This window comes from Phocoena sinus, chromosome 15 (genome assembly GCF_008692025.1).
Source record: "Phocoena sinus isolate mPhoSin1 chromosome 15, mPhoSin1.pri, whole genome shotgun sequence".
Lineage (NCBI taxonomy): Eukaryota > Metazoa > Chordata > Mammalia > Artiodactyla > Phocoenidae > Phocoena > Phocoena sinus.
This window is the reverse complement of record NC_045777.1, coordinates 81,075,938-81,204,525: the sequence shown is the minus strand read 5'-3', so window position 1 is coordinate 81,204,525 and position 128,588 is coordinate 81,075,938. Positions and strand designations below refer to the sequence as shown.

Sequence of the window (128,588 nt, the reverse complement as noted above, 5' to 3'; positions counted from 1 at the left end):
TGCTTTCAATTAAAGGAAAAAAAAGGAGTTAACAGGACCTGAAGTATATGACCTGGGTCAGGTGTGATGGGCGAGTAGGTTAACAACATAATTTTAAAACATACTTTAGTAAAGCAATTATACTGCAATAAAGATGTTAAGCAAAAACATTAAATCACTTTTTCGACTATAGGACTTCTCACAGACTTTAGTGTGCTAGGCGTGCTTGATAAATCTCTAGGGAAGGAACAGGGTTTCCTATTTCATGAACGTTTAGACAGGAGTCCTTTTCTTTTTCGTGGAACATCTTACAGGACAGATGGAACAGTTTTAGAAACTTTGATTTAGTAAATAAAAGAAATATATTTAAAAAAAAAACATACTTTATTCCACATTTATGGAGTGCCTACTGTGTTCCAGCCTTTGCACTAAATGCTAGGAAACTTGGAAAGATGGTCTGTGCCACTCACAGCCCAGTGTCCTCCTAGAGCGGGCAGTCCTGGTGGCAAAAAGACAGGTGCTCATGAATGTAGGTGTAGACAGAGCCAGCTTGGCATGTGACTGAGTCCTGAGACGGGTGGGGCCGAGAGGCCTGGATGGGAAGAACCTGGTGACACCCACAGTCCCTGCGAAGAGACACAGGTATGCAAGGAGGGCGTTGCCAGATTTCCCAGGTTCTTCAAGTGCGGACCAGGGGTGTAAAGTTTCTTTTGCACTACTGTTAGGACGATGAATAACATATTAATCTCTGACACTTACACGATCTGCTCTGATTCTCACCATCACTCCATGAAAAAAGGAGGACAAAAGAGGACATCATCCTCTTTTGTCAGACAGGGAAAGTAAAACTAAGTTCCTCCAGGTAAGTGACCAAGCCAGCTCTTCCGACTTCCGGGTGGGACAGGAGCCAGCTCAGCCCAGTTCTGAGTCAGCGGGTTACATAACTGTTTCATGGAGATGCATTCTGTTTGTAGAGAGGTGCTTTTCCGGGCAGTCTCACATTTGCTCTCCTAACCCCATGAGGAAGGCAGAGACAGGAGAGGATCCCCGTTTTGCAGAAGAGGAAATCGAGATCCGGAGAGATTATGAATGGGTCTGGCCCAGGTCGTAAGACACTGAGAGGACGCGTCAGGACCAGGAGCCAGGCTCTCGGACTCTGGGTCCCTCTTCTCCTGGAAGCAAGGATCATGGGGAGAAGAGAAAGCAGAGGGAGTGGACAGAGGGGAGGAAACAGCTTCAGTCAGAGAGGCATGAGTCCCATCCATTTCTCGCTACCAACTCTTTCCCGCTCCATCCCCTGCCCCCGGTGCCCACTTCCTCCCTGGAAAGGCAGAAAGTGCCTATCACCCTCCCCACCACCAAATCTCCCAGCACTGGGGCCCACCTCATCTGCCTCCTGCAGCGCTAGCTCCCACCTTGACTGCAGCCTCTTGGCTTTGGGTATCACTGGCCCGAACGGTCTTCCTGGGCCTGAGCATCAGGCTGACCAATGCATCCGCCTGACCCCAGCCTCCAGGCCACCTGGGATTCTCCTGGAACTACTCAGTCTACGGGTCTCCCACAGTAGGTGATTGTTGCTAGAGCTGAGTTAGCTAAATGAGGCCTCTCAGACACTGGAATCTAGGCTGAATGTTAGCTACATTATTTCCAGCTGGTCAAGGCTCATTCCTCTTAAAAGTTCCATCATAAAACTGTGACATTATGAAAGATTATTGGCAATAGAAAAACAGATGGCAGGATGGTTTCCCAGCCTACGTGAGTCATGCCCAAATGTCTATAAACTCCCTCCTCGATTCTAAAAAATGAGTTATTAAAAAAATTATACCACACACACACAATTTCTGGTTTTTAAAGAACCTTAGCTGTGCTGGTCTCTCCATCTTACAGATGAGGACACTGAAACCCAGAGCAGATGAGCAAAGTGTCCAAGGACACACAGGGAAGCCGGGACTGGCTGCAGTTTCCTGGAGTAATTCCCAGGTTCTTCCACATCCCAGGGTCCCTCACACTTATTCCTGCCAGTCTTGTCAGGTGACAAAGCCTCTGGGGCCTTGCCCGTTCCGGACTCCCCAAAAGGCAGAGCCCGTGGTTCCCTCCCATACCACATTCCTTCCTGTCCTGTCTGAGCACCAACCCCCCACCCCCAGACAGGCTGGAAGCTGTGACCATCCAGCTCTGCGGCGCCAGAGGGAGGTCAGGGAGAGCAGCCCTCAGAGGACTTATTGCCTAACCTGGAGGGGCTGAGGATCAATTGGCTTCTGCCGCTTTTCCCCGGGTTAACCCTTTCCTGGCTTTGTCCCTTTGTTGAATGCTCTCCTAACCTGCTCTGGAGGAAGGGGAGATCGGGGTTTGGGCTGGGCATCCTTTACACCCCCAGCTTTGATGTAAAGGGGCAGAGGATCTCTCTTTTTCGGGATTGACCCCCTCCGTGGGCTCTGTGGGTGCTCACTTGGGCAGAAGGAGTCCCCAGGACTCCGAAGGGGGTTGGGACTTCCCGCTCCAACACCTGGGGCATGACAGCACCGGCCCCTCCCTGACAGCTCATGAGAATGGCTGGCCCAGGCAACCCTGTCACACGTCAGGGGCCAAGGCCAGGCACACTGGGCATAGATTTGACAGTAGGGACGGGGGCTGCCAAAGTAAAGGGAATGAAACTGAAGATTTCTAGGAACACCTGGGCGTGGGATACAGGAACTCTGGATTCACCATAGTTCATCTTGCTGCCAGGCCAGCCCACCAGCCAAGATAGAGCCATGAGCAAGCGTCAATGCTGTTTTTAAGAAGCGGCAAAACCACCCTCTTAGCTGCATTCTCCTGTAGACTTGCTATTGATGAAACTGACAAAGGCAGATCTGCTCTGGCTGGGATGGGACCCCGCCCCCATTTAGATGCACTTCAGGGAACCATGGGACTTGGCAGGACACCTCGTAGGGACCGTCAGCACCATGCCCTTCTGCTGGGTAACTGACATCATTTCTCTAGAGCTCAGTTTCCACGTGTGGAAAATGAGGACAAGAATTTTGCGATGAAGAGAACATGAGATTGGCACGTGAAACAGGCACATGAAATAGGCTCAACATGGCTAATCGTTAGAGAAATGCAAATCAAAACTACAATGAGGTGTCACCTCAGCTGGTCAGAATGGCCATCACCAAAAAAATCTACAAACAATAAATGCTGGAGAGGATGGGGAGAAAAGGGAACCCTCCTACACTGTTGGTGGGAACGCAAACCTGTGCAGCCACTATGGAGAACAGCATGGAGGTTCCTCAGAAAACTAAAAATAGGGCTTCCCTGATGGCGCAGTGGTTGAGAGTCCGCCTGCCGATGCTGGGGACACGGGTTCGTGCCCCGGTCCAGGAAGATCCCACATGCCGCGGAGCGGCTGGGCCCGTGAGCCATGGCTGCTGAGCCTGTGCGTCCAGAGCCTGTGCTCCGCGACGGGAGAGGCCACAACAGTGAGAGGCCCGCGTACCGCAAAAAAAAAAAATAAATAAATAAAATAAATAAAAATAGAGTTGCTGTATGATCCAGCAATCCCACTCCTGGGCATATATCTGGACAAAAGTATAATTCAAAAAGATACATGCACTCCTATGTTCATAGCAGCACTATTCACAATAGCCAAGACGTGGAAAGCACTTAAATGTCCACCGACAGACGAATGGATAAAGAAGATGTGGTACATATATACAATGGAATAGTACTCAGCCATAAAAAAGAATGAAATAATGCCATTTGCAGCAACATGGATGGACCTAGAGATGATCATGCCAAGTGAAGTAAGTCAGAAAGAGAAAGACAGGGACTTCTCTGGTGGTCCAGTGGTTAAGACTCCAAGGCAGGGGGCCTGGGTTCAATCTCTGGTCAGGGAACTAGATCCTGCATGCCACAACTAAAAGATCCCGCATGCCGCAACTAAAGACCCGGCGCAGCTAAATAAATAAATATTTTTTAAAAAAGAAAGAAAGGCAAATACCATATGATATCATTTATATGTAGAATCTGAAATTTGACACAAATGAACTTATCTATGAAACAAAAACAAATGAAACAGACTCACAGATATAGAGAACAGACTTGTGGTTGCCAAGGGGGAGGGGGCTGGGGGAGGAATGGAGTGGGAGTTTGGAAGTAGCAGATGCAAACTATTATATATAGGATGGATAAACAACAAGGTTCTACTGTATAGCACAGGGAACTATATTCAATAGCCCGTGAAAAACCATAATGGAAAAGAATATGAAAAAGTATATATATATGTACAACTGAATCACTTTGCTGTACAGCAGATTATCACAACATTGTAAATCAACTCTACTTCAATAAAATACATTTTTTTAAGAAAGAGGGAGAACATGAGATTCAGTTAGGTGAGCCGGCAAGAATTGCTGTTTCCGGCTCCTGGAAAGATCTCGATCCACTCGCATACCCCACTCCCACTACCTTGACATCAGCGTCCATCGGCCCCTCCCATCTCTCACCTTCCACAACCTCCTCTCCCGTCTCCCTAGCTCTGCCCAGCCCCTCCTTCATCCATATCCACCTGGGGATGCTGGAGTAGCCTTTTGAAAACGCAAGTGGAATCAAGTCACACCTACTGCTTCAAAACTTTTGGTGGCTCCACAAAGCTATGGCATTCAAGGTCCTCCAAGACAGGGACCCTGCCTACACACACACACACACACACACACACACACACACACACACACACACACACACACGCATGCTCAGCTATCCTCCAAGTGTCATGCTCTCTCTAAGCTTGAACGTTCCCTCTTCCTGGAATGTGCCTTCCCAACTTCTTTGCCTAGTTACCATCTCTTGGTATTTTTATTTTGGCCACACCGCGTGGCATGGGGGAATCTTAGTTCCCCGACCAGGGATCGAACCTGCGCCCCCTGCAGCGGAAGCTCAGCGTCTAACCGCTGGACCGCCATGGAAGTCCCTCTTGATATTTCAGAAAGCCCCATATTTCAGAAAGCCCCTCAGGTGTCACCTCTTGCCAAAAGCCTTCCCCAACCAGCTCCCTTCCCTTCCTGTCATCAGTGACCTGAGTCACAGATTCCTTTTCCACGCTCCGCTCCGTAGCAAAGCACTTATCTGTCCAGCCCCAGGAATGCACATTGATACAGCTGTCGAGCCTGGCAGAAGGTGGGAAGGGGTGGGCGGCAGAGGGAGGGCTAGCATTGGCAGGGCTGGGAGGTAGGGACTTGCTGGCTGTGGGCAGCACCACCAGGGAGCTCGCCTGGGAGGGGCGCTCCTGTGACCTTCTTGTCAGCAGAACCTTCTCCATTCACCTGCTACTTCACAGATAAAACGGAAGCCGCTAGATGTGCACCGGCATGGTGCATCCCCCCACCGCCCCCATCACAGAGCTGGCTTTTGCCCCTCCTGCCGTTTTCGTTCTGTAGCTCTTCCCACCCACCTTCCATGAGTATTTATACAGGCTAAAATTTCTCTTATTTTGAAAAGACCTTACCTCGTCCTAACTTCAGCACCTGCCCTCCGAGTCTCCTCTAGATGGCCAAACAGCCCCCAAACGCTGTCCCCTCCTGGTGGGATTCCTTCTTCAACTTCTGCTCCCTCCTTGAACCCTCCAGTCTGATTTCCTCCCAACCAGGCCCCTCAAATGGCTTTCACTAAGGTCCCTATAATGAACCACACCTGTTACACAGGAAGGCCTGGAAACATCCTCGTCGTGCACATAAGCATGCAGAATGCATGGAAAGCCCGGCCACCCCCTCCCGGAGGGAGCCACCGTGAACAGCTGTCTGTGTGTCCTAGTTCCATCTCTACACCTCTACTCAAAACACGTGCATATGAAATTAACACAACATTGTAAATCAACTATATCTCAGTAAAAAAAAAACTCATCTGTCTATGGGCCCTTGGGTTGCTGTCACCTTTTGGCTATTTTGATAACGCCACTATAAACATAGGTGTACAAATATCTGTTCAAGTCCCTGCTTTCAATTCTTTTGGGCACATACCCAGAAGCGGAATTGCTGGGCAATATGGTAATTCTACTGTCAATTTTTTGAGGAGTGCCATTCTTTTTAATACCTGTATAATATTCCTTTGTATAAATAATATTCCTTGAATACGATCCAAACACACATCTCCTGGCAAACATTTAGGTAACCTCGATTTCTTTTCCTACTGTAAATGATGCTGCAATTAACGTCTTTAAGGTATGTACATCTTTGTGAAAATACGCACGTATTTATGTGGGAAGATTCCTACAAAGGTATCGCTGGGTCAAAGATAAGCACATTTGAAAGTTAAACGGTCATTGTCAAATTATCTTCTAAGACGTTTTCACCAACATGCAGTCATAGCATCAATGTATTTTAGTGTGTCTACCTGCATTCTGGCCAACACTCAATGCTTCAATCTTTTAAAATTGTTGTCAACATGAAAGCTGTAGTTTTTGATTAGGCATTTCCCTTCTTATAACAGAAGCAGAACATTTAACATTTTTTTAATTTAATATTTATTTATTTATTTTTATTTGGTTGTGTCAGGTCTTACTTGTGGCTTGCTGGCTCCTTAGTTGCCGTATGTGGGCTCCTTAATTGTGGCTCACCTGCTCCTTAGTTGTGGCATGCAAACTCTTAGTTGTGGCACTCATGTGGGATCTAGTTCCCTGACCAGGGATCAAACCCGGGCCCCCTGCATTGGGAGCGTGGAGTCTTAACCACTGCACCACCAGGGAAGTCCCAGAAGCAGAACATCTTTTCCAACGTATACTGGCTGCTTGTAGGTCTTCCTCCGTGACTTGTCTTTTTCAATTCTTTGCCAAGAAGCATTTTCAGTCCTCACTTTACTCCATCTTCCCGTCGCCTTCGATACTGTTGCTAGCTATAGAGACTTTAGTTTGAAATGGTTTTCTGTTGGAATTCTGCAGACAATGTTCCACTGCCTCATAGAATCCGTGGTTGCTAGTGACAAGTCCCGTGTCATGCTGATTCCTGATCCTTAGTACTGACCTGCTTTCTTCTGTCTGAAAGTGTTTAGGATCTTCTCTTCAGCCCTGATGTTCTGAAATTTCATGACGTGCCTTTCATGGGTCTCTCTGCATTCATCGTGCCAGACCCCTTTTAATCAAGAGGGCTCATACATCTGTTCCGGGAAATCTTCTTCTGTGGTTTTTCTTAAAGTAATTTCTTTTCCCTTTGTTCTTTCTTTTTTGAACCCTTCTGGTTGAATGTTAGGCTTCCTGGACCAACCCTCCAAGGCTCTCCCTTCTTTCTTTCTTTCCTTCTCTCTTGCTCTCATTTTGATTTCTCTTGATTTCAATGTATAACTCTTCTACTGGCTTTTAAATTTCGGCGCTCACAGTTCTCATTTCTCAGAGCTTTCTTGTGTTCTCTGTCCAGTGTTCATGGCATCCTCAGGAGGGTGCCAAGCGAGGAGGGGCGGGGGGTGAATAAGGTGGCCTGAGCCCCTCACTCTGCCTTTCTCCTCTCCCCTGAGAGCTGCTTCTGAGGTCCCGCATGGCTCCTCCAGTCTGGACTCTGCTGCTGCTGCTGGGGGCTGCCTGGGGCCAGGGCCTCATGCCTGCCCCTGCCCGGTAAGCTGGGCTCAGGGGGCAGCTGGGGGTGGCTCTGAGGAAGAGCGAGGGGCGAAGCTGGAAGGGGCAAGTGGGCTAGCGATGAAGGGCACGGCCCTGGTAAGGAAGGCGGGAGTGATGGGTGTGAGAAGCATGCTGAACAGGAGTGGGTGGAGCCCTGCAGCCCACAAGCCTGGACCTGGGACGCGTGAGCAGCTCAGTGGGAGCAGGACAGAGCTGAAGGGCGAGGAGAGAGGAAGGAGGTGCAGAGCCGGGGAGACAGGTCTGAGCATGGCAGGGGAGGAGAGAGAGGTCGGGCTCTCAGAAAAAGGACAACACCCAGAGCAGACCCAGCGGACAGACAGACAGCAAGTAGGAAGCAGCAAGAAATGATGGGTGGCTTGGTGTTCTGGAGCTCGTTTGAACGAGTAGGACTTGAACTACTAAAACAAAGGGCTGTTCTACGTGGCCCACACCACCTGGAAAAGGGCAGCTGGCTTCTCTGTGGAATTTCTAAGGAGTTGCTTATCTGTGTGTTCAGTTGGGGCAATACCATCCCTGACACCTACCTGGCAACATGGGACCCATACAGTCCCTACTCTGTGGGGAAAACTTGGGCTATAGCACAGGAAGACCTCGACCTGAAGGAAGGAGATTGCTCAGGGCCAAACGCTTAGGCGCTGCGTGAGAAATCCCTTACAAAGAAAGTGGTTCTTTCTCATGCGAGAGAACCCCGCGTGACATCCAGAGCATAGAGGGGTGGAGGGACCAGTGGGGATGTGAGGAGCTTGGAGGGGAGATGCTTTCTAGGAGACAGATGACAACTTAAGGTGAGAAGGCCGTGAGTGACCTTTTCGAAAACCTTCAAGTAAATATATGTCACTGCATACACGTTGATACAATATGGATAAAAAGAAAGGAACAATCCTCCAGAAAGCTCACAGTCCTGGAGGCTTAACAGTTCTTGGTAACGACGAGGATCACATTGTTTCTTTTTCTCTCTGTCTCCAAATCAATGCCAAGGAAAGAGAAGCCTCTGGATTGGAAGCCCGTCTCTCGCAGCTCGAGGGAAAACTGTGAGTTGGAACCCCGGGGCTGCTCAGTCCCTCCCAGGGGTGGCCACTCCAGGTGGCCTCAGGCAGGGTGATGACATAAATATGTAATAAATGTGTGAAGGGCAGCCCTCAGAGGATGGAGCGGGGAGGGAACCGGGGAGGAGTAGAGTACAAGTCCCGCCTGAAAGATCCACATTAGAACGAACAACAAATGTATGCTACCCAGACAAGCCTGCCTGACTGCGACCTCCGTTTGCAACCCCTGGCCTAGTCATTCTGCCCCTCACCGACCCCAGCCCTGAATTTCTCCTAAGAGAAGACTTATTTCTCAGCTTCCCTTTCCCAAATCTCTGCTCTGGACCCTAAATCTTAGTGGCCACTTGGCAACCCTGCTCTGCTTCCCTCCCCCCACCTCCTACCGCCCTCCCCCACCCCCGCCAGCCCCACTGGCTCTGCAGCCGACCCCCTCCCCTCTGCCCTCTCCTGGTCTCACAGTGGCCCTTTCTTCCCAGCCGTTCTCACCCAGTGTGATTTTGAGGATGACTCCAGACCCCTCTGTGATTGGAGACAAGTGTCCAAAGATGACGGGGCCTGGACTCGGGCCAGTGAGCCCTCCCCGACCAGCAGCACCACGCCCCCCGGCGGGTACCCCAATGGAGGTGAGGAAGCCGAAGGTTTAGGGAGGCATCTGGGAGGTGGACGCTGGCGGATCTGGGTGCAGGGAGGCGGCCGGAAGTGATACCTGGGCTCTGGGAAGGGGGGCGGCAGGGCCTCACCATCCCTGGCTCTGCCTCCCCCAGAGGGCTACTACCTGCACATGGACTCCAACACCTTCCGCCCGGGCGGGGTGGCCCGCCTGCGCAGCCCCCCTGTATGGGAGCAAGGCCTCCTGTGCGTGCGCTTCGCCTACTACATGTTCGGGCCATCGTGGGGCGCCCAGCTCAAGCTGCTGTTGACCACGGACCCCAAGGGCAAGCACTCCAACGTGCTCTGGAAACACAGCAACACCCAGAGCCCCTCCTGGATACCCACCGCCGTCACGGTGCCCATCGGGCGCATCCTGCCCAGTCGGGTGAGGCCGAAGACATGGCCTGGGGTCCCAGTGGGAATCTGGCTGTGGGGGGTCCAGGAGGGGCTGGGCTGGGACAAGGAGGGGGCACGGGAGCTGGGCAACCTGAATTCAGGCAGGAAAGTGGGAGCCCGAGGCAAAGGGGCTCACAGCATGGGTGATCCCCCTCCCTCCCGCAGCTGACATTTGAAGGAGTCAGGGGCAGCACAGCTTATCTGGACATCGCTCTGGATGCCATCTCTATCCGTCGGGGCTCCTGCAGTCAGGGTGAGCCCCCGTCCCTCCTCCTCTTTCCCCCCACGCCTATACATCTGCCCAGGTGGCAGGAGTAAGTAGCTCAGGGACTGTGACCCTGGTTTCTTCCAGTGTTGGGGCGACTTGCTTCCCTTTACTTCCACACCCCACACCTCTGACCCCTGAAGCAGCCACATCTAAAGAGACGTTCTCCTGGAACACAGAATTGCGGTGACACCTGTCCTAGAGTGACCAGCCATTCTGATTTGCCCTGGGCGGTCCCTCTTTTAGCACGGAAGTGCTGCATCTCAGGAAACCCCTCAGTCTCTGGCAAACCTGGACATTTGGTCAACCTGGCTGTTACCCCAGATCTATCCAGAATTAGCACTCTAGGCTGATGTTAGAGATTTGAGGGGAGCGAATTCAAGGGAAGGAACATTCCAGAAGCTGCATGCAAGGAGCCAACACTTACTGAGCACAGGAACTGTGCTAGATGCTCCCACACGGGGTGTAACTTACAACAGGCAAGTGCTGTTGTTCCCAGTTTATCGATGGGGAAACTGAGGTTTGGGCAGCCTAAGTAATCCGTGCCAGGAACACAGCCACTGGGGAGCAAGTCCATATCTGGCTTGCAAGCCGGCCGTGGCTCACATTAGGACCCAGACTGAGACTCAAGAGTTCTGACTCCAGACTGAGGCATACTTTTCTTTTTAAAAAAATTTTTATCTTATATTGGAGTATAGTTCATTAACAATGTTGTGTTTGAGGCATACTTTTCTGAGCTGCCTCCCCTTAGAAAAAGCTAAATCCTTCCTCTTTTCTTTTCCCTCAGTCTGCAAGACGCAAACGTGCAGTTTTGACACTCCAAATGATCTCTGTGGCTGGAGCTGGATCCCGACGGCCTCTGGGGCCAAGTGGGTCCAGAAGAAGGGGTCAACAGGGGTGCTGAACGTGGGGCCTGAGGATGACTTCTCTAGCCCTGGTCGTGAGTAATGGCCATGCTTCTTCCGTCCTTTGACTTTCTGAGCTTCTAGTGACCTTTGCGGGAGTTTACGATGTTTGCCTGACCACCCTACAGTAACTCTCTTGGGATGGCCTGGGGCGACCGTCAGCAAGCTCAGACCTCCATCAGCTTAAGTTACAGGACAGAAAACAGATTCTAAGCACCCAGCCAGCTTCCCCCACTGCCACCCCAAAAGCCCTACAGCCGGTAGACCCAACACAGCCGACTCCTCACCTCTTTTCCCTGGCACCCTTCCTTCTTCATTCATCCAACAAATATTTATTGAGCACCTACAATATGCCAAGTCCCAGGCCGTTGAGATGCATCAGCTTACAGAACAGACAGAGGATGGTGGGGGACAAGGAGGAGACAGTTCCTGAAACAATAAAGAAGTAAATTATATAAGCTTTAAGATGACCAGTGCTATCAGAAAAAAAAAAAAAAGTTGAACAAAGTAAGGGGATCAGGAGAGCAGGGTAGGGTGGGTTGTAAGTTTTAAATAGGGTGGTCAGAGTAGATCTCAGACAGGTCACATTTGAGCACAAACCTTTAGGAGGTGAGGGAGTGAGGCACGAAATTATCGAGGGGAAGAACATTCTAAGCAGAGGGGCCAGCCATGCAAAGACCCTGAGGTAGCAGTGGCTTGGGGGGTGGGTGTTGAAGTGCAGCAAGGAGCCACGTGGTTGGGATGGAGAGAATGAGCTCAGACGGGTCCTAGGAGGGGCAGACCATTGTCAGGACTGATTGTGGCTTTTATTCTATGTGGATGGGGAGCCTTTGCAGGATTTGGAGCAGAGGAGTGACCTTATCTGACTTACGTTTACAAGGATCACCTGGGTTTTTTTGTATGAGAATCCACTGAAGGGATGGGGCAAGGACAGAGGCCATTCTTCTCCATCCTTCCCTCCCCCCAAATCCTTGCTCTCCTTCCTCTGATCTTTCCTGCTGCCTGAGGTTTGCTTTCTAGAAAAACCTGGTGAAAACCCCACCCCACGTTCATTCTAAGCCCCTGGAGAACAGGGCAGGGCCCGCCCATCTCTGCATCCCCATTAGATTTAGCACCAAATCCCGTTGCCCAGCAGTTTCAGTAAACGTTGTTGGGTTTGTTTGTTTGTTTGTTTTTTTCCATTTTCTCTCTCTTCCTTTTTCCACCTTGCTCCCTTCCTTACGTTTTTCCATCTTTCCTCTTTCTCTCCTGCATCTCCTTTTCCATTTCTCAGACGTCCCAGTATGGACACTTGTTGCGTTCTTTCACCATTTTACTCTTTTCCTCCTTCTTCCCTGTTGGCTCCTTTCTTTTCTCTCGCACTTCTGCCCACTCCCTCCTCTTCAGCCGTCTTATCTCCCTTTCAGAAGCCCACCTTTCCGGGTTTCACTCTCCAGGCAGAACCCCGTGGGGCGTCCGGCACGTGCGTGCGCGCGGTCTGAGGCCTCTTTAATTCCCCCCTCCTTCCCACGGCTACCAGTTGCGTCACGGAGCGAGGTCCAGGCTGATTGGCTGCGTGAGCTGGCGGCAGGGGGCAGGAGATCCCTGCCGGTCAGCATCAGATCGGGACTCTCACCAGTTTGCGTGAATCAGCTATGTCCAGTGGGTTAAGAAAAGGAGGAGGATGTGACTGTGGGGGGACCTCAAAAGTCTGAATCCAAAGGACAGGATTCTGGCTGCTTCTGAGAGGATGCCGCGTTTCTTGGGCGGCGCCCGCGTCCTCACCCAGACCTGCCAAGCACTTCTGGAAGGAACCAAGGCCTCAGCCAGTCGTGTGATGGGTTTAGGCCCATCTCAGCGCTGGCTGATCCTAGGCAACTGTTAGGGCTCCCCAGGGCCAGGCTCCTTGCCCTCGCAGCCCCTATCCCTGTGCCGTCCCCCACTTTACTGGCCTTTTCCTTCCCAGGTGGCTTCTACATGCTCCTGGACCCCAAGAATGCAAAACCAAGGCAGAGCTCTGCCCTCCTGAGCCCTCTGATCCAGTCCTTCGGCTGCCTGAGCCTGTCCTTTCACTACACCCTACATGGCCAGTCTCCTGGCGCAGCCCTCACCGTCTATGCTTCTGACTTGGGTGAGAGTGACAACGTCATGGCATTTACACTGTCCTCAGACTCTCCTCTCAGGGTTGGGTTGACGAGGAAACGTGGGGGCATCTCTTGGGGTCTAGGGAAATCTGGGATACTTGCAAGATGATTCTGCGGAGTGGAATTTGGGAGCAGAAGGCACAGGGTTCTGGAAAAATAGATCAAAACGCCAGGAGAGTGAGAGAGAGAAGGACGTGCTTGCACGTCGGGGAGGGGAATCCACTCCAAGTGGTCCCTCTGCTACTCATCCTTCTGAGTATAGGTTTGAAGTCATTTTCCAGCCCCCAGTCATCTCACTGCTCTCTTGGGTTCCTTCCATTGTAGGCAGTGGCCGGAAACACACACTCTTTTCAGGACAACCCGGACCCAACTGGCAGCCCGTTTCTGTCAATTACACAGGCCAGGGACAGATTCAGGTACAGAGGAGCAGGAGGTGTCAGGTCTCCTTGGACGTGGGAGGCGCACCTGTTATTGACAAGGACTGAAGATCTGGGCCCTGGAAGCCGGGTGCCTGGGTCCCTGAAGAGAGTAAAATCAAATGGAGGGGATTGAACATTTGGGCTGTTTGCTGACTCCCGGCCCCCTCTCCCTCTCTTCAGTTCACCGTGGTGGGCGTGTTTGGAGAGATCCCAGAGCCAGTGGTGGCGGTGGATGCAATCAGCATTGCTCCCTGCGGGGGTGAGAGCAGCTCTGAGAATGGGGGTTGGGGATGGGGGAGGAATAGAGAGCATGGCCCAGATTTCTCCCATCTCCCATTTTGATCCCCCAGAGAGCTTTCCTCAGTGTGACTTTGAAGATGAGGCCCATCCCTTCTGTGACTGGGTCCAGGTATTACAGGATGGCGGACACTGGACCCAGGGAAGTAAAAACACGCTCATCCAGGGTACAGGCCCCTTGGGAGCCTCCCTTAATGGAGGTGAGGAGACGGAGGACCCCTCAAGCCAACGAGTTACTGAATCTGCTCCCAGCGAGGGGGTGGACTGGTGTGACTGGTGCAAGATGTAGGTGGTGAGGGTCAGCCAGCGGGTGTTTACTGGGAAGCCGCCATGGGGCCAGAGCTGTGGAGGCCACAGAGGCAGAGTGACCTGAGGCTTCTCGTGGTTCTGGGATCACTTGAAACCCCCAGAAGATCCAGGTATAGTGCTTCATTGAGCCCAAGGCCTCAAAATCCACTGGGTCATTTTCAGTCAAGACATTTACTGGTGCAGCCAACAAAGGAATCTGGGTTGCTGGCTTGGTTTTCCCTTTCTTTCTGATCCTGACTTCTTAGTTAGAAGTCTAAAATGAGCAGAGGAAAAAACAAAACAAGCAAACAAAAAACCCACTGCAATGTGGAGAGTTTGGGTGTTTGCATCAAATCCCCATTTGGAAAGCAAGATGTCGCTCAAGAAAGCACCAGACTTGTCCTCTGCAGGTTTCTCACCTTGCCTGTTCCCTTCTTTTGCCCAGACGGTCACTTTGTCTACCTTGAGGCTGACAAGTTCTCCCAGGCAGGCCAGTCTTTCAGACTGGCGAGCCGGACCTTCTGTGCCCCGGGTGCGATCTGTGTGGAGTTTACCTACCACATGTATGGCCTCGGAAATGGCACGAAGCTCAGGCTACTGCTGGGGAGCCCTGCGGACAGTTCCCCAACTCCTCTCTGGGAACGAGTTGGGTCTCAAAGCGCTGACTGGCTGAACGACTCCATCACCGTCCCTTCGGGACATCAACAGCCCATGCAGGTGAGAGACAGAGAGAGTCGCTCTTTAAGTGTCACCGTGAGGCCAGGTGAGGGGGACATGACGCCTGGGATCAGGGAGCACAACCAGGGCTGAGAGGATGGGACACTGGAAAAACAGCAGAGCAGAGGGTGCTCTGTGTTCCCTGTGAGGCTCTCTGGCTCCTGGAAGGGGCCCGGGCCCCCGTTGCACTGTTGAGGCCAGAACAAGGCGACATCTTAGCAGAGGACAGACCCTCTGCCCGGAGAGTCGCTGAGTTGACGGGGATTCACTTTCATTTCTCTCTTGCTTCTTTCTCCCTCGTACCTTCAGCTGATGTTTGAGGCCGAGAGGGGCACCAGCACCACCTTCATTGTTGCTCTGGGTTTCATCTTGATCAGTCACGGGACCTGTCAAGGTAAGACAAAACCCCAGGTCCCGGAAAGGGCAGGATGACCATCTCTTGGGCCTCTCTGCGTGAGCTGCTTAAAATGCAAGTCCTCTTTTGTGCTCGAGTCCTCACGCAGTTTTGTTTCCTATATTCTGCGCACCCGTACCTTCCCAGCCCCATCAGAATGCTTGCTTGAGTGCGTGTGACTTTGAGGCCGTGGATTGCTGTGGTCAGACCCCTCACCTAGTGAATGGTGATCCCGAAGGGAAGGCTGATATCCTATTCGTTATTTGTTTCCTGTACCCGGTGCAAGATTGGACATATGTCAGGAACGGTGTTTGCCAGTGTTACCTGAGTGGAGGCTGGGGCGGGGAGGAGAAGGAGAGGTGTGAATGAGTTACTGCTTTGAGCGCACCCATTCCAATTAGATGTGAGTCAAGGGCGGGGTGGTACGATTCTGACTAGACTCCAGGGATTTATTTTCTTTGCAGGACCTGCATCAGTAGCGCCTCCTTCCAAACCTCCCGTTACCTGCACTGGCCCTCCTGAAACCCCTGTCTGCACAGAGAAACGTGTGGCCCCTGAGGAAACACCCACCGTCCCCACTGAAATATCCACCATCCTCACAGAGAAACCTGTGGCCCCCGTAGAAAAACCGACTGTACCCACCGAAAGGACCACCATCCCCACTAAAAAGACCACCATCCCCACAGAAAAACCCACGGTCCCCACCAAAAGGACCACCATCCCCACTAAAAAGACCACCATCCCCACAGAAAAACCCACGGTCCCCACCGAAAGGACCACCATCCCCACTAAAAAGACCACCATCCCCACAGAAAAACCCACGGTCCCCACCGAAAGGACCACCATCCCCACTAAAAAGACCACCATCCCCACAGAAAAACCCACGGTCCCCACCGAAAGGACCACCATCCCCACTAAAAAGACCACCATCCCCACAGAAAAACCCACGGTCCCCACCGAAAGGACCACCATCCCCACTAAAAAGACCACCATCCCCACAGAAAAACCCACGGTCCCCACCGAAAGGACCACCATCCCCACTAAAAAGACCACCATCCCCACAGAAAAACCCACGGTCCCCACCGAAAGGACCACCATCCCCACTAAAAAGACCACCATCCCCACAGAAAAACCCACGGTCCCCACCGAAAGGACCACCATCCCCACTAAAAAGACCACCATCCCCACAGAAAAACCCACGGTCCCCACCGAAAGGACCACCATCCCCACTAAAAAGACCACCATCCCCACAGAAAAACCCACGGTCCCCACCGAAAGGACCACCATCCCCACTAAAAAGACCACCATCCCCACAGAAAAACCCACTGTCCCCACCGAAAGGACCACCATCCCCACTAAAAAGACCACCATCCCCACAGAAAAACCCACGGTCCCCACCGAAAGGACCACCATCCCCACGGGAAAACCCACAGTCCCCACTGAAAGGCCCACAGTTCCCACGACACCCCAGCCCAGCCCAACTCTTGTACCCACCTGGCCAACAGTTTTCGTGATGCCAAGTACCTCCATGACCACCGTGACCCCAGCCACCACTGCAACCCCAAGACCTACTCCAGGTTTGTGGTGGAGCATTGGACAAAGAGCTGAAAGTCAGAGACAGTGATGAGGAGAGAGGGCTGGGGAAACGGACGCTTCCAGTAGAAAACTGCAGTCTCAGAGGAGAGGGGCACCAGACACGATGACTTTAGAAAGGATGATGAGGACGACCCTGAGTGAGAGGGCCGCGGTGGGGTGGGCATGGGGGAGCGGGAGTTGTTGGGAACCAAGCACTAGACTTACTATTGCTTTTTTTTTTTATTGAGATATAATTCACTGCCGTAAAAATTCATCCTTTCAAAGTGTACGATTTGGTGGTTTTAGCATATTCACAGGACTGTGTAGCCATCCTCACTTTTCCACGTCAGGACATTTGCATCACCCCATAACGAAAGCCCATACCCAATAGCCATCACTCCCATTCCCCCGCCCCCCAGCCCCTGGCAACCACGAATCTGCTTTCTGTCTGTTCGGTACATTTCATACCGTGGAACTGGCTTCTTTTTTCTCAGCATATGTTGTTGTCAAGGTTCATCCAGATTGTAGTTTGTGTCAGGACTTCCTTCCTTTGAATGGCGGAGTAACATGGGCCTCCTTCAAGAAGAACGGGAGTGGGGGGTAGAGGGGAGACAGGAGGAAAGCCGGGGGCTTGACGGAGGCTGTTTTCCCCTCAGTGAGCTGCCCGCCGAACGCCCACTACGAGCGCTGCGCCTGCCCAGCATCCTGCCAGAGCCCCGCGCCCAACTGTGGGCTCCTTTGCAAGCCCGGCTGTGTCTGCGATCCTGGCTTTCTGTTCAGTGACTCCCGCTGCATCAATGCCTCTTCCTGCAATTGCTCCTACAATGACAATTACTATAAGGTGAGACCCCAGGATGCCCAGATCCTCTGAGGGAGACTGCGAGCCGAACGCCTGGGGTCCAGCGCCACCTGTTCCCCAGGTGACATGAATTTGGCTCCATGGGACATTCCCAAGGGGTCATCTCTCCGGCAGCTGTGACACGGTGGTGGAGTCATTCATTCGGTGTGTGTTTTTTTATGCCTTAATTTTATTATAATTTTTTCTTGGCCACGCCACACAGCATGTGGGATCTTAGTTCCCTGACCAGGGATTGAACCTGTGCCCCTTGCAGTGGAAGCGTGGAGTCCTAACCACTGGACCACCAGGGAAGTCCCTCGGCTCTGTTCACACAATAAATACTTGTTAAGCACCTGCTTTGGCCCAGCCTGACACTAGGCTGTGTGGAAGATCCTGTCAGCCCGCGGCCCTGTCCTCGGTGCTCCTGCACTGGCAGCCATGATGCATTAGATCATAGACCAGCCAGGTGGTGCAGGGCCCTTATCTCCATCCTGAGGAAAGTCAGGCGTCCCTGAGTATACAGAGAGCCCTGGACACTGAGTGTGTTCAGGCATTTTCAGGGCAGAATGAGGCATTCCAGAACCTTCTTCCAACAGAACTTGCAAATTTTGATAGGCTAGGTCAAAGGAGAGGAGATACTGTTCTTGTCTCTCCTAATTGATGCCCATCCCCATCCGCCCGGGAGATTCTGGTGGAGCACAGGCTCTGGGCCAGCGCTGTCCAAAAGGGATGGCGTGCAAACCTCACACAGCATTTACTTGTCCTAATAGCTACATTAAAAAAAAAAAAACTACAAGGAGGGAATCCCCTGGTGGCCCAGTGGTTAGGACTCCACACCCTCACTGCTGAGGGCCCGGGTTCAATCCCTGCTTGGGGAACTAAGATCCCACAAGCCGCGAGTGAGGCCAAAAAACAAAAAAAAAGAAAAAGTACAAGGAAACAGGTTAAGTTAACTCCAGTCATCTACCTGTTTTAGCATGTAATCAATGGTTATCAATGAGATCATTTACGTACCTTTTTTTTTTCCTACTAAGTCTTCAAACTCCAGTGTGTATTTTCCACTTACAGCCTACGTCAGTTTGCACCGGCCACATCTCAGGAGCTCAGTGGCATGTGGCTGGTGGCCATTGTATTGGACAGAGCCGCCCAAGAGTCAGGCCAATCTGAGGTCAAATCCCCGCTCCGCCACTCGTTTGCAGAGTGACCCTGGGCGAGGTTCTTTCTTGCCTTCTTCAAATCTGTTCCCATGTCTATAAAATGGGCACAACAAGATTTTCTACCTCATTAGGTTGTTGTGAAGGTGAGATTAGATCCTGACACAGAGCAATTACTTAATAAATGCTAATCACTATTGTTAGCAATTTATGGTAAATATATGTGACCTGTAAAGTAAAAGTTTGGTCAGCTATTCATTAGCATCAGTTCCTCTTCTCAGCTCCGGCGTTCTCCCCACGGGGCGTCCGGGTTTCTTGCTTGCCTCTTCGGGGGCCCCTTCCTCCTCCAGCCCTCTTGACCGGTCTCCCGGGCATCCCTGCGTCAGTGTTGGGAGTCGCTTCAGCTGCAGCCCGGGTAGAACTATCTGTCACAACCATCAGTACCAAGCATCTCTTCCCTCTGCCCCAGGAGACACATACGAACTTATTGTATGTTCACTTATGCATTCAATAAACGCGTATTGGGTACCTTCAACCCTCTCGGCATTGGGGTCACCACGAATAGGGCATGTCCTCGCTCTCCTAATGCTGTCAGATTCCGGGGGGCACATAGGATGTTGGTTCGTTCTTTCATTCAGTATTTATTAAATGAGAACTCTTCGCCAGGCACTGTGCTACGTGTCGGCGCTGAGATAGTGAGTAAAGATAGACATGGTCCCTCATAGGGGCGCTTATCAAATAATCACAAAGATGAATATAAAAGTGCAATTGTGGTAAGTCCTGGGAAGGAAAGGTACCCAGAGGTAGTCAAGGAGGTCTGGAGAGTCTTCCTGAGAAGGTAGCAACCCTTGAGCTGAACTCCGCTAGTTGCACAGGAATGGGTTAGAGAGAGGGAGAGGGACACGTTCCAGCACAGCATGTGCAAAGGGCCTGGGTTGAGCAGGAATGTCTGGTAGGCGATGAGGAGAGGAGTCTGAGCAAGGTGAGGTCTGCAGGAGGAGAGGGGACTACAGCATGGGATGACAGAGTCTGCCCAGGAGCTACGGCCTCGTGACTCCGGCCCCCTTTCCCTCAGCCAGGGACGGGGTGGTTCAGCCCCAACTGCACAGAACGTTGCCGCTGCCAGCCTGGTGGTCGGACGGAGTGCCAGCCCTATAAGTGCGGGACACATACAGTGTGCCAGCTGAAGAATGGCCAGTACGGATGCCATCCCTATGGTGAGACCCTCAGGCTGTTCCCACCTGTCCACGTGGGTGTGACACCAGGGTCCCCATCCCTCCCTCGACCAGGGGAGCCCGGGCAGGCCACTGGGTGGGTGAGGTGGGCCCTGGTGCCTGGCCTGGTAAAGCAGCTTCACATGTCCCCGGTGTCCCCTCGGCAGGCACTGCCACCTGCTTCGTCTACGGAGACCCTCATTACTTCACCTTCGACGGGAGGCACTTTAGCTTCATGGGCAAGTGCACCTACATCCTGGCCCAACCCTGTGGCAACTCGACAGGTAGGCCCCTGGAGATGCCCCCCCACGGCCTGGGCGTGGAGTCTGAGATCAGAAGAGCTGGGCATGGGGTGCACTGGCCGGCAGGAAAGGGCCAGAGCCGCTGGCAGGGCAAGATGGGAGCAAGGCCGGCGGTCGAGCAAGGGATGACACGTCCATCCCCAAGCAGGACTTTGTGAGGACTAGACCATGGGGAAAATGAGGGTTAGGACTCTTCTCTGGATCCGTCGCTTCCTTGGCTGGCTTGGACTAGGGAGTGCCTGGCAGAGGAGGTCCCTGTCCCCTGGGGGGACAGATTCGTAGCACACAGCCCCACGCTGTTCTGGATGACGCCCCACTCCTGCCAGGGTCCTTCCTCCCCTCTTGAACCGTAGAGCCGCCACCTTTGTGGCCCTTTATCCTCTCAGGGCGCAGGGCCGGTTGGGGATGGCACCCTCAGTGGGCGCTCAGAGATGCTTCTGGAATGAGCCCCTGGGCGCTCTCCGCCCCTCTCCCTGCCCAGAGCCATTCTTCAGGCTGATGGTGAAGAATGAGGAGCGAGGACAGGAGGGCGTGTCCTGCCTGAGCAAGGTCTACGTGACTCTGCCCGAAACCACCATCACCCTGCTCAAGGGCAGACACACGCTGGTGAGTCCGTTCTCCACTCAGCCCTGCAGGGCTGCCGGCCTTGGCTGTGGCCTTGTCCCGCCCATCTCCTCCAGAGCGTTCCACGTGGAGCAGAAGAGGTCACTAGCGTGGCGGTGGGGATCTGGGAGTCCGCTGGGGGTCCTCCTTGACCCCCGGATCTATCTCTCTGTCTCCTCCCTCGGCCCCGCCTTCCAGGTTGGGGGTCAGCGAGTCACCCTCCCAGCCATACCTTCTAAAGGCATCTTCCTGACTCCAAGTGGGCGATCTGTGCAGCTGCAGACGGCATTTGGTCTGCGGGTGAGATGGGATGGTGACCAGCAGCTGTCTGTGAGCGTGCCCAGGTGAGGGGGTGACCCAGCGAGGCAGCTACCACTCCTCCCACCCTGCCCCTCCCTCTCCCGGGACCCTCCCATCCCTGGCCCCTGCCATCCCAGGCGCTAATTCTCAGTCGTGGGTAGGAGACACCTAGCTCAATGGGCAGGCCTCCCTTTGGTTGAGGAGGGGGAGGAAATGGTTTCAGGGCAGTGTGATAGTAGCAGGATATATACACAAGGCTTTGGGAATGTTCTAGAAGGAGTTGCTAATGAGTCGTGGGAGCCTTCAGAAGAGTGGTCCCTTGACTGCAGTCTTCAAGGATGAGTAGCTCCTCAGATGGCCAAACAAGGGAAAGAAAGACTATAGAAATAGTGAACAGTCATTGCGAGGGAAAAAGTAGAATGTCTTAGGGCCAGCAAGAAGTTTGTTATGGCTGGAAGATGAAGTGTGAGCAGAAGAGGACGAGGGGAGACGTCAAGGTGGCTCGAGAGTGAGAGCTTGGGGCCCTTGTGTGCCTGGTGCCTGGCGTGGAACCCTTGTTTCGAGTCTGCACCTCTGCATCCTCCACCCGCCTTGTGCCAGTGGCCCCCGCGACTCATCCCCTCTCTGCTGTGGTCCCTCAGATGCCAGAGGCCCCTCCTCTCCACTAACACCTCCTCCTCCCCTCCCCCCGGCCCCCCCCCCCCCCCCCGCAGCACCTACTCTGGCAAACTCTGCGGTTTCTGTGGCAACTATGATGGAGACAGTAGCAACGACAACCGGAAGCCGGATGGTAGACCAGCGCGAGATGAGACGGAGCTGGGTAGCAGCTGGCAGGCCTCGGAGGATGAAGACCACGAGTGAGGGCCTCCCCGCCTCCGTCTCCACCCTCCTGCTCCTTTGCCCCTTCGAGGAACCAAGAACCCCAACTGGCATCACCCCTTTTCTCCTCTGCTGCACACCCCCATGCCTGTCATTCTTCTCCCCACTCCCATTCCCAGCAGAGTTCATTGCCACCACGTTCACCCCCAGCCCCACCATCAGTCAGTCGTCCCCAGGCAATTGTGGGCAGCCCCACCTCTTGCTTGCCCGGCTCCAAGTTTTCCCACTTCTTGGTGTTCAGATGTTCTCCACTAGGGGATGCCGAGAGCCGGGAGACTGCTGGGGCGGGCTGGGCGTGGAGGTGAGCCTCGGTCCTTAGGGCGTTTGGGGTGGGTCTCTTCCAGGTGCCGGGAGAACCAGGCATCTCCCCCATCTTGCGACACTGCCTTGCAGAACACTGTGTCAGGGCCAGAGTTCTGTGGACGGCTCACGGTCGCTCACGGAGCTTTTGAGTATGTGTGGGGGCCTGGGGTGGGGGGACAGGAAGGGCCATGGCGGGGGGACCAGGTCCTCCGTGGCAGGAGGCGGGAAGTTCTGCCCCCTCATTCCTTCTGACCTGGCCTCTCTCCTCAGGGCCTGCCTGCCTCACCTCAGGGCCTCTTCCTTCTTCGACAACTGCGTGTTTGACATGTGTAATTTCCAGGGGCTGCAGCAGACGCTGTGTGCCCACATGTCGGCCTTGACCGAGACCTGCCAGGATGCCGGCTACGTGGTGAAGCCCTGGAGAGGACCCCAGTTCTGCCGTGAGTTGTACCAAGATGAAGGGCCCCTTCTTTCAGACGCAAACACAGTGGAGGGCCGGCGGCATCTGAGAGTCGTGGCACGGGCTGGGCGGCGCCCTGGTGGAACCCCTGTGCCTCCACACTAGGACAGGGAACTCTGCAGAGTCAGAAACATGCACTGAGAAAATCACACGGTCACCTGCAAACTCAGAAAGCCTTCCCAGGGTTTGCTCCCAGCTGTGGATTTTCCAGGCAACACTTTCAACCTGGATCCAGCTTGGTTTTGTTACCTCTGATTTGGGCCCTGACTGCTCTTTGACCTCTTTTTGCTCTATTAAAGTCTTAATTAAAGCTCTTTGGGGGGGAAAAAAAAAAAAAGAAAGAAAGCTTTCCCAGGTACCTGAAGGTACGGGTATGCAGAGCAATGCATATGTGTGTAAATGCACACCCAGGTCGAGGGATGCACACATAAAATACACAAAATGTGGATACAGTACAGGCTGGTGGGTGGGATGGCGCGTCATGACGGCCCCACAGCTCCTGGGCATGGCCCAGCCCTCTGGGGAGCCTGCTTTGGGGCCTTGATGGGGCCACATGGGTTCCCTCTGCTCCCCTCCACCCTACACAGCAGTGCCGCTGAGGCTTCTGGGTCAGTCTGCTCCCGTGGTCCTGCCTCTTGGCAGTTCCCTGCAGGCCCCCTTCCAGGCCCGGGACGTGGAAGCTGAGCTCCTCGGTGGTTTCTCCCAGTCACTGTCTTCTTCTCAAGATGGGGCGGAAGCCTCTAGCCACCGGCCTTCTGAACTCTGGGCTGGGAGCTACCTCTTTCCTCTTTTCCCCATCCCGCCTCACCTGTGCTCCCTCCCTCTGCCAGCGCTGGCCTGTCCACCCAACAGCCGATACACCCTGTGTGCCAAGCTGTGCCCCGACACCTGCCATTCCGAGTTCTCGGGCATGGCCTGCCAGAACCGCTGCGTGGAGGGCTGCGAGTGCAACCCGGGCTTCGTCCTCAGCGGTCTCCAGTGCGTCCCCAGGTCCGAATGTGGCTGCCTTGACCCCACGGCCGGCTACTTCAAGGTGAGCTGCTGGGGCTGGGCCTCTCTCAGCCCTGCAGCCAGAGGGCACTCATCCGAGCTCTGAAGTCTACGGCCAGCTTGTGGGCACGAGAGAAAAGGCGGGGGGCGGGGGGCGGCGGGGGGTGGGGGCGGGCTGGGATTAAGGAACTTCGGGCTTAGGTCTAATTTCCTTTTTTCTTTCTTCAGTTCTAGTACTTTTCATCCCTGCAGACCGGGATGGAGTCATAGCACAGTTATTTCCCACGCTGCCCAGCAGAGCCTGGGACCCCTAGTTCTCTCCCCTCCTACCTTCCCTGCCCGTCACATCCCTGAGTCACTTTCCCGGTTTCTCATCCTCTGAAGGCCCAGGCATGTCTGCATCTCACCTGTACTCTTTCTCTCCTACTGAGGGTCCCTTTCTCTGCTGAAGGATTTCAGCTGCTACCTGGGCCCCGTCTTCACCATCTTCTCAGAGGCAGCACTTGGAGCTAGACTCTCATCCTTGAAACTTCTCTCTCTCTTCCTTTGCCTGTCCCTCACCCGAGGCCTGCGGTGACACTGATGTCCATCCCAGCCCCCTCCCACCTGGTGTCCCCTGGGCTCTCCCTGCTCGGTGCCGCGTTCCAGGCTGGCCCACGGAACTCTCCTCGTCTGCGCTTTGCTCTCTCAGTTTCACCTTCTTTTCAGCCCTTCCCCGCTGCTCTGCCTCCCAGGCACTATGCCTGTTAGCCACTCTCACCTCCTTTGAGGCCCTGTTGAAATGCTGCTTCTTCCTTGAAGCCCTCCTGAGAAGCATCTCTAAGCTCTTGTGGCGAGCGCCGATTGTCTGTGTCAATGGCACGAAACTCTCCCTGGGTGCCCTGATTATCGTCTTTGGGTGCAGAGTGTGTTGGATCACGTGATCTATCTGTTTACATGTTGACTGCCCTCTCTGGACTGTGAGTTCTGTTAGGGCAGGGACCTCATCCATCCAGCTCATTACTGAATCCCTGACACCTGGCACAAAGCAGATGCTAACTGTCTGTTGAACTAGTGAACAAACAAACAGTGGAGTGACTGAACGAGTGAGCGAATGCCAGAGTTTTGCAACCAAGCCTGGAGCTTTGGGATGACACGAATGCCTTCCTGGTGAGCAGGTCGGTGATCTGAATAGCAGTGCTAACAGATCAGCGGATAACTTATTTCCCTTCCTTCGGTCCGTCCTCCAGGTAGGGGAGCGGTGGTTCAAGCCAGGCTGCAGACAGCTCTGCATCTGTGAGGGCAGCAACAGAACTCGCTGTGTGCAGTGGAGGTGCCAGGCCCAGGAGGTGTGTGGTCGGCAGGATGGCATCTATGGCTGCCACGCTCAAGGTGAGCAGTCGAAAGAAGGTGCTCATGGGGGCTGCCCATGTGGCCTCGAGCAAAGGCATGGTCCTGTCCTAACTCAGAGAGCTGGACCATAACCAGAGGGCTGGAAGGCAATTGCCCAGAGCCAAAGCCGCGTCTTCAAGGACCCAGAGAGTGAGGCTGGGGCAGTCCCTGACCTTGACCTCTCCAAGTCACACCAACCACCCCGATGAGCCATGGGTACCATTCCAATGTGGACTCGCCAAGATGGCAGCTCAGGGTCAGTGCCTCTCTGAACGCCATCTCCTCCTGCCCAGGGTCCGCTACCTGCACTGTCTCGGGGGACCCCCATTACCTGACATTCGACGGAGCCTTGCACCACTTCATGGGCACCTGCACCTACACCCTGACCCAGCCTTGTTGGTTGAGGTCCCCAGAAAATTACTTCGTCGTGAGCGCCACCAACGAGTTCCGCGGTGGAAACTTGGAGGCCTCCTATGTCAAAACCGTCCAAGTGCAGGTCTTCAACCTCAGAATCTCCATGATCAAAGGCCGCAAGGTCATGGTGCGTGCCTGCGCCGGCAGAGGCCCCACCCCCAGCCCACGCTGCATCTCTTCTCCGCGTCTCCTTGCCTGCAGGCCCTGTCTGGCAGACGCAGCCCCAGTTTCTGAGACACCCCCGCCACCCCGTCCTGCTCCCTGGTCTTGGCCTCGTTGTTGTTCTTGTCCCAGGCGCCTTTCCCTACAGTGTCCTCCCTGCCTCTGTAGCTGGACGGTCGCCGGGTAGCCCTGCCCGTGTGGCCTGCACAAGGCCGGGTGAACGTGAGGTCCAGTGGCTCCTTTATCCTCCTCTACACGGACTTCGGGCTTCAAGTTCGCTATGATGGGAACCACCTGGTGGAAGTGACCGTGCCCTCCTCCTACGCTGGCCGGCTCTGCGGGATGTGCGGTGAGTTCCTAGGGCACCAGCAGGTGAGGCCGGGGTCATGGGCTGGAGCCTGTCCCGGTCCTGCTCATCCACACATGTGATTAGGCGTCCTTGGTGCTTGTCGACCTCTTACTTGGTTGAAGGTGTCGTGCGCTAGGGTAGGCATGAAGGGAAGCCGAAGATGAAGGAAGAGAAAGGGCTCGTCTTTGTTGGTTGCGTGAAGAGGGAGGGATGCTTCTTGGTCCCGGGGCTGAGTTCAAGGCCTCTGCTGACTGTTCCGTCCTGCAGGGAACTTCAACAACAACAGCCTAGACGACAACCTGCAGCCTGATAAAAGGCCTGCAGTCAGCTCCGTGCACCTGGGGGCCTCCTGGAAGCTAAATGAGTTATCTGAACCTGGGTGAGCCGGAACGGGGGTGGGGGGGGGGGGCGGAGCTGGACCAGGGGAGGAGGCTTGGCGGGCAGCCTGGAGGTGTTCCCTGTGCATCCCCAGTCTTTCCTGGAGCTGATGACTGATCTGTCTCTTGGGAAGTCCACCCTGAGATCTAACCTTGTGCTTTCCTGCTGCATTTGCTGACCTTACTACTTGAGGCCATCACTGTTCTCCTCTCCCGTCCTTACTCCCCTCCCTGTTTCCCTCTCCACTTTTGCTCTGGCTTTTGGAAAGCTTCCTCCAATCCTAAACTCCTGTCCTTTCCCCTCCTCCTCTGTCAGCTGCTTTGCTGCGGGTGGCGGGCCCCCCAGGTGCCTGGGGAAGAAAGTGACGGAGGCCTGGAATAAGAACTGTGATATCTTAATGAACCCTCAGGGTAAGCCACGCAGGGGGCCCCTTTTTGCTCCCCGGGGGCAGGAGACAGAGGAGGGGCACTGAGCAGGGAGGGAGGAAGGGTGAGACAGGAAGTAGTGACCCTCAAGAGGCAGGCAGACGGAATGCAGAGGCAGTGGTCACCTGGGAATGCTGACGGATCTGTGGCGTGTTTTTGCATCTCAGGCAGTAGGTTCTCAATAATTACGGGCTCTGATGGAAATGGATGTTGAATTTGCCCCAGAGCAGCCGCGTGGTTCTGCTCCCTCCCCAAGCTTAGTCTTACCTACGTTTCATCCAGGACCCTTCTCCCAGTGCCACGGGGTGGTGGCCCCGCACTCCAGCTTCACCAGTTGCGTGTACGGCCAGTGTGGGACCAAGGGCGACACCTCGACCCTGTGCCGCTCCCTGCAGGCCTACGCGTCCCTGTGCGCCCGCGCAGGCCAGGCCCTCGCCTGGCGGAACACCACCTTCTGCCGTGAGTGACCTGACAGCCAGGAGGAGTCCCGAGAGCCCTGCCCTCTCTTCCTCTCCCTAATTTCTGCTCCTTCACTCTTCCCTACGCAGCCCGGCCCCCAGGCCCCACGTGGGACCCTCCTCTGTTCCCGTCTCCCCAGTCTCTCGGAGCCCAGCCCCCATCCTCTACTTGTCTCCCTCTTCTGGGAGCCTCCATCCGATTCTCACTTCACCAGAAAGTTCTGATCTCCCAGGAATTCCCTGGTGGTCCAGTGGTTAGGACTCCGCGTGTCCGCTGCAGGGGGCACCGTTTCGATCCCTGGTTCAGATCCCACATGCCATGGGGCGTGGCCCCCAAAAAAGTTCTGATCTCATTTGGTTACTGCCTCCTTCCCTTCTTCCCTGGGCCAGCTCTGTGACCTTTCTTCTTTCCCAGAAATGCTTTTTTTTTTAATTGTAGTAAAACATACAGAACATAAAAATTACCATTGTGACAATTTTTAAGTGTCCAGTGGCACTGAACGCATTCACCTCGTTGTGCAACCATCACCACCATCGCCCCCAGAACTTTTTCAGCTTCCCAAACTGAAACTCTGTCCGCATTCAACACTGTGAGTCCCCATCCCCTCCCCCAGCCCCTGCCAACCACCATCTACTCTCTGTCTTTGTGAATGCAAAGGCTCTAGGGACCTCATCTAAGCGGAATCACACGGTATTCATCTTTTTGTGACTCGCTTATTTCACTTAGCTTTATATTCCCAGGGTTCACCATGTCGTAGCAAGTGCCAGAATTTCCTTCTTTTTAAGGCTGAATCATATTCCGTTGTATGATTGGACCCCATGTTGTTTATCCATTCGTCCGATGGACGTTCCCAGGAACTCTTTTTTTTTTTTTTAAGATTTTTTTGATATGGACCATTTTTAAAGTCTTTATTGAATTTGTTACAGTATTGTTTCTGTTTTATGTTTTTGATTTTTTTGGACTCGAGGCATGTGGGATCTTAGCTCCCCAACCAGGGATGAAACCCGTACCTCCTGCAGTGGAAGGCCAAGTCTTAACCACTGGACCGCCAGGGAAGTCCCTCCCAGGAACTCTTGACGGCCCAAGGTCAGAGAGCTGAAAATCACTCTTCCTTCCTAAATACCGATTTCTTCTTAGCTCTGAACTGCCCATCGGGCAGCAGCTACAGCACCTGTGCCGACTCCTGCCCGGCCACCTGCCTCAGCCTGAGTGCTCCGTCATACTGCCCGTCCTCGCTGCCCTGTGCCGAGGGCTGCGAGTGCCAGAAAGGCCACATCCTGAGTGGGACCTCCTGTGTGCCCCTCAGCCAGTGTGGCTGTACCAGCCAGACGGGCTCCTACCACCCGGTGAGAGGCCAGACCACAGGGGGTGCCCTGCCCTTCCCAGCTCCCCGAGTTTGGGGGCCAGAGGGCTCAGAGCCTGAAAAGGCGCAGGGTGGGCCAGTGCTGGGGGCTGAGGGGCAAATCCAGAAGCCAAGAGCCTGAGGAAGGCTAGCGATGGAGGCGGGCAGCCAAGGGCAGCGAGCCTCATGGGGGCCCTGGGGTGCGGGCGGCTCCGACCACCTCTGGCTTCCAAGTTTCTATCGGCTCCACTGATGCCTGCGCACCACAGGTCGGGGAGAGCTGGTACACGGACAACACCTGCTCCAGGCTCTGCACCTGCTCCGCTCACAACAACATCTCCTGCGTCCAGACCGCCTGCAAGCCTGGCCAGATGTGCGGGTCCCGGGATGGGCTGATACGGTGCCGGGCGACAGGTAGGCCTCCACTGAGTGTGGAGGAGGACCTTCAGCCACCAAGACGAACTCTCCCCAACTCCCCCTCTATCAAGAAGGGCTCCTTGGGGTTCACTCATGGTTCCCCGTGGCAGCCGTGGACTTAGACGGGATAGTGTAAGTCTCTCCCTGGCTGAATGACACCTGCCCCACCTCCTCGTGTCTTGACTCTCTTCTTTGTCTCCTTCCCTTCTGAGGCTCCCTCTCCTCCCATCCTTTCCTTGAGGCAGGGGAGAAGGCCTGTTCTCGCTAGAGGCTGGACCACTCCTCAGCCACCTGTCTGTCCTCCAGGGATGGGAGAGTGCCGCATCCGCGACGCGTCCCACTACGTAAGCTTCGATGGCAGTTACCATGCGATCCGGGGCACCTGCACTTACCTCTTGGTGAAAATATGCCACTCCACCATGGACCTGCCTTTCTTCAAGATCAGTGGCAAGAATGGGAAGCGGAAAGACCAGCCCCACACTTTCTACCTCCGCCAGGTCCACGTGGACATCTTTAATACACTGGTCACCCTGAAGAAGGAACAAGTGCTGGTGAGCGAGGCCGGCGGGGAGGACATGGCCTCTGGGGACGGGGCTCTGGTCCTTCTTCCTGCTCACGGGTCCTGCCCTCCTCTGTAGATCAATGGCACACGGGTCACCCTCCCAGCGACCACCCAGATCCGGGGAGTCAAAGTCATTTCCAGGGACGGCTACACCGTGCTCACCATCAACATTGGGGTGCAAGTCAAGTTTGACGGCAATGGTTTCCTAGAGGTCGAAATCCCCAAAGCCTATTATGAGAAGGTGAGGAAAACACCTGGGTCTCTTCGTAGGGGAGTCAGCCTGCAGGGAGGGGGGCGCCTTTCTCTTAAAGGGGATGCCGACAAAAAATGCCCTCTGCCATCCCTGGCACTGAAGATCCCTGGATCCCCTCTGCCCACACAGACCTGCGGCATGTGCGGGAACTTCAACGGCGAGGAAGAAGACGAACTATTGATGCCTAATGACGAACTAGCCCTGGATGACGTCATGTATGTGGACAGTTGGCAAGACAAGGAGATCGACCCAAAGTAATTGTCCCAGAAGAACCTCTGCCTTTGCATAGGAACACGAGTTGGGATTCCAGACTGTATGGCCCACCTGGGATGGGAAGACCAGAGTGGTCTTTTGTGCGTGTAACTTGCCAGGCAATGGCGTCTGGGTCCCAGGAACCTATATGGGGAAACGAGAAAGTCTTCCTGTCTTGGCTTCGAAACGTGGGAGGAGACCGAGGCCACATGGAAGGCTGGCCAGAGCTCAGGCCAGCTTCCCGGTGAAGACAGGAGGCGTCTTCAGGGTGTGGTTTGGGAGCGCCAAGTCATCATAGATGAGGCAGTGGCTGTCCTTATGATGACGCCCTTTCCCTTCCCAGTTGCCAAGAAGATGACAAGAAGACTGAAGCAGAACCTCAGGAGAAGCCAAACACGAACTGCCAGGCAGCTGAGCTGGCAAGAGCCCAGGAGCAATGCCAGGCGGCTTTCCAGGCTCCAGCCTGGGCGAACTGTGCCACCCGCGTGATTCTCAGTCCCTTCCTGCTCAGATGTACCCACAGCCTCTGTGAGTCTGGAGGCCTCAACCATGCCCTCTGCCAGTCTCTACAAGCCTTCGGGGCCGCCTGCCAGGCCCAGGGGATCAAGCCTCCGATCTGGAGAAACAGCAGCTTCTGCCGTGAGTGTGCCCTCGGGCCGCCCCCAAACTGCTCCCAAACCCTCTTTCCGTCTGTGTATCTCTGAAAGCTCCCCCATTCTCCATTTCAGTTGTCCCCGACCTATTTCTGACCTCATTTTCTCTGATGTGGACCATTTACGGCAAGCTCTTAGCGAGTGCCCCATACCACCAGGACCGCTCGGGCTGCTTGTCAGCAGCTCCTTTCCAAAAGAAACGTGATCATGTTAGGCCCCTGCACGGCTGTTGCCTGCAAGTCCAAGCTCCTCTCTGAGATGTCTGAGAGATCCTGCAAGCTGTGCCCCTCCCCCACCCCCCTTTCCTGTGCGCCAGAATCACCTGCATCAAACCATCCCATTCTCCACACAGGCCTCGCTTTCCCACACCCCTCCCTGCCTTTATACATACCACGCCCTGCACCCGAAAGGTTCTTTCTTCTCCCCTCCTGGCAGACTCTGAGGCATCCTCCTCTAGCTCTTTCCTTTAAAAAATTTTTTTAAAAATTATTATTCACATACCATATTCTTCTACCCTTTAAAAGTATACAATTTACTGATTTTCAGGATCTTCACAAAGTTGTACAACCAGCACCACTATCTAATTCCAGAACCTTTTATTTTTATTTATTTATTTAGGCTGCGCCGGGTCTTAGTTGGGGCGTGCGTGTGGGTTCTAGTTCCCTGACCAGGGATCGAACCCCGGGCCCCCTGCGTTGGGAGCGCAGAGTCTTACCCACTGGACCACCAGGGAAGTCCCCAAGGACATTTTAGATTTTAAAACAGTGATTACGGTGTTTTTCCTATGCGATGCATTCCTATGGTTCAAAAACTTTGTAAGTATTAAAAGATCCCCAGTGAAAAGTCTCCCTCTCGCCCTGACCCCAGGGGCCCTGGTCCCAGCCTGCTCTTTTCAGCGTCTGAGTATTTTTCCCAAAGTCTTTTATTTCTGCACATACAGACAAATGCAAATTTATTTTCTGTATTTTCTTACAAACAGCAGACGGGACACAGTAGTTTGCACTTTATTTTTTTTCACTTGACAAACTAGCTTGGCGGTCCTTCCCCGTCAGATATGTAAAGAGTATCCTCATTCTCTTTCGCAGCTGCGTCATAATTCATTTATCATAATTTATTTAACTAGTCTTCTAGCGATGGACTTTCTAGTTGTTTCCAGTCTTTTGCTATTACAAACAGGGCTGCGAGGATAACCTCGTGCAGATACCATTCTCTACGCGTGTGTCTCTTATCTGTGGGATAAATTTGTAGACCTGGAATTGTTGGATCAAGGATTGTGTGGATTTGTGCTTTTGAGAGATGTTGCCAGATGGCCTTCCATAGGGGTTGAGGAATTTACATTCCCACCAGCAACATACGAGAGTGCCCATTTCCCCACAGACTGGCCAACACACAGCATTATCGTGCTTTTGGATTTTTGCCTATCTGATATGTGAAAGATAAAAAGAGTCTTAATTTGTATTTTTCCTATGATGAGTGAAGTTGTGCATTCTTTCCTATGTTCAGGAGCAATGTGGATTTCCCTTTCTGTGATTTCTTCATACCCATTCACCATTTTTTCCACTGGTTTGTTGGTCTTTGTTGAAATGTTTTATAGATGTCCTTTGTCTACTACGGAGAGTAGCCCTTCATTAGTGCCATGAGTTACAAAAATTTTGTCCAGGTCTCTTTTTTCCATCTTTCACTCTTTTTTACCATGCAGGAAAAAAAAAAAAAAAAAAAAAAAAAAAATATATATATATATATATATATATATGTATGTATGTATTTGTGAGGTCAAATATAATAATCTTTGTTTTATGGCTTCTGCAGTTTGAGCCTTAGTTACAAACGGCTTCCCCACTCTGAAGTTAAAAAAGAATTTGCCTGTGTTTTGCTCTAGTATTTGTATTGTTTCTTTTTTTTTTACATTTAAATGTTTGATCCATGGGGATTTATCCTGGTGTGTAGGATGAGAACTGAATCAACTTTGTGTTTATTTTTTCCCAGTATTATTAAATGACCATTCTCTCTTTTTCCACTGACTCAGATGCCATGATTTATATTAAATTCCCACACGTATTTGGATCCCTCTCTGGGCCTTTTTCTCCGCTTCCACTGCTCCATTTATCTTCATTTACCAGCAGCACAATGATGTGGTCATTGAGAGTTTAGATAGTGTTTAGATTTCTGGTAAGGACGTACACTACCTACTGCTGGGTTTTTTTTTCCCCAGGTTTTTTTTGGTTTGTTTTAGAATTTTCCCAGCTTTTCTGCTTTGTTTAGATCCTCATTTCCACGTTAATATCATCTTGTCCTATTAAAAAACAAAACAAAATCCTGTTGGTGTATTTTGGGGGTATCGTATTAAATGTATAATTAGGGAGGGACTTCCCTGGCAGTCCAGTGGTTAGGATTCTGCGCTTCCATGGGGGGCACAAGTTCGATCCCTGGTCGGGGAAATAAGATCCCACATGGCGCGTGGCGCCGCCAAAAAACTAAATAATAATTAAATTAACTTAGGGAAGACTGACATCTTCCCATCTGTGAGCAGTTCCATTTGTTTGCAACTACTTCTACTTAAAGGGCTTTATTTAGCTCCTCCAGTACAGTGGACACCTCCCTGCCCTGTGCTCCTGTCACACCTCGTACACACACACATACGCCAGTCACATGCTTACTGACCAGATGCACCAGGGTCGCGCTGCTGCGGCTGCGGGCTGACCCCGGATTCCCACGCTGAGCGGGGAGAACCAATTCTTGCTCTCTTCTGTCCTCGGAGCCAGCACACAGCCCACACTCAGTCAATGTTCCCCCCCCCCCCCCCGCCCCCTCCAGCTCTGGACTGCTCCGCCCACAGCGTCTACACCACCTGCGTTCCCTCCTGCCCTCCTTCCTGCTGGGACACGGAAGGCCAGTGCAAAGGCTCCAGAGTGCCCTCCACCTGCGAGGAGGGCTGTGTCTGTGAGCCCGGCTACGTGCTCAGTGGACGGCAGTGTGTGCCCAGGAGCCAGTGCAGCTGCAGGGACGCCCAGGGCAACTCCCTCCCTGTGAGTGGGGGCAGGAAGTAGGGGTGGGGGCAACACACCTTCGGGATGCCATGTTCTCCTTTCCTGTGCCTCTCTCGGCCTGGGCCACCCACGCCTCTACCGCTGGCCCTGGGTGTGAAGGCTGGTGATGGGGCAGGGTGGCCTCCTGCCAGGTCTGGGCTAGAGGGTGCGTGGTTTGGGTTTGGGGACTGAGAAATGCAAACCACAGGGATGCAGCCGGTACGGTGGCTTTGATATGAATCCTGATGGTACCACTCACGAGTCAGGGGACCTCTGTGACCTCAGTTTCCTCATCTGTAAGACAGGTTCAGCAGTACCTCCTGAGCAGCCTGTGTGAGACACCCCGAGCACAATGCCTCTAGGGGGCGGTACAGGTCCATAAGGGTGCAGATGGCACTGGGAATGCCTCTGGCCCGTGCCAAGTGAGCCATCAGACTGTAGGCTTAGGCTGAAGTCGTCGAGGAAAGAGAGCTGGCCCTTCCCTTCTCACTCCCCGTTCTTCCTGCGGCGTCTGCAGGCGGGTAAGTCCTGGTTCTCCGGAGGCTGCTCCAAGAGGTGTGTCTGCAGAGCGGGCGCCATTCAGTGCTGGCCCTTCACCTCCCCTCGGGCTCCCAGTGCCAGGCAACAAGGACGGCAAAGACTACTGCGCACCCGAGAGTAAGGGGGCCCTCGGGGATGGTGGAGCCAGAGGGGCCGAGGCTGGGGGCTCTGGAGAGGGAGGGACCCAGCGTGGGCAGGAGTGGCCTAGGCTCTCAGGCTCTTACCAGCTCCCTGGTCGACTGCATGATCCTCTCTGGGATCTGCTATCTTAAGTGCAAAAAGAGGGAACCAGACAAGGAGATCCTCTCAAGATGGGAGAGGGAGAAAGTGGAAGATCAAGTCCACGGGGAGCCCAGGGCTAAGAGGGAAGGTGACAGGAGGCCCCAGGCAGGTGAGTGGGCTCTGGGGCAGTTACATCACTCAGGGCGCCTTCTCAGCGTTGGCCCTTCTTTTCAGAGTCGGAGCAATGCACATTTATGGGGACCCCAGTTACCACACGTTTGATGGCTTCAAGCTACCGCTTCCAGGGCCGCATGACCTACTTTCTGATCAAGACCTTGGACGTGCTCCCTGATGGGGTGGAGCCCTTGGTCGTGGAGGGCCGCAACAAGGTGTATCCATCCTTCAACCCCATCTTCCTGCACGAAATCATCGTGACGGTCTACGGCTACACAGTCCAGCTCCAGACGGAACTGGGACTTGTAGTAAGAGCCAGGCCAGGCCGGGAGGGTCTGGGGAGGCAGGTTGGGCCATGGGAGGCCACCTGGAGCAGGTGAAGCCAGGACTCTGTGTTCCCTGGGAAGGTCCCAGCAGAGGCTGCCTAGTTTTGGAAATCAGAATCAGTGCCACACTCACCTCCTTGGGGGGCGGGGAGGGCAGAGGAGGGCAGTGGGATTACACACAAGGTGGGAGAGAGGCAGGGGGAGAGAGAGAAGGGAAACTCATGCAGTGTGAGGGTGGAGCTGTGCTGAAGAAGTACCAGGGCACCCACCTGCCAGTTTCTTTGCAAGGAAGGGGCTGAGGCTGCAATAGGAGCAGACCTCAGGGAGGCCTTTGCCACTCGGGGTAGCAAAGCTTCCTGCGGTATCTTGTTCCCCGGAATGACGGCACCGAGAGGTACCAAGATGTGCAGAGAGACAGAGGCCAAAGCGGCAGAGGGTCACCTTGATTCAGGCCTCCGTGCGGCTCCTGTCTGCCTTCTCCAGGTCAACGGTCAGAAGATGACCATCCCCTACGAGCCCAATGACCAGCTGCGGGTCACCATGCGAGGCCATCGCCTGTATCTGATCACAGACTTTGAGCTGGTCATCAGCTTCAATGGAAAGAACAATGCAGGTACCTAAGCGTGGGGACCGGAGGGCCGAAGGGACATTCCAAGGATGGGGGTAGGGAAAACCACGTCTTGGGCCGAACGTAGTGAAAAGACCTCTGCCTGGGAGTGGGGCCCCCGAGCTCCAGGGGAGGACCCAGGAGGGGTGGGAAGTGACGAGGTGGGGAGTTTCGATTCTGGGACCCCTTCCTCCTGCAGTGATCTCCCTGCCCATCACGTACCGGAGGCTTGTGCGCGGCCTGTGCGGCAACTACGACCAGAACAAGAGGAATGATTTTATGCTGCCCAACGGTGCCCTCACCCAGAACCTCCTTGTCTTTGGCAACAGTTGGGAGGTGAAGAAGACCAAGGGAGGCCTCCCCCGCTTCTCAAGGTGAAAGGGCTGGGGCTCTGAGCAGGGAGGCCCAGCCTGGGCTGGAGGGCAGATGAGCGACACGGCAGTATCTGTTTACACCCTGCTCACCCCCATATCCTCAGCGGAGGAGGAACCCCGAGGTCAAGGGCTCAGACTGGCCTGATTCTCCTAATCCCATCGTTTCTTTCCCCTCCCACTGACTGTGGGGCACCTGCCCTGTGGATCCCGGTCTGTGCCCGAGCCCTCCCCTCCCCTCCCCCCGCCCCCCAGTTCTTCCTAAGTTCACAGCCATGGTGGGCCTCACCTGGCCCTTCACTATCTCTGCCCCAGGGAGGTACAAGAGGAGGAAGTGAAAGAAGAGGAGGCGTCAGGCTTTCATGTGTCAGAATGCAGCCCGGAGCAGCTGGAGCTCATCGAGCACACACGGGCATGTAGTGTGCTGGTGGACCCCCAGGGCCCCTTCGCTGCCTGCCACCAGCCTGTGGCCCCGGAACCCTTCCTGGAGTGAGTCGGGGACCCAGGACACGTGGGAATGGCCTTTCTCCAGGTCCTGGGGCCTGTTCTCTGATCGGCTCTCTGTTGGGCACAGTTCTCTCTGTGGCCTTGGTACCTTGTCTCACACACACACACACACACACACACACACACACACACACACACGCACACACACACACACACGCACACACACACTGCCTGGTGGGGCTTCCAGGGCCTCTTCTGTGGGGCCGGGTCTCCTTGCCTCCCCCTCTCTGACAGCACCCAACTGTCCCTGCCATCCCCCCAGGCACTGTGTGTCTGATCTGTGTGCCGCCCAGGACCCCAAAGAGCAGGACGAGCGGCGTTGCCAGGTCCTCAGCGGGTACGCCATCATCTGCCAGGAGGTGGGCGCCACCCCGGTCAGCTGGCGGAACCACACCCACTGCGGTGAGGCCCTGACCTTCCCCAGCAGCGGGCTCCTGGCCTCCTCCCCCGCCCCCGGCCATTTCCGCCCTCTGCTCCGCTCTGAGCCCCCACCGGTACCCGCACCTTGGCTTCCTGCCTTGCTTCCCCCAGCCCTGAACTTTCCCCTTGTCAACGCCCTCCCGAGCTAACTCCTTCTGTGCCCTCACCCGAAGCCTCAGCCCCGTCACCCTGTCACCCCGTCACCCCGTCCTGCTCCTTCTAGCCGTTGCCCATCCTCGCTCCACCTCATGAGCTGGTGTCACAGACTAAAAGACACGTAAAGCTGGTCCACTCTTCTGGCTCCCCTGCCTCTACCAAGCTCTGTGCTCTGTTGGGTGACCTCGTTGCCCATAGGTGGGGGGCCAGCCCCAGCGCAGCCACCTTCTGACTATGACTCTGTCCCCTCAGCCTTGCCGTGTCCAGCCAATACCGTCTATCAGAGCTGTATGACACCCTGCCCAGCCTCCTGTGCCGCCCTGGCAGCTCCCAGGGACTGCAAGGGCCCCTGTGTGGAGGGCTGTGCCAGCCTCCCAGGCTACATCTACAGTGGTGCCCAGAGCCTCCCCCTGGCCCACTGCGGCTGCACCAACAATGGCATCTACTACCAGGTCCGGGCTGGAAGTGGGAGGCCTCGGGAGAGCAGGCAAGGAGAGCCAGACTCTGGAGGTGAACCAGAACCTCACCACCTCCCGCCCCTTCTCCCTCTCCAGCAGGGTGACAGCTTCGTGACCGAGGATTGCTCCCAGCGCTGCACCTGTGCCAGCGCGGGGGTCCTGCTGTGTGAGCCCCTCAGCTGCAGCCCTGGGGAGATGTGCACCCTGGGGAACCTCACTCGTGGCTGCTTCCGAGGTGAGCCCGGACCGGCCCTTGACAGCGGGCTGGGGTGGGGGTGAGGGTGGAGGTGTCCCTGGACCGAGGAGCGTCCCTTCCAGTCCTGTGCCTGGGACTCCATCTCATCAGTGTCAGGAAATTCGTGCCATGCGATCCCACTCTGTCTTTTTCGGGAGGGGCAAAGGCACAGGCCCTGCCTTCTCTGAGCCTCTGCTCTCTGCCGGGCACTGTGCTGGGCCCTTTGCCGAGCGTTAGCTTCCCAGGATCTCCTTTAGTCCTCACTCACCACCTGGGGGTACGCACAGCATCCCCACTTTATAGGTAAAGAAAATGGAGTTCAGAGAGGGTAAGCAGTTTCCCCAGAGCTCAGGGAGTGTAGAGCCAGGACTGGAAACCCGGCCAGCAGACCCTGGCGAGTCTCTGTCAGCTGCTGCTTTCTTCCCTGGCGTCCCAGCCCCCAGGCCCCTCTCCCTGGCTGTGGAGAAGCCCCTCTCAGAACCCCCCTCCCAACCCCTTCCATCCTTGCAGACAGCCCGTGCCTACAGAACCCCTGTCAGAATGATGGTCGCTGCCAGGAGCAGGGAACCCACTTCACCTGTGAGTGTGAGTTTGGTTACGGGGGACACCTCTGCACGGAGCCTCGGGCTGTGCCACCCCCCGAAAAGCCAGGCAAGAACTTCATCCTAGCCTGTATCCTCACAGCCTGTATCCTTCATCCCAGGCTGTATCCTCACAGCCTGTATCCCAGCCTGTATCCTTCATCCCAGCCTGTATCCTCACAGCCCCTTCCCCACAAACAATGGCCGCAGAATTATCCCATATATATAGTATTAACCTATAATATCTATTATAGATGTATAATAGATAGTATAGTATTAATGTGGTATATTACTATAAGAAATATAATAATATAATATGATCCCTACAGATTAGCCGGATCAGTGTCCTTCAAGGATCTCAGAGTCCCTTTGCCCATCTCCTACCCACACACACTCTGGAATCTTCTGTCTGATCCTGAGCTCCCCACTTCTGAGATCTGTATGCCTCACCCTGCTGTTATCCCCCTCCCTTGTGTCCCTCTGAGCCTCCAGTACCTTTTATTGGTATTCTCCATCCCAAACTGTAATTCCTGTGAGCCTCTGGGCCAGCGGTTCTCCAACTTTATCCTCGTGCCTAAGATCGGGGTGGAGCAGGGCTGTCTACCTTGTTCATTCCGGGACTCGTCCCCAGAGATTTGGATCCAGTAGGTCTGGAGGGGGCCCCAGAGATCTGCATTTTTCACACGCTCCCAGGTGACCGATGGAAGTGATGCCTGGGCTACTCTTTGAGAAGCACGGACTGACATAATACCCTGGACTCTAGGGGACCAACTGGATAAACATCCCCTTAGAAGGTTCATAGGAGTTGTGTGTCCAGAAGCAGGAGGGCAGCACCAAGGCCTTGAAACCCCTGGGAGCAGCAGCCTCCTTGAGGGAGAAACAGCCACCCGGGATGTAGGGGATGCAGTCCCTCCAGGGTGGCGGCCGAGGACTGAAAGGGAGTGTCTCTGCCACCCCTTCCTATCCCACATCCCTATTTCTCTTCCCCATGCCCCAGAAGCCTCCAACTTTGCGGTCATCCTCTTGGGATCGCTGGTGCCTGTGCTGGTCATAGTGTCAGCAGTGACCAGAGAATGCATTTCCAGGAAAAGGAGGGGGTGAGTTTCAGGAAAGGGGAAGAGGAGGGGCGGCTGGTAGGGGAGCAAACACGGGGAGCGGGCGCCGACCTTCAAGCTGGTGTCTGTTCCCCACGCCCTCTAGGGAGAAAATGCAGAGCCAGACCAGAGACGAGCTGCCAGGTACCCGTGAGCACCAGCCCCACCGTCCACAGCTTTGGCTCCGCGAAGTCGAGTCTGCTTCTAATACAAGGTTTCCTCGCTTTCTCCTCAGATTTTGCTCCAGATCATGCCTTCAAAGTCGCTCAGTTTTGAGTTGTCCACAGAAGAAGGAGACATAAAATTATTTATTTTTGAGATGTGAATTTGTACATGATTCTGGTAGAGAAAGGCTCTGTGAGGGGGGTCTTGAGGGGAGAAGTAGGAGGGAGACGGGGTGTGAGGGTCTAGGGCTGGGGGCTCCACAGAGCGTCCAGAGGGGAGGGGAACAGAGGTCTGAGGAGGTGAGGGGCTGTCTGTCCCTTAGACAAAGCCACGTGAGGGTGGGCCACCCGCCCTCCGGCTTCGGGGATACAGGAGAAAAGTCTTCACGCCAGGAATCCTTGTTCTTGGCGGACTCGGCCTCAGAGCTCCCCACCGGCAGGTAGTGAAAGGTGATCCTGAGGTTTTACATTTCTAACGATGCGACTAAGGCGCTGGGCAGAGGCTAAGGACCGGGGATGCGGCTTTTTCCAAAGGGTGAACCGGCCGGCCTGTGACCGAAAGGACCTTGGGGTTCCTATGGTAACTGAGGGTGGAGTCTGAGGGCCGGCTTGGGAGGAGTTTGGAGCTCCATCCTATTAGGAGTGAGCAGCTCACCTCAGCCAAAGGCCAAAGCGCAAACATTCCCACCCTGACTGACCCCTGTGCCTCGTGCCTCTCACCAGGCAGGTCCTGGGGGAAGGGGTGGAACATCCTGCTTGGGCTCTAAGAAAAAGAAGGTTGTCAACTAGGGGTGCTCGGGATGTGGGACCCCCAAGGACAGGGGATGCCAAAACAGGCAGGACCCTGGTTCTAGAAAGGAATCCTTATCCTGTGCTTGTCCTGCAAACGACCCCACAAGCCACCTTCATGTAAGGAAGCAAGACCCACGTTGGCTGGGGAATGGGCTCCATGGGAGGGGTGTCCCTGGCCAGGCCACCCAGCCCCTTAGCTGGGGGGAGCAGCTCACACTCTGGAGCTTGTGACAGGAAGGCTCAGGCATTCTGGAACTGGACTGGCCGTGCTTTAACCTGGGCATCACGGGGCTCCCGGCGGCATGCCTGCCTGCACTGAGCTCCCTTCTCCTGCTCTTTGAGCCTCTGCCTCTCTGTTCTTCATCTATATCCTGCCCCCTTGATCTCGGTTCCTCCCCTCACCCAGCTAAGGTCTCCTTATCTAGCCTGGATGTCTGGCTGGCAGCGAAGGAGGTGGCCTGGACCAGCATCCTCGAGATAGACTTCCTCCTTCAGGAAGTAGGGGGACCCAGACCCCCGCTGTCATCGGCAGGATGGACTCCCACCCACCCCCTTTTAGGGGTACAACACCTGGGCCGTGTCATCAAGGGAGGGGACAGAGGATTCCAGAGTATTATACTCCCAAAGGCAGTTGTAGAAGCAGGAAATTGGGGACAGGATCACTGCCGGAGGCTTCCTGGGCTGGGAGAGGCAGAGATTTTGATTTGGGGTCCTGTACTGACCCCAACACGACAACAGGGGTCAGCTGAGATGCAGAAATGGCAGGGCTGCACCAGCTTGACAAACCTGACCCGGTCCAGGGCTGCCCCTGCAGTTGTCCCCTGGGGCGGGCAGGCTGGGAAACCAAAGATGCTGAGAAAGACTTCAGGGCATTGACCCCCATCCTCATCTCATCTTCCTGTTTGGGAGGGAGAAGTTAGGGGAAGATACTCAGGTGGTTTCCCCTCCCTTCCCAAGAGGCTGGGAGAACCTGCCTGGGCAGCATCTTGAAAGGGGGAATTGTCCTCCCAACCCAGCGCAGCGTGTGTGTGTGTGTGTGTGTGTGTGTGTGTGTGTGTGTGTGTGTACTTGTGGGGGGTCCACGTCCTCCACTCCAGCCTCTGCCCCTCCTCCACAGCCAATGCAGACACTCCCCCCACATTGCCTCTAAACCAACCCCAGCTGTCAACATCTGGCCCACATCTGTCTCTTTCATGTGACTGGACCTCCACCCCAGATTCCCCCCTCCCCCCTTCAGGGGGCTGTAGGGCCGGGCTCTGAGCTCAAGGCCTCCCCTGCCTCACAAAGCCCCCTGCCAGGGCTAGGGAACCAGGGCAGGGGAGGGAGGGCAACCCCATCCCGGAGGTGCCCCAGGCTATTGGCAGAGCCATCTGGAGCCGCCGATGACCATCTTCCACTGCCCCCACCCTACCACCTCAAACACACCGTGGGGCTGGGAACCAAGCACCCAGCCCCGTCTCCAGACCTCCGACCCCTCTCAGCCTGGCTCGAAAGCTCCTTCACACCAGTCCCCACCCTCCACAGAAGTCTATTCCCCCACCCACCCCACTCCCAATCATCCCCAGAGCCTGCACACTTTCCATTTTCTTTTATTTATACAAAACAATTGTTTTAAATATAATTTAAGAACCCCTCCAAGCACCAGTGTCTGTCTCTTGTTTCTAACACCACTGCCCCCCACACCCCCTCATGGACACAGCTTAGGGGTACTTGGGGGGGCAGGGAAATGTCGGGTTGTGGCGTGACCAAGGCACTGTTCTGGAAACACACAACGATGGGTCCCTGTTTCAACTTGGGCAAAGGAGGCGATAAACAGGTCCCCTCTAACACAAAAAGTTACAAGGACGGTATAAAAAAAAAAAAAAAAAGGGAAGGAAAAATAAGACCGAAAACAAAAAATAAAACTCAAAAACCTTCAATATGAAGGCAGCAGATGGGGGAGGGGCATTTACAAGGGAAAACCGAATTCGGTGGAGACAGCAGCAAGGTTGGGACATCCAAGTCCAATGATTTTGTCACTGGGCCGTGCCGCCCCTTCCTGCCTCACGATTCGCAGGCTAGTCCCCCCTTCTCTTTGGTCTGCAGGGTCGCTGCCCTTCAAGGTGAGGAGGGGCACCTGGGGGCTCTAATTGGGGATCAGAGGGAGGCCGTGGGGATTGTGCCCAGCCACCCCCGGGATGTTGGCAGATTCTGGGCACTTCTTTTCCTCTGGTCAGACCCAATCCCGAGGGAAGGGCTCCCACACCCTCAGTTTGGGGGTCCCCCGCTTGGGGAGGGTCTGATTTCTACACTCCCATACGGCCGAATCCCCAAATCCCTTCTCTCCAGCTCCCCGCCCCCATGGGTTCAAAGTGCAATCCAGTGGGGCCCGGGGATGGGAGCCTCTTGGGTCCCCACCCGATTCTGCCCCAGGAATAAGGGGAGCGGTGTCCCCAGCGTGGGAGTCCCTGCCGCTCCAGAGCTGGGGGGGCCAGGCGAGGAGGCGCAGGTCAGTACTGGGGCGCTGGTGTCCCCGACCCCCCTGAGGCTCCAGGCTTGGCCTGGGACTTCATGTGCTGGACACTGGCCAGGATTTTTTTCTGATGCCCCGCCAGAGTGACTCCGATTCGGAGCAGGTCCCTGGGGAAGAATGAACGGCAAGGTGAGGCCACTGGGCTCCCGGGCGGGCGGCTCTCCTACCAAAACCCCATCCTCGCCTCAGGACTGTCCGCCAATCAGAATGGCCGGCGGGGAAGGGGGCTGACGTCAATAGTTGCCAGTCAGTTTCCGGAGGATTTAGGAGCCTCCACAGTTCTGCGCAGCCGCAGTAAGGAGCGGGGCTAGGTACCCGCGGGGGTCGAGATGCAGGAGGTGGGGCGGGCTGAGAGAGAGAGAGAGAGAGAGAGAGAGAGAGAAAGAAAGCGCTGGGTGGGTGGAGAGGAAGGGGCGGGAGAGGACAAAAACAAACTGCTCCCAGCCCCATCCTGATGCGGGGAGATGGGGATAAGGAAAAAAGAAGAGGTGAGAGAAATGGAGGGCAAGAGCTCGTGTCAGGGAACCCGTGTCAAGGCGAGGCTAGAGCAAGTCAGGGAGGAGATGCCCAGACCTGGTGGGGCAGACTGGCCCGGGACCTGCCTTCCAGGGAGAGGAAGGGCCTCCTGGACCCTCTGTGTCTGGGTTTATATTCCTTCTATTTCTGTGATTCAAACCTGGGGCAAGAAGAGTCGTTGGGAGAGAAATGCAAAGGCAGAAAGGAGGACCAGGGAGAGGCCAGCTAGGGAAAACCAGTATTTGGGAGGCGTTGGAATCATAAAACCATTTAACATTAAAGCTGGAAAGGCTCTCCAAAACCTAGTCCAACCTTCTCCTTTTATGGGTGGGAAAGCATCCAGAGTTGACACGTCGTTAATGTGAGAGCAGGGTCTGGAATGCAGACAGATGCACGAAGATACGTACAGATTGCGAGGTGGGAGTGAGATGGCCCCGGGCTGAGATGGTGCAAGGGGGTGAGGCACGCACAGCTGACCGGGAAGAATCCTGGGGCTCTCAGCCCCTGCAGCTGTTACCGCTTTGGCAGGGGAGGGGCTTGAGAAAACAGAGTTGGCACCAGGAGTTGACCCCAAAGGCCCCTGCTGAAACTGTGGGCCTGATTCTGGTCCCCAGGCACCACCCCTCCTGGCTGCTTGGCCCTCACCACTCCCCCACCTCCGTCTCCTGCCATGACTTACTCAGTGGAGATCTGGCTGACCAGCTCGAAGGAGCCAAACCCAGCGGCTGCAAAACTTTCTTCGTATCTTCCCATCTTGATGGCTCGAAGCCACTCGCCCACAGAGCCAAAAGCTGAGTAGTGAGGCTGCCGCTGATCCAGGAGGGGGTGCGAGGCCCTGGGAGGCAAGGATGGGGAGGACACACTGAGAACCAGCCTGTGTCAGGGTGGGGACGTACAGCCCAGCCCTGGAGAGGTGGACAGGGACCATCCCACATACCACCAAAGGGACGGATACTTCTCAGGGGGAAGCGAGGTTCTCAGGGGGAAGCGAGGTTCTCAGGGGATGGCAGAGTGCAGGAAAGAGGGCCCATCCTCTGGGGTCCTCACCCGCCATTCTCGCGGGCCACGATTTTGAGGCTGGCAGGGTTCCGGATCATCTTGTCGAGGGCACTGACCACCTGGGGGAAGCGGGGCCGCGCGTTCCGGTCTTTCTGCCAACAGTCCAGCATAAGCTGATGCAGGGAGGTGGGGCAGTCTGGGGGCGGGGGCAACCGGTAGTCCTGTTCAATGGCATTGATCACCTGGAATGACAGGTAGAAGCACTGGGTGAGGACGTCAGGGAAAACGAGGCTGCCAAAGGACCCCAGGGAAACGGCGACTTAACAGATGCTGGGATGGCTGCTACAGCACCCCCCAGAAGGGCAATTCTGGGGGTGCTCCTGGCCAGGGCCGAGGCCACTGGCTGTGGCTCAATGTCCCAGAAGCGCTTGAGCTATGATCCAGACATGTAACTTCCCAAGGCTGCCCTCCATCACTGTGTCCTTCTGTGACCAGATAGGCTGTATTGAACTCTTGGATACAGAGATCAGCTCCTCACAGCGCCACCCTCACCACCTCAAGGACCAAGCAGTGATGAGCTCTCTGAGAACCAACCCCCCCCCCCCCCCCACCGCCCCATATCCCAAGAGAGAGGACGTTCCAGGAAAGCTTGGTAGGACACTTACATCCTGATTGCTCATATCCCAGTATGGCCGTTCCCCAAATGACATGACCTCCCACATCACAATCCCATAGCTCCAGGCATCACTGGCAGATGTGAACTTCCGGAACGCAATGGCCTCAGGGGCTGTCCATCGGATGGGAATCTTTCCTCCCTAAAGATGGGGGAGGAAAAGGTGAGCTGAGGGACTCACAGGACTCAGGCATTCTGCCCCCCACCTTTGCGTTTCCCCCAGCTCAGGCCTCCTTTCTTTCTGGGACCCAAACACCCAGCTCCCCGACTCTTCTTTTCCTAGACACCCAGTAGCCAGTTTCCTTAAGCTGCCCCCCTCTGCCCCCACAAGGTCTACTCTTACATCCTGTCTTGGACCAGAGCTGTCAAGCCCTCAGCCTCCCAACTTTCCAACCTGCCCTGCTCACCTGGCCCTAAGAACCTAGTCCATATGCCTGTGCCCCAGCCTCACCAGAGAGCTCGTGTAGGTGGGATCAGAAGAGTTCTCCTCCAGGAATCGGGAGAGGCCAAAGTCTGAAACCTTGCAGACGAGGTTGCTGTTGACCAAGATGTTGCGGGCAGCCAGGTCTCGGTGGACGTAGCTCATCTCAGCAAGGTACCGCATGCCCGAAGCGATGCCCCGTAACATGCCCACGAGCTGGATGACGGTGAACTGGCCGTCGTTCAGCTGGAGATGGACATGGCGGGGGCGTGGTTCGGACAGCTCCCCCACCGCTCCCCCTTCCTTCCATGTTCTAAACAGTATTTGTCCCTCCCAGACCCAACTCACAGACCCACCTGTAGGACTGGCCTGCTGACATCCCAGGTAAACCACCCCCTTTCTTTAAAAAAAAAAAAAAAAAAAAAATGTATTTTTATTTATTTTCTTATTTTTAAATTTTATTATTTGAAATCTACAGACGGTTTATCTTATTTTATTTTTTGGTTGTGCATGCGGGATCTTAGTTCCCCGACCAGGTATCGAACCCGGGCTCCCTGCATTGGGAGTGCGGAGTCTTAACCACTGGACCGCCAGGGAAGTCCCTCCCTCCTTTCTTTTACCCTGAGTTCTCTCAGCTCTTACTATGGTATCGTGACACAATGCTTGTAATTGTCCCACTTTCAAATATTTGCTTTCAGTCTCTCATAATTAGATTATAAGGAGACATTTTAAGATTTTCTTCCTTTTAATCTAGTATAGTGCTTTACGTCCAGGAAATACTTGACAGATGCCTTTGATCTATGTTCTCTTTATGTGACAGCAACAGAGCGCTGACAGTTACGAGCGTGCTCTGAAGCCGTCCTTCGACAGGCGGAGATGCGTGCGTTGGTGCTGAACCTGCCACAGTTTCGCTCAGCCCTCTTGGACCAACAGTATGCAGGATGCAAGAGCACAGTGAGGAACTGGGTGTGATCAGTGACCACGGCACCAAAACCGAGGTCTAAAGCCCGACCTTGAGCTTTATAGAGTTGCCTCTCACAGGGTAAGCCAACCAGTCATGGACAGTTAACTCAGCCCACCTTCTGGGTTCAGCTAGCACGCAGGGGACCCTCGGCAGCCCTCCAGGGCCAGCAACACAGAGTTCAGAAACCGAATTCTGAATCCATCCTCCAAGCCTGCACCCACCCCACGCCTCACATCTCAGCTGGTGGACTCACTTCCAGACGCTCAGGGTAGAGACCTCGGAGTCTCCCGCATCCATGGCTTACAATCCATCAGCAAGTTCTCCTGACTGTGCCTCCAAAACGCACCCCAAACCAACCACTTCTGCGCATTCACTACAGCCCCCATGGCCTGAATGATGCCAGTGTTCTCATCGGCTCCTATCCCCCAGTATCCATCAGAGGGATCTCCTTAAATCACCTCCCTCTCCTGCTGAAAAGCTTCCCCTCAGACTTCTAATCACATCCAAATTTCTAAGGTCACGAGGCCCAGCCGCCAACCGCAACGTGATCCACTATCACTCCTCTGCTGACCTGGTTCAGCTTCACCAGCCTTTCTGCTTCTTCAACAGGCTGGGATTCCGCCCACCCTGGGTTGCTACTCTCTGCCCCCGACACGCTTCCCCCCATCTTCTCATGGCTGGCTTTCTCATCTACCCAAACGTCATCTCTTCTAAGATAGACCCCCTTCCCTTTCCTGCAACTGGACAATGGAACAGACTCCCGTATCCACAAGGGAGGGTCAGACCATTCTGGCAGTGCTCCAGGGTCTGCCTCAGCATCCCTCGTGTTGGCAGCCGGGTAGCCTGTGTCTCCTGATGCGGTGCCACGGGAAGTACACGGCTCCCCCTGATGGAGGCTGGCCACAGACGTTTAATTTTTTTTTTTTTTTTTTTTTTTTTCAGACGTTTAATTTTGAACTTAGTACAACATTAATAGACATTGCTTCCCTTACAGGAAACACAGAGAAACAAGCTAGATGACCCCACAAGGAAGAATCCGATAAATCCCGAAGATAAGACATTCAAGTGGACAAGTGGCCCAGCCCTTCAGTGTATCGGAACCCCAACAAGGGACTGTCCTGGATGTAGAAAAGGCTCAAAACAATAACCACAGGTGCAATGCTTGATCCTGAACTGGATGCTGGGACATTTTGGGGACAACTAGAGAAATATGAGTATCAAGTTGGCATTAGGTGATACCAAGGAATTGTTGTAATTCTGTTAAACGCAATGTTACTTTGTTATGTAGAAAAACGTTTTGGGGACTTCCCTGGTGGTCCAGTGGTTAAGACGCCGCACTTCCACCGCAGGGGGAGCGGCTTCAATCCCGGGTCAGGGAAATTCCGCACGCCGTGTGAAGCGGCCAAAAAAAATAAAATTTGGTTTTTTACAGAAGATGCATAGGAAAGTTAAAAAAATAATAAAATTCATACAATTTTGTTAAGGTAGCAAAAATGAGCTCTTCTCTCTCATTTCTATGATCCTGTTTAATATTTTTCACATCTGAAATCATGTTTACTTTTTGTAAAACCTTGTTTGTACTTGTTAATCTTCAGTCTCCCCCATTACACCACCAACTCTCCAAGAGCAGAGATGTTCACGGCTCTATCCCCCGAGGCCCAGTACAGTGGCTGGTACACAACGAGGCGCTCAGTAAATATCTGTCACGAGGACAGATGACAACCCCTCCATATCCCAGGGTCAGCCGGCCCCACAGGGAGACCAATCCCAGGACTCAACCTTCCCTGGTGGAGAATGAAGGGTAGAGGGGCAGTGATGCAGGACCCACTGTCTGTCCCGGGTTCTGAGCTCCTTGGTTGCACTGCGGGAGCACAGGGTGGATGCGGAAGGCTGGGAGCAGGGGGTCTCACCCTCAGGAAGGAGTCCAGGGCGCCGTTCTCCATGAACTCGGTGAGAATCATGACGGGCACGCTGTTGGTGACCACGCCCTCCAGGCGGATGATGTTGGGGTGCTCGAACTGGCCCATGATGGAGGCCTCGCTCAGGAACTCCCGCCGCTGCCGCTCCGTGTAGCCGCCCTTCAGGGTCTTGATGGCCACACAGCTCTCCTTCTTCCCTGGGGCCTTCAGCCGCCCCCGGCACACCTCCCCAAACTCGCCTTCAGGAAGGAGGCCGAGGGTCAGCTCTCCTGTCCCGCCCCCCCCACCGCCCCAACCCCAGGTCTGGCCCTGCAGTCCCTCTCCCCACCCCTCCCCCCTACCCGGGCACCCAGGCATCTTCCTCTCACCTGCACCAATCACCTCTTCAATCTTGACATAGGAGACATCGATCTCTTTGGCAAACTCCCTCACAGCCTCATTAGGGTCTTCGTAAGTGAAGGGGTCAATGTAGACCTTAGTACCTGAGGAATCATGCGGGGCTTGTCAGCCACCACTGCATTCAGATGCCCTGGTCCCTGGCTCACAGCTCTCACCCCAGCCCTATCTCCTCCAGGATGGGCCTACCCACCGTGCCCAATGAGATACTGTCCGTGTTTGTCTGAGTATTCAGCTTCTCTCCCATTGCTCTGCTTCCTGTAGCCGATGGGAAAGAAGAGGTAAACTGAGTCACGCGTCTCGATGTTTCCAGAGGGGATGGATGGGAATCAGAGAAGGTTCCAGGTGAAAACAGGCTCCCAGGACATCGGGGTGGCTTGCCCTGGAGCAGGAGGGCAGGTGGCCAGCTACACGGGGCTTTGCAGGGTTCTCCAGGTGCCCAGAGCCCTCACCTGAGGCAAAGGACAGCGATGACGACGACCACGAGGACCAGCACCGCGCCCACGACCGCCGTGCCAGCAATCAGGGCCAGCTGCTCCCGCCAGCTCTCGTTCTCTGGAGAAGAACTGGTGATCAGGGGGACCCGGCGGGCCCGTGGGCTCCACTCAAGTCCCTCAGGGCAAGCAAAGAAGTTCCCCAGCCTTGGTGGGTTTGATTTTGTTCTGTTATAAATACTGGAAACCACAAAAAGTTCCACTAGAACAGAAGGTTCCAAAGGCTAAAAATGAAAAGGTTCATAGCCAAAAAGTGGAAACAACCCAAATGTCCATCAACGGATGAATGGATAGATAAAATGTGCCACAGCCATTCAATGGAGTATTTCTCAGCCACGAGACGGAATGAAGCCCTGATATGTTCTACAGCACGGATGAACCCTGAAAACATCATGCCACGTAAAAGAAGCCAGTCCCAAAAGACCGTATCGTATGCCTGCATTTGTATGAAAGGTCCAGAACAGGCAAACTACAGACACAAAAAGTAGACTAGGCTTCCCTGTGGCGCAGTGGTTGAGAGTCCGCCTGCCGATGCAGGGGACGCGGGTTCGTGCCCCGGTCCGGGAAGATCCTACGTGCTGCGGAGCGGCTGGGCCCGTGAGCCATGGCTGCTGAGCCTGCGCGTCCGGAGCCTGTGCTCCGCAACGGGAGAGGCCACAACAGTGAGAGGCCCGCGTACCGCCAAAAAAAAAAAGTAGACTAGTGTTTGCCAGGGGCTGGGAGGTAATGGAGGAGTTATGAGCATCTCTTTTTTGAGGTGCTGAAATGATCTAAAATTAATTGCGGTGATGGTTGCACAACTCTGTGAACATGTTATAAGTCAATGAATTATTTATACATTTTATTTTATTTTATTTTAAAATTTATTTATTTATTTATTTTTATTTTTGGCTGTGTTGGGTCTCTGTTTCTGTGCGAGGGCTTTCTCTAGTTGTGGCAAGCGGGGGCCACTCTTCCTCGCGGTGCGCGGGCCTCTCACTATCCCAGCCTCTCTCGTTGCGGAGCACAGGCTCCAGACGCACAGGCTCAGTAGTTGTGGCTCACGAGCCTAGTTGCTCTGTGGCACGTGGGATCCTCCCAGACCAGGACTCGAACCCGTGTCCCCAGCATTGGCAGGCAGATTCTCAACCACTGCGCCACCAGGGGAGCCCATGAATTATACATTTTAAATGAGTGAATCATGGTGTATGAGTCATATCTCAATAAAATGGTTAAAAAAATTCAAAGGTTTAGAAAACCACTGGGCCAGCATACAAAATCTATCATAGTGTCACCTCAGTTAATCCTTGGAGCCCTGTGAGAGAGGCCTCAAATTTCCATTTTTTTGGATGAGAGAGCTGGGGCTCAGGGGTCAAGTTTTTGCTAAAGGTCACATAGCTGGAGAGCCGCTGAGCTGGCCTTCACACCCAGCTGTTGCTTTTGGTTTCTACATCTTATCCCCAGGCCAAAATGCATCGTGGTTGAGAGAAAGAGAAGCGTGGGGCTGGGGCTTTGGGGGTCCTGAGGGCAGAGCCAAGGCCTCCCGCCTGGTCAGATCAGCCAACTCCACCCGCATCCGGCTCCCCGGGCTCACCGTCCAGCTGGGTCTGGCTGTGGTGCTCCTGGCCGAAGGGCCCGTAGCCAGCCTCGGAGCGCGCCCGCACCTGGACCAGGTAGCTGGCTCCCCGCTTCAGTCCCCGCAGCTCTGCCCGGTTCTCCGATGTCTTCAGGAACCGCACACTGCTGGGGCCCTCTGCGCCCTGTTCAGGAGAGGGGACTGGCCGTGAGCCAGGGCCCCCAGATTCCACTGCTCTTTCTGCCTCCCCCCGCCCTGGGCCTGCATCCCTCGCATCTCTGTCCTGCTGAGTGGCAGGTGCGGCCTTTGTGCTCACTTATGTATGCACTGTGCCTTGTGTTTTGCATTAATTATATCATTTAATCCTTGTAGCGCTTCCGTGGGATAGGTTCCATTATCCTAAGCATTTTTGGGGGGTGGGGGGGCCTCGCCGCGTGGCATGCGGGATCTTAGTTCCCCGACCAGGGATCGAACCCATGCCCCCTGCAGTGGAAGCACAGAGTCTTAACCACTGGACTGCCAGGGAAGTCCTATCCTAAGCATTTTACAATGAGGATATTAAGCTCAGAGAGGCCAAGGGGTTGACACAAGGTCACTTGGCTAGTACGTGGCAGAGGGCTGCAATTCAGGCGTCCTGGTCCCTGGAGCGGGTCCCACTGCCCACCCCCACCCCTGGGGTGGGGCCTGGTCTCACCTTCTCGTGATACTTGACCTCGTAGTCCAGCACTGCCCCGCTGGGTGCCCGGGGAACAGCCCATGCCAGGCTCAAGCTGCTGGGTGACGACCGAGTCACCCTGATGTCGGACACTGGGGGCGGCACTGCAAGAGACAGACGCCTTGGGGCCCTTGATCGTGGCAGGTCTGTCTCTCATCTTTCCCAGCTCCTCCTCTACTGGCCATACTTGTCTCGGTCCCCCAGCTGTTTCTGGAATTCCTTGTGGCTCTCTCTGCCCCGTCCTGAACTCTCCAGTCCACCTCTGCATTTTTTTTTTTTTTTTTTTTTTTTGCGGTATGCGGGCCTCTCACTGTTGTGGCCTCTCCCGCTGCGGAGCACAGGCTCCAGACGTGCAGGCCCAGCGGCCATGGCCCACGGGCCCAGCCACTCTGTGGCATGTGGGATCCTCCTGGACCGGGACACGAACCCGCGTCCCCTGCATTGTCAGGTGGACTCTCAACCACTGTGCCACCAGGGAAGCCCCACCTTTGCATCTTTTTAATTCTCTTTCTGCCTCTTGCCCCAAAGGCCTTGACCCGCTATATTTCCTGGGGATCCCACTCCCCAGCTGCTGCCTTTTCCCCCTCAGGCCTTTAGACTGTCCATATCCCTCGCGAGCCTTTCCCACCAACGCCTCTCCCATCCGACCACAGGCTGCCCCCTGCCCCCAGCCCCCAGTCTCACCCTCACGGTCAGTGGTGACATTCACAGCCTCAAATGGAACTGGCCCGCTGGCTAAGGAGGACACCCCGTTCACGGCGGTGACCTCGAAGGTATAGGTGAAGTCAGGACGCAACCCACGAATGGCCACCCAGGGCTCCATCAGGTCCCGGGGGCCGGGGTCGAAGGTCAGGTCTCCCCCGCAGGGCGTGCAGGAGCCGCCGGGGCGGCACTCCCGGCACCGGAGCGCATAGGTGAGGTCCTCTCGGCCTCCCGACTCGAGGGGGGCACTCCATTCCAGGCGCAGGGAAGAGCCGTTCAGGCGGGGAACCACGCTTCTCGGGGCGGACGGAGGGGCTGCGGGAGACCAGGACGTCAGGCAGAAGCTGAGCAGACGGGCAGGGGACGGGCAGTGGGACAGACAGGCAGCCACACTGACGTCTTGTCTTGGCCGGGCACCAGGCCAGGGTCAAGAGGAGGAAGGTGTGGGAGGATGGGACTGGGGTCGGGGGTCCACCCCAGGGGTCACTGGCCACTTACTGGTACAGGGTGCACCTCGGGGGTCTGTGCGGGCCCTGAAGTACCCGATGCGACACTGGCAGACGGGCGAGCCAATGGTGTTGGAGTGGCTGTTGGCTGGGCACGGCTGGCAGGACCCCTCCCCAGACAGGGGCTTGAAGGTGCCCTGAGCACAGGCTGCGAGAAAGCGTCCATCAGAAACTTGCACCAGAGACATTCAGCAGTGGGGTGGCGGGGGGATGGGGACCAAAAAAAGGACATTCGGCAGCTATTAAAGTTGCATGAGGTGCAAAAGGGAGAACAGGGAGGGAGAAGCTCAGAAACCGCACCTCTAAGAGAAGACCTCCCTCCAGACCAGGGGTCTGAACCCTGACGTGTACCCCCAGCCACTCCACGGCAGCCTGGTGAAACCCAGACCCCTGCTCCGAGGAATTTTGAATGCACACCACAAAATACAGATTACCAAGAAAACCAAATGACTAAAAATACAGTGATCAAAACATGAAGAAACTTTGCAACACAGCAACGTGTGTTTCTGTACCAACAAGGTACAGCGGCAAGGCTGACAGGCGAGGAAATACTGAAGTCACCATGAGCGAAAAACATTTTGCCAGTCTTGCGTCATCTCTAATGGGCTGTGAAAACACCCAGGATTTGAATGGGGCCCAAGTCTCAGGTCCTGCTCGACCGCTGGGCTGTGGCTGACTCTCCGTAAGAGGAGTGGCCAATTTCAGGTAAAGATGAGTGCAAAGAAATGGTCATTTTTTTTCCCTTCCACCAAAGTTCACAGATTCCCCTACATTCTATCTACAAAACCCAGGTTAAGAAACTCTGCTCTGGAGAAAAGGCTACGTGAGAATTCAATATCAGTAAATTAGACGAAACCATAACGAAAAAGACTACAGACCGTGAAGCCTTTGTCCTCTGAGTCCAATAAGGTCCCCCAGCCCTGAGGACAGTCCCACAGCCCAGAAAGGAACTGGACATAGATAGAAGGATGAGTGTGGAAATGATGGAGAGCTCAGAACTGTGCTGGGGGCCCTGAAAACACACCCTCCAGTAACTGAGTGCCCAGGAGAATAAAGAACTTTTAAAATGGAAATTTAAGAAGTGGATCCAAGAGCAGGGTACCAGCCAGGCCTCCTGCAGACATGGGCAAGCTTTGTGGGGGAAGTGCTGGCCCTCACCTCGGCACCTGGTATTCCCCTCGGCAGCCTCAAACCCTGGAGCACAGCTGCAGCCCGTGACCGGCTGCTCAGCCCACTGGCCATCCTCCCGGCAGTAGAGGCTCGGGCTGGGGCCAGGGGCGGGCACGGCATCGGCCACGCAGCTCCCCGCCACGGGCACCACCAGCTCACGAGGCACGGTCTCCGGGAAGCAGGTGAGGTTCACGGTCAGCTGGGCGCACTTCTTATAGAAGAGGTGCAGGGACAGCAGGGCCATGCAGGCGCCCTGGTCCTGGAAGGCCAGATAGAAGCCGGCCTTGGTGAGCGGGCCCAGACGCAGCGTCTTGACGTTCACCTTCCCGGTGGCCTCGGCCCCGGGGCGCTTCCGGGTCAGATGCTCAGCAGCAACTGTGTCCACCTGCCAGGTTGGGGAAGAGACTCACTGCCGCTGTCCTCCACTCCCCCAGGACCCCGCTGGACTGTCTTCTTCCCAGCTCACCCTCTCCCTGACCTGCCTGGCTCGTGTTCCAGAACCTTCTCTCCACCGTTCCCAACGTACGCTTTCTTGCAGGCCCCAACATTGTCCGTTAACACCCGCCGAGCTCCTATGGTGCATCCAGCCACTGTCCCGCACCCCCTTTCTGTGCATTCACTCATCCTACAGACACTTATCAACAGCCACGCTGTACCAGGCCCTGGACTCCACGCCAAGGAGCCAGAGATGAAGGCAACGCTGATGAGCTAACGATAAATTAAAAGTGTGATGAGTGCTACGGCAGGCGGGACCCCAGGGCAGGGCACCTGAGCAAAGGCGTCCCGGGGGGCACCTCGGAGCTGAAGTTACAAGGCGAGGAGCTGGGCGGGAGAGGCAGAGAGAAGGCATTCTAGGGTGAGGCATAAGCTGGTGCAAAGGCAGGGGGGCTGTAAAGGGGCGAAGTGTACTCAGAGAATGGGGAAGCGTAGGGGGGCCCCAGCACACGGAGTAGAGCGGCTGTTCCACCTAGCAGGCCACCCTCTTCCCTCCTCAGACCCGGGCCTCTTGCTTCTCACCCCCAGCACCTCTAGACCACAGGCCGGCCCCAGACCCCACCTTGGCCTGGGGCACCTGGGTACCTTGATGTAGGGGTTCTCCATCCAGGCTGGCGTGTGGGCCGTGGCCGTGTCCGCGTCGCTCTCAAAGTAGAAGACGGTGAAGGTCTCCTTGCAGGAGCGGCCAGCCCGCGGCAGGGAGAGGCACTCCAGCATGGTGAAGCGCAGCGTGGCATACACGTGCACGGCGCCCCGGCGGGGCACCCAGCCCGTGCGCAGCCAGTGGGCCAGGCCCGGGGCCCGCTGCACGTCGCACACCTCGTAGGTCCGAACACTGTGCTGTTCCTCATCCAGGCCGCTCAGCTCCTCCCACTGCGGGGAGAAGGGAGCTCAGCCTGGGGGCTGCTAAGCGGGTGGGTGAAGGTCAGTGCCGTAAGGCCATGAGGGGCTGGGGGGACCCCTGGAGAGCAAGGGCTCAGAGGATACCTGCTTCGGCTGCTGCGATGGCTGTGTGTGTGTGTGTGTGTGTGTGTGTGGCCTGGGAAGCAGGAGCACAGGTGGACCCCCTGCCTCGGTTTCTCTCCAAGCCCCAGCTCTTACCTGTCCCTCCACCTGAGGGAATGTCACCCACTTCAGATCAGCAGTTTCCAGTTTTGTGTTCAGTAGGGTCTCTATGACAGACAGACAGACAGACAGAGTCAGTGAGCGCTTGGGAGAGACACCAGGAAGCCCAGACCCCTGGGAGCTGAGACAGACAGGCCGAGGAGGGGAGCGAGCCCTGCCCTCTGCCCCCCGAGCAAGCCCAGATTCCCAGCCTCTTTTCTGAGTGCCAGCCCCGCCCCTGACAGCTGACAGGCACGGAGCTGACCTTCGGGACTCCCAGATCTAGGCCTCTGTGAACTGCTGTGCCCCAAAGGAGAAGGGGGGACACAGATGCTGAAAGGGGAAAAAGGCAAACAGCTCAGAAAGGGCTAAGCTAGAGCCCAGACCTGACCCTGACCCCGAGGTGGGATACAGGGACACCCCTCCCACCAGGGCCTGCCTCAGCCTCTGCAGTCCGTTCCCAAATCCAAAGGACGTGCTGCCTCCATCCCCACCCCCCTTCAGACCAAACATCCCAGCCTTTCAGATCCTTGAAGGTGGTGCTGACCTCCTGAGGCCCAGCCCTGACCCCCCATTCCCTCCCCACCAGCTAGCTGCCCTCGGAGGAGGAAGTGCTGGAGGCCAGGACGCTTGGGTTCCTGCCCTTGGCCCCTGTGTACAGAGGCCTCACATCTGGATTTGGTTATGGGAAGGAAAAGGGGAAGAGATTTTAGGGGTGTGTGTATGGGGGGGTGAGCACACCTGGCTCTGCTCCGGCCTCTCTCTGGGGAGGAGAGGGGCGCGGCTCTGGCGGAAGGTGGGGATTAGGAGAAACTGCACAGCCGCCCCCCGCCCCCAGCTGAGGAGGGGGGGAAGGAGGGTAGGGGAATCCCCTCGGAGATTTGTGGGTGGGGTGCTACAGGCCTGCCCTGGGAGGAGCCGAGAGGGGGCCCCCAGGGGAGCCAGCAGTACACCTGGGACCAGGGCCCCCCTCCCTGGTGGGAGCTGCAGGAGAGAAGAGAAGGCCGGTGGGCAGGCAGCCTCCTCCCAGGGACCAGGTGATGTCCACGGAGAGCAAGGGGTCAGGCGGGACGCCGGCCAGGCAGCTGGGGGTGAGGCCTGGGCCCCCATGGATGGCGGGAGACAGCCCAGCACGCTGGGGACAGGATGCCCGGGTTCTGGGAAGGGGGCGGATAGAGGCTGCCGTCTCCACCCTCCATTGTTCCAGACTGGATAGTGTTTTCCTGTCTCCAATTTATACACTGTCTCTGTTTCAGGCTGTCCCGGGCACTCTGAGCGGCTCACTTTCTCTCACCCTCTCTCTTTGATCTGTCACTTCTTTTGCCTCCCACCTCTCTCTCCCGCTCTCCATCCACCTCCATTTCTCTTTCTGACTGTCACTCTGCTTTCTGTCTCCCACCTTTCACCATCCCTGGGGCACAGAGCCTTGGATAAAAGGCTGAACTCTTGTCTCAGTCTCCTCATCTGTAAAATGGGAGCAACAATACATCCCACCCACAGGGCTGTTGGAACCATGAAAACATAAAGCACTCAGCATGGGCCTCGGGCCCGGAAAGCACTGAGGTAATAGAAATTAGAAGTTACTCCCTGTTCCTCTTTGCATCTTTCTTTCTCTCTCACCACACATCATCCCAATGGGTTTTCTCCCTGCTTTACTTTCCCCTCTCTCTTCCACAGTTCTTTCCCCATCTTTCCCCGTGCCCAGCAAGTCTCTCCTCTTCCCCCACACCCAGCCTTTGATCCCCAGCCCAGAGCAGCACTGCCCAGCCTGGGGGAGAGGGGTTTCTAACTACCTTTGATTCCTTCTCCTCAGTAGCCCCCCATGGCCCACTCCCCAGAGACCCCTTTGATTCCAGGCAGTGAAGGAAGGGAAGGAGGCAGCTCATTGAAAGGAGATTAGGGCCATGGGAGGAGGGTTTACAGAGCTCTTGGCTCCCCCTCTAGGGGTTGGGGGGAGGGCAGAGACTCATGGATAAAGTAACATTTTGGCTGGGGTGGGGGGATGCAGAAAAATTAGAAGTTTAAGAGAGACAAGTAGACAGCAGTTAAGCTGAGTTCAGGGGACACGAGGGCTGTGTAGGTCAGTTTCTGCCGGCCTAGGGTTAGAGGAAAGGACTCTGGTGGGACTGGGGCAGGGTCTAGACTGCATTTAAAGGGCTGGGGTGCAGCTTGGGGAAACCAGGGAAGGGGCCTCCCTGGCGCAGGGGCCGTGGCTTTGGGAGAGATTTGGAGGTTTGGAGTGTGAGTGCAGAAGGTGGCCATCCCCACGGCGGTGTGTGGAACTGTAGGGTCAAGGTGTGAATGCTCCGGAATGGGGGGGCGGGGGTAGTTTTATGGGCTAGCACAAAGTTCTGCCTTGTCATCTTGTTCCTCCAGAAATGTTTCCTCCTGTTTGGCAGAGGTGGGAGGAGGGGACAGAAACTTTGGAGAGAGTTTTGAAGATTGGAGTAGAAAAGTGGAGAGAAAAGGAAAGGCTGCCAAGGGCGTCTGGAGTCAGGAGTAAGAGTGTGGGGAGCCGGGACCGGGGCATGTCCCGGGACAGAGCTCGCCTCCATCTCTTTCCCAAACAAAAGAAAACTCCACTCCCCGCTGGGCCGCCTCCTCCCCGCCCCCCTCCCGGGCTAGCACTATTGGTCCGCAGTGTTCGCTGTTGGGGTGCCGGGTTTGGGGGAGACAGATGTCGGCCCTTCCACCCCGAGGCCCATCTTCGGGGGGCTCCAGAAGTGGCGGGGTGACTCCAAGGAAACTCACCTTCTAAAGCGGCTACAAGCGAAGCCCAGCAGAGCAGAGCCCGGAGCTCCATGGCGCCGCCTCACTCTGGTTGGATCCGATCCGAGTTTGGGGGGCGCTAGCCCCCCCAGGTCTAACCCCCCCCCCCGAGCGGGTGGACGTCGACTCCCCGCGCTGAACTCGGTCCGGGCCCTCAGCGCGGGCCCATGCGGGCGCGCCGGGCACCCGGTGGCGGCGCCCAGGTGTGGCCCCGCGTCCCAGCCGCGCGCGCAGACGGGAGGGCGGGGGCGTCCTGGCAGCGGCTGCGCCGGGCGCGAGCAGAGCAAGACGTGGCTGGAGTCGGGGTCCCTCCGGGGCCTCGGGGTCCCGCCCCGGGTGGCTGGGGGTGGGCCGGCCGCTCGCGCTCTCCCCCCCTCCCTGGAGTGGCGCTGCTCGCGCCGCCGGGCTGAGTGCGCTCCGCGCCGGCAGGGAGGGTGGGAGCGGAGCGGGGACGGGAGCTGGAGGGAGGGGACTGCGGCGCGGGGCCGAGTAGGCTGGGCTGGGCCGGGCGGCGCCTGGCCGGGGAGGGAGGGGCGCGCGGGGGGCGGGGGGGAGTTACCCCCCAGCCCGGGCGAGGCGAGGGGGCCGGGGCGTGCTGATTGGAGCGCGCGCTGCTGAATAATTCATGAGGGACGCGGAGCGGGGCGTCGAGCTGAGCAGGTCGGGAAGTTGGGAGAAAGTTTGGAGAAGGGGGAGGGGCGGCGGCTGTGGAGCCCGGGGACCGCCCAGACCTGCCCCGTGGCCGTGCGCCCCTGATCCGGACCGCGCGTGTCGGGGCCGGAGCCCAAGAAACCCCGGGTCAGGTCCGAGCCCGGCAGACACCAGGGAGCAGAGAAACACACGCCGCAGCATGGAGGGCCGCACGCTCGAAGCCCTATCCGATCTTCCTGCGGACTTCGGATTCCCACCACCCCCTGATTGGCGCAGGGGACCGTGTTTGGGGGAAAGTTTTAAAGATGGAGGGTGGCCCAGCGGGCCCCAAGGCAGAGGTCTCAGCTTAGATACGCCTGGAGCGAACGTTCACACAATCATTCAACAAACATTAAGTATTGGGGACCTACTGTGCGCGCAACGCAGCGCTGAAAAATGTGCGGAGGAAGAGGGGCACCTGGGTTGAGATGGGGAGTGTAGAAAATCGAGGAAGCAAGGGTAAGTAAAAGGTAGTTGCGTCCGAGAGAGTGAGGGGCCCAGACGGATTCCCAGATCATGGTCCTCACTCTCACCGTCGCGATTAGGAGGGCTCCGCGACACCCTCAGTCCTGACCCCTGGGGCTCGGGCCGGGGCTGCTGCTGTCTGTCTTTCCTAAGGCTGTTTCCTGTCGGGCTCCTGGGGGCCCTCGGCATGGCTGGGAGGGCCTTTCCTCTCGTCGCCGTCCACCCCCTACCAAATCTCATCAGTTAGAGGGGAGGGTCCAGGAAAGCAGCTCCTCCCAGAAGAGCTGGAAGGAAAGAGCTTAGACTCAGAAGGTATTTAAGGGGGGCCGAGTACAGAGGAGCTGAGCAGTCGAGAGAGGGAAAGAGGAGTCCTTGGTGCTTGGGGGGTTGCCAAGCCCCTCTAACCCACAGCGAGGACAGCCAGGCCTGCAGTGACCTCTTGTCCCAGCGCACTTATCTTGCTGCCACAAGTGGTGCTCCCCACACCCTTGCCCTTCCTCGTAGCCCTGCCTGGGTCCTGCTCCGGGGTGGGGGTGGGGGGTCACAGGGGGCAGGAAACAGCCAGCTTGGCTGGAGCCAGGCAGACCAGGCCAGGGCTGGGAATTCCCTCCTCCCTCCCCGATCCAAGCCCAGTATCCCTTGTTCAGTTTCTCCTCCAGGCTATCCATCTCCTGTGGACGCATCTTCCCCTGCTCTCACTCTGCACTCATTCTCTAGCCTCTAAGAGTTACGATTGTGTCTCCTCCTGGGCCCTGCCCTCAACCCCACCTCAGGCTCTTGGTTGCTTGAATTGTCTCCTTTGATGGGGGATGCAGTTCATCATCATGGTTGGGTGGGGGGGAGTCGGTGCATGGCCAGAATGGAAGAGAAACCCAGGTGCACAGAGAAATGAGGCTGGGTGGAGCAAGGGGCTGATGAGACTGGAGGGGTGAAGAGATACAACAGCTCACCGCAGATTCAAACCCTGTATTTCTGACCCCCTGAGCACCAGGACTCCCTCAGCTAGAGCGAGCAAAGCACCACAGCTAAGAAAATACCCAGTTGATCCCCCATCATAGGTCATCAGCCCCCACCCCCCAGCAGGTAATTCAGTTCCTAATATCTAGTGTACACCAAACAAGGAATGATTAAAATGAAACCTTTATTGAACATCTACTGTGTGCCAGGTGATCACCGTGCCAGTTTGCAAGATTTGTAAAACAGGGCTTCTCACCTCAAAGGTCTATATACTCTGGTGGAAATCCCATTATTTCCCTCTTCCATGGAGATGATAGCTGAGATTTTTCACTCCTATCCTCAAAAATCATCCTCGGTCTCTCCTGGGGGTGTGAGGTCATTTCCTCCACCCTTGGACCACTTCGCAGGCAAGCTAATTCAGTATCCACTGAGTGTCAGGTGAGCATCCATGTCACTACCTGGTTTGATGCTTGCTCCACAGACCCAAACAAATCTCGAGCCCTCCTTCCTTCATTATTAGAGCACTTAGAGTACTTCACTGTCCTCCCAGCCCAAATATGTGGCTGTCGTCCCTGTTCCCTGTCCATGATCAATATATCGCTGTGGCAGTGCCTGTGTGGAGCACACCTCTCCCCCAGCAGCTGGTAGGGTTTTCTCTTTGCTATCCACCTGGTTACAATTGTTTGGAGTGGGCTTGGAGTTTGGACTTTTTTCTGTATGTAATAAACAAACAACAAACAAATCACCCCTTTCACCATCAGTTGTAGAAATCATTACTCCTTTTCCCATATCCAAGTTCCCCTTGTAAGGCCCACCTGACCCTGTCAAGTCTAGAGTTAAGTTTACCTGGGAGCTCAGCAAGTTTAAATGTAGGCACCCCTCACCTTCCAAGCTCCTCCCACCACCCTGGTTAATGAGTGCCATCAATTTAAACAGTTTTCAAGGTGACTCACAATAGGAGAATGTTTGAAATGGCCCCAAATCTCACACCTCTTACACGAAAGGAATTTGATAGAGATTCTGACAGTACCAGTAATAAGCTGTAAAGCTCAATGAGGTTTTTATAAACTCTCAACAATGAAAGAAAAAAAACTGAATTGGCCATACTAGAGAAAGACAAAGAGAATAGAAAATAATATTATAAAATCATTATCATATGATTATGAGGTGGTCAAAGAGTTCGTATCTAAGAAAAAGGACATGAAATTATTATAGCGATGTGTTGGCAGCTATTAACTACAAATATTTCTAGATTTTGTAATATTTATGGTGTTTTATCACCTTAACATTGCAACTGGTTGTGATTTCTCAATCTAGGTAAACATTAACTTTTACATCTAATTTTATATTCATGGTTTTGTTTTTGTTTTCTTAAGGAGGGTTCCCCCAAATTGTAAAAACATCAGGACCGGGCTTCCCTGGTGGCTCAGTAGTTAAGAATCCGCCTGCTGATGCAGGGGACACGGGTTCGAGCCCTGGTCCGGTAAGATCCCACATGCCTCGGAGCAGCTAAGCCTGTGCGCCACAACTACTGAGCCTGTGCTCCAGAGCCCGCGAGGCACAACTCCTGAAGCCCGGGCGCCTAGAGCCTGTGCTCTGCAACAAGAGAAGCCACCGCAATGAGAAGCCCGCGTACTGCAACAAAGACCCAACGCAGCCAAAAATAAATAAATTAAACAAACAAACAAAAGCATCAGGACCCAAAAAACCTGAATCCACTGCTCCTATGACCACCACAAACCTTCCTGAACTCATTATATGCAAAGTTGTAATAGACACATGCCTTAATTTATTAGTGATTGTATATTTGCTTGTATGTGGCTCTAAGCTTCATGAAAGCAGGTGCAACATACGTTGTGTTCACTGCTTTAAGTCCCATGCAAGGCTTTCTCATAGTAAATGCTCAATAAATATTTGTGGACTATTTATCCCCTTATTGATTGGTCATTCTTTAATTTATTCAGCAATAATTTTTTGTATATATATATATATATATATATATATATATATATATATATGGGGTTTTTTTTGGCCACGCCACAAGGCCTGTGGGATCTTAGTTCCCTGACCAGGGATCGAACCCGTGCCCCTCTGAAGTGGAAGTGCAGAATCCCAACCACTGGACTGCCCGGGAAGTGCCCCAATAATTACTTTTTGAAGAATTACTATGAACCAGGCCTGGAAATACAAAGTTATCCTCTACCTGCTAGGACTTGACAGCCCAGGGGTAAAAATTGCCATAAAACCTCAACAGAACACAGGAGGTGACGTGTTGAGCATAAAGGGTGGCAGGCAGAGGGTCCTATGGGATCACAGAGGAAGCACACGAATCCAGCCTGCAGGTTCAAGGTGAGCTTTCTGGAGAAGATGATGCTATCTGAATGAGTCCCGGAGGAGAATGGTGGGAAAGGTTGCTTTCAAGGCAGAAGGAACAGCAAGTACAAAAGCATGGATGTGGTGAGATTGTCCTCAAGCTGCGTTCACATCGCCAGGGTGTGGAGTGCAGGGATAGTGACGATGGATGAGCTGGAGACCTGAAACCGAAGGGTTTTTGGCAAAGAAGCAACATCGTCAGATTTGTTCCCACTTGTACAACTTTGGAGAATAGATTGAAAGTGATCAAGGTTGAAGGCAGAGAAACCAAATGCAGTTCTCCAAATGACAGTGAGGGCTTGAACTGACATGGATGAGTGTGGGGGGGGGGGAGGGGGGAGGATTCAAAAGATGCCAAGGAGCTAGAGTGGGCAGGACCTGGAGCCTGGCTGGGACGGTGAGGGACTGGGCAGCTTGGTGGGAGCTAGTGAAACGGGCAGGAAGATGATGGGCGTGTTGCGTTTCAGATCCCTGTGCACCATCCAGGCGGGGCCAGAAGTGAGCTAGATCTGAGCTCAATGGGTCTGCAGCTCAGAGACAGGTTTTTGGCTGGAGATACCAGTTTGGGAGTTATTGGCATATGATGGCGGTGGAAACTGCGGGGAGTGGGAATGGGGGTGTGGGGGAGGCTGTAGAGATTGGGAAGACTGAGGAAAGCTTTACTACTTCACCTTTTTTTTTTCTAAACAAGCATTATCGAATTTAAATCATCATAGGAACCCCGTAAGCGGATGGGCGTTCTCATGATATCCACTTTAAAAATGAGACAGCCTCGGAAGGTTAAGTGACCTGTGCAATGCACTCAGCTAGTAGCCAGCAGGTGGGCCTGACGCCGCACTCAGCATACAGGACAGCCTTCCAGCCCCACCTCCAAGGACCTGTAGGACACACGTGTCCTTTTCCTCCTTCCTCGCTCACCCAGGCCAGGCTGAGGGCACTTCCCTCCCTCAGCCTTGGACCCTTTCTCTTGTGGAGCCCCTACTCCCCACTAGACATTAAAGGGGTGTGATTTGGCCCCTAACAGTCACCAGAGCCTGGCTCAGCCAGCCCCCAATCTTGGTGACGGGGAAGAGGAAGGACCCTGAGCACTGATGGAGTGGCAGAGGACTGAAACTGCCAAGACTGGGAGCAAGCATCAGTGCGAGCCGATAAGAAGGAGGGCGGGGGAAGGGCAGAGCTCACCACAGAGGCCAAGGCTACCAGAAGGCAAGGAGGTAGAGAACGGAGGCAAGGGGGCTGGGGACCAGAGCTTAAAGGGAGGGCTGGGGGTGGGTAGTGCGGGAGGGAGGCCGGGGAGAGGTAATGGGAGGCTCATTGTCCCAGCAGGGGGAAGTCTTTTGTTTCCTCTCTTCCCTTGGCAGCCTGACAGGATATGAGGCCAAGCCCCCCCCTCCATGCCAGCATCCCCCCACCCACTGGACAGGGCCCTTCCCTTACCATTGTATCCTTGACCGGGATGGGGGAAGGGGCAATGGCTCTAGGCGGGAATACAAGGACTATTCGTGGCTGGGGGCTAGGCTACCGAGGTCCTGCTGGGACCAGAAGCCCCCGGGCTAGTTCGTGGAGCTTGGCAGGGAAAGCTCCGTGCCTGGGGAGGAGCAGGAAGCCAGGCCAGGGTGGGGCCTGCACCGAGGGTAGCAGGTCGGGCCAGGGGGCGGTAGGCTGCGCCCAGAGGAGATGACGCAGCCCGTCAGGCCTCTCCCAGCCCCCACCATTCCAGCGTGGGGGCCTGAGAGCTCACCTGAAATCCAGTGTTGACATCCCCCCCACCAGGGCGGTTGGGATCTAGGAGAGCCCAGCGAACTCCGGGGTCCGGCCTGGGCCCTCCACCGCCGCTTTCCTGTACTCCCTCCCTCCCTCCCCAGGATCCAGGAGTCTGGCCTCCCGCTGCGGTCCTCCAGGAACCCTGGAATTTCATCCATCCCCTCCTCTCCCTCCTGGGTCATTTTGCTCCATCAGCTGTTACTGCAGGAAGGGCGCCCTGCTCAGCCTCGCCTCTCTTCCCGAGCCTTTTGTTTGCTGGGTCTGCAGGAAACTGTAGGGGCGGTGGCCAAGGGCTCATCTGCCCCTGGGGCCTGGTGGAGGGGGGGGCGGGTCCGGATTCACGAGACTTAATCCTGGGGAGCTCACGGCGGGGGTAGGGAGGCTCGACCGCCGGGGAATTGGCCTTTAGGGCCTGAACTCGGAGTTGGGGCACCCGGGGGCGGGGATTGGACGTCCTATCTCCGAGGGGCGGTCCGGGTGTGTGTTCGGGGATTCCTAGAACTGGAGGCTGGGGGGACACCCCGAGGTGACCTAATAAGTGGGAGCCAACACGAGGGGAGAAAAATCTAGATACTGAATCCCACAACCTCGTCCTACACGCCTCGAATCCCGGGAATCCCAAGCGGTGGGGAGACGGTAGGCAGGTCAGCCCAGGCAGTTTCTGAGGGTTAGCTAATTCCTTTTTCTTTTAAAAATGGTGGGGAGGTGGACCAGCACTTCGCCTAAGAATTCACGCTTTCCCAGGACTCGCCCGCAGACTAGGCGGCGGCGCGGACGCTCTAGCAAGCTGGCGCCCTCTCTTTGGTTGCCCTCTCTCTGAGGCTACCCTGGGCGCCGCCATATTCCTTTCACAGCGGGCGGGGCGGGGCCCATGCAGTCACGTGAGGAGCAAGCCCTCAGGTCCGCGATGGTTCCCAGAACCGTCAGGGAATGGTTCCTGAGGTCCCCTCGAGTGCCAGGGGCTGTTAGAAGTACCGGAGCCAGAGCAGAGAAGAAAAGACAAGTTCCTGTTTCGTGGAGCTTAACTTTCTGTTGGGAATGGACAGTCAATGAACAAGATACACAAGTAAACGACATGTATTATTAGTGTTAAGAGCTATGGAGAAAAAAAAATAGGAAAGTGGGATGGGAAGGAAGGTGTAGTTCAATATTTAAATGGGACTGGCAGAGAAGATTTCACTAAGAAGATAATATTTGAGTTCGGAAGACAAAGGAGGCTCATGCCCTGTGTGCCCACAGGGCGTTCTTGGACACAGCCCAGAGGTCGTTGTGGGGTAAGATCAGGAAATGAGCAGAGGTGAGGGCAGGATGCAGATCGGGTAGGGCTTCATGCGTAGGGTGCCCATGTAATATGTAGACCTCTCTGGGTCACTTCTGAGCGAAGGATATGCTGTTAATACTTATGCTAAGGCAGGAGGTATAACCTGGTAGCTGGACTGTAGTCGATGAATCAGAAGGTAAGTACGGTTACCTTAAGGGACTTTGATTTTTACTCTGAGGAAAATGGGAAACCACTGGACAGTTTTGAAAGGGGAAGTGTCATGAATGGATACTTGCTTTAATAGCATCACTCCGATGTGTTGAGAATAGAATGTAGGGGCCAGGGCAGAAGCAGACACACCAGTTAGGGGGCCACCAGTCAGGGAGCTGTCGCAATAATGCAGGCAAGAGATGATGGTGACTTGGACTAGGGTGGTAAATTGGGGTTGGATACTGGTTGTATTTTAAAAGTAGAGGCCAAAAAAAAAAAAAAAAAAAAGTAGAGGCCAAAGGAATTGCTGATGGGTTGGATGTGGGGTGTAAGAGAGAGTTTTCAAGCACAAGCCCAAGGTTTTTGACCTAAGCACCTGGGCAAGTGGGACAAGCACAAGAGGCGTAGGTTGTGGGGGTATGTTCAGGCGTTGGATTTTGGATATGCCAAGTTTGAGTTGCCCGTTTGATGTGCGAGCAGAGATGTTAGTATGTTCTTGGAAGTCTGAAGTTCAGAGTAGAGATCTGGGCTGTAGATACACCCTTAAGGCACTGTTATAGAGATGGTATTTAAAACTAGAGGATTGGATGCGATCACCAAGGGAGTGGGTGTAAGTGGTGAAAAGATGTCTGTGGACTGAGCTTCCAGTGCTCAGTGGAGCCTCCAGTCCACAGTGGCCTCTTGGCTGTTCCTCCAACACCTAGGAGTGCTCCAGAGTTGAGACAAGAGATGAGGAAGAACCAGCAAAGGAGACTGAACGGGAGGATAGTTGCATTTACCGGGGCTGTGATTTTGCCAGGAGGTGTAATAAAGTGAGAGAGGGGCAAGGGAGTGCTTTTCAGTGACCGTGAACTTTAAGCTGGGTAAGAAGGGAAGTGAGTGGGGGACAGTGGGCAGAGGGCAGGATCAATGGATTGAGGCACCAGTGAGGTGGAGGAGTGTTCGGGTCAGGGCATGACAAAGACCCTCCCCTTGACCAAACTTCAGTCAGTTTCCTCTGAACCTTCTTCTGGACTAGGCTTCGACCTTAGCCCCCATCCTTGCTGGGCCTTCCTAGCTCAGTTTAGAGAGAACCCACCCACCCTTCATATCTGATCACCCTGGCCTGCCTTCAGCAAGGATCCTGTTAAGTCACTTTAGCTAGAATCCCCCAATGCTTGGTGCTTCCTCCTAGTAATTTTACATTCACTGACCCCCTCATTCTGCTTGTTGGCTCTAAATCCCCAGCTGTTTTTGCTGTATTTGGAGTTGAGCCCGTTCTCTCTCCCCTACTGTGGGTCTTGACACCTATTTCAATAGCTCTGAATAAAGTCTTCTTTACTGTTTTAGCAAGTGTCAGATTATTTTTTTTCCTCAACAGGCATAACTAGAAGTGGTGAATGAAAAGAGGAGAGGGTACATTACTGGTAATGACAAAGTCTAGGCATCACCATTGGGTGGGATGGAGGGTGAGATCTATGCAGAAGTGGAGTTTAAGCACCTGCCAGCCCAGGGTGTTGGAAGTCCCATCCATGTGGATGTTGAAATCACCAAAAATTGTGACAGGAGGGATGTTGGAGAGACCCAGGAGCCAAGCTCCGTGTTGTGGGTAGCAGAGATGACCACTGAAAATGCCAGTTTAACTGCTCATGAGACCTCTTCCTGGCAAAGCCACATTTGTGCTGCTTTGAGCCCCTTCCTCTCCTAGGGAAAGGTTGCAGATAATTTACAGCCAAAGGCCAGTGGCAGGAAAAGCGGTGTTCATTTCCTGAGGCTCAAATGACAGTGTAACCATGAAGGACTATAAAGTTAGGAAATTATTACTGAAGTTCTCCAAACTTCAGTTTGCTAATGTGAAAAATGGAAATCATAGCGGGATCTACCTCACAAAGTGGTTATGCATATGTCATGTAGTGCCCTATGCAAATGAGTTGTTGAACATTTCGGTATTGTTCTCAAGTGCCTATTAGTTTATTGCAACACTCACAGCAACCTTAACCGGGAGGGTCTAGTTAATCCCCATTTTACAGATGAGGAAACGTTGCCAGGTGGTGCCGACGTTGATGGCACCTGTAGAGTGAGGAGTGGGTCCTAACTCTCAGAGGTTCAAAAGTCTGGAGGGGACAACGTTGCGGGGAGGCGCGAAAGCGGGCGGGGGACCAGTCCGACCTACGGCGGCTTGCGCCTCCAGGGCTCGCCCGGATCGGCGGCCAATGGCTCCCTCTGGTGGCGGAAGAGAGGAGAGCAGCCAGTGGGCTGGACCGGGCGCGAGGGAAGGGCGCCGCAGGGGCGAGGGCTGAGGCTGGGACCTGGTGGGCTTTGCAAGGATCCGAGAGGCTGGAGGAGTAGGGCCGCGCGTTCCGGGTGGCGCACCTGGGCTAGGTGTTGTGGCCCCGCCCACCTGCCGGAGGCCTTCCGCCGTCACGACACGCCCCTTTCAGCAGTGTCTCCTCCGGACGCCTCCGAGCTCCGAGTGGGGTCCCGCCCGCGCGGCGGGCGCCTGTTTGCACCAGGGTGATAGGCGCAGTGGGAGCCGTGGCCCACACCCTGCCGGAGACGCACGTCCGAGTGGCGACCCCGAGCAGCACCCGGGTCGCACGTGGGGCGGGAGCCTCGCAGGCAGCGAGCTGGGTGGGGTGGGGCTTCCCCGGGCTCGCCCACGGGGCGGGGCCGAGCCCGGGGACCAATGGGGCGCTTGTGTGCTGGGGGTGGGTCAGGCTCGAGGCCTGGCATCCCGGTAGCCACAGCTGTCTTTCCGGCACCCTTGCCCCCTCCGCCAGTAGCGGACCCTCCGGCTCTCGGGGATCACTCCTGAGCGGCTGCGTCCTCCGGTGGGTAAGTGAACGCCCTGCCACACCCGGGCGGTGAGGGTGCGCCTGGCCGGGGAGGAGCGAATCTCGGCCCCCTCCAACCCGCCCCGGGAGAAAGTGGGCAGGAACCGGTGCGGGGAGGAGGACCACCTTGTGTCGCCGGACGGTGTTTTTGTTTTGGTCGTCGAGGAGTCGTTGGGGCGGTGGAGTTTGGGGGACGCCTGTGTGGGTGGGAGGAATCTGGTGAGATTAAGGAAAGAGGAGGCTGTTTGAGATGGGTTGAGGGAGAGTGTTGATGGAGGGTGGGGCTTTGGAAGATTCGGAAGTTTCTTATCGCCCGGGGATGAGGTGATTGCATGGAGGATCTTGGGGCGCGGCTCAGGACTCCGGAGGATGGGGTGAGGAGGGCCTCCTGCCCGTCACTCACTTCCCTTCTGGAGGATTTGCTTCCTTTTGCGCTGCTAGTTAAGAAGGCGGAGGATCTTTGCACCTTTCCAGAGCCACTGCCATCCCTAGTCTCAGGGATACGGGAGAAGGGGTGGCCTCAGGAGCTGGGAGGGGCCATGGTACCCACTGCTGAGGCTTAAGAGTCTGCCATTGTTGGGGCAGTGGCCGGGACCAGTCTGCCCTCCACTAACTCTTTGAGTTGTTGGTGAACGTGAGTGTGTCTGTGTGTGTGTTTCCTTTTTGGGGAAGCTTCTGGGTGTTTGGTTAGAGGTGTTTTGTGGGGGGCTCCACGGAGCTGCCTTCCACTCAGCAAACTCTTTGCAGGCTTCATAACCCATTGGCGGCTTCCTCTGCCCGCTGTCGACCATGGCCAATGAGAGCTCTCCTCTGCTGGCCTACCGGCTCCTGGGGGAGGAGGGGGTTTCCTTCCCTGCCAGTGGGGCCGGGGGTCCTGGAGGGGCGTCTGCCCGGAAGCTCTCCACCTTCCTGGGTGTGGTGGTACCCACGGTCCTGTCCATGTTCAGTATAGTTGTCTTCTTGAGGATTGGTGAGTGGCAGGGGTTTACTTGGGGGTGCAGTGGGGTGGGACTGGGATGAGGTTGGGGAAGGGCCCTGGGAGACGCGGGTGGATGAAGGGCTTGGGGTGGGGTGGGGGGTGCGATGGGTGAGCCGCCGTCTCACCTGCTTTGCCACTCCTGTCGCAGGGTTCGTGGTGGGCCACGCTGGGCTGCTGCAGGCTTTGGCCATGCTCCTGGTTGCCTACCTCATCCTGGCACTCACTGTCCTCTCCGTCTGTGCCATCGCTACCAATGGAGCTGTGCGAGGGGGCGGAGCCTACTGTATCCTCCAACGTCGGTGGACAGCGGTCTGGGCTCTTCTGTCTTATAGCGGGGAGGAGAGGGCCCCTCCCTGCATCCCCTGGGGGGTAGGACAAGAGGGGACAAGTTCTAATGAATGTCCAGCAGACAGGTTGGTATGGGGAAGCGGACAAACACGACCTGACACGGTAGTGCTACTTTCCAGTTCACCGGGTGTCTTCCCAGCTGCCATTTTGGTTCTACTTGACCGTCCTGTCAGTTAGGTAGTATTCATCTAATGTACGAGGACCTTCAAGAGCGTTAGTGACTTGGGCAAAGCCACGTGGCTTGGGAGTGGCTGCAGTGGGACGCACTGCCTCTGGGCACAGTCCCGTGAGTTCAGGGAGAGGAGGCCTGGAGGGCTAGCTGCATGGTGCTTCGTGCCCGGGCCCTTCCTCACGCTCCAGTTCACTTTCTTTTCCCTTAACGCTCACCCCCTGCTTCCACTTTCAGTCATGATCAGTCGCACCCTGGGGCCTGAGGTCGGGGGCAGCATTGGCCTCATGTTCTACCTGGCTAACGTCTGTGGCTGTGCTGTCTCCCTGCTGGGGCTGGTGGAGGCCATGCTTGATGTCTTCGGGGCTGGTTTGTGCTCCCCACGCTGGTCTGGGCAGCTCTGAGGATTTGCCGGGTCTGGGATTCTGGGATCATGGCAGGGAGAGAAGCCCTCTCCAAGAGAGATGCTCAACTTTCTTGAGCTCCTGCTCTGTGCCCAGCCTCGTGCAGACATCCCGACATCCGAGAGAATGTCCTGGCCTGTGAGGAGCTTCCCATCTAGTCAGGGAGGCCAGATTAACACTCCTAAAATTGACAGAGCAAGATTGGTGGTACCCATCAGGCAGGGCTAGGATGCTGGGGTACCGTTGGGCGGGGGAGTGGGAAAGATGGCCTCTCTGAGGACTGGTGGGCCAAAGATGGGGTCCCTTCCTGCTTTGAGTCATGGTTGGGGTCCCTCCTTGGGGGTCTGGCTTTCTAACTCTGTTCCTTCCTCTCTACAGATGCCACGGGGTCCAGCGGGCTCCGCACCCTACCGCAGGGCTACGGCTGGAACCTGCTCTACGGCTCCTTGCTGCTGGGCCTGGTGGGCGGGGTCTGCACCCTGGGGGCCGGTCTCTACGCCCGTGCCTCCTTCCTCACATTCCTGCTGGTCTCCGGTTCCCTGGCCTCTGTGCTGGTCAGCTTTGTGGCTGTGAGGCCCAGGGACATCCTCTTGACCCCTAGGCCTGGCCCCAACGGTTCCTCCCTGCCGCCCCAGGTTGGCCACTTCACCGGCTTCAACAGCAGCACCCTGAAGGCCAATCTGGGCGGTGAGCTGGGTGCAGGAGCCCTGGGGTTCTCGGGGCGAGGGGCGGGCGTGTGTGTGTGGGGGGGGGCTTGGAATCCCTGGATGAGAAGAGATGTCAGAGAAAATCAGGGGCGGGAGGTCTGGACCTGGAGCAGTACAAGTTGATTAAGATCTGTTGGGCGTGTATTGGCTGCTGTCTGTTTGACCCAGCTGGGCACGAGAGTGACCACGAGACAGTCCCTACCTTAGAGGAACTTGTTTAGTTGGAGAGATAAGATGTACATTCAGGAAACAAACTGCATAATAGGACCGAGTGTAATTCAGGTAGACAAGAAGCACAGAGGAGTCCAGAGGAGGGAGACCTGGGTTTGGGCCGGAGAGGGCACGGGCCGGTGGAGCTAGAGGTGGCGTGAGCCGGGTTGGGAAATTCAGATAGGAGGTGGAGGGAAGGCGTCTGAGGAAAGAGCGTGGATGAAGGCCTGGAGGGAGGAACGGAGAAGTGTGGGGAGAAGGAGGTGATGAGGTCAGCTGAGCCAGGGCCAGAGACGGGTCAGGGCTGGGGTCTCGGTGAGCTGGTGAGGCTGGTGGAGAGGCAGTGGGGGCAGGTTTAGAACGTGAGGAGAGGGTAGCAGGGCCAAAACGCCCGGATCCCTAGGACGGATGCTGATCCCCTCTCCTCCCTGGGAACGATTCCCTTCTCCTCAGCTGGCTACGCCAAGGACTACACCACGGGGGCCACGATGACCTTTGCTAGCGTCTTTGCCGTCCTTTTTAACGGCTGCACAGGCATCATGGCTGGGGCCAACATGTCAGGTGAGAGTCCTTGGGGGAGGGGGCTGCCTTGCCACCTTGCGCCTCTACAGAGCACTGAAGGTTCAGGGATACAGGGCATGGTGGAGGGTTGACCTCCCTCTCTCTGCTCCCTGCCCTCCAGGGGAGCTGAAGGATCCCAGCCGGGCCATTCCTCTGGGCACGATTGTTGCCGTTGCCTATACTTTCTTCATCTACATCCTGCTTTTCTTCCTCTCCAGCTTCACCTGTGACAGGTGCCTGGGGAGGGGGTGAGCCTGGTCCTGAGGGGGTGGAGTGGAGGCATTGTCACACCTGGATCGCCAAGGGAAGCATGGGCCAGGGCGGGGTGGGGGCAGATACCCAAGCTGTTGGGTGGTGTGGAGAAAATGGGGACTGTGCCTCCCACTGGGAGAGAGTTAGAGCTGCTGCCCTGGATGTGGAGGGCTGGCTACATGGTAACAGCCAACCCGAACCCAGCATTTGCTTTGTGCCTGGTACTATTGTAAGTACTCGGCTTGGGGGTGGGGTGGGGAAGAGCTTTCTAGTCCGTTTGTATTTCCATAAATATTTGGCTTCTTGTGCCCGTACTGTTGGGAACGTCCACCCTGTGATGAAATCCAAAGCGGCCCAACGACAGCCAGTGAATGCCAAGTCTAACCCCTGGGCACACTCGATCTATTAATATGGTCCTTGAGATCAGGGCTGGGGTCAGCTCAGAATACCCAGCGCTTAACCTCAGCCAGTGTTGTGAGAACTGTTCTCAGCAGGCCCCTAGGATGGATGTACATTTATGATCTGCACCCTCCTCCTTTCCTTCCCTGTAGGATCCTGCTGCAGGAGGACTATGGGTTCTTCCAAGCCATCAGCCTGTGGTCCCCGCTGGTGCTGACCGGTATCTATGCCACATCGCTCTCAGCCTCCATGAGCTCCCTCATCGGCGCCTCCCGCATCCTCCACGCCTTGGCCCAGGACAACCTCTTTGGTGCGCTGTCCCCTGCCTCGTGCCCGGCTCTGAGCGCACCCTCCTGTGTCTGTCTCGGTCCCCCCCTTGGCCCAGGCTGATGTGTACGCTGCATTTCCGTTTGCACAGGAGTGATCCTGGCGCCAGCTAAGGTTATATCCCAAGGGGGGAACCCCTGGGGAGCCGTGCTGTATTCTTGGGGCCTAGTGCAGGTAAGCTTTCCTCTTCAAGCTGCCCTCACCCTCACCCTCACCGTAAGCCCCCCCTGGTTACACTCGTGGGACCAGGAAGGGTCAGACGCGCACTGGGAGACGTGCCTGAAAAGGCAGGATGTATTGGCGTTTGATGGGGAGCAGGGCGCGTGGATGAACGCCCAGCCTCTTGGTCTGTGTCCAGCTGGTGCTCCTGGCTGGGAAGCTGAACACGCTGGCCGCCGTGGTCACTGTCTTCTACTTGGTGGCCTACGCTGCCGTGGACCTGTCCTGCCTGAGCCTCGAGTGGGCCTCGGCCCCCAACTTCCGGTGAGCGAAGGAGATGCCTGTGTCCCCAGAGAAAGGGAGGGAGGGGTGGGAAGGCCTGGGACCGGGCGGGCGGAGGCTGGGGATGGAGTGGAGCGGCTCGCTGTCGGGGCAGCCCCAGCCTCCTTCCTTCTGTGTCGGCCCCCAGCCCCACCTTCAGCCTCTTCTCCTGGCACACGTGCTTGCTGGGGGTGGCCTCCTGCCTGCTCATGATGTTCCTCATCAGCCCCGGGGCCGCTGGCGGCTCCCTGCTTCTCATGGGCCTGCTTTCTGCCCTGCTTACGGCTCGAGGAGGCCCCAGCAGCTGGGGTTACGTCAGCCAGGCCCTGCTTTTCCATCAGGTGGGGGGAGGGGGGGGAGGGGGAGGGGAGGGGAGGGGGAGGGGAGGGGAGGGGGGGGAGGGGGAGGGGGAGGGGGAGGGGAGGGGGGGAGGGGGAGGGGAGGGGGAGGGGGCTGGGACGGGAACGCCCACGCCCGGAGGAGGCCTCCTCTTCCCCCGGCTGCCTGCGGCTGGTTCCGGCCCAGGTGGTGAATGGGCGCCGCGCCCCGAGCCCTTCCTCCTGTCACCTCACCTGGTCCCCAGGTGCGGAAGTACCTGCTCCGGCTGGACGTCCGGAAGGACCACGTGAAGTTCTGGCGGCCGCAGCTGCTGCTGCTGGTGGGGAACCCCCGGGGCGCACTGCCTCTGCTGCGGTTGGCCAACCAGCTCAAGAAAGGGGGCCTCTATGTGCTGGGCCATGTCACCCTGGGAGACCTCGGTCAGTTGCCCTCCACTCACCCCTCCGCCCCGACCTCTCTCTCCCTCCCCTTCCCAGAAGCTCTTTGTGTTCTTTGTGCCCCAGAGGCCTCGTGCTTCTTCCCAGATGACCCTCCCTACCAGCCGTACCCCCGCCCAGACCTTTCTTTTCTGCCCACGTGGACTTGGACTCTAGGAGAAAGTACGTGAATCTGGCCCACATGGGCTGCCTGCCTCCTCCGCAGACTCCCTGCCCTCGGACCCCGTGCAGCCACAGTACGGGGCGTGGCTGAGCCTGGTGGACCGGGCCCAAGTGAAGGCCTTCGTGGACCTCACCCTCTCGCCCTCCGTGCGCCAGGGGGCTCAGCACCTGCTGCGGATCTCGGGTCTTGGTGAGTTGCTTCACTCCGTGGCCCCTCTCAGTCTCTGCTCCCCTCCCCCAGAGAGTTAACCACAGATTGCAAACTCCAAAAGGAACCCACAATCTAGTGCAGACAGGACTTGGTTCTCAAAGATAAAAGACAGTGTGTGATAAGGTCTCCGAGGTGGTGCCTTAAGGACTAGAGATGGAGCAACACCGTTTGTTTTCTTTCTGACCCATGCTTGGGGCACAGGCTCTGCAGAACATGTCGTCTTTCAGGGGGCAGTGGGAGAAGTATTTGAGGTGGGGCTGCCCTATCAAATCTAGGGTAGATGCTTTCTAACCACCAGAGTTCAGAGAGAGGAAGACCACTGTCACCGATGTGGCCAGCAGAGGTTTTGTGATGAGGTGGTATCTCAGCTGGGCCTTGAGAGCAGCAGAGAAGTAGGGGGCCATGTAACGTGGCTCCCAGAGACTACAAAGGATGCCAGGGGTGTGTGGGTCTGATGCTGTTGCATGGAGTGGAACAGTCCCAGCTCCGTGACTGTGTCTTTGTGCCAAGGCCTCCAGCCCAGCTCACCAGCTTCCTCCAGATCCCTGCTCAGCGCCTCCATCTTTCTCAACCCCGGGACTGGCGTCTGTGCCGTCTCTGAACGCGTGCTTCCTGCTCCACTTACAATCTGGCTAAAGTTCAAGTGTTGGACATTGCCCTGGTCGGTGTCAATCAGAACCCTGGGAAATGCTCAGGAGGGGGTGTGACTAGTTTAATTTGCAAGATCAGTTGGAGTTCCCACCTGCCAAGGTGTTTTAGGGGTGTTATCAAGCGTTGTTAGCTAGAACCTGGAGCATCTGAGGGCTCGTCTCTCCTCAGCCCCACCTTTTGTTGGGGAGAGACCCTTGGTCTCTGGACCAAGAGACCACTCCTTTCACGCAATTCATCCTGCAGAAAATGATTCAAATGAAAAGGAAAAGGTTTCCTTTAAGTGGTTAATCCCCCAGCATGGAGAATTTGATATACTGGCAGATTTTGAGTACACCTTTTGTCCCGTGAGAAGGGGTCTTGGAGGAGGTCTGAGTCTTCCTGTAAACTCAGCCCTGGTACAGGGGAAATTATCCGATTCCATATTCGTTGTTGAGATACTAAAACCCAGGAGCTGTCAGCAGGGACTGGGGACTTTGTGGTTGGTGCACCACCAGCCTGGGGGCTCAGAGAATGGGCTCTGGTGCTGGGTACATCGTGTTCACTTGCTGGCCCCAGTGTCTATCAGCCATGAGCCTTTGGGCAAGTGACTTCACCTCTCTGGGTCTCAGGTTCCTTATCTGTAAAAGGGGGTGAGTAATAGTCCCTACCTCATACTGTTGCTTCAAGGATCAGATGAGTTAAAACACCAAGTGCTTTCAACAGGATGGGGGCTCCAGCCAGCGTGCAGATGGGGGCTCACAGGGGACAGTGCTTTGGACACGCTGTCGTTAGGGCTTTGCAGTCATAGAAACGCATTGTGCAGACCCAGCCCTGAGTTCTCATCCTCCCCTAGCAGGGTCTGAGCGGTGTTTCCCTGGGGATTGAGGCCAGGAGCTTGACTGATCAGGGGGTCCCATCTGCCAGTGGAGTCAGACTTGTATCTCCTATCATGAAAACGGTGTTGAAGCCCAGAGTGAATACATCCTACTGCCCCTGAACGGAAGTGCTTCTTAGTTACAAGAATTCTAAGGCGAACTTTGCCTGTGTAAATGGGGGAGATTAGTCATGGAGATAAATCAAATAAATGCATGTGAGAGTGTTCGGGAAAACTAAAAGTCATTATGCAGATGTGCATAATGTTGCCTTAAGAGGCCAAGCGTAATGCACATGTCATACCTGATGGCTGACACACGTTGCTGTCAGCGGGTGGGAGTGGACCCCTATTAGCATAGTGCGAACTCAGCCATGAGTCTGATCCTTGTGGGTTCCTTCCTGCCTACGCCAGGTGGCATGAAGCCCAACACGCTGGTCCTGGGTTTCTATGATGATGCTGCACCCCAGGACCACTTCCTGACGGACCCAGCTTTCTCTGAGCCTGCGGATGGCACCCAGGAGGGCGGATCCCCAGCCCTGAGCACCCTGTTCCCTCCACCCCGGGCTCCAGGAAGCCCCCGGGCTCTCAGTCCCCAGGACTACGTGGCTACAGTGGCAGACGCCCTGAAGATGAACAAGAATGTGGTTCTGGCCCGGGCCTGTGGAGCCCTGCCCCCCGAGCGGCTAAGCCGGGGATCTGGGGGCACCTCTCAGCTGCATCACGTGGACGTGTGGCCCCTCAACCTGCTGCGGCCCCGGGGCGGGCCCGGCTACGTGGATGTCTGCGGCCTCTTCCTGCTGCAGATGGCAACCATCTTGGGCATGGTGCCTGCTTGGCACAGTGCCCGCCTGCGGATCTTCTTGTGCCTGGGGCCTCGCGAGGCGCCAGGGGCAGCCGAGGGGCGGCTGCGGGCACTGCTGAGCCAGCTGAGGATCCGGGCCCAGGTGCAGGAGGTGGTGTGGGGCGAGGGGTCTGCGTCGTCCCAGGAGCCTGAGGAGGAGGAGGAAGGGGACTTCGTGAACGGCAGGCGGGGAGACGCCGAGGCAGAGGCCCTGGCATGTAGTGCCAACGCCCTGGTTCGGGCCCAGCAGGGGCGCGGCGGAGGAGGGGGGCCTGGTGGCCCTGAGGGTGGGGATGGCGAGGAGGGGCCCGCCACTGCCCTGACCTTCCTGTACCTGCCCCGGCCACCTGCTGACCCTGCTCGCTATCCTCGCTACCTGGCGCTGCTGGAAGTTCTGAGCCGCGATCTGGGCCCCACGCTGCTTGTTCATGGCGTCACCCCCGTCACTTGCACTGATCTCTGACGCCCATTCCAGGTAGAGAGTGTCTAGGTAATCGTAATCGGGTGGCCCACCTTGATTATGGGGTGAGGAGGGGAAGGGCCGCCTTCCACCCGCCTGGCACATGGGACTCGGACCCTGGTGGAGGTATTAGGGGATCCTGGTCTCTGTCATCTCTCGGTCTCTGGGAGAGGGGCCCCGGTGCACTAACTAACGCAGGGCAGCTGTCCCCGCCACCATGGGGGAGGGCTCCCTCCCCCACTGGACTCCCTCCCTTCACCCGTGCCTTGACGGGGGCTGGGTCTCCGCTTGTGACTCTAGGCTACCTCAGTCTCCCCACCTCGCCCAACAGACTCCCCGACCACTGGGGTTTTGATGTTTTTGTTCTGTTTTATTTTTCTAACTGCCGAACGTGAATAAAAGATCAAAACACTACGCGTTGGCCTGGCGTTTCTGGAGGGGGGCGGGTAGCTGGGATGGAAAGAGGGAGAAATCTGTATGGGGGATGGGGAAAGAGGGGCGCTGGAGCGTCCCAGCGGCGAGGGGGCCACGTGCGGGACCCGGGGCTCCGGGCCTGGGGGAAGCTGGTGGAGATGGAGGCTTCCTGCAGCCCCCAGACTCAGGCTCTCGAGGAAAGCCCTCCCTGCTCGCAGGAGGGGGCCCGACTCGGGGAGGGACGGCAGTTTAGGGCCTAGGGGGCCACGTGACCCTCCCCCAGGAATGCGGTGACGTCACCGGGGGCGTGGCCGTACCCAAAATTAGGGAGGAAGGGGAAAAAAAAAAGCCAGAAAAAGTTTCTTTCCTGGAGTCCCAAGCGAGGTGTGGGACAGAAGAAGGGATCAAAGTCAGAGGCCCGGGGCTCCGTGGGGCCCTGACCGCTGTCTGGGGTCCCCCTTTCCAGGCCATGTCCGGGCCCACCTGGCTCACCCCGAAGCAGCCGGAGCCTGCCAGAGCCCCTCAGGGGAGAGGGCTCCCCCGAGGCGCCTCGGGGCCGCCGGCGGCCCACGGAGCAGGTAAGGCAGCCCAGTGCGGCCGAGGAGGCCACCGGGCCACCAGCGCTCACCTCTGTCCAGTGGCTCCTGCCTCCTGCTGAGCCCGCCACTGCCGCCCCTTCCCAAGCCCGGCTGGACCTCGCCGCCCCTGCCCCCTCGCGGCCCTCCCTGCCTCCTGCCCCATCCGCGGACCCCAAGTGCGGGGGTGGGGGCGTGGGGGAGGGGAGAAGAGGGACCCAAGACGGCGGCGTCCACAAGTGTCACCCTCTCCTTCCCCAACCCTACCTTCACTCTCTCTTCCCTCAACCCAGCACTCCAGCCCCACCCCAGGGTCAATTTTTGCCCCCTCCCATCTGAGCAGTGTTACCAGGCCCCTGGGGGACCGGAGGATCGGGGGCTGGCCTGGGTGGGGTGCCATGGAGCACCCCAGCGCTCGCAGGTGAGCACGAGGATTGGGGGGTGGGGGGGGCTTAGGACAGGAGAGGAGACCGTGTGATTTGCTTTCTCCCTGCTTTTGCTCCATCCCCAGGGGCTCCCCGCAGACAGGGGGGGCTTGCGCCCAGGAAGTCTGGATGCTGAGATAGATTCCCTGACCAGCATGCTGGCTGAGTTGGACGGGGGTCGAGGTCACGCCCCAAGGCGGCCTGACCGGCAGGTGACTCCCCTGTCCTGCCCCTGTCCCTTCCGGTCCTTGTCCCGTACCCCTCCCCCTCCCCTCCCAAGCCTGGTCCCTACTCTGAATTCTCACCCGCTCTCCCCCTCTGTGTGAGTGATGCCCACACCAGCGTGGAGGAAGCTGGGTCACCAAGACTCACTAGGTTGTCAACCACTTGAGGGAGGCCCCTTGTCAAAACCAGTACTTGCCTGGGTGCCACATGGGGTAGGGGGTTCTACAGATGTGTGTCCTAGAATGGGCCCAGCTCACTCCTTCTGGTCTGCGTTTCTCCCCAGGCTTACGAGCCCCCTCAGCCCCCTGCCTACCGCTCAGGCTCAGGCTCAGGCTCCCTGAAGCCGAATGGAGGGGGTGTTCCTCCCCCGCCGCTCCCAGCGTCCCCCTATGGGGGCCCCACTCCAGCCTCCTATGCTACGGCCAGCACCCCTGCCGGCCCTGCCTTCCCTGTGCAAGTGAAGGTGGCACAACCAGTGAGGGGCTGTGGCCCCCCCAGGCGGGGGGCCTCTCAGGCCTCTGGGCCCCTCCCGGGGCCCCACTTTCCTCTCCCAGGCCGAAGTGAAGTCTGGGGGGCTGGCTATAGGAGCCACCGCGAGCCAGGGCCGGGGGGCAAAGAAGAGGTTGCTGGGGTCTCCAGCTCTGCCGGAGGAAGAGGAGGCGGGTACGGGTCCCAGGTAAGCCCCTGGGCACTGGGATTTGGGGTCCTCAAAGACAACTGGACGCTGACCAGGTGGGGTGTGGGTGGGGTTTCACGTCCCGGTTGTCAGAGGTCTGCGGCGCTGGAGCTCTGGATCCTCTGCGGGTGGGGGCAGGTCAGGAAACAAAGGAGGAAGGGGTCTAGATATGCACACTGGCTCCTGCAGGGGCACCCCTGGCCCCTGAGCTGGGATGTTCTCCGATGAACTCTCTGGGTAGAATTGCCCGGTCACCCTCAGTGACAGCGTCAGGAGCTAGAGGTAGAGGTAGAGGTAGGGCCAAGCCCCTGATTCTCACCTCCCAGGTCCCCCTGAGCCAGCCTCCCGAGGAGGAGCTTGAGAGGCTGACCAAGAAGCTGGTGCACGACATGAACCACCCACCCAGCGGGGAGTACTTCGGTGGGTGAGCTGACCCCGGGTGGGGCGGGAAAGGGGAGATGGGGCTGGAGAGTCAGAAGGCCCGTGGATCCAACTTCCCGGCCTGTGCAGATTGACCCTGTCCCTGCCCGTCCCCAGGCCGGTGTGGTGGCTGCGGAGAAGATGTGGTCGGGGATGGGGCTGGGGTCGTGGCCCTGGACCGCGTCTTTCACGTTGGCTGCTTTGTGTGTTCTACGTGCCGGGCCCAGCTCCGGGGCCAGCATTTCTACGCCGTGGAGAGGAGGGCATATTGTGAGAGCTGCTATGTGGTGAGTGGTTGGGGCTGGCGGGGGGGGAGGTTTCCAGTCTGAGATGGGAACTCGATATCCAAGCCCCAGAGAGGAATAGGGCTTGAAGCAGGGGGACTAAAACTGATACACAAGAGGAGATGAACGAAGTCAGTAGCAATACACGGGCTGCTGGAGAGGAAGGACGACGATCTTTTGCTGCGGCACACGGGCTCTTCGTTGTTGTGCACGGGTTTTCTCTCCTCCAATTGTGGCTCTCTGGCTCCAGGGTGCATGGGCTCTGTAGTTTGCAGCACGCAGGCTCTCTAGTTGTGGCGCATGGGCTTAGTTGCCCCACGGCATGTGGTATCTCAGTTCCCCGACCAGGGATCGACCCTGCGTCCCCTGTATTGGAAGGAGGATTCTTAACCACTGGACCACCAGGGAAGTCCCGAGGCATTTATTTTAGATTTAAGGGAATGTGAGGCAGATATTACTACTGAAGGAAACTGAAGCTCAGGGAGGTTAAATAATTTGTCCAGGAAGCTGCAGTGCTGGGGCGTGCACTCAGATCTGTTCAAGGCCACCTTTCACTGAATCACATGCAGGGGGCTACAGAAACAGATGGGTAGGCTGGCAGGATGCCTGTAAGGGCTGCCGTGGGTGTCCCCAGCCCCCGACCTTCCTGCCCTCCTGCCCGACAGGCCACCCTGGAGAAGTGCTCCACGTGCTCCCAGCCCATCCTGGACCGGATTCTGCGGGCTATGGGGAAGGCCTACCACCCTGGCTGCTTCACCTGTGTGGTGTGCCACCGCGGCCTCGACGGCATCCCTTTCACTGTGGATGCCACCAGCCAGATCCACTGCATTGAGGACTTCCACAGGTCAGCGGGGTCCCCACCTTTTGTCTTAGGATGTCTGGCCTGGCCTTTCCCACCTACCTCATCTCTCCTTCATATCCCGGTACCAGCCGCTCCTGTTTCACACCCCTGGCCATGCCTCCTTCTCATTAAAATCACTCTCTTTCCCTAAGATCCAAGACCCTACCTTACCTCTGGCCTCTCCCGTTCCCTCCTGCATCCCACCTTCTCTGGGCTCTGTTGTTAGTTCCCTCTAACCCTGGGGCTTGACAGCCTCCTTGGTTCCCTTCCACTCCAGGAAGTTTGCCCCAAGATGCTCAGTGTGTGGTGGGGCCATCATGCCTGAGCCAGGTCAGGAGGAGACCGTGCGAATCGTAGCTCTGGATCGCAGTTTTCACATTGGCTGTTACAAGTGTGAGGTAGGAGGGCTGGGCAAGGGAAAAAGGGTTATTGGGGTCTGGGGTGCTGAGCACGAGCGAGAAGGAACTCAGGGGTCCGGGCCTGATGGAAAGCTGTTGCTTCTTTCCGAACAGGAGTGTGGGCTGCTGCTCTCATCTGAGGGCGAGTGTCAGGGCTGCTACCCGCTGGATGGGCACATCTTGTGCAAGGCTTGCAGTGCCTGGCGCATCCAGGAGCTCTCAGCCACCGTCACCACCGACTGCTGAGTCCCCCCAGGAGCACCTGCTGTGTTCTCCCTTCCCATCAACCACCCTCCCCGACATCTACCTTTATAACTTTGTCACCAAATGCTGTCTCCTTTTCCTCCAATCATGAAATAATCATCCCTCGAGAGTTTGTTAAACACTTTGGAGTCTGTTTTCTTATCTGATTCTCACAGCAGAACAACACAAGCACGGTTGCTGTGACTGCCTGCGTTTTTGGCTAAGAAGTGACTTCCTGGGGCTTCTCTGGTGGCCCAGTGGTTAGGACTCTGAGCTTCCACTGCAGGGGGGAAAGGTTCGATCCCTGGTCTGGGAACTAAGATTCCCTCATGCTGAGCAGCACGGCCAAAAAAACCCCCCAAAAAACAAAAAGTGACTTCAGCTTACATCGATCGCTCCCAAATGGCAGAAGCAAGTTCAGAAGGGTCTTCTTAGTCCTGGGCCAGTTTTTTTTTGCAACTCTACTGTACACTCTTTTTAATGTAGTTTCTGTAAAGACACCCCTCCTCTCAGCGCTGGGAGCAGGGCTGCAGCATTTCCTATTCTAAGCAAGTCTTCACACTCAACTCACTGAACAAGGCGGGGGGGGGGGGGGGGGGGGGAGGCGGGGGGCGGTGCATTTAATCTGGGGCAACCCAGATCCTGCTTGGTGGTCAGGCCCTAAACCTATAACCGATCTCATCAAAGTACTGGTTGGGGTTTGCCACTTTTGCTTAAAGATGGGGTGCCTGTCTGGAAGAAGAGTAGGAACAATGGATTTTGCAGGTAGCACGTGCACCAACAAAGGCTGGTTCTCTGATGGGACCACAAAATGGTAGAAAATGCTTTAAAATGGTTGCCGTATCCGCTAAACGTCCTCACTCCCCAAACCCGCGCCCTGCGCAAGAAGGGGAACCACCCCCGATGAGGTCCGGAGGCTCCGTGATCACAGCTGGGGAGAAAGCGGCTGGACGCGAACTGTTTCAGACCCCGGGCACATCCGGGAAAGCGCGACCTTCGACCTCGGCGGGAGGAAACTTCCCCTCACGCCCTGAGGGTTCTATCTCCCTCCCGAAGCTACGCTTGGTCCCGCTCTGCTCCCGTAGTTCCTCTCGCCCGCAGTTCTCGTCCCGTAAAGAGCGCGAGACTTCCGGCTCCCCGCCCCTTCCCATCAGTCCCTGGTGCTCCCCGCCTTTGCTTCTTTGAGTTGGTTCCAGATCATGCTCGGCGGGTTGTAGTTTGTGAGCCGAGGCGCTGTTCTGCGAGTGACGCAGGCGCAGCTCGGGCGGCGCGAGCCGACCGCCCATCTTCTGCTGTCCCACTTTGTTCGCGTCTACTCGGCCCAGTCGCTGAGAGCCCTGTGTCTCCCTCTCACACTCGCAATCCCCGTCGCGCGCCCGAGGCAAGGGGCGGGCCCAGGTCACCGGGAGAATCTGCTGGCCTGAGCGAGAGACGAACGGCCACCACCGATCCTTGGTGGGGGAGGGGAGGGGCCTGGAGAGCCGGGCTGTGGCCGGCAGCTGGGACAGGGGCCTGCGGGTGGGCGGGGAGGTGGGCGTGGAGGCCCCTGGGGGAGAGTGGAGAGTCGGATCCCTACAGCTGCCGGGGCCGAGGGCTTAGGCTGGCGGGGACAGCGGAAGGTTGGCCTTTGCGGAGGGAGGCGGGCGTGCTGCTTCAGGGAGGGGGGGAATCGTTTGCTCCTGTCGTCATTGTTCAACACCCCGATTATTCCTGTCCGGGCTCCAGGCCCCTTCTTTCCGCGCCATGGGTGACAGTGATGACGAATATGATCGAAGGCGCAGGGACAAGTTTAGAAGAGAGCGCAGCGACTATGACCGTTCCCGGGAAAGAGATGAAAGACGTCGAGGGGATGATTGGAATGATCGGTAAGACACTGCTTTTTCTTAATTTCGTCCCCCGTCTTATTCTCTTGCATTCAAGTCTCGTTGCATTTCCCTTAAGGTTTTATTAGAGCGAACCATATGAAATCGCTCATACTTGACCGTTTCATGTGGTTCAGCCTGTTTGCTCTTGGCCAAGGAGCTAGCTGTGACTTGATTTTTGAAATGTCCAGCAGATCAAAGCAATAGAGGTAAGAGTTTAAGTATGAAAAACCAGTGTTTTTGTGTGTGTTTTATTGTTTGTAAATTATACCCCAAAAATGTTGATTCAAAAAAAGTAGTATTACGGAATTGACTTGACTGGAGAGGTTGTCAGACAAGTACCCTAGCAGGATATGTAAATTTCTTGTAATAGTCTAGCCTAAAAACTGAAAGAGTTCTTTGAATAGTGATGGTTGGGTTAATTGATTAGGTTTGACTCAGCTAGTGATTAGCTTTTTGGGATGTTCTTGAGTTAATTATAGTTGAGGTGTTTCTGTTAAGAAACAGCTGATAGGGGCTTCCCTGGTGGCACAGTGGTTGGGAATCCGCCTGCCAATGCAGGGGACATGGGTTCAAGCCCCGGTCCAGGAAGATCCCACATGCCGAGGAGCAACTAAGCCCATGCACCACAACTACTGAGCCTGCGCTCTAGAGGCCGCGAGCCACAACTACTGAGCCCGCGTGCCGCAACTACTGAAGCCCGAGCACCTAGAGCCCGTGCTACGCAACAAGAGAAGCCACCGTAATGAGAAGCCTGCGCAGTGCAACTAAAGAAAGCCTACGCGTAGCCACAAAGACCCAAAAATTAAATAAATAAATTTATTTAAAAAAAGAGAAACAGCTAATATTGAAAGGAACTGTGGAAGACTTTTATCTAAGGGACATCATAAATATCTAATCGGTGAGCTGATGGCGCAGGCTTGATTTGGAAACAGGTTATCAGGGAAAAAGTTTGAGGTGGCTTATTGCAATAGCATTTATTCATTCAGTGTTGTTTTGAAAAGTGAGTTCAGTAAATCGTTCGGTCAGTATACCTCTTCACTGTGGAGACTTTATGTGGCACTTTGTTTAGTATCTTCTAAGAATGTCAGATGACAACAAAAGGTGTTCTTAATTCTGAAGCTGGCTACGGTATAGTTATTGCCCTTAAGGAGTTTACAGTCTGGGGCTTGGAGTGTGGGGCAAAATGGCCTTGGGTGTATTTTGCAAATGAGTATATATGAGAGGTCATGATGAAGATGTGAAATGTTGAGGGAACAGATCTGAGGGAGGGGACAAGTGGTGGAGGCGTTGTAGGGGAGAGCGACAGGAAAGGGACACCTAGCAAGGCTTGGAAAGATGAGTGGGGATTCCTCAGACACAGGTGGAGTGTGCACCTTGGAGTTGGGGGCATAATGTTGTGCACAGAAAAAAGCACGTGTTCTAGTTTTTTTAGAGTAGTGGTTCTCAAAATCCCTAAGAGGTCTTTGAGCTTACAACTATTTCTTTTAAATTTATTTTGTTTATTTTTGGCTGCATTGGGTCTTTGTTGCTGCACACGGGCTTTCTCTAGTTGCGGCGAGCGGGGGCTATTCTTGGTTGCGGTGCGCAGGCTTCTCATTGTGGTGGCTTATCTTGTTGCGGAGCACGGGCTCTAGGCGTGCGGGCTTCAGTAGTTGTGGCACATGGGCTCAGTAGTTATGGCTTGCGGGCTCTAGAGCGCAGGCTCAGTAGTTGTGGAGCACGGACTTAGTTGCTCTGCAGCATGTGGGATCTTCCCGGACCAGGGCTCGAACCCGTGTCCCCTGCATTGGCAGGCGGATTCTTAACCACTGCGCCACCAGGGAAGCCCCTAAGCTTACAACTATTTTTTATTTTCTTTTTAATTTTTATTATTTTTAAAAAATTCTTTTTCATTATGGTGTATTGCAGAATAGTGAATATAGTTCCCTGTGCTATACAGTAGGACCTTGTTGTTTATCCATTCTATAGAAAATAGTTTGCATCTGCTAAGCCAAACTCCCACCGCATTCCTCCCTACCCCTCGGCAACCACAAGTCTCTTCTCTATGAGTCTGTTTCTGTTTTATAACAGTTCATTTGTGTCATAGTTTAGATTCCATGTATAAGTGGTATCATATGGTATTTATCTTTCTCTTTCTGACTTACTTGACTTAGTATGATAACCTCTAGGTCCATCCATGTTGTTACAAATGGCATTATCTCATTCTTTTTCATGGCTAAGTAGTATTCCATTGCATATATTTACCACATCTTGTTTATTCATTCATTTGTTGGTGGACATTTAGGTTGTTTCCATGTCTTGGCTATTGTGAATAGTGCTGCTATGAACATAGGAGTGCATGTATCTTTTTGAATTATAGTTTTGTCCAGATACATGCCCAGGAGTGGGATTGCTGCATCATACGGCAACTATTTTTAGTTTTTTGAGGACTCTCCATTACTGTTCTCCACAGTGGCTGCGCCAACTTACCTTCCCACCAACAGTGTAGGAGGGTCCCCTTTTCTCCACACCCTCTCCAGCATTTGTTGTTAGCTTACAGCTATTTTCATAGTAATATTAAGATAGATAGTCTTGTTGTTTTCACTGTACTGACATTTGGTACTGTAGCAGTGGTGGGTAAAACTGCTGCTGCCTTAGCGCAAATCAAGGCAGTGGCACCAGACAGTTAAAAAAAAAGTTTCATTTCATGTCATGAATGAAGCAATAAGAATTTTAAACTTTATTAAATTGGATTCTTGACTACGTGTTGTTTTCTTTTTAAGTTAATTAATTGAGTTTTGGCTGCATTGGGTCTTCACTGCTGCGTGTGGGCTTTCTCAGGTTGCGGAGAGCGAGGGCTACTCTTCGTGGCGGTGCGCGTGCTTCTAATTGTGGTGGCTTCTCGTTGCGGAGCACGGGCTCAAGGCACGCAGGCTTCAGTAGCTGTGGTGTGTGGGCTCAGTAGTTGTGGCTCGAGGGCTCTAGAGCGCAGGCTCAGTAGTTGTGGCGCACGGGCTTAGCTGCTCCGCGACATGTGGGATCTTCCTGGACCAGGGCTTGAACCCGTGTCCCCTGCATCGGCAGGCAGGTTCTTAACCACTGCGCCACCAGGGAAGGCTGACTATATGGTTTTCAATACATGTGATGATAGGAAGGATGCATAAAGGACTTCTGCATGTAGTGTGGTGGTTACCTTGAGGAGGAGTATTTGTGGGATTGAGTTGTGAGCTGAACTAACAGTCCTCATCTTCCCCCACCCCCCACTTCAGGTTTGTTACCTGAATAGAAAGCTATCAAACAGTGCTTATTCATATCTGGGTATTTGGTAGACATTTTGAAAAAAGAGAACTTGTTACTTTAAGGAAAATTGTCAGTTTTGTTGCCAGTGGGGAAGTGGAACTTCCCAGTGTAAACTAAAATTTTGGAAAACTTGTATCTACCAGTGTCAGCTTGACAGCTTCCTATTACTTTAAAGACTTTTCTGGTGAGATAGGGAGTGATACTAATGATTATGATATTTTGATACTGTGTAACGAGATGTGTGAAGATCTTTTCAAAGAGCAAGGTAGAATAATGAATTTTAATATAGAGTACAAAATGTTCATTGATTTAGTTTCAGATTCAACATTGCAGCTAGTCTTTAAGAAGCTATCTCTTGCCAAGTTTTGGGTAGTATCAAAAGCAAAGAATATCCCCAGCTATCTGAAAAGGTTATTAAAGTGTTCCCTTTTCCAACTACATATCACTGTGAGGCCAGATCTTCTTATTTTTCAACCAAACAGCGTATCATAATAGGTTGAATGGAGAAGTATATACTATGAGAATCCAGCTGCCTCTATTAAGCCAGACCTTGAAAAGATTTGTAAATGAAATAACAATGCAACTTTTCTCACTAAATTTTTTTGTAAAATAGCCATTTTTTATAAAAATGTATAAGTGGGTAGTTTGTGTTATTATATAACTTCAAAATTATTAGGTATTTTTTTTTGTTCTAATTATGAATACAGTTAAGTATTGAGAGATCTCATGCACATAAGCAAAAGCTCTTCAATCTTCAGTAATTTTTAAGAGTGTAAAGGGGGTCCCAAGACTGAACAGTTTGAAAACCACTGGGTTATAGCAGAGGATTTTCTTTTTTATTCTATTAGATGGAGATGGGGTTGGCTGGTAACGGGTAGAGAACCTGGAATGACAGCCAGGAACCAAGGTTTTTTTTTTTTTTTGTTTTTGTTTTTAATAAATTTTATTTATTTATTTTTGGCTGCGTTGGGTCTTTGTTGCTACATGTGGGCTTCTCTAGTTGTGGCGAGCGGGGGCTACTCTTCATTGCGTTGCGCAGGCTTCTCGTTGCGGTGGCTTCTCTTGTTGCGGAGCACGGTCTCTAGGCACACGGGCTTCAGTAGTTGTGGCTCGTGGGCTCTAGAACACAGGCTCAGTAGTTGTGACACATGGCCTTAGTTGCTCCGTGGCATGTGGGATCTTCCTGGACCAGGGCTCAAACCCCTGTCCCCTGCATTGGCAGGCATATTCTTAACCACTGTGCCACCAGGGAAGCCAGGAACCAAGGTTTTGAATTGTATTTTGTACTGGCATTTAAGCAAGGGCATGGCATGGTTGGATTTGTGTTTGAGAAAGATCACTTTGACCTTGGAGTGGAGGAAGGGGAGAGACCAGAGGTAGGGAAGACAAACCAAGGCTGCACTTAAAGGAGAAATGGCCAGAACCAGGGCACGTGGACTAGGGCAGAGTTTGTGGGGATGGCACGGAAAAGGACAGCTTTCATTTGAGGCAGAGGATTAACAAGCCAGTAACAAATTAGTGGTGAGGGTGACACTTGATAACTGGATACCTGGCGATAATGTTGGTGCAACTGAGAGTGGGAAACAGGAGAGGGGAAGCAAGTTTGGGCCCATAGTGATAGAAATAATAGGCTCGATTCTGACATGTTGATTTTGAGGTGATAGTGGTCGTCTAGGAGGGGTTGTTGATGTTGGTCTGAAGCTCAGGAAAAAGGCCAGGCTGGAGGAGTTGGCAGGCCATCAGTTTGTGGGGAATGGCTGAAGTGATGGAAGTAGACAAGAGTTTTTTTCCTCTTAGAGGGAAGTTTTATAATTTCAGGCTTTTAGTCTCGTGTCTCAAATACGATGGGAAGGGCCTGTCCAAGAGTGTGATCTTGGGATATCCAACTGTGTCTTTATTTACTGCTACTTGTTCTTATCTCCAGAGAGTGGGACCGTGGCCGGGAGCGCCGCAGTCGGGGTGAATATCGTGACTATGACAGGAATCGGCGAGAGCGCTTCTCTCCTCCCCGACACGAGCTCAGCCCCCCGCAGAAGCGCATGAGGCGAGACTGGTGAGATGGCCACGGTTTCTCTGTCTTCTCTTCTCAGCCTCAGTTCTGCCTGGGCCTCAGCTGTCTTCCCTCACTTCTGCTGAGAACTTTCTTGGTCATTTCCTTTTCTCAGAGCTCCCATAAACCCATCTTTTTTGGTTCCTCTAAACCCTTGGGTGAGAGACCACGTGGCAGGTGTGCCCCTCCCTCTGTCCCATCTGCCTTTGCGCTCAGGAGACGTGATGGCCTTCTCTGTCTGACTTTTGTGTCCCCCGCCCTCAGGGATGAGCACAGCTCTGACCCATACCACAGTGGCTATGAGATGCCCTATGCTGGGGGGGGTGGGGGCCCAGCTTACGGCCCCCCTCAGCCCTGGGTTCATCCAGACGTCCACATCATGCAGCACCATGTCCTGCCTATCCAGGCCAGGTAAAGACCTGCGGTTCTGGGGTTCTTGGGAGAAGGGAGTCGGTAGGCCTGGGGGTGGATTGGGGCTGCTGAAGACCACGGCTGGAGCCAGGAGAAGTGCGTCAGGCACACTGGCGTGCCCGTGGGGGTGGCCGCAGCTGGCGCGTGGGGTCATGTTCCTGGTGGGCGAAGGAAGGGGGCAGCTGGCTACCTCGGCCCGCCATCCCCCCACCCTCTTCCCCTACAACCAAGACTTCCTGACGGGGCCCCCCCTCAGGCTGGGCAGCATAGCAGAGATCGACTTGGGTGTGCCGCCACCTGTGATGAAGACCTTCAAGGAGTTTCTCCTGTCTTTGGATGACTCTGTGGATGAGACAGAGGCAGTTAAGCGCTATAACGACTACAAGCTGGATTTCCGGAGGCAGCAGATGCAGGATTTCTTCCTGGCTCATAAAGATGAGGAGTGGTGAGTGCCCCTCCTCTCCTGCTGTCTTTTCCCTGGCATGTTTCCCCTGGCCCCGCCAGCGGAGCCTGCAGCCCTGTCCTCTTCCCATTTTCCCCAATCCAGAACTTCCTGGGGGTGGGGGATGGGAAGCGTCACAGCACTGGCTGATGGGTTCTCCTCCTCACTTCCACGTCCACCACAGCCCCCACGCCATCTCCCTTCCCCACTGTCCTCAGTGAGTGAGACGCCTCCAGGCAGCTGGCCAGAGCCACCTGTTCCCTTGGGGCAGCAAACAGACTGCTTCCCACTCGCTGATACTGGGTCATTGTCATCCCTGATCGCCGGGACCCTGTGTGGCTATGGCATCCTCCCAAAAGCAACGAGTGAATCCAGACAAGAAAAGCAAAGATCTCAGTGTCGTTTGACAGAAAAAGAATTTTAATTTTTTTCCTTTTGTGGATGTTTTGATTTTAATCAACCATCTTTTCCCCCCTTCCTGCTCCTCCTCCTCCTCATCCTCTTTCTGCTCCTCCTCCTTGAAAAGAGCCAGAACTGGGAACTACACCCGCTCATCGACGGAGCTCGGAGCAAACCCACCTCCACCCCCACCATACCCAGCCCATACATGAGCCCCTGGGCTGACGGCGCTGCCCCGGCCAGGCAGACAGGCAGGGCACCGCTGTGCACAATGCAGCGGTCTAGCTCAGTGTGATTGCTCAGGCAGCTAGACAGTCAGGGCCGCCACCGCGGAGTCCGCGGGGGTGGGGCATCCGGGCCGGGCGCCCCAGCCAGGAGCCAGCCGGTGGCCCACCAGCCAGCATGGGCCCTGGGCGCGGCTAGTTAAATCTTGAGCTCTGTTTGACCAAGCGGCCAAGGTAAAGATCCTGGAGGTGACGCCTGCGGCTTTCCTTTCCTCTTACGCTCAACTCGTGGTTCTGTTCTGTCACCGTCTCCTCTTTCTTCCTAATCTGTGTCTTTGTCTCACTCTCTCGTGACCCTTTCCTTCTTTCTCCGTCATTGTTCTTGCTCCTGCCTAACGCTTCTTTCTACTGTTTTTTTTTCCTCCCCCTAGTCTGTTTGGTCTTTAGTTTTCCTTTTTGTTTTTGACTTCTGGGACTTCCTCTCACTTTCTCCTTTCTTTTTTGCATAGCCTGATTTCTTCTGTCCCTCCCCCCGACTCCTGCCCCCCTGCCCAGGGTCCTAATTTAAGTGTTTCCTTTTTCATGATCTATCCTAACCCCCCACCCTGTCCTCTCTCGATCCCTGTGGGCAGTACCTGAGGTTATAAGGGCACTTCAGTTTCTCCCTTTGCTCTTCCCCTGTCCCTTCACCATCTGCTTATCTTCCCAAGGGGGGAGAAAGTTATCCTGCCTTTTTTGGCTTTTCCTTTCTGGTGATTTCAGGTTTCCCTGTCTTCCACCAAGGGATGGAGGGAGCTGGTGGGAGCAATCCTTTTAATGACTCTAGTTTGGGGTTGGCAAGGAGAGGGAGGTTCTTTGGGGCCTACTATTTCCTTAGCGTTCCTCTGGGAAGCTTTGGGAAACTACACTTTTTAAAATTTGTGTTTCCCAGATGCTCAGGGCAGTCAGTCTGCCTCCAGCCCTGGCTCCCCCTGTAGTCATGCTCTTTCCAGATCCAGAGCTCTTAGTTCCTGGCTCTTCCCTAGATCTTCTCAGAGCATAACCTCTGGTTCCTTTTGGGGGGATTGGGTGGTTCTAGTGCACCCCTCTCCCCTCATCTCTGCTTTTATGATCTTTTGTGGGTGTGAGAGGATGGGGGCTTTCCCCTGATTTTCCTGGGCCCCTCCCCATGTCCTGGCTCTGGCCTCCAGTGACGGTTTGGCCTCTTCCCTCCCCACTTCCTTCTCAGGTTTCGGTCTAAGTACCACCCAGATGAGGTGGGGAAGCGTCGGCAGGAGGCCCGGGGGGCCCTGCAAAACCGACTGAGGGTATTCCTGTCCCTCATGGAGAGCGGCTGGTTTGATAATCTTCTGCTGGACATAGACAAAGCTGATGCCATTGTCAAGATGCTGGATGCAGGTGGGTGGATTGGGAGGGGTGGGATTGTCTGGTCACCAAGGCCTTGGTTGAAAATGGAAATAGATGGACAGAAAGCCAGAGGCTGAAGGCCAGGGCCCTTGGATGGTGACCTCTGCTCCCTTTGTTGGTAGCTGTGATTAAGATGGAAGGAGGTACAGAGAATGACCTACGCATCCTGGAGCAGGAGGAGGAGGAGGAACAGGCAGGGAAGCCCGGGGAGCCCAGCAAGAAAGAGGAAGGCCGGGTTGGACCAGGCCCGGGCGATGGAGAACGCAAGACCAATGAGAAGGATGACAAGAAAGAGGACGGCAAACAGGTCTGAGTGCCGGGGCTTCTGGGTGCTGCCTGTGCCGCCTGGGCAGGAGAATGGGGCTGCCTCGGGGGTTGTGTCTCGGGTGGGGGAGAGGCGAACTTGTGGGCTCAGCTGTGGAGGGTGGGCGGGGCCCTCTGACAAAGGCTGAAGGGGAGACCAACATCCCTGGTGATTTGTCTCTACCTGTAGGCCGAAAACGACAGTTCTAGTGATGACAAAACCAAGAAATCCGAGGGTGATGGGGACAAGGAAGAGAAGAAAGAAGACTCTGAGAAAGAAGCCAAAAAGGTGGGCTCTCCTTTGCACAGGGTCGGTGTCGGGGCTGGGTCCTGGTACCTGACTCATCTCCCCTTGCTGTGGCTCTTACAGAGCAGCAAGAAGCGGAATAGGAAGCATAGTGGTGATGACAGCTTTGACGAAGGCAGTGTGTCCGAGTCGGAGTCGGAGTCGGAGAGTGGCCAGGCCGAGGAGGAGAAGGAGGAGGCTGGTAGGTTTTATTTTCTTTGCTTCTAGTCCAGTCTCTTCATACGGACCGGTGTGGCGGGGGGAGGTGAGAGGTTGGTGAAATTGATGGGAGGGTGGCCTTTTGGGAGGGACTGGTGCGGGGAGATTTGACAGCTTCTCTATCCTCCCCTCCTCAACTGACAATAAGTTTTCACCAACTCCCACCACTTCCTGCATAGAGGAAGCACTCAAGGAAAAGGAGAAGCCCAAGGAAGAAGAGCGGGAGAAGCCCAAGGACGCTCCTGGGCTGGAGTGTAAACCCCGGCCGCTGCATAAGACTTGCTCGCTCTTCATGCGCAACATTGCGCCCAACATCTCCCGGGCTGAGATCATTTCTGTGAGCGGGGAAGAATGGCACTGGGGCAGGGATGACGCCCAGGCTCCATTGCTTCGGGTGGGGCGACAGCGAGAAGATAACCTGGCACTGCTTCTGACCTACATCTCTGTTTCTCTGATGGGGAGGCCCCCTTCCCATGGGCCCATGCCCTTCACAGAGGCTGGCCCTGGTTGCATGGTTTGCTTTCAAGTGCTGTTATTCTTAAGCCCTTAATTGTTTCTTCCTAGTCCAAGGAAGGATGAAAAGGCAGTTCCCCAGGGTTCTGAGGACATGGGGATTGGAGGAAGAAGTGAATCCTTGAATCACAAGTGGGGCTTCTGTTTCTGCTTTTCCAGCTTTGTAAAAGATACCCCGGCTTTATGCGCGTGGCATTATCGGAGCCCCAGCCCGAGAGGAGGTAGGGAATGGAGGGAGGTGTGACCCTGGATACCTTGGGGAAAAGGTGCAGGGGAAGATTGGTGGCCAACATCACGTCCATCCCAGGATTATGCTGACGTTTTCTTGTTTAGGTTTTTCCGTCGTGGCTGGGTGACCTTTGACCGCAGCGTTAACATTAAAGAGATCTGTTGGAACCTGCAGAATATCCGAGTGAGTCCTGGGAGTGGGGCTGTTGAGGGAGAGAAGGCGGGGCTCCCCCTGCTCCACACAGTCTCTGATCCCTTCGTTCATTGGTGGCTTCATCCACCTGCTCCTTATTTCGTCCGTTCAGTCTGCTCACGTGAATTGTGTGCAGTTGTCTCTCGGTTTGGCTCTGAGACTGTTCCCGTGAACAAGGCACCCCTGGCCCCTGTCCTTAGGGAGCTCAGTCGGATCGCTAGCGTGCTCGGTCGGGCCAGTCTGTGAGTGGCTCTTCTTCGGCAAGTGTTGGTGAGCCTTCTGTTCCCTCCAGCTCCGGGAGTGTGAGCTGAGCCCTGGCGTGAACAGAGACCTGACGCGCCGCGTCCGCAACGTCAACGGCATCACCCAGCACAAGCAGATAGTGCGCAACGACATCAAGCTGGCGGCCAAGCTGATCCATACGCTGGATGACAGGACCCAGCTCTGGGCCTCTGAGCCTGGGACGCCTCCTCTGCCAACGGTTAGTGACTCCTCGTGGAACTTGTTAAAGAGCCGCTGGTTCCCCCTCATCTGCTGTGGGCACCTCTGGCCTTAACTGGTCTGTAGCACTGACCCCCTTGTACCCACCCCCGTATTTGCCCCTCTCCTCCTGAGCAGCATCTCCAGCTTCCAACAAAACAGACTGGTATTGGTGATTATTTATTGCCTAGGTCAGAACACATACACAAATTAAGACAAATAATGAGGCAAATGTAACAGCCCAGCCAAGCCCTGAACTCCTTTCTGCCCCACATTGCCTTTTCGAATGAGAAGGTTCCTAGGCTACCCTGAGGAGTTTTGTCTGCTCTGCCTCTCCCACCCTACCAGAGTCTGCCCTCGCAGAACCCCATCTTGAAGAATATCACCGACTACCTGATTGAGGAAGTGAGCGCCGAGGAGGAGGAGCTGCTGGGGAGCAGTGGGGGGGCCCCTCCTGAGGAGCCTCCTAAGGAAGGGAACCCTGCCGAGATCAACGTGGAGCGGGACGAGAAGCTGATCAAGGTGCCAGTGGGCGCAGAGGGTGTGGGGCATGGGAGAGCCTGGCTTGGGGCGGTAAATGGGGAACTCTCAGCTTCTCATTTCTCTTAGGTTTTGGACAAACTCCTCCTTTATTTGCGCATCGTGCATTCCCTGGATTATTATAACACGTGCGAGTACCCCAATGAGGACGAGATGCCCAACCGCTGTGGCATCATCCATGTTCGGGGGCCCATGCCGCCCAACCGCATCAGTCATGGAGAAGGTGACCTCCCAGCTTTCCCACTCCTGGTTTCCTTCTCTCCCAGCTGCCTCTGGCCTTAGTTCTGCTCTGGTAGCAATGCTCTGCCACCCTCTCCTCTAATCCCCGCCTCCGGGCTCCCTTCTCCAACCTGCTCTCCGTCTGTTCCAAAACCACAGTGCTAGAATGGCAGAAGACATTTGAGGAGAAGCTGACTCCACTGCTGAGTGTGCGGGAATCTCTTTCAGAGGAAGAGGCCCAGAAGATGGGTCGCAAAGACCCTGAGCAGGAAGTGGAAAAGTTTGTGACCTCCAACACCCAGGAACTGGGCAAGGATAAGTGGCTGTGCCCTCTCAGTGGCAAGAAATTCAAGGTCTGGGATGTTAGACATTTGTGTGTTAGGACTGTGGGAGGACAGGGTTCAGCCGGGAAGCCTCCTCAGAGCCTGGGGAGGAACTGCTCATTGGGATGAGACAGAGGGGAGGTGGAGTGTCCTTGCAGGTTGGGTCTGGGGAGCTAGGGAACCCTCATTGCTGACTCAGTTCTCACCCCCTCCTCTGTTCACCCAGGGCCCTGAGTTTGTACGCAAACATATCTTCAACAAGCATGCAGAGAAAATTGAGGAAGTAAAGAAGGAGGTTGCATTTTTTAACAACTTTCTCACTGATGCCAAGCGACCAGCTCTGCCTGAGATAAAGCCAGCTCAGCCACCTGGCCCTGCCCAGAGTAAGATACGATCCATGAGGGTCTGCCCCATTCCCTCTCCCTTGACTGTTCAAAGACTCCTGGTTTTATTTATTTATTTATTTTTGGCTGCGTTGGGTCTCCGTCGCTGTGCGCGGGCTTTCTCTAGTTGCGGCGAGCGGGGACTACTCTTTGTTGCGGTGCGTGGGCTTCTCATTCATTGCGGTGGCTTCTTTTGTTGTGGAGCACGGGCTCTAGGCACGCGGGCTTCAGTAGTTGTGGCTTGCGAGCTCTGTAGAGCGCAGGCTCGGTAGTTGTGGCGCACAGGCTTAGTTGCTCCGAGGCGTGTGGGATCTTCCAGGACCAGGGCTCGAACCCGTGTCCCCTGCATTGGCAGGCGGATTCTTAACCACTGCACCACCACGGAAGCCCCTCCTGGTTCTCTTTAACTTGTTGTATCCTGAGAAGTTTCTACCCCACTCTCAGGCCATATTACTAAAAAGCCAGCTGTCCATCTCCCGCCACTGCCCCGCCCCACCCACCCCCCACCCCCACCCCCCACCCCCACCCCCCGCAGTAATTCATGTCCCTGTCCGTATTGTACTCCCCCCAGGTCTGACCCCGGGACTCCCCTACCCACACCAGACTCCCCAGGGCCTGATGCCCTATGGTCAGCCCCGGCCCCCCATCTTGGGCTATGGAGGTAAGTGTAAGAGGGAGTTGAAAGGACCTGGACTGGGGCTGGGAGAAAGAAAACTTAGCTAGGATGTAGTTGAGGTCACAGTTTTTCAACTCAACACTGATCTTTTTCATAGCTGGTGCTGTTCGCCCTGCAGTGCCCACAGGAGGGCCTCCATATCCCCATGCTCCCTATGGTGCTGGCCGAGGGAACTATGATGCCTTCCGAGGCCAGGGAGGTTATCCTGGGAAACCCCGAAACAGGTGAGACTGGGCTAAGATGTCTAAGTTTTCTTGGCCCTCTTCAAACTCCCTTTCAGGGACCCTCAAATCTCACCCCCTCTTACCTCTCTCTAATCTCACAGGATGGTCCGTGGAGACCCACGGGCCATTGTGGAATACCGTGACCTGGATGCTCCAGATGATGTGGATTTCTTTTGAGTCATATACGTTTCCTTGCTCCTGGTTATCACCTATACTTGTGACTGCCTTGTCCCATCCAGCTCCGAGAAGTTTTTGTACGTTCAGCCCTACTGCCAATAAAAACACTTGCGTGGTGACTCCTGGCTTAATGTATATATGTAATATACTTCCCCAGATGCTCCCAAAAATTAGCTGGGGCCATGGTTGGCTGGGCCTTGCCACTTTATTGACACCAAAGATCCCAGGCTCTGCTGGGGCTTCCTGAGGGTCTGACATCAGGCAGCCTCTGCCTTTGAGATGGGTTAGATCAACGGGTATGGCGCTAGAGAAGCCTCAGTCCAGGGTGGGCAGCTGCTTTTTTGAGTTACAGCTGGTCAAGCACAGGTTGTAGAAGGAGTTGGGGTCAAAGGCTGTGCTCACCTCTCGCCAGCCCACCCAGCCAGCAGCCTGTAGTTCACTGGGGTTTTTCGGGGCACCCCAGCAGTGAGGGTCCAATACCAGGACGTAGGCTTCCGTGCCTGGCCCCAGGCACACTCCCAGCAAGGCCTTCGACCGGGCATCCGCATCCCCTCCAACCATTACAGGTCCCCCGCCCCCTGCGAAGTGGGAATAAAGCCTCTCCAATTCCCCCTGAAGCCCTGCTCCACGGGGCACGTGACATAGGCGCCCTTGGGGACCCCCGAAGTGGTCAAGGCAGAGGCTGGCCTCTACACAGCCGATCCAGCTCCGAGAGCCCCGGAACCCGGGGGGCTTGTCGCCCATGTCCTCCAGGGCCGCCTGCACTGCAGCCAGTTCGGGTACGCCCGCCGGCCGGCCCTCTGGCCACGAGCACAGCGTTTGCAGAGTGCGGTAGCCGCAGCCCCAGCCCCGGTCGTCCACGCCGTCGCAGCCGTAATGATAGTAAATGTAATGGCCCGAGAGGAGGGCCAGGCGAGCGCGGCCGCCACCGCGGCCGGGCGGGGCCAGGCCCAGGTGGACGTCCTTCAGCGGCTCCAGGGCGGTGGGCGGGAGCGGCGGTCGCCGGGCCGGGCAGATCCGTTCTCCAGGCGGCGCGGAGCGAACTCCAGGGAGAACTCCGCGCTCTAGCGCTTCCTCTCGGCCCCGAGTCTTGGGCTAACTGCGGGCGTACAGTCCCTGGGGTCGCTCTCGCCTGGCCCCAGGCTTAATCGCGTGGCGCGCCCCGCGGCAACCACCACCAAGCCGCCGCGCGGGGCTCCCACAATGCACCGCCGCGTCCGCGCCGCCGTCCTCACTGCGCAGGCGTGAGCTCCACCTCGCCGGGCGGAATGTACTCGCCGCAGCGGCGGGGGCGTGGCGCGGGCGCCCATCACCCCACCCCTCAGATCCGCTCTTCCCGCCGGCTTTAGCAGCCATCCCTCCATTCACTCAATCCCAGTGGTTGAGGCATTCTGCCCGGACCCTGGCTCCCCAGGCGCGCACACTCCTGTGGCTGTAACAGTTTATTGGCAGCCCAGAGGGGCGAAGGCACCGCGGGGGAGGGGGCTCGGCCCGAGGCATGCAGAGGGCGGGGAGCCCCAGGGGAAAGTCGGGGGTGGGTGGGCAGGGTCTAGGGATCCTCTGTGTTATATCCCAACCCTTAAATAAATAGTATATACAGCTGAGGGGCCGGGCGGAGCGGGCAGGGCAGCGGGACGAGGGGGTCCCTCCTGGGTCACAGGTCTGAGCAGCGATCCTGCTTGCTGTAATGGTCAAACTGGTTCTTCCAGTGCACCATGTAGGAGCTCCAGCGGTGGAACTCAGCCTTCCACTGGCGCTCAGCCTCGTCCAGCGTGTCTGCGGCCAGGGTGCCCGGCAAGTGGGTGGGGGGGAGGACATGGGGAAGGACGGGAACGGACATGGAGGGGGGCGTGAGTTCAGGGAGGGCACGCGGAGAATGTAGGAGACCACGTTGGGTGGTGGAAAGAGGATCAGGAGAACACGCAACAGACGGAAGACCAGGGGAAGGACGAGGGTAGAGGCGGGGCCAGAGAAGGATGGCGGGAAGGAGGAGGGAGGGGGAGAAAATGACCGGAAGACGGGGACAGAAGGGATCAGAGGAGGAGGATCCGTGGGTTGGTGGGGAAAAGAGAAGAGACAGAAATGGTTGGCGGTTATAGCCCCACTGGGGGGTGCTATCTAGCCCTAGGGCCTCCCTCCCACCCCAACACCAAGCTCAGGCTCCAAATAATAATTTTATAAAAAAAGAAAATTGGCTTTTTCATTTCCATTTAAACAATAAAGGCGTGTGGATCCCTGAGATGGGTCGTAGGTGTCCTCCCACCCCACCCCACCCCCCTGCCCCCAGCCCTGTCCAGTTTGAGCTTCTCGGTTTGAGGAGGCAGGGGGCGCTGGGTCGGAGATCCCTGAGTGGAACCCTTCCCCACAGTCAGACCACTCATTAGAGGAGGGGCCCCCTGAGGCCGGAGGGGGAAGAGGCCGTGGTCACAGCCGCAGGAGCCGGGAGAGGAGGAGGAAGAGGAGGAGGAGGAGGAGGGACAGGGGGAGGCCGGGCCTGGGCCTCGGGGCAGCCTCCCCGTGGTCGGGGCCTGAGCAGGTGCAGGGGACCTCCGAGGCTGGGGGGAGAAGAGAGGGGTTACACCCGGCCGGCTCCCAGTTCCCTCTCTCTCTCCGCGCCCCTTTTCTCCCCCGCCTCCTCCCAGCCCCTGCCCGCTGGCCCCTGCGTACCGGTGGCGCTGAGCAATTTGGGTAGGAAGCGGTTCCAGAAGGCGCAGGCCTGGGCGCGCAGCCCCCGCCGCACCTCTAGTGGCCGCAGGTTCAGGCTCACGTACTGCTGCGCTCCCGCCGTGTATGGTGGCCACTGCGGGGCTTTGGGGTCTCGGGGGTCATTGGGGTCCCTGCGGAAGGAAAGGGAAAGCTCAGCCCCTGGGGGCTGGGGAATGGAGATGGAGAGTAGGAGGAGGCAGGCTGCTTCCTGACCCATGCCGTTCCCTCTTAGGCTCCAGGGAGAGCCCCGTCTCCTCCCTCCCACATTCTCCTTCATCCTTTCTCTTTTCCAATATGCTCCATACTCCAGAGTCTTCCCCTTCCTCCTGCCCTCCCTCTTTCTGTTGTTCCTCTTTTTATTCCCCTCAATTTTTCTGCTCCATCTTTGTTTCTCCCATTTAAAAAATTGCTATGACTTCCTGAGCCCTTACTATATACTCAGGCCCAGTCCTATCTCTACAAACATCATGTTTACTTCTGCGGACACCCATGTGATGGGATATTTATGGTCCCCTTCTTCAGACAGGTAAACTGTGTGCGTGTGTGTGCATTCATGTGTGTCACAGCTAAAAAAATCATCACTGGTCCAATTGATCCAGTTCTACAATCCACACTCCTAACTGCTCTGGTAACTCCTTTGTCTGTCTCTCCTTGTCTGTCTCTTCTCTTCTCTTTGCCTCCCTCAGCTCTGTCCTTGTCTCATCAGGATCTGCCACCTTGCCTTCCTCCCTCCTTCCCTTCTCTTGGGGTCTCCTTTGTCATTTTCTCTCTCCCCCTTTGTCTCCTTTCCTTTGTGAACTCGCCCCCCGCCTCCCCTCCCCCCCCCGCCCTTTCTGCTTGTCTCCCTCCCTCTCTGTCTGTTCCCCCCCCGCCCCTTGCCTCCCTGGCTCCTGGAGGCCCTCCTCCCCTCAGCCCCGCTGACCCTGTGCGGGCGAAGTTGGCCCAGTATCTCATCAGTCGTTGGGCAAAGGTTCTCTCCTCGACAGTGTAATTTAGCGAGGGTTCCAGGGGGAGCCCGAAGATAAACTCGATCTCGTAGCCGTGGGGCACCCCCATCCAGAGGGGCCAGGAGAGCGTGGATGCACGGTGTTCAAAGATGTAGGCATAGACGCGAGCGCCTTGGGCAGCCAGTCGCCCAGCCAGCTGGGCTACGGGGCACACGACGTTGTGGTCGCCCACCACATCACTCATGGCCTCCCTCAGGCGCGCCGGGTCCTCAGGGTGCAGCCAGTCTGTGTAATGCAGGACCACAGCCTCGGCAGCCAGGTCACTTGCCTGGGGGACCCCGACCCGCACCCCGGCCAGGAACTGGGCCCGGCTGATGAGAGACTCGTTGTCTTTGCTGAAGCCTGGGGCCCCGTAAACCAGAAAATAGGATCCCTCATCCTTCACCACACCCACCAGCACCTGAGGGGACAGGACGGAGGGATGGGGGGAGGGGAAGCACAGACAGACAGGCAGACAGAAACAGATGGACAAAGAGCCAGAGAGGTGAACAGTTATAGACCCAGGACCAGGGAGGAAGAGAGTTCGAGATTGGGGAAGGGAAAGAGAGAAAGAGAAAATACACCCACATTTCCTTTCCTCTCTGTCCCACTGACCACCCTGGGATTGAGCCCTCAGGGGAGAGGAGCGGGCCATGGGGCCCAGAAGCCTGGGCCTTTGGGAGTGGGTTTTGAGGAGCCCTCATGCCTGGGTCCCCACGGGGAGGGGCAGGTGAAGAACAGGCCTAGAGGAAGCAGCTCCACCCCCTCCAGCCACTAGTCACCTGCAGGCCATGGAAGTCTCCAGCATTGATGAGGGCTTCGGGCGTGTCACTGAGGAAGTCTCCATCCACCACAGGCACGAAGGAGAAGCGGAAGACGCTTTCCTGAGGCAGCACGTGCCACTCGTGGTCCACCAGATCCTGAGACGGCCGCGTCCGCAGGCAGGCCACCAGGTCTGTGTCATTGCCACCAGCCCCACCAGGCGGACAGCCCACGAGGCGGGCCAGCAGCGTGGCCCTGCGGCGGGCCTCTCCCACACCCACTGTGGCCCAGGGCCCATTGGGTGCCCCGCTCTGCAGCACGGCCCTGTGGAACAGGCCCCGGCTGGGTGGGGACAGCAGGTGCATGCCCACGGAGGCGGCACCTGCGCTTTCCCCAAACAGAGTCACTGACGTTGGATCCCCTCCGAAGGCTGCTACATTCTCCTGCACCCACTGCAGTGCCAGCCTCTGATCCAGTAGACCCACATTGCCTGGGGCCTCCCGGCTCCCCGGCAGGGCCAAGAAGCCAAAGGCTCCCACCCGGTAGTTCATGGACACCAGCACAGTCCCCTCGGCCTGGGCCAGGAAGCGACCATCATACACGTCCAGGGAGGAGGCCCCGCTGTAGAAGCCACCCCCGTAGATCCAGATGAGGACAGGGGTGGGGGACGCAGGCCGGGGGTACGGTGTCCACACATTGAGGTAGAGGCAGTCCTCGCTCAGCTCACGGTTGGGGTTCCACATCTCGGTGCCCTCAAAGCCGGGGTACAAGGTGTCTACATATTGGTAGCAGACTCTTTGGAAGGCTGTGGCATTCAGCACCCCTGGCCAGGGCCGCTTGGGCTCTGGTGGCAGAAAGCGACGGGGGCCCACAGGTGGCTCTGCGAAGGGGATGCCCAGAAAAGCAGAGACAGGGCCCCCAGGGGCCATTAGGCGGAGGCCCCGTAGCCGGCCCCCACGCACCGTCACCAGCAGCTCTGGGTCCTCTGAGCCCTCAGCCTCTGCCCCTCCTCCCAGGAGGAAGAGGAGGAGAAGGAGCGGGGAAGCCAGGGAGGGCGTGTGCAGGGGACACCATGGGGGCCTCATGGCTGCCAGGGCAGGCAGGCGTCTGCTGGGAGAAAGAAAGGCAGAGGGTGAAGGTTCAAAGCTGCCAGGAGGGAGAAGATGATTAGGTAACACTCTTGCCCAGGGGTTATCACTGAGCTGCAGAGGAGGTGGGGCAGGTTGGCAGAAAGGAGAGAAATGGAGGGAGGGAGGGAGACAGGCAGAGACAAGGACACAGACAGGGAGATGCAAGAGGGGACAGAGGTCAGGCACACACACATACACCCAGACGGACAAATGCAGGGAACAGAGACAGACCTGCAAAGCAATACCCTCCCCTGCCCCGCAGAAGACCCACCGCCCTCACTTCCTTCCCCCAGCTGGGTGGACTGCCTTGGGCCCAGTTCGAGCAGTGCGGGGCACCAGCACCAGAGGCCGAAGGCCACGCACAGTCCCGACAGAGGCGGGGCCCTCACTGACGGGAGGCGCCGACGGGGGAGCTTGAGGTGGCGTGAAGGCTCAGCCTCTCATGCAGTTGGCCAGGGCCGTACCCTGGGGGGGTGTGGGTTGGGCATTCAGGGTGTGGGAGTCGCAGTTCCCAGGGTACCCCAAATCCTGCCTACTCCACACCCTGCCCCACCCAGCCCCGCCTCATCCACTGTCTGACACAGCGCGTTGGTACCCGCGAATGCCCGTCAACTGCGCACCCCCCTCGCCTAGCCTCAGCCAACAGGCTCTCTAGCCCTGGCCCCACAGGACTCGAGTCCCCCATCCATCCGATGCTGCGGTGCACGCTGCCGCCAGCGGGGGGCAGTAAAGACCGAGAAAAGGACGGCGCTCCCCGCCCCGAGTCCAGGAGACGGGAACTTGGGGCGGGGGTCTGGGGGCTCGCGGGCATTGCCGAGGGGTCTGAAGGGCGAGGCGGGACGCCTGCGTTCTCGGAGCTCCGGAGATCCCCGGCTGCAGGGGCAGGGGCGCTATTTTGGGGCAGCAGCTGCTACGGTTCCGGCATCTCCAGCCAAGGGATCAAAATTCCCCGGGTCGGAACTCCCCCCTCTCCCGCCGGTCACCCCTCACCCAGCCCTCGCCGCCCTGAGCTGGGGTGGTGGTGATGGAGATTAACTAGGAAACCCGAGTGGGGCTAATTATAACTCGGGGCTTCCGCTAAGCCTCCCCTTCCCCTAAAATAGAGACGGAGTCCCCGCGGGAGGGGGACGCCTGGGCCTGGGAGGGGGCTTCGGCTGGGAGCTGCGCAGGGGCGCTGGGGTCGCGGGATCCCGGAGGGCCCAGCCGGGCTCCAGGAACCTGCGCAGCTTGGATTCCGCCCCCAAGCAGGAGGCATCTTCCAGTGGCCCCAGACTTGGGGGCGAGCAGGGGCAGCGGCGCTCGGGGGTCCCCACAGGAATTCGAGAGCAGAGGCGGCAGCTGGCCCTGCGGGATGCTGTCTCCCGCGCGGGCAATCGTTAAGTATGCGGCGGTGAGGGAAGAGTTAAGGGTGAGTGTGGGGCGTCGGGGGGCGTCGCTGGGCAGGCCCCGGGGCGCGGTGGGCGTCCTGTTTGGGAGCCTGGGTCCCTCGGGGCGCGCACCGTTCCCGGGATGAGGAATGGGCCGCGGGCCGGAGGAGGGTCCTGGGCGGGGCGGGAGACTCACCTGAGGCGGCCGGGCCGGGCCGCGCCGGGAGCTGGAGGCGGCCGATGTTCCCCAGCGCAGGCTGAGCCGACTCTGACAGCCGCCGCCTCCGGCCCCCCGCACACACCCCCTCCGGGCCGCTCGGCGCCCCCGCCCGCCCCCGCCCACTGTCTCCGCCCCCGCCCCTCCCCGCCTCCCCGGGCTGCCACCTCCTCTCCCTCTCCCTCTCTCGGAGCCCAGACCCAGAGACCCCGGGGCCCAGACGCACTCCAGTGACAGACGCCGACAGACGGACAGACACGCAGTGACAGACACGACAGAAAGACCCTCAGCGGCGGAGCAGACACCCACAGGGACAGACAGAAGGACAGAAGCCCGCGGAGACAGACACATGCAGACGGACAGTCTCATGCAGTGACAGCCAGAGACAAACGCAGTGACCGACATTCACAGACGGACGGACACACTTGGACACATTGACAAGTCGGGGCTGGGGGCCGAATAAATGAGCGTCCCTGGCCACGACAGAGCAGGGGTGGCATGGGAGGACCGGTACGTGAAAATGCGGTTGAGGACCCCCTCAGGGGCCCGAGTGGCACCGGTGGAGAAAAGGTGACACCTGTGAGAATGAGGATGTGAACATGAGATCACGAGGGGACACGAAGGGGACCCCCAAAGAGGGAGGAGACCCCCGGGGGGAGGGAGAGGTGACTCCGGGACACCAGACAGGGAAGGCCAACGTGGTGGCACGCGCGAGGCTGCGGGGTGAGGCCGCCGCCGCAGTGGAAACTTCCGGAACCCCCGCGGGTGGGTGTGCGCCGGTTCCCTGACGGGTGACCTCGGACTCCTCGTCACCAGGATCCGGTCGGGGCATGACATCACCACGCCAGGCTCTCATTGGCCGCCGCGGCCGGCCGGTGGGAGCGGCCTGGTCTGGGCTCGCGCAGCCTGGTCGGAAGGCCCTGGGCCGCACGGACCCCCAGGTCCCGCCCTGAGGGGGTCACCCATGAGGACGGTGCGGCCACGGCGGCGTCCCCGCGCGCGAAGTGAGGTGGAAAAAAATGGGTCTTGGTGTGCCCGCTCTAGCTCGCCGCGCGTAAGCGCCTTCCTCTCCCGGGGTAGCTAGCTCTGGAGCTCGCTACCCGCTCACTGCGTGGGAGACCGCCCGGCGCGGGCGAGCGTCGGGGTGTGCGTGCGTGCGAGCGCGCGGCGGTGCGGGGCGATGCGTGGGGCGGGCGCGTGCGCGCACGCTCACTCGGCCGCCGAGCGCCCCGCAGCGTCCGACGAGGCCGTCCGCCGCCGCTAGGGGCCGGGTGGCACCGGGTCTTGGGGTCTCGCGAGGACCGCGGGATCCGCGGGAATCCAGAGACGTGCCAGGCCCTGGGCCGCTTGGTCTCGGCTCTATAAGATGGGCGACCCCCCTCCAGCCTACCCAACCGTCCCGCGGGAGCCGGCCCGCGCTGGGTCCACTCTCCGCTTTCGGGCGGCGGCCGCCAGGTGGCGCCGAAGGCAGCCGCTCCAGCCTTGGAAACTGGGATGGCCCATTAAAGGTCTTGGGGGTGATGGGGGCTTGCCTCCTTGTCACTCTCCTGAACGGGCTGTGCCACGCGGTCGCCTCACCTGACTTCTGTAGTCATGAAGTCCTAGGCCCGGGCCACGGAGATAGCGAGGTCAGGGACAGCTTATAGCCTGGGGTTGTCATGAACTAGTGATAGCTTAGAAGGTGAAAAGACGGCATGTTCTAGGAGTTGGCTCAGCAGAGACCTCCTCGGAGAGGTGAGTGCTGGCTCCTGCGCTTGGAAATGGCATCAGTGGGGCAGTACCTGTGGGGGAATCCATGGCAGGTAAGGGCAAGGCTGGTTGTGGAGATTTCCTTTTTTTTTTTTTTTTTCCTTTTTTTTTAAATTTAATTTAATTTAGTTTTTTATGCAGCAGGTTCTTATTATCTGTTTTATACATGTTGGTGTATACATGTCAATCCCAATCTCTCAGTTCATCCCCCCACCCCCACCCCCGCTTTCCTCCCTTGGTGTCTGTACATTTGTTCTCTACATCTGTGTCTCTGTGCCTTGCAAACTTGTTCATCTGTACCTTTTTTCTAGATTTGTGGAGTCTTCTGAAGCCAGTCAGAACTTTGTTTTGGCGGGGGTGGGGTGGAGTGGAGCTGGGGGTGGAATATGGAAGGTCGGCCAGTAGGAGAGGGAAGGGGAAGTTGTGCATGAAGACGCTTCAGATTCTGGGGCAGAAAGGGGATGCAGCCAGTTATGTCAATACCCTTCTCCGCCTTCCACAGGCATGGGGAAGGCAGGGGCAGGGCTGCACTAGGGAGATGGGAGGAAGGGCAGGCAGGCCTGGTAGGGGGTTAGGTTGGGATCTGAGGAGGGTATTCTGATCTTGGAGCCCCTACTGTGCTTCCCCAGGCCCTGGGTCAGGGAGGGGTCAGTTGAATGTCCAGCCAGAAGAATCTGCAAGTCTGCGTGGAGTCCTAGGGCATGCAGGCCCTGTGCCTGCTCGGGAGGTGCTGCAGAAGGAGGCCAGGGCTCTGCAGCCGCACACAGCTCTGGGAGATGCGCCGAGGAGACACGGTGTGTCCTCAGCTGGCAGTTTGTCCCAGGATTGTGAGCATGGAGGAGATCATGCAGATTGTGTCCGCATCTCAGAGAGTTTTAAAATTAGCAGCTGACCACTGGAGAGAGCCAAGATAAAGGATGCAGGTGTTGGGAGATCCACAGGGCATTGGAGCAAGCCCTGGACTGGGTTCTCAGTGTTCTGCTGACGGGCAGGGAGACCTCTGGAGGGGCCACACTCCTTGTCTGGGCCTCTGTTTCCTGACATATAAAAAGGTGGGGCTTCCCTGGTGGTGCAGTGGTTGGGAGTCCGCCTGCCAATGCAGGGGACACGGGTTCGTGCCCCGGTCTGGGAGGATCCCGCATGCCGCGGAGCGGCTGGGCCCGTGAGCCTGCTGAGCCTGCGCGTCCGGAGCCTGTGCTCCGCAATGGGAGAGGGCACAGCAGTGAGAGGCCCATGAACCGCGCAAAAAAAAAAAAAAAAAAAAAGGTGGATTGGACTTGAGTATATGTCAGAATCATGGGGCTATTTAGGGGGCTGATCCATCTGGTATTGAGGGGAGTTCTTAAGTCTGTGTTTTTAACAGGTCGTCAGGGCAGTCCCATGAGGGTGGTCTGAGGACTACATGAGGAGAAATGCTGGACGAGTTGCCCTCACAGTCAGGCCAAACTAACCTCCTCTGGATCAACAGGCTGTGTGGGTCAGCAGGAGGTGCTGTGGGCAGTCAGCGGATACAAGAACTAACAGGGACGCTTCTGGCCACCAAGGGAGATGGACAGGGACTTGAACTCGTTCTTTAAAATGGATAGAACTTCCAGGAACAATTCCTCTTTTTACCTTTAGCCTCTCTCCAACCTTTGTCAACACAGGGACCTCACCTGTCTAGCCGTGACACCTGTCCCTACATAGTCCAACATGTTAACCTCCCCAATGTCCTCTGTGACCCCACCCTACACAGCTGCCACTACAGAGATATCCTTGATCCATTTCTTCCTTCACCATGTCTGTTTATCCAGTAATCAATCTGACTTCTATCACCAATGCTGCCAATTCTATTGATACTTTCCTTGCATCTCTGTCTCCCACCTTTGTTAACACGGGGAACCCCTACTTCCGTTACAGTCCTTGCCTACCTCTGCCAACAAAAAGGATTCTTATCTCCTCTGTTTATTCAGTTCAGCTATGTGAGACAGAAAACCACACAGTAATGGCTTGAATGAAATGTAATGGAAATGTATTTCTCTCTTAGATAAAAGGGACCCATAAGTAGGCCATGCAGGGTTGGCAGGGTGCCCTTGATATCGGGGACCTGGTTCCTTTACAGAGAATTTTGTTACTTAACTGTCTTCAGTATGTAGCTTCCACTAATATGGTTGCTGGAGCCTCAGCCATCACATCTACATTCCCAGCCAGCAGGAAGGAGGAAGGACTGAAGAAGGGCATCGCTCCTCCCTTTAAGGACATTTCTTGGAAATCACAGACACAGCACTTCAGTTTCTATCCCACTGGTCAGAACTTAATCCTAAGGTCATAACTGGCTATACAGGAAGTTCAGAGATACAGTTTTTGTTCTGGATGACAGGTTACTCATCTAAACCTTGGCTGTCCTAATACTAAGGAAGAAGGTGGGGCAGATACTGGGGATAGCAGACGTTTGCCAAACCGCCTGAAGGCTTCCTTTGCCTTGTCAGTGCAAGACTGAAACACACTTCTAAAATGTTTCAATTCAGGGATGATGTCCCCCACCCCGGTACCCGCCTTCCCCGCTCCTTTTTTTTCTTTTTCTTTTTTCCGGCCGCACCCTGCGGCTTGCGGTATCTTAGTTCGCCAACCAGGGATTGAACCCCGGGCTCACCGCAGTGAAAGCGCGGAGTCCTAAGCACTGGACCGCCAGGGAATCCCGCCCACCCCCTTTCTTTCGTGAACGTCCCCACCCTGCGATTTCTGTGACTTGGGACCTCTGCTGTCCCCAGCTGCTTCTCCACGGACACGCACTGGTTCTCGGGCGCTGCGAGGTGGTCATCCGCTGGAGGGCGCTGGGCGTGGGCCTGGCCGGGCCCCGGCTCTGCCGCGGCAGGTAGCGCCGAGCGTCTCCGTCGCGCGCGCTCCCGGAGGAGGGACCGACTAGGCGGGGGCCAGTGAGCGCGCTGGGGGTGGAAGGGTGAGGGCTGCAAAGGGTTTCCAGACGCGGCGCTCCCACCGGGGTCCTCCCATCACCCCCGTGCTCATAGCGAGTCAGGGGCGCTGGTTCAGGCCAAGGATATTCTGCAGGACTGCCCCCACCTAGGGCTAGAGGGCGCCTGATGTGACCTCTGCTACAATGCACGTTAAGCCAGGTTGTTGATCTGCAGAGTTGGGAGCCTGAGCCATGCGAGAGGCTTTCCTCCCCTCTCCCCACCCCTCCCTGTGACCCCTCCTGAAGGTTGGCCTAACATTCATACTTGATCCGAGTTTCATCATTTCATATGATTCCTCCTTGGACTCATCCATCCATCCTGTTTTTACCTTTCCCCTCTTTTGCTAGTTTTGAGTATTTCACACATTTTTAAGCCAGTCTCTGGATAGTCTAATTTTATTTTCACAGTTCTGTTAACTATTTAACCAGTTCACAGTTTTTCCCATGCAGTTCATCAAACATCCTTTATTTTCTCCCCTTTTCTAGCTGAGGACAGGGTGGAGCGGGGGTTTCATATCCCTGTGACCCGGCCTGATTAATCAGGACCCTTCTGGGGCTGGTTTCCATCCAGAAGCTGTAATGGTTCTGAAAGAAATGAAAAGTGTAATTTAATTCACAGTGAGTGCACTTAGCCCGGTGTTATCATTTTATCTGCTCTGTGTCAGAACCCTGAAGGAACTCAGGATCCAGCAGCACCCACCTGATGGATCCTGGAGCGCTGAACTGTTGCTCGCTCAGATCCTGGTTTCACACAGGCTCCAGCCAACCCTGATGATGGTTTCGGTTTAAGGGTTAGCAGTGTATCTTGGATGACTTCTTGGGAACAGCTGGCAAGGTTGAAGTAAGTGCTATCTATGACACCCAGGGAGCTCCTGTAAATGTTCCCAGCTGCTCCTGGCTGCCCTGCAGGTATCAGCCAGCCAATGAGAGCCATCCCAAAGCAGAGGTTCCTTGAATGAACCTGGCTGTGGTCCAGGGACACCAGGCATTGGATCCAGGAGTGGTGCAGAGGCCAGCAGGGCCGGTCTGGGGCTGACTGCAAGGTTAGCCGCATGGCCAGTGATCCTGTGGACAGCTGTAGACCCAAGGTGAATGTCTACAACATGGGGACACCAGAGTGGGGTTGGTGAGTAGCCCAGACTCAGGGTTACTTCCACATTAGCATTTGCTGGGGGCTTGTTTGCCAGCTGCCGGACTGATCACGTGGCAAAGCATCGCCCTATTTCATCCTCACTCGCAACATTCCAAAGGGATACATCCTGTAATCCTTACACCTTAACAGTCAGGAGACTGAAACTGACACACAGAGAGGTTAACCTTTGCTTACTTTCATCAGCTGGTAAGTGGAGGCCCTGGATTTTGGACAGGAGCTCTGTCCTGAGACGGGGTTGTGCTTCAGAGCCAGTCACCTCTCCTGTGACTTCCAGAAAGTTAACTCCTAGAGTCTGAGAAATGAAAAGGGATGGGGGTGGGTCCCTGCGCTTCCAGGGACAGCTTCCTACTTGCCTCCCACTCTCCCCTCCTCCCTTCCTGCCTACTGTCCCTCCCTCCCTCCCTCCGTTGCTCTCTCCCTCCTGGGATTCTGCCTGTCAGACCTTCTAGCTATCTTGGACCATTAAGACGACGGGGTCCGGGTGAGAGGTGCTAGGGTATTGCCCCAGCGTTCTGAGGGGCAAGAGCAGAAGCAGGATGAACTCTGGGGGAGAAGGACAGGTGATGGTCTCTGCAGTTTCCAGGGGTGCCTCCTCCTCACAGTTTGGGACCTCACACCTCCACTCCCCTTCACTCCCACACCCAGAGGCCTCTCCCTACAGCAGGATGCCACCCTCCTCAGCCTGGACAGGGCCTGAGGGCATGGGTTGCCCATGGTCAGGGGAGGTCAGTGCTTTCTGAGTCGCTCTCAGGACCCACAGCCCAGTGCAACCCCAGGCCCCATCTCTCTGACTCGTCCCTGACCACTGATGAAATACTGTATAATTCTTTCGGGGAGGTGTTTTCTTCCTTTGGTCTAATGTATGGTAAAGTCTGCATTAGAATGTTCCATTGGCACCTGCAAAAGAGATCTGTTCTCTGTTTTCAGCATACAGTATTCATTATATAGATCAGTCGGATTTGCCTTAGTATGTTATTCAGACTTTTTATATTCTATTAAACCCTTTCTACATTCATTTCTTTTTTGGTCCATTTGATTTATCCTGGGCTAAGAGCAATGAATTAGTTTTCTATTACATGCTTCCGTCTGTTTCTTCTTATATTTTGTATAAGTGTAGCTCAAAAAATGTTGATGCTTTGCAAATGGGTGCACAGATGTTCATAACTTTCATATCTTCATTGTGAATTGTACACCCTGCCATTAGAAAGTGTCTTTTGTGGTACCCAAAGCACCGTCTATAGAAGGAAACAAATGGATAAATTGGATTTTGTCAAAATTAAAAACTTTTGCTCTGTGAGAGACACTGCTAAGAGAATGAAATAAACTACAGACTGGGAGAACATATTTGCAAATCACACGTCTGAAAAGGGACTTGTATTCAGAATTTATTAAAAAAACTCTCAAAATTCAACTGTAAGAAAACAAAGAACTCAACTGAAAAGTGAATAAGACTTGAACAGATACTTCACCAAAGAGGATATATAAATGGTAAATAAGAATATCAGAAGATGTTCCTCACTGCTAGTCATTAAGGAAATGCAAATTGAAACCCCAGTGAAACCCCATTACACGCCTATGAGAATGGCTAAAATTCAAAAAGCACTGACACCTGGTAAAGTGCTGATGGGACCGGTGAGCAAATGTACCTTGCTGCCGGGAGTGCTTGATGGTGCAGCCGCTCTGGAGAAGTTTGGTAGTTTCTTACCAAGTAAATATCCACTCACCACATGACCCATCAAGCCCTCTCTTGGGTGTTTGCACTAGCAAAGTGAAAATTTCAGTTCACGCAGAAATGTCACACACTGGAAACAATCCAAATGCCCTCCAGCGGTGAATGAGTAAATAAACTGGTATATCCATACCATGGAATAAGTCAGCGATAAAAATGAAAGAACTGCTATCGATACACCAATAACTTGGATGAATCTCAAAGGCATTATGCTGAGAGGAAGAGGCCAATCTCAAAAGATCCATTTATGTGACGTTCTCACAAAGCTCAGGGATAGTGGACAGATCAGGAGTTTTCAGAAGTTAGGGGTGGGAAGAGGAGGTTGTGACAGCAAAGAGAGCACGGAGGGAGGTTTCTGGACTGGGAGAATTGTTTTGTGTTCTGATTGTAGCGGTGGCTGCGTGGATCTAGACCAGTGTTAAAATTCATTGCATTGTACACCAAAAAGTCAATTTTACTGTATGATAATTTGTTTGTTTGTTTGTTTGCGGTACGCGGACCTCTCACTGTTGTGGCCTCTCCCGTTGCAGAGCGCAGGCTCCGGACGCGCAGGCTCAGCGGCCATGGCTCACGGGCCCAGCCGCTCCGCGGCCTGTGGGATCTTCCCGGACCGGGGCACAAACCCGTGTCCCCTGCATCGGCAGGCGGACTCTCAACCACTGCGCCACCAGGGAAGCCCTTTTTGGTATATTTTAAAATGGATACTTACTGCATTTTTCAACAAAAGTGAGAAGTATAGTAGGAATTATACACTATAATTGGGGAATGCACACAGTACAACATTAAAATGTTTGGATTTGATACTTTATATACTTTATGTGTTACTCTATGATCTCAGTTTGGATGGGGAAGCTTTGCATGTTTATTTTCGGTTTCATTTAATCTGAGATGAGTGATAGGTGGAGGCATCTTGAAATATAAAATTATAGATTCAGATTAATAATTTATAGGCCTGCACACAAATTGCATGGGTTACCAGAGCAACACCGAACCATATTCTTCTGTGGGGTTTCTGTTTGATTTTTAGTTAGAAAAGATTCTAAGGCATGGCAAATAAGGTTAAAAATGAAGTTGTACAATGTTATATCTCAATGTAATTTTAATGTAAGGACTGAAACCAGGATATAGTTCAGTCCTTGGATTTTTCCTCTTTCCCTTTGTATTGCAACTATGTCTGTGAATCAACATACTGGATCTTTGCTATTTTCAGAACATTGTGCTCTAATTGCTGGCACACAGATTGCCAAAACTGTGAGCCTTGGATGCCTTGGCAGATATTCCAAAGAAAGATAATAAAAATTTATAGAAAGGAAGTAAGGAATAAAAGAATACTATTATAATACAAAAAGAATAACTCAATATTATGACCTTCACTTTCTTGTTTGCATTTGCCTAGGAAACTTTTGGCCATCAAAAGTTTCTGAATCAAGAAAAGAACCTAAAAAAGAATGATATAAGTATTTATAATTGAATCACTTTGCTGTATACCTGAAACTAACACAACATTGTAAATCAACTACACTCTAATATAATTAAAATATTTTTTAACAGTTTCTGAATCACTTTGAGATGTGTCTTTTGTATGCAGTAGAGTTGGGTTTTCCTTTTCGTTAAAGTCTTTTTAAAAAGTAGGTGAGCTTAATTCATTTTCTTTTATTTATATGACAGCTTTTTTTTTTTTTCTCACATTTCCCCCCCCCCCCCCATGCTTTATAACTTAAAAACACTTTTATTGTTTGGGCTCTGCTTTCTTTTGTGTTCGTTTCTTCTGATAATTTGGAATATTAAATTATTTTACTATGGTTACTGTTATAGAATATGTAACTTATACAGTAGCTGTAATTCTGTTTCTTTCGGAATGAATTCCCTGCTGTGAGCAATAATTAGATCAATATACTTTTCTTCTTCTGCCTTCCCGTCCTTCACTCCCTTTGTTTGTACTTATTATCTTTTTGTTTTTAATTTTTTAGTGTAGTTGATTTACAATGTTGTGTTAGAGTCTGGTGTATAACAAAGTGATTCAGTCATACACATATATAATCTTTTTCACATTCTTTTTCATCAAGATATTGAATGGAGTTCCCTGTGCTATACAGTAGTACCTTATTGTTTATCTTATTATCTTTCTTAATATTTACCTTTGTACTGTTCAGTCGTTTTATAAGTTCATTACTGGTTAATCAGCTTTCAATGATGTCTGTAAATCTCCAGCTGTAGAAGGTAAGGAAATCATACTTGAACTTCCTTTTCCCTCCCAATGAACAATATGTATTTTTACGTCATTAGATTTTATAATGTATTCATTATCTTTTAACTATAATCCTCATATTGTTTTTAGTTTTATTTCATCAGTTAGAGAGATTCGGTGATCAGAGTTAGTAGTTTGTCCACTTATCTCTTGGTTGGCTGACTTTTTTATTTTAGTATTTTTTATTTTCATAAAAGGCTCGTGAGAACAATATTTTCTAGTTTTTTTCTCAGCCCCACCCCTACCCGATCTTCACTAGTTTTTAAAAACATTTATTTATTGAGATATACTACCCAATTCACCTTTTTAAAGTGTACAATTCAGTAGTTTTTAGTAGATTCACAAAGTTGTGTAACTATGACTCCAACCACATACAAAGGAAAACAAAAGCACAGCCACAGCAACCCCGACCAGGGTTAGGGACAGGAGCCCCCAATCCAGGAAAGGTTCATGATGAAAGAATACACACCCGCTGAGCTTATGGATACAGGTGCTAAATTCCAGCCAAAGGCCAGGGAAAGTTACCAGGCACGGTCGGTGCAGCCGTGGGCTATGAGCAGCTATGGTTTCTTTGACTGGGCAGGAAGCAGAGAAGATGAACGACATCAGACACTCTACCCTCCGACAGCGCCTGCGTGGTGCTGGGCTTGGCGGGAGGGTTCAGGTCCTCACTCCCTTATAGATTGGCTTATTCTCTCCTGCGGGGAGGCTTGCCCAATGGCAGGGACCTCCCTGGGCATATGGGGCCCTGGAAATGTATAGATGAGGTACAACAAATTCTGAGGGAGTTGGGAATGAGACAGGCAGTCTATGCCCCTGTCTTTGAAGGCCCTGATTGAGCCACATTCACTGCAGGAATGAGTTAAGATGCTCTCGTCTGCCCCCACCACCTGGAGTGGGATGTGGCCATGCTGAGCCCAGTTGTGACACAAGATACTTATTTAAAGAAAAAAAAATTTTGTTTTTTTTTTTTTGGTCACACTGTGAGGCATGCGGGATCTTAGGTCCCCTGCCAGGGATCGAACCCATGCCCCCTGCATTGGGAGCACGGAGTCTTAACCACTGGACCGCCAGGGAAGTCCCTGATGATGTTTGGCAATCCATTGCTGATCTAGGGGAAACTGACAAATCCCAGGAATGGACACAGGCCCTGGGAAAGACCAGAGACTAGGAGGGAGCTCAGAAAGCCAAAAGGGCTATCCTAATTGGCTGTAAAGGGTTGGGGAAGAAACCTGGAAACAAATGTGTTTGACCCCATGGCTGTGGGAACCTCACCTGAACAGATGGACCGACAACACATTGCTGGGTGGGTCAACCTGTAGAAAGCCTTAAAACCCAAACAACAGCTCAGACCTGACCCATCTGCCCCTAGCATCCCCGATGCCCTGCCTGTTCCAGCAGAGACATCAGGGATACAGTTCTCTTTGGGGTGGGTGCCTCCCACACCCCGGGTATAGGAGGCAGATCAGGATTGCCTCCAGGTGAGGGCTCTCGGAGGCAATCAAAGCCCTCACGTTGAGCTCACTGTTCACGGGTCTCCTGGAAATAAACAAAATGTGACAGCTCTGGCGGGTGGTGGTGCTCAATGGACACCCTCCGTTTTCTGGTCCCCTCGCCTGTTAGGGAGGGTAAACAGTCATGATCAGGAAGGTCCTTTTGACGCTGAAAATTGGGTATTCTACTCCCAGAGAATATGAAGTTTTTATCTCTCTAATACAGAGAACATAAGCCTTGGCATCCTACAAGGTCAAACGCTGCAACCTCTATCTGTGATTTCCGCTTCTGTGTGAATCCAACCAGTGCTGAGGGGAAACAGCAACTGGGAGCTGGTAAGCTTGCCCTTCCCTCAAAGAGTGGTAACTGTCAAGCCATATGAGTTGCCTGGGGGCGGGGCATAAGGAGATAGGAGAAGGTGTCCATAAACCGCACTGCGTGGGTATTTTACGCCCCGCCCACAGTGCTTTCAGCCACCCAGGATGCCTGGTAAAAAAGCCAGATGGGGGCTTCCCTGATGGTGCAGTGGTTGAGAGTCCGGCTGCCGATGCAGGGGACACGGGTTTGTGCCCCGGTCCGGGAAGATCCCACATGCCGCGGACCGGCTGGGTCCGTGAGCCATGGCCGCTGAGCCTGCGCGTCCAGAGCTTGAGTTCTGCAACAGGAAAGGCCACAACAGTGAGAGGCCCGCATACCGCAAAAAAAAAAAAAAAAAAAGCCAGATGGTTCACGTGGATGACGCTGGACAGCCGAGAACTGAACAAGGTAGCGCTTCCCATCTGTGGGGCTGAGCCTCACATCACCACCATCCTAGACACCTTAGCCATGGTCCTGGGAGTGCATGGACAGTATGCACTGTACAGGAGTCCAGTACACATGGTAAATGGGTACTTAGCAAATGCCTTTATCAGTTCTCCCCTGGCCACTGAGTCACAAGATCAATTTGTCTTCACCTGGGAGGGAAAACAGGGAACCTTTCAAGTGCTCCCCGAGGCTACCTGCACATATGTCATGGGATGGTTAATACCAAACCTGTCCCTGTTCTCCTTCCCCACCCCAGTAGAATGGGCCAATTACATGGATGGTTAATGTTAACGTGTGGAGACTTGCCTCTGGTGCAGGACACTATGCAGGCTTTGTTGGAACACCTGTGAGGGAGTTGGGCGGTGAACCCACAGAAAATTCAAGGCCCAAGCACAGCTGTAAGGTTTTTGGAGTCGTTCGGTCGAGAGAGAGGCGTGTTGTCCCAGAAGCTGTGTTGGGTAAGATGCAAGCCTATACAACCCCTAAGAATATAAAGGAGATGCAAGGCTTTGCAGGGATTTGGGGGTTTTAAGAGGACTTTTATTCGCCACCTGGCACAGTGCCTCCACCTCTATGCTTCCAGGTAAAGAAAGGTATGCATGGGACTGGGGATCCGAGCAGGAAACTACTTTTGAGAAGGCAAAATACTAGTGAAGTAGCTCTGGGCATCGCCTAAGTAGGGCGGTCATTTGAGTTAGATGTGTCTGTGACACCAGAAGGCATGGGTCAGACACTGGGGCAGAGACAAGGGAAGGGGATAGTCCTCCTAGGATTTTGGTCCCAGCTCTGGAAGGGGACAGAAACCGCATATACCCCCACAGAGCAGCAGCTCCTAGCAGTGTACACATGCTCCTCCAGGTGGATCTCTCGGAAGGGACTAAACCACAGCCGCCAATGGCCGGAACTCAGAGCAGTTTGACTGGTGATCATTCATGAGCCCTGGTGGTTAGCCCTTTGTGCTGGGCTGTTCTAAAGAGATTAACCCTGTGGCTTGGGCAAGGGGAAGCCAAGGGGTGAATGATTCATGAGTGGGCACTTATGGGGTCAGGATGTGTGAAGGGACATTTTGGTTCACCCGCAAGAGCCTGAGGCAGTCCTCACTGTTTCCCACATCCCAGCTCCTAAGGCATTGACACACCCTGGCAATCATGAAGCTGATGTCCTAGCTTGGATATGAGCCCTAGCAACTGACACTTCGGTAGATACAGTAGATTGGGTACCACAGCAGAAAGAGTGGCCACCTCAGTGCCTAGGTGGGGTGGTGTATCATCAAGGATGCTGGATTGCCCTTGAAATACAGTGACTTGGATAATGCAGTAACAGCATATCCTGAGAGTTCTAAACAACACCCAAGGCAACCACCAAAAGAGTCCGGGGCCACCACTAGAATTCCAGTTGGTGAGGGATTGGCAAATTGATTATATCAGCCTCCTCCCTCAGAGTGGGGGCTCTAAACCTGCCCTGGTTTGTATGCGCACTGTGTCTGGCTTAACCCAAGTTTTCCCTGTCTCCTTGCAAACCAGGTGCCACCATTAGTGGATTAGAGAAGCTGAGTGCCATGTATGGACACCCTTGTTGAACAGACAGTGATCGGGAGTCACGTTTCAAAGGTCATGATGTGAAAGACTGGGCAAAAGAACGTAATGTTGAATGGAGGATCCCTCTCCCCTATAACCTGCAAGTAGCAGGGTTGGTAAAAAATAATGAAATTAATATTTAATAAGTAGCAGATTAAATTACTAACAGGTAAAAACCACCTTGGCTGGGTGGACTAAAGTACTATTTAATCAGTTAATACATTTAAATGATTTTACATATTGAAATGATCAACCAGTAAGGCCCGATACCCCACATGCCAGAGTGGGGACCCCTGTCAAGACACCCAACACGGTAAAGGGGTGAAAGTGGTGGGAGACAGGCATTGCCCTGACTGTCACCGTGGTTCAATGTGCTATGCTGTTGAGAATACCAAGCGGCATCGTGCCTGGGAAAGGCATTATCTACTGGAATTTGCGATGAGATATCCCACCAGGATGGGTGAATTACTTCACACCCTTGGGTGAGGAGCAACTACTCAGTCTCCACTGGGATCCCATTGTCCTGCTACAAGCTGGACCTGTTGAAACTCTCAGTACCTGGAATGGAACACACACCACTGAGGGGAGAAGGTGGGGGTCCTGGTCTGGCATATCCAGCCCCCAGCCCATCTGACAGTGCTAACTCCCCCACCCAACTTGTACGGTATGTACAACCAGGTCAAGTTCCTAAAGCTGCCAGCCTCCCTCTCCTCAAGACCAGGTGGGCACGTTCTGTTTCCTACACATAGAATCATTTGGCTGCTGACTTAGTTCCCTCCATTGTCCTGGAGGACATTATAGTCCTTACTAAATTCACCCAGCAAGGCTTAAGTGACAACAAACAAAGCTTGTCCTTACTGAACGCTGAAACATCTCTAAAGAGAAAGGCTGTCCTCCAAAAAAGAAGGGTCTTGAACATTATTACTGCCTTACAAGGAGGCATCTGTGCCATTATCCAAACAGAACATTGTGTGTTCATACCTAATGAGCCTGCCAATGTGCCATCTTATTAAATCACATGAAGACACAAGTGAACACCCTGAGTGATCCGACCCCCCGACCTAGGGGACTTAGTAAATCAGTGGTTTTGATCATGGGGTTCTTTGTGTTTTTTTTTTTTTTTTGTGTTACACGGGCCTCTCACTGTTGCGGCCTCTCCCGTTGCGGAGCACAGGCTCCGGACGCGCAGGCTCAGCGGCCACGGCTCACGGGCCCAGCCGCTCCGCGGCATGTGGGATCTTCCCGGACCGGGGCACGAACCCACGTCCCCTTCATCGGCAGGCGGACTCTCAACCACTGTGCCACCAGGGAAGCCCGGGTTCTTTGTGTTTTGACCCAAGATCTGGACCTGGACAATCAGAAGCTCCTCACCCACCCCGCCCCCAACCTGTACTTGGAATATACACTCTCCCCACTGTTCTCAAAGCGGGAGCCGTTTTCGAGGACGCAACCTTGAGAGAGAAATATGCTGTTGAGACCGTCTAGACAGTGCCTGAACCCCGGTGAGGCCTGTATAGAAACTTTTAAGATTTGGCAAGTGGGTGCAGAAAACTACTCCTCTGTGAGCAGCCCAACACAAGCCTGGTAAGTTCCCTTGCTCATTAGAACTGCCACCTACCAGTCTGGAGTGGTCTGCCTCTTTCTTCAGTCTCTCCTTGCCCTGCGTGTATGGGGGTTAGTTTTCGAACCAAAAAGAAAACTGGTCCATTTCATCTGGGTTATCAAACTTGTGGGCATAGAATCGTTCTTAGTATTCCTTTAAAATCTTTTTAATGTCCAGGGGATCTGTAGTGATGTCCCCTCTTTCATTTCTATGTTAGTAGCTTGTGTCCTTTCTCTTTTTTTCTTAGCGAGCCAGGCTAGAGTCTTATCGATTTGATTGATCTTTTCAAAGAACTAGATTTCGGTTACATTGATTTTTCTCTCCTTTTTAAAATTTTAGTTTATTTTTTATATCCTTGGCTGCGTTGGGTCTTCGTTGCTGCGCCTGGGCTTTCTCTAGTTGTGGTGAGCAGGGGCTAATCTTCGTTGCGGTGCACGGGCTTCTCATTGTGGTGGCTTCTCTTGTTGCAGAGCACGGGCTCTAGGTGTGAGGGCTTCAGTAGTTGCAGCATGCCGGCTCCAGTAGTTGTGGCGCGTGGGCTCTAGGGCGTGCGGTCTTCAGTAGTTGTGGCTCGCGGGCTCTAGAGCGCAGGCTCAGTAGTTGTGGCGCATGGGCTTATTTGCTCCGCAGCATGTGGGATCTTCCTGGACCAGGGATCGAACCCGTGTCCCCTGCATTGGCAGGCGGATTCTTAACCACTGTGCCACGAGGGAATTCCTGATTTTTCTCTCTTGATTTCCTGTTGTCAATTTCATTGACTTCTTTAATTCTTATTGTTTCTTTTCTTCTGCTGACTCTGGATTTAATTTGCTCTTTTTTTTTTTTTAGTTTCCTAAGGTGGAAACTTAGATGATTAATTTTAGATCTTCTTTTCTAATATATGCATTCAATGCTATACATTTCCATCTAAGCACTGCTTTCACTGCATTCCACAAATTTTGATAAGTTGTGTTTTCATTTTCATTTACTTCAAAATATCTTAAAGTTTCTCTTGAGAGTTCTTTGTCTCATGTGTTATGTAGAAGTGTGTTGTTTAATCTCCACATAGTTTGATGTTTTTCCAGTTATCTTTCTATTAGTGATTTCTAGTTTAATTCCGTTGTCATCTGAGAGCAGACATTGTATGATTTCTACTTTAAATTTGTTCAGGTGTGTTGTAATGCCCAGGATGTAGTCTATCTTGGCGAATGTTCCATGTAAACTTGAGAAGAAGTAGTTTGCTTTTTATAGTCTCATCAACAATGGACTCATTTTAAACCCATTAAATTAAATTTCCTGTAGTATAAAGTATAAGAATGGTACTGGCCTAGTAATATTTTTTAAATATGGTATTTATTCACATCATAAAAGTGGAACTGAATTGTAAAAACAATACCCAGGAATGAAAAGTGTGACACAAAAGCTACCTATAACAGTTGTTTAGTAATCCATCATACGTACCACAAGCCAGGTTTTCTAGACATCTGTGTGTTTAGTATATGTTTTGTCTTAAATTTTACTTTTGAATAAAATGCACACTTTAACAAATTCACCAAGACAAGTCATGCTGTAGCTACTTAAAACTGCAGTTAGAGAATAGAACTATTAAAACTCCTAAGCATAGTCTTTAAGGTCACCAACAGGGAAACACCAGTTTTAATTTCTAAAACATTCCTAAGGTTTGGAGCCAAAAACATTTACTAGCATGGTTCGAGGTGGAAGTTGATCTAGATATCAGGATTGAAACTCAGCAAGAACTGAAGTTCTCCAAAGCCAAAAGAAGACTTGTGCATTAATTTCTTAAACAGATGAACAAAAACAAACCTTAAGAGCAAATTTGTACGTATAAATACATACTCTTACAAAAGCAACTTTTCCAACCAGAAAACAAAGACAAAAAACCAAACAACCAAAAAACCAAAAAACCCCCAGAAAACCAAGAGCTTGGAAGCAGCAAGAGTATAACTAACAGGAAGTGAAAACTGAGTGACAGGTTATGGTCTGAGAAGCTCAACAAATAGTTCTTTCAGTTCCATTAGCTGTGGCCCAAAGCTTCAATCATGTTTTAGGTGAGTGTTTACTGTTCAGTATTCTGTTGGCATTATAAGTAGCAGGCCAATAGCACCCTCTGTATTTATAGGAAAGCAATAGTCGTTCCTGGCCTGACTGTATGGGGTAGACTAGTGTTAACAGAGCTTCCTAATATAACAGACTTTAGGAAGAAGACTGAGTAAAAGAAGAAATAAATGTCAGGGAAAAGCGAGATTCAGTTTCCTTGAGTTGATATCATTTTGTTGAACCTTCAGAAATGTCCTCAAGCTGACCTGGTCTTCCTTATATGCAATCCTCAGAAATCTATTGCCACGTGAGAAATATTTGTACAAGCTTTCTGTGAGTTTTGTTTTGTTTTTTGATTTTTTGTTTTGTTTTTGTTTTTGCGGTACGCGGGCCTCTCGCTGCTGTGGCCTCTCCCGTTGCGGAGCACAGGCTCCGGACGCGCAGGCTCAGCGGCCACGGCTCACGGGCCCAGCAGCTCCGCGGCATGTGGGATCTTCCTGGACCGGGGCACGAACCCGTGTCCCCTGCATCGGGAGGCGGACCCCCGACCACTGCGCCACCAGGGAAGCCCTGTGAGTTTTTTTTTAAACTCATAAATCTATAAATGGTGGCATTCATTTCTCTAACTTAATGTGAGCATTCCTCCTAAGACGATAAATCCCATACTTAAATTAAATAGGGTGTTAGTCCTCATAAGAAAGAAAATGATGGCAATAATATCAAGTCATACTGCACACAGAAATTGGCAAATTCTTGTTCTCTTCCCCCCCCCCCACTTTCTTTTCTCAGGCTAGAGTGTTCGCATTAAATCATAAACCTTATAATGGATTTATAGAAACGGTGGTACTAAAATAAAACTGTCAAAATGAAAGTTAAGAACAGAACTGGCTGCCACTTGAAATGGCACCTTATGATCTTAGGTTCCTGAACAGTGTGATCTAGGCACTCGATTCTATCCTAGGAATCACTATGGATACGTGAAACAAACAAGGAAGGAGAGATGAGCGGGGCCGAGGGAGGGGGATATCAACTGATGGAAAAAACTTCACAAGGAACAAATTTCACGTGGAAACAGAAATTTCAAAAACTATATTGAAAACATTTTACCCATGACATTCCTATATCATAAACATACTACAGACACACAGATAGCCAACAGGTACGTGAAAATGTGCTCCACGTCACTTATCATCAGGGAAGTGCAAATCCGAACCACAATGAGATACCACTTCACACCTGCTATAATGGCTATTATCCAAAACACAAGAAACAACAAGTGTTGGAGAGGATGTGGAGAAGAGGGATCCCCTGTGCACTCTTGGTGGGAAGGTAAATTGGTGCAATCACTATGGAAAACAGTATGGAGGATCCTCAAAAAATCAAAAGTAGAACTACCATAGTAAATGGATCTACTGGATCTAGCATTTCCACTGTTGGGTATTTATCAAAGGAAAAAAACCCACTAACTTGAAAAGATACCTGCACGCTCATATTCATTGCAGCATTATTTACAATAGCCAAGACATGGAAAGAAACTGAATGTCCATCAATGGATGAATGGAAAAGGAAACGTGGTATATATATACACAATCTAATATTATTCAGCCATACAAAGAAGGGAATCCCAACATTTGTAACAACGTGGATGGACCTCGAGGGCATTATGCTAAGTGAAATAACTCAGACAGAAAATGACAAGTCCTGTATGATCTCACTTATATGTGGAATCTAAAACAAAACCAAAGCTCATTGAAACAGAGAACAGATTGGTGGAGTCTTTTGTAGTTCCTTATAAATTTTAGAACTTTTGGTTCTATTTTGTGAAAAACATCGTTGGGGTTTTGATAGGGATTAAACTGAATCTGTAGATTGCTTTAGGTAGTATGAACTTTTTTTGTATTTTTTTTTTTGCGTTACGCGGGCCTCTCACTGTTGTGGCCTCTCCCCTTGTGGAGCACAGGCTCTGACGCGCAGGCTCAGCGGCCATGGCTCACGGGCCCAGCAGCTCCGTGGCATGTGGGATCTTCCCGGACCAGGGCACAAACCCGTGTCCCCTGCATCGGCAGGTGGACTCTCAACCACTGTGCCACCAGGGAAGCCCGGTATGAACTTTTTAACAATGTGAATTCTAATCCATGAGAACAGAATACCTTTTTTTTTTTTAAATATGTGTATGGCACACTGAGGTAAACTGAAGGGAACTTGGGGAAACCTATACGGGGCATGAAGACGTATCTTTCTATTTCTATTTCTTTGTGTCTTCTTCAATTTCTTTCAACAATGTCTTACAGTTTTCATTGTGCAGGTCTTTCACTTCCTTGGTTAAATCTATTCCTAGGCTTTTTTTAAAATCACTATAAATGGGATTGTTTACTTAATTTCTCTTTCTGTTAGTTTGTTGTTAGGATATAGAAATGCAACAGATTTTTGGATATTGACTTCATTCCTTGCATTTTACTGTATTCATTTACTTTTTTCTAGTAGTTTTTGGTGGAGTCTTCGGGGTTTTCTATACAGAAAATCATGTCATTTGCAACTAGTGACAGTTTTACTTCTTCCTTTGCAATTTGGATGGCTTTTATTTCTTTTTCTTGCCTAATTGCTTTCCCTAGGCCTTCCAATGCTATGGGGTTTTTGTTTGTTTTCGTTTTTTTTGCAGTACGTGGGCCTCTCACTGTTGTGGCCTCTCCCGTTGCGGAGCACAGTCTCCGGACGCGCAGGCTCAGCGGCCATGGCTCACGGGCCCAGCCGCTCTGCGGCATTTGGGATCTTCCCGGACCGGGGCACAAACCCGTGTCCCCTGCATCAGCAGGCAGACTCTCAACCACTGCGCCACCAGGGAAGCCCTTGTTGAGAGATTTTAAAAAACTCTTAAGTTGTTGAGTTTTGTCAAGTGCTTTTCCTGCATCTAATGAGATGACCATATGATTTTTATCTTTCATTTTGTTAATGTGGTGTATCATGTTGATTGATTTGCAGACATTGAACCATTCTTGCATCCCTAGAATAAATCCCACTTTATCATGGTGTGTGATCCTTTTAATGTAATGTTGAATTTGGTTTGCTAACATTTGCTAACATTCGTTGAACAATAAACATTTGAATCGGATAGTGTGGCAACTCTGGAAATCAGATTCTCCTTCCCTAGAGTCTGCCGGGTTTTTTGTTTTGTTTTTGTTTATGTTTTGATCATTGTGGTCTGTGTCTGTGCCAAGGATCAGGATAATGTGCAGATTAAGGTCTTCTCAGGTCTGTTTTAATCCTTCCCCTGGGCATGCATGGCCACTTTCTAATTTTCCCCATATATGCAGTAGTTTCTGAATGTCCTAGTCTTTAATGACTGAATCCCAAAAGGGGAGAAGGCAAAAAATGAAGGGGGGGGGAGGGGTGTTGGCCCTTTAAATCACCCAGAAGTCATTTCAGATGGAGGGGGAAGTTCTTGCAAGAAGGGAGGGGGAGGTGCAACAACAGTGGCTATCTCCCTGTTTTCCTGAACTTATGTGACCGGAAGCAGCAATCAGTGAATTAGAACATAGATCCCTGATATTTGTACATAGTCCTTTTTGCCTACCACAAGCTATGTGCAAGCAACTCCTGAAACACGTGCATAGCTACCTGCTATGTGGCTGGAGGTGTTGAATGGGTAGCTGCTACTGTGCTAAGGAGCTAAAATTGACCAAAATTAACTGAAATTTGCAATTTACCATCCAGCTCTTCCCCTGGAAGTGTCAAGTCTTCAACAGACTCTAGAATTCTGAAATAGTTACACCAGACAGATTCTGCTAATGCAATTTTTGTCTTGGTGGGGAGATGGATTCCTGGTGTGTCCTAGCCCACAACCTCCCCAGAATCCTCCTCTAAATTATTTTTTAAAAAACCATCATATAGGGCTTCCCTGGTGGCGCAGTGGTTGAGAGTCCGCCTGCCGATGCAGGGGACACGGGTTCGTGCCCTGGTCCGGGAAGATCCCACATGCCGCGGAGCGGCTGGGCCTGTGAGCCATGGCCGCTGAGCCTGCGCGTCCGGAGCCTGTGCTCCGCAACGGGAGAGGCCACAACAGTGAGAGGCCCGCGTACCGCAAAAAAAAAACCCAAACAAACAAACAAAAAAACATCATATAGTCTCCAAGTTGTCAAAGGTAAACAAAGCCAGACATTAAAGTGGTAAGGACAGATTTTAATCCATAATATACTATTGCCATAGGAAAAAGAGTCTAGCATAAAGTGAACTCTACTTCGAGTTGCACAAAAGTGACATTTTAAAGGGAGAGTAAGGGTATAGGCAAGAGGTCAGGCAAGGGCTCAGCAGTGTTGGGAAAGTGAAAAATTGCAAAAAGAGGTGAGTGGTCCACATGAAACCCATCTCGATTTGCTACCTGGCACTTATAAATTTAGGCTCCTACCCTCCATAAAGGCTAGGAGACAGGAGCCCTGTCTTCAGTTGTTGGCTGGAACAAAGAGTAAGGTCTTTTGACAGCCTTAAGTTTTCTTAGGCAAGCACTTTAAGGAGGGCTGGGGTCATCATAGGGATGGGGCCTTGAGCGGTTAGAAACTATGGTAGTATCTGTTCAAGTCTTTATAGTTCAGGGTTGAGGCTTAGTGAGGAGGGGGACTCAGAGGAGCCAGGCTAGAGTTTGGTCAAGGAGATAATGTTTGTCAAAGGAAAAACTACAGATACAGCCAAAGTTGCCTGACAATCATTCCCAATCTTAGTTCATTCATGCTTCTCTGAGCTAAACTTACCCCTGTTATTGGAGTAGGTGAGCCTCCTTCCAAAGTTTGAATGCACTTATGTATGTATGTATGTGTATGTGTGTGTGTGTGTTTGTGTATTCATAGGAGACATACATGTGTGCGTTTTAAGAAGGCTGTTTCTACTGGTTTCACTGAACAAGACGTTCCAAGAGTCTTGCCATGATGGTACCATTATTTTTTATTTGAACGTGGTAGCCTATAGTGTGATTTGTCCATAGTCATTCTAGTTTCCTATGGAGGGCAATTTGGGTTGTTTCCAATTTCTATCGGAAATGCGACAAACTGGATGGCAATAAACACTCTCATGAATGCCTCCTTGAAGTGATTCTTGAACACAGAGATGGAAAGGTGGAATTACTGGGTCCTCGGGCATGCATTTAAAATTTTAACAGATGCCATCAAATTGCCTTTCTTTTAAAAAAAAATTTTTTTTTGGCCATGCCAGGTCTTAGTTGTGGCACATGGGATCTTCGGTTCGGCGTGTGGGATCTTTAGTTGTGGACTGTAGACCATTTAGTTTACTGCATGCAGGCTCTTAGTTGTGCCATGCCGGATCTAGTTCCCTGCCCAGGGTTCGAACCTGGGCCCCCTGCATTGGGAGCTCAGAGTCTTAACCGCTGGACCACGAGGTAAGTCCCCAAATTGCCTTTTTAAACCAGCACAACCCCCTTACACTCCCACCAGCTGGGTAAGAGTGTTTATTTTTCCACTTTTCCCAACACTGGATAGAATCAAAGTTCCTAACACTTGCTAATCTGCTGGGTCCAAGCTAGTCATTTTGTTTGATCGTTTCCACTAGCCATCTGTGTTTCCTTTTCTGGGACCTGGCCCAAGTCCTCAGATATTGAAATGACTTCTGATGGAATTCTGCATTGTTCCCTGGTACTGGTGGTGGAGTCATAGCCCCAGAGTCATGCTAAGGGCAGGATGGAGATGGGGAAGAGTGAGTGGCAGAGGCAGTGAAGAAGAACAAGTTTTCATCTCTCCCCGCCCCCTGCAGCTGGGAATGAAACTAAGGAGAGGCCCCAGACTCCAGCGTGCAAGGTCTTGGCCAAGCGTATTCTCTGTCCAGTTTTTCTAGTTCTTGGCTGGGGGCAAGGGAAGGGCAGAGCAGGGCAATGTCCTGGGAACTGCTGTGAGTGGGCCAGGCAGGCTGCGGGTGGAGCTCTTCCCGGCTGACACATCCTGGGCTTGTCTTATCTTCTAGAAAGTCCTTTCTTCCTGCAGTAGTGCCAGATACAGGGAGAAGGGGGGAACAGCGGGGCAAGGGCGGTACAAAGGTAAAGCTACCTATGCTCAGCCCTCACACCCAGCGGGGCAGATAACTTCCAGCTGGGTGCTACTGTGCACATCGTTCCGGCGCTGGTCCTGCTTCCAGCCTGCTCTGCACCAGACCCATGCAGCTGCTCTGGCTCCTCTGCCTCTGGATGCTCAGGGTCTCCCTGGGGGCCACAGGTGAGGGAGCGAGGTGGGGAGGGCTGGGGAGACCCTCCTGACGTTCCAGGACAGGGGTGTGGGGGGGCGGTGGCTCTGAGATCTAAGGGGAGGCTGAGGAGGGGCCCCTCGGAGCTCTTGGTGCAGGGAGAGCTGTAGGCGGGGGGAGGAGAGGGAAGCTGGGTCCAGCGGTGCTGCTCCACACCTGGGGCCGAGTCCGTGCGTGCATCAAAAGGATGGGATCACCTGTTTCTGAAAGAGTGCTCTTCCCACTTTGACTCAGTTTTCTGAGCCCTCTTCCTCTTGTTGCCCCTGCTCCCCAGCACTGATGCTTCCTCCACCCTGGATTCTATCCCTCCCTTTACTTCCATCGGTTCAGCCCTCCTGAGGGTCCCTGGCTCTGCCCCTGGGGCCCCCTCCTCTCTCTGGGGAGTCTACACCTTTGGTCCCAGTGCCCCCTCCTCCAGCCCTGCCCCTAACTCTCCCACCCCGACCTAGCCTATGTTTCTGGGCACAGCTGTCATTGGCAGGGTTGCGGGGGGAGCACCTGATGGCTCCCAAAGGGTGGTTCTGAGACCACCTGGTGTGGGGTCCTGCTCTTTCTCTCTCCCACCCCTTTGGAACCTCGGAATTCCTCTTCACTTCCCTTCCCTCTGCCCCCCAGTGTCTGCTCCTGAACCCCAACCTTAGACCTTCCCAACACAGAGGTCCTCTGGTCCACCCTCTCACTTATCTCCAGGGCCACCTCCTGGCTATAAGGGCTCTGGGCCAGGAACCTTCATATTCCCCTCCCCTATCTCCCTGACACCCCAGCTAAGCTGAGTAGCGAAACCCCAGCTCTCAGAGCGAAGATGTGCTGAGTCTGAGTTGAGAAAGCTGCCCCCGAGTGGACAGGAGGTCTG

At 54.4% G+C, this 128,588-nt stretch overlaps 8 protein-coding genes across 22 annotated transcripts; 5 read left to right on the top strand and 3 right to left on the bottom strand.

The window, feature by feature from the left end:
• Positions 1-7,478: 7,478 nt before the first annotated feature.
• Positions 7,479-10,885, top strand: LOC116740503 (zonadhesin-like). The gene is made up of 6 exons (XM_032606145.1): positions 7,479-7,524; positions 8,551-8,610; positions 9,102-9,248; positions 9,390-9,661; positions 9,838-9,925; positions 10,725-10,885. The coding sequence occupies exons 1-6, from the start codon at positions 7,479-7,481 to the stop codon at positions 10,883-10,885; spliced, it is 774 nt and encodes a 257-aa protein (XP_032462036.1).
• Positions 10,886-12,571: 1,686 nt separating this feature from the next.
• Positions 12,572-41,304, top strand: ZAN (zonadhesin). The gene is given in 45 exon segments (XM_032606144.1): positions 12,572-12,653; positions 12,740-12,952; positions 13,290-13,381; positions 13,565-13,643; positions 13,735-13,881; positions 14,415-14,686; positions 14,996-15,079; positions 15,592-16,657; positions 17,312-17,496; positions 19,723-19,864; positions 20,029-20,145; positions 20,645-20,769; positions 20,965-21,110; positions 21,780-21,923; positions 22,290-22,397; positions 22,519-22,688; positions 23,539-23,741; positions 24,928-25,069; positions 25,363-25,610; positions 25,814-25,994; positions 26,262-26,373; positions 26,688-26,782; positions 27,080-27,256; positions 28,394-28,602; positions 28,868-29,012; positions 29,322-29,566; positions 29,654-29,818; positions 29,960-30,084; positions 30,426-30,721; positions 33,550-33,761; positions 34,279-34,357; positions 34,360-34,380; positions 34,383-34,439; positions 34,766-34,812; positions 34,814-35,005; positions 35,507-35,636; positions 35,830-36,004; positions 36,317-36,490; positions 36,771-36,910; positions 37,337-37,536; positions 37,639-37,777; positions 38,288-38,428; positions 39,356-39,455; positions 39,559-39,596; positions 39,688-41,304. Coding segments are annotated over 45 exon segments (7,401 nt in total). The 3' UTR covers positions 39,729-41,304.
• Positions 41,305-41,981: 677 nt separating this feature from the next.
• Positions 41,982-58,775, bottom strand: EPHB4 (EPH receptor B4). Its single transcript, XM_032606191.1, has 17 exons — positions 58,301-58,775; positions 55,547-55,617; positions 55,031-55,318; positions 53,939-54,335; positions 52,773-52,928; positions 52,257-52,589; positions 51,552-51,676; positions 50,876-51,041; positions 49,261-49,363; positions 49,002-49,066; positions 48,781-48,894; positions 48,404-48,651; positions 45,560-45,775; positions 45,101-45,250; positions 44,484-44,677; positions 44,116-44,271; positions 41,982-43,027 (listed from the first exon to the last, which is right to left on the bottom strand). The coding sequence occupies exons 1-17, from the start codon at positions 58,350-58,352 to the stop codon at positions 42,898-42,900; spliced, it is 2,964 nt and encodes a 987-aa protein (XP_032462082.1). The 5' UTR covers positions 58,353-58,775; the 3' UTR covers positions 41,982-42,897.
• A 9,946-nt stretch (positions 58,776-68,721) lies between these two features.
• Positions 68,722-78,055, top strand: SLC12A9 (solute carrier family 12 member 9). 4 transcript variants are annotated; one of them, XM_032605059.1, is made up of 14 exons: positions 68,722-68,852; positions 69,599-69,821; positions 69,979-70,113; positions 70,585-70,716; positions 71,130-71,438; positions 72,122-72,229; positions 72,351-72,462; positions 73,033-73,190; positions 73,299-73,381; positions 73,566-73,690; positions 73,836-74,028; positions 74,271-74,445; positions 74,669-74,815; positions 76,752-78,055. In XM_032605059.1, the coding sequence occupies exons 2-14, from the start codon at positions 69,641-69,643 to the stop codon at positions 77,642-77,644; spliced, it is 2,751 nt and encodes a 916-aa protein (XP_032460950.1). In that variant the 5' UTR covers positions 68,722-68,852; positions 69,599-69,640; the 3' UTR covers positions 77,645-78,055. The 4 variants fall into 4 exon arrangements, with proteins under 4 accessions (XP_032460950.1, XP_032460951.1, XP_032460954.1 ...); XM_032605060.1 differs by having other exon boundaries at positions 68,728-68,848; XM_032605063.1 differs by lacking the exon at positions 76,752-78,055 and adding an exon at positions 76,320-76,565 and having other exon boundaries at positions 68,733-68,848.
• A 326-nt stretch (positions 78,056-78,381) lies between these two features.
• Positions 78,382-82,278, top strand: TRIP6 (thyroid hormone receptor interactor 6). 3 transcript variants are annotated; one of them, XM_032605056.1, is made up of 9 exons: positions 78,382-78,633; positions 78,924-79,051; positions 79,142-79,267; positions 79,564-79,956; positions 80,283-80,376; positions 80,494-80,663; positions 81,326-81,504; positions 81,779-81,899; positions 82,014-82,278. In XM_032605056.1, the coding sequence occupies exons 1-9, from the start codon at positions 78,525-78,527 to the stop codon at positions 82,143-82,145; spliced, it is 1,452 nt and encodes a 483-aa protein (XP_032460947.1). In that variant the 5' UTR covers positions 78,382-78,524; the 3' UTR covers positions 82,146-82,278. The 3 variants fall into 3 exon arrangements, with proteins under 3 accessions (XP_032460947.1, XP_032460948.1, XP_032460949.1); XM_032605057.1 differs by lacking the exon at positions 79,142-79,267 and having other exon boundaries at positions 78,383-78,633; XM_032605058.1 differs by lacking the exons at positions 78,924-79,051; positions 79,142-79,267 and having other exon boundaries at positions 78,386-78,633; positions 79,835-79,956.
• Positions 82,279-83,325: 1,047 nt separating this feature from the next.
• SRRT (serrate, RNA effector molecule) lies at positions 83,326-97,102 on the top strand. 7 transcript variants are annotated; one of them, XM_032605390.1, is made up of 20 exons: positions 83,326-83,597; positions 83,868-84,007; positions 89,211-89,339; positions 89,601-89,747; positions 90,004-90,192; positions 92,041-92,210; positions 92,342-92,526; positions 92,713-92,811; positions 92,893-93,010; positions 93,207-93,364; positions 93,700-93,761; positions 93,874-93,952; positions 94,254-94,442; positions 94,790-94,963; positions 95,051-95,204; positions 95,360-95,553; positions 95,750-95,906; positions 96,478-96,567; positions 96,680-96,806; positions 96,908-97,102. In XM_032605390.1, exons 2-20 carry the CDS (start codon positions 83,886-83,888, stop codon positions 96,981-96,983), a joined length of 2,619 nt encoding a protein of 872 aa, XP_032461281.1. In that variant the 5' UTR covers positions 83,326-83,597; positions 83,868-83,885; the 3' UTR covers positions 96,984-97,102. The 7 variants fall into 7 exon arrangements, with proteins under 7 accessions (XP_032461281.1, XP_032461282.1, XP_032461283.1 ...); XM_032605391.1 differs by having other exon boundaries at positions 83,359-83,597; positions 95,429-95,553; positions 96,466-96,567; XM_032605392.1 differs by having other exon boundaries at positions 83,359-83,597; positions 96,466-96,567; positions 96,964-97,102.
• Positions 97,103-97,169: 67 nt separating this feature from the next.
• UFSP1 (UFM1 specific peptidase 1 (inactive)) lies at positions 97,170-98,165 on the bottom strand. The gene has a single exon (XM_032605399.1). The coding sequence runs from the start codon at positions 97,725-97,727 to the stop codon at positions 97,299-97,301; it is 429 nt and encodes a 142-aa protein (XP_032461290.1). The 5' UTR covers positions 97,728-98,165; the 3' UTR covers positions 97,170-97,298.
• A 245-nt stretch (positions 98,166-98,410) lies between these two features.
• On the bottom strand, positions 98,411-104,222 carry ACHE (acetylcholinesterase (Cartwright blood group)). 4 transcript variants are annotated; one of them, XM_032605397.1, is made up of 5 exons: positions 104,131-104,222; positions 101,458-102,544; positions 100,612-101,096; positions 99,651-99,820; positions 98,411-98,759 (listed from the first exon to the last, which is right to left on the bottom strand). In XM_032605397.1, exons 2-5 carry the CDS (start codon positions 102,520-102,522, stop codon positions 98,638-98,640), a joined length of 1,842 nt encoding a protein of 613 aa, XP_032461288.1. In that variant the 5' UTR covers positions 102,523-102,544; positions 104,131-104,222; the 3' UTR covers positions 98,411-98,637. The 4 variants fall into 4 exon arrangements, with proteins under 4 accessions (XP_032461288.1, XP_032461289.1, XP_032461287.1 ...); XM_032605398.1 differs by having other exon boundaries at positions 98,413-98,759; positions 101,458-102,547; positions 104,131-104,217; XM_032605396.1 differs by having other exon boundaries at positions 98,418-99,538; positions 101,458-102,547; positions 104,131-104,217.
• Positions 104,223-128,588: the final 24,366 nt, after the last annotated feature.

What these genes read in the sequence shown, in the direction of transcription:
- LOC116740503 (XM_032606145.1), top strand. Translation starts at nt 7,479, where the DNA reads ATGGCTCCTCCAGTCTGGACTCTGCTGCTGCTGCTGGGGGCTGCCT. An exon ending in GCTGCTGCTGGGGGCTGCCT is followed by an intron (nt 7,525 to 8,550) that starts GGGGCCAGGGCC and finishes TCTCCAAATCAA; the next exon opens with TGCCAAGGAAAGAGAAGCCT. An exon ending in CGGCGGGTACCCCAATGGAG is followed by an intron (nt 9,249 to 9,389) that starts GTGAGGAAGCCG and finishes TGCCTCCCCCAG; the next exon opens with AGGGCTACTACCTGCACATG.
- EPHB4 (XM_032606191.1), bottom strand. Translation starts at nt 58,352, where the DNA reads ATGGAGCTCCGGGCTCTGCTCTGCTGGGCTTCGCTTGTAGCCGCTTTA. An exon ending in ATCGCTGTCCTTTGCCTCAG is followed by an intron (nt 49,067 to 49,260) that starts GTGAGGGCTCTG and finishes CATCGGCTACAG; the next exon opens with GAAGCAGAGCAATGGGAGAG. An exon ending in GGGATATGAGCAATCAGGAT is followed by an intron (nt 44,678 to 45,100) that starts GTAAGTGTCCTA and finishes CTGTCATTCCAG; the next exon opens with GTGATCAATGCCATTGAACA.
- SLC12A9 (XM_032605059.1), top strand. Translation starts at nt 69,641, where the DNA reads ATGGCCAATGAGAGCTCTCCTCTGCTGGCCTACCGGCTCCTGGGGGAG. An exon ending in GGCCCAGGACAACCTCTTTG is followed by an intron (nt 73,191 to 73,298) that starts GTGCGCTGTCCC and finishes CCGTTTGCACAG; the next exon opens with GAGTGATCCTGGCGCCAGCT. An exon ending in GCTGCGGATCTCGGGTCTTG is followed by an intron (nt 74,816 to 76,751) that starts GTGAGTTGCTTC and finishes TGCCTACGCCAG; the next exon opens with GTGGCATGAAGCCCAACACG.
- TRIP6 (XM_032605056.1), top strand. Translation starts at nt 78,525, where the DNA reads ATGTCCGGGCCCACCTGGCTCACCCCGAAGCAGCCGGAGCCTGCCAGA. An exon ending in CAAGGCGGCCTGACCGGCAG is followed by an intron (nt 79,268 to 79,563) that starts GTGACTCCCCTG and finishes GTTTCTCCCCAG; the next exon opens with GCTTACGAGCCCCCTCAGCC. An exon ending in ATTGTGAGAGCTGCTATGTG is followed by an intron (nt 80,664 to 81,325) that starts GTGAGTGGTTGG and finishes CCTGCCCGACAG; the next exon opens with GCCACCCTGGAGAAGTGCTC.
- SRRT (XM_032605388.1), top strand. Translation starts at nt 83,886, where the DNA reads ATGGGTGACAGTGATGACGAATATGATCGAAGGCGCAGGGACAAGTTT. An exon ending in GTCCTGCCTATCCAGGCCAG is followed by an intron (nt 89,748 to 90,003) that starts GTAAAGACCTGC and finishes GCCCCCCCTCAG; the next exon opens with GCTGGGCAGCATAGCAGAGA. An exon ending in CCGCATCAGTCATGGAGAAG is followed by an intron (nt 95,205 to 95,359) that starts GTGACCTCCCAG and finishes CCAAAACCACAG; the next exon opens with TGCTAGAATGGCAGAAGACA.
- UFSP1 (XM_032605399.1), bottom strand. Translation starts at nt 97,727, where the DNA reads ATGGGCGACAAGCCCCCCGGGTTCCGGGGCTCTCGGAGCTGGATCGGC.
- ACHE (XM_032605396.1), bottom strand. Translation starts at nt 102,522, where the DNA reads ATGAGGCCCCCATGGTGTCCCCTGCACACGCCCTCCCTGGCTTCCCCG. An exon ending in GAGACTTCCATGGCCTGCAG is followed by an intron (nt 101,097 to 101,457) that starts GTGACTAGTGGC and finishes CTGTCCCCTCAG; the next exon opens with GTGCTGGTGGGTGTGGTGAA. An exon ending in GCCAACTTCGCCCGCACAGG is followed by an intron (nt 99,821 to 100,611) that starts GTCAGCGGGGCT and finishes TTCCTTCCGCAG; the next exon opens with GGACCCCAATGACCCCCGAG.